Genomic DNA, 144,179 nt, shown 5'->3' with positions numbered 1-144,179 from the left:
AAAGTTCACCTTTCACTGAGAAAGACTTTCATTTCGTGCTTAACAACTCGCAGACGGGGGTTTGCAAACCTAGTATTTTTACCATGAATTTCAAACATGTACTTAAATTTTACATATAGATATTTTGCTTTGTGAACTTTGAAAATTATAAAAACTTTACATGTTAGATTGTAATCGATTAAATTTTTAATTTGGAGAAATTTAAGTAGCGAAAACTTGTTATATATACTGCTGTTATATTTCAGGTTTAGGGTGTATCTGATACTCGTGTTTACCCCCACTTGCAATTTGTTGATCTATGTAAGATTTGAGCCACCTCCTTGAGCTCCTTGAAACCGTTTGTTATGAGTAAAGAAAAAATATTATGTGTGTAGAGTGAGAGAAAGAGTTGAAGAGAAAAAGAGAGAGAATGAATGCGGTGTTATTCAGAATCACAGAAAGAGAAAAAAGGAGAATAAATAAATTAATATTGTTTTATATAAAAAATCTAACAAATTTAGATCGCGAACGACCTCCTTTAAAATACGGGAGCATTTCCCACTACACCAACCCTAGCTTTGGAAGTGATAACAAACACTACACCTCTACACATTGAGGTCAAGGTTAAAGCACTAACCAGCTGCTATAGAGTAATTAGTGAAGGCAGCTGGAACCATAAGGGAAATAATGTAGGACACTCGAAAATTCTACACTTATTGAGTAAGGTCAACAACCAACTACTGGGTGTAAGCGATAAAAAGGTGAAAACACCTTTAGGTAAAAAGTACTTTCAGGTAGTTACTCCCTGTGACTATAACTATAGGTCTGATGATGACCATCGTAGCCTAGACTTCACCGATGGCTCACTCATTAAGGATAAGGGAAGCGGTGCTGGTATACACATACCTAAATTAGGGATCAGCATCTCCTCCCCTCTTGGTAATAATACCTCGGTCTTTCAGGCAGAGGTCTGGGCCATTAATGTTTGCTGTAGAACACTTATGGATAACAAGATTAAGGGAAAAGATATTAAAATTTTTTCCGACAGTCAGGCCAGTCTAAAATCATTACAAAAAGAACTATCAACATCTAGACTGGTAGAGGAAACCGTTGAACTCATTAATAGGACTATCACCAGGTATGAGAATAGGGTAACCCTCATATGGATACCTGCTCATAAGGGGTACTATGGCAATGAGGAGGCGGAGCCTGGCCAAGGAAGGATCAAATACTGCGTTCGTCGGGCCACAACCGGTATTACCCCACTCTTTAAGCACGGCAAAAGAGAGAATAAGTAGCTGGGGCATGAAACAATTCCTTAAGGAATGGAATATGTCCCCCGGATGCAGGCATTCGAAGGAGTTTCTGAAGGAAATCAAACCTAAAGAAGCGAAATGGTTACTCTCTAACTCTAGGAGGGGAATAAGGAGGCTGATAGGTATCCTAACGGGCCATTGCCCCTTGAGAAGACACCTCTTCATAATGGGTACTCTACCAGACCCCTTCTGCCGCTTCTGCGAAACAAAAGAAGAAACGGCTCGACACTACCTCGCAGAATGCGATAGGTACTTTCGAAGGAGAGGACATAACCAAAACACTCCCCAGGATAAAATGGTCCACAATCCTGGGGTTTGTGAATAGGTCCAAAAGATTTATGCGGGACTCGTGAGCCGACCAGGTCCCGGACCTTTTAGGGATGGGGTACGGGCCTACTCAAGCTTTTAACCCCTCGGGTCCTGGTCGCCCGCCCTGTGTAATATATATTCCTTTACAATTAAAGAGAAGAGAGAGATCGAATGAGAAAGAAAGAGGAAAAACTGTGAGAGAGGTAGAAGAGAGATGAGAAATATTGAGAGAGGAAATGAGAGAAAGTGAAAGAGAGAGGAAGTGGAAGAATTAGAGAGAAAAAAGTGAGTGTGAAGTAATGACAGAGATTTTGAAAGAGAAGTGAAAACGAATAAGAAAGAGTGAAAGAGGTGAGCGTTTATTTTGTCCCAGGGTACCACATGGTATATAATGTTGCCCCAAATATACGTAAGCCAGCGCAAATATACAACATCGGTCAGTTTAACGTATTTCATTTACGCGCAAAAGTAAACAACTTTGAATATTATGGCTTTGGATTTAAATACAAGAGCGTGAACGTTTATGTTTTTAAATCCTGCCATATTTCAGCATACTGATAATTGATTTTAATATTGTAATGGGTAATTAGCCCGCGACCAACTCAGTGGGAGAGGAAGAAAAATTACCAAGCCATGAATAATGTAGAAGGGATGGAAAGGGTAAACAAGTAAAAAGGCATGAAAACACTTTTACAACGATTCCAGGGAGCATATTTATGGTAGGCATTAATCCCCTATCGAAACCGATCCCGGGGCCCCTTCAATATTAATTCAAGCCGCGTTCTTATGAGAGGAGCTTAGCAATGGTGCGTGCCTAAACGCCAAATCCCGTCCAACTGCGGTTTAAACGAGCGGACGGAAAAGGGGACTTTTCCCCGCGAGAAGTTTCCAGTTTTATTTTCCAGGCTGCCGTCCGGACCTTTTCCTCCTCAGGCTAATCCAGAGATATTAGGGCTGTTACTCCTCGTAGGGCGGACCGGCCGGAGTGCTTTGTCCCATTTTAGCCGAGCTTGTAAACGCCACTTTGTCCGGAAACGGCAATCCTGGCGAATCCTTTGTTTTTAGTACTGCCGTCTGTCCCTTCTTATATGGGAGAAAGGGTGATAAATAAATTATAGCCCATCGGGTACCGCGACGGCTGGCGGACTTTTATGTAGGCGTTAATCTTTCATTGTAAACGTGATGTCCGCACGATGGTCAGCTTTTATGAACCGGTACTCCGAGAAAATGGGCATTTCTCTTTTATTTAAACACCAAGCACTTGGTACTTAAAATGTCGATATACTTTTGTATCAATAACAAAGGATAATAAAAATATTTATGACCCTTGACTATGGCCTAACCATCAGAAATTACATAAATAAAAACTCTCCAGTTAAATATGAAGTTGTAGGTTTGCCTGCGTGTTTTTGTCTGCCAGGCTCATTCGGCCCCACACTTTCACACTGCCTCCTACATTTTCCGCGTTATATTTTGATCATCAAAGTGCAGTTTTCTCCAAACGAATACATCCATCAGATCCCAACATATTAAACTTACTTCATCTGAGAAGAAAATATTGTTCCAGAAGCCCTGGACTTATAAACATATTCTTGACCGAAATTAAGCTGTTTTATCCTGTTTTTATTCCTTATAAATGTTCTAACCATTCAGCCTTTGTTTCGCGCGTTGTATCCCACGATTATAGTTACTTTGCGTCGTATGTGTTCCAAAACGATGATAGAAGGTCCTAAGCAAAATCATGTGCACTTATTATCAGATTTGTCCGGGTCATTTTGCATTATCTATAAAACGATTCCTGAATTTTTTAATCACATTTTGGATAGTGGATGAGAACGTTTAAGTTGTTTCTTCTCATTGTCTACATGTTTTATTCTTTTGGGGGAGGAGCATCTCACCATCTCTCTTTTCTCTCTCTCTCTCTCTCTCTCTCTCATTTTTTCTCACTCTCTCTTTCTCACTCGTTCTCTCTCTTCTCCTTACCCAATAGATCCCCCACTGCTCATGCGCATGTATGTACATAGGTGGTTCTATCACTTTTCGCAGTCCACCGGCAATTTCAGCTTATGTAATTTTCAATAAATTATCGGCTTGGCCTAGAGAATCACCCACCCCGGGTGTAGGCAGTCCGGAGACTGACCTAGGTCGTATCCGTCCAGCCACCGAGATTGGTCTCCGGGTGGTGTCAACAGTTAGATCAATTCAACAACATGCGGTTCCTAGTGCCAAACCCATTCACATTCTCATTCATTCTTAAATAGACACATTTTTTCCTATTTACATTCCATTCATAGTATGACTCGATATTCCTCCATCAAGGTTTAACCTTATCGATAACTAACCTAATTGACGGTATGGGATACTCATTATTCCGCCATTGACCCCCCTTGTGGGGAGGTGTGTGACATTACACCTTCACGCCAATAAATACATTCACTCCCAAACCCGCTGGGAACAACAAAACTATCAGTACTATCTGTATTAAAGGAATCCTATTTCGTCGAAAAATAGAAACAGAGGACCCAGATACTAGGGGTATTCACGATCTTTGTGTTAACCCTGTTAGATCGAGAAAAATGATGACGTAGACTTGTAAGACTCGGCTAGTTAACATTGGCCAGGGCCAATGTCAGATGTTAAGTCGAAGATGTAGTCACATTATTAGCTGTTAGGGCGTAAGTAACTAACATGGCAATCATGAATTTCACAGTTGTTTTTGTCCTTATACTCTCATTCATAATAGATACATCCCCTATCCTATAAAGTTGTAAGCCGTTAGACGTTACGATACAAGGTAGGTATGCCGGCACCGTATTTGTTAGTACTATTCGAGGGCATAGATAGCATTTTGCATAAAAGAGTTGATTAATTTGCCTTTTCTCTTCTGGCATCCTATAATTTAACACAAAAGAAAAACAAAACAAACAACAAGCCTTCCAGGATTGTTATAGCTTTATTTTTGGTTCTATAAGTCGCCACGCCCAGCATTGCGGAAAAATTAACGTTTAACATGTTAAGAAAAGAAGGGGTGTTCACGATCTCACTGGATATTTCTCGATTCGAGTTAACACGAGTTAACATCTTACAAACATCGTGAATACCCCTACTCTTTGCCGTGAGCAAGCACAATTCTCATTCCTACGGGCTCTCTATATGGAGCCAAGGAATTGCACCCTTTAAATAGGTCGTAGATGTCTGGCAACCTTTCTTTATAAGCCGGACACATATGCGGGCTTTGGCTCCAAAGTAAATGTCGCACGCCTATATTTAAATGGGTGAGAGGGACCCTTTTACGATTCAGTTCTCCAAGGGCCGCTTTATAATTATGTGCTAATTTTTTTAGTATTATTATTCCACGTAGAATGCAAAAAGCTATGTTATCGTTTGTATCTTCCATTATGGCGAAATAAAAATTTATTACAGTATTATTATTATTATATAGTATTACTGTACAAGGATAATTCACCGCTTTCTCCCTAAAAGTAGATTAGTAATGAATCCTCCGCTTCTCTTAAATAACAATTTTCAGGCAAAATGGCCGAGAAAGTCTCATCAATCCGTTAGATTTCCTCCTAGGGCCAAATTAGTTGAGAAAATAACATGGAATTATTTTGAATTGCTATCGGGCTTTTACGTCAAAGCGGACCCAACAATAAACGGTTGATTGAAAAATATATTCCTACAGCAAAAAACTGTGATACAAATAATCTCAATTAAAACACCAGTGGCTTAATTTTTAATACTTTTTTTAAACGTTCTCGGCATTCTTTAACCATCCGAGTCTTTTTGTCATCGAGAATGGTGTTTTAATCAAACCCTTTGGTATTTGTCGCGGATTTTTTTTTTTTTTTTTTTTTTTTAAGTAAAATAAGATAAGGGCAGGTGGTTTGGCCACTGACCTTTTTGCGAAATTGCCTTTTCCAGTTATTAAACTCACCGGGATAACCGGGAGACTTCAAGACTCAATTTATTATTTTTCTTCCATTTTTATTATTATTATTATTATTATTATTTTATCAGACTGGTTATGAAAAATGCTGACACAGTCTAATTCATTTTAAATTACGAACATTTAGAATGCTTGTCACATCATTGTGAGTAGTACAAAAAATGCATTTTTTTATGAGGGTTCGCAACAGCACAGGTTATATCCACCCTCGGGGTGCCGGTGTTTTTGAAAAAAAGCCCATTTGTAATTACGTCGAGTTCGAATGCAAGGCCGCTGGATTCGAACCCGGGACCTTTACCTTACAGTGATGAGCGCCGTGTCAACGCCTAAACCGTTGCGGCCACCGACGCCCCCTTCATTTTTATTAATAATGTTAATTTTAATCTAGTAAATATTTAATTCAATTATTATTATATATTTGCAACGAGCCTTGGATTTTTTAAATAAGGGTTTCTTTTATGTTAAAAAATCCAAAAAAATATCAATTTTTTAAATTTAATAATCAATTTATTTAATTAAATGCTTCATTCGATGAAATTATGGTTATTAGGAGAGCAACTAATATTTACTTGTTTTATATGATATTGAGCCATCCCTTTATGTAAAAATACAAAAAGTACAATAATAATGATTTTTTTTTTTAGTATAAAAGGCGCGTCGGTGGCCGCAAAAGGCGTTGACATGACGCTCATCACTCACTGTAAGTAAATGTCCCGGGTTCGAATCCGCCCAAGAGCCCTGCGTTCGAAACTGACTACATGACGTATGACCTCTGGTGGTACGAACCCTCGTAAAAATAATAATAATGATGATTTAAACTTTAAATTATAATTTTTATTATGTATCATGGATTTTTTAAAGACTTACTGTCCTTTTTACATCTATAATTTGTAGTTGGTTGTTAAAAACTCATGAAAAAGTTTTTTTATTAAAAAAAAACACCATAAAAGTTTAAGTACAACAAAAACAAACAGCCAGTATCTTCAAGATTAAATTATAACAATTTATTATGTAATTGTATACATAGTTTTTTTACTAGTGAATATTTCAAAACCAAATAAAAAGAAATAGCTATAGGTAAATTAATTAAACAATAAATTTCACAATTTACTAAGTTTTTTCTTTACAATAATGCATAATAAGGCAGGATATATTTCCATTAATTTATATCATAAAATGATTTTTCTGTTAGAAATGTACTAATAAAATTGCAACCAATAGTAATTAATAATTTGGTGGTAGTATTTAATTAATAAATTATCAAAGACCACACAATTAAAATTTCTAAGCTCAAAAAACTATTCGCGTCATAAATTTTTTCAGTGCATAGTGGTTCAATATCCTTGACAGTTGTCATCAAGGAGTTCGCATTTGATGGCTTTTAACGGTGTATCCCATCTAGAATGAATGTATTTATTTGTGTGAGTGTCGGGTGTGTTTGTGGCCGAAAATAGATTATCCCATGGATCCACCAAACTATATTATTTATTATTTCCTGATTGAATGTGGGTTATTTATTAGTGTTTATCGTTCATTGAGCCAGTAGCTACCCGCTGAATATCGCGGACGAGGGTTCAACCCACTTTATAGTACATTTTTCATAATATTATTAATTAAAAAGCCATGGGCTTTGCCGATTCGAACCCAGAACCGCGAACGCGGTCAATACGAGTCGGACCCCCTCGGCCCTTATTATGTGAGATTGAGAATAAATTATTGAAATATCAAAAATACAGTTTTATTTGTATTGTGAAATTTTCTCAGAACTGGTTCAATATTATTGTCCTTCGCGACAGCCATAATCAAGGAGTCTTCAAACGAAACATGTTGCCTTGTTCTTTTGATTTTGATTTTTAAACTGACATTTATTTTTATAATGTAAAAGTATAAAAGGTTCATAATTTAGGTTTTTTAAAATATATTAACTTAGCGATCTTAGTCTTTTTCCATTACGATGAGCAATTTTGTAACATTTTCAATAGCTCTGAGCTCATCACAGAAATTCTTTCTTTGTTATGCCTCAACCGTAGAATCAATGACTTCAATGAAACAATTTAATGAATGTTTTGAAAACAAAAATATTTTTTAGCGATTGTTGAGAAGTTGTATAGAACTGATATAGCAAGCAAATACTACACAAAATTTACCTATTTTCGTGTCGGTCTCATATTTGTCATTTTTTTGTTAATTCTTATTAACTTGGTTTATCACACATTAGTAGTACTATTTTGGGGTAAAAATTATCTGTGTTTTTATACCAAAAGGAGAGCTCACTTTGCCTCGATAAACATTAATTGTTGATGGAATGGTTCGCGTTTTGTCTCTTCCGGCCGTGGAAAAATACAAAACACAGTGCGACTTGCTTGAGGTCAACTCTCAGAAAAACCCCTATGAATAAATACGCCTGCCTTCTTTCGAGATAAGAGGGCCGTTTATTTCATCGCCGGCTCGAAAACGCTTTTTTGCCATCGCCCTCTAACAATTGACCTTTGAAACGAGCCGAAACGTAGGAACAATACGACATCGGACCGCAGTTGGTTGACCTGCGACCTACTCGTTTTATCGAACAATGGTAAAGACGTGAGTAGGACTGCCAGGATGGCTCGTGGGCGACCTGATAATGGAAGGCGAGGTCGACATTTCTGCCCTCGGTTATCCTATGAAAAGAGTACACTTACAGAATGAAAACAAAGATTTCTCTTTACGTTCAATCCCGACAAAAAGCACAAGCAACGATATCATATTCTTTCAGTCGCAATTCAAATAGCCTTGTTTCAAATGCCCACATGTCCACATTAATAATAAATCCATTACAGTTCTTGGTCCGCTTGACCAAATAAATTCTTTTTCAATTAATTAATCTTTAATTAAGGTTTTGGTTGAGATAAAAAAGTCAGTGTGGGATTCGAACCCACGACTATCTGCTAAATACGCCGTTGTTCTACCACTTGAGCTATCGTGAATTCGATCCATTCGGGTATCGTGGATATGAGGTTAGACCTCTTTTTTTCATATTATGCTTAAATAATAGCTTAAGGATAATGTTTAAGGATTCGAACCTAGAATGCGACAGTCCGCAATCATGACGAATACTGAAAATTAGGTCTTGTTTTGAATGAAACTTATGTACTTGTCAAAATAATAATAAACCTAATTCCTAAGACACAATTTAGCCTTTCTATTATTGCAATGATTTGTCCAAAATTCATAAATCTTGATGGAATTATTCAACGTTTCAATAAACTAGAATTTGCTTTAAGTTGTTTTGTTAGATTCGTAAAATTTGAAATTTGAATTGGCGAGTCAGTGGACGGACCTTTTATCAAATTGCCTTTTGCAGTCATTAAAAGGACTGTGATAACCGGATTGGGATAGAAATAGAAAAGGTGGCCACAAGGCCTTCTGCACCTTGTCCTGGCTATATCTATTGTATTCCTCTACTTTCATAAATTACCATAAATTAGTTAATCTACCTCCCTAGCCAGTGACTCATTGGATATTGCTTGCGGCTTTTTCTCTCCTAGTTATTGGAATCTAAACTTACATGAAATCTCACAGAAACATAAAACCTTCTGCTGTCTCCTCTTCTTCCTGGCAGTATGTGCGTTTCTTAAATCTATACTCCTATCCTGTGCACGTGCCTTTTTAGGCGGCAGTACCTTTGCAGGAGTCCAACCAGAATCCTGGTTCCGCTGTGGTTATTCTCCAATAACTGTTTTGTAGTTTTTGCCGATGGCCCTTCAAGAATATCGTCACGTGCCTCATGTCTGGTTTTCGGGCCGCCCTTAGCAAAACTTCCTAATCGTGACGTTTCCACTGTAACTGCTATCTCAAACCCTTTTCCCTACAAGCCACTAGAAAAAGATCCTCTTCCCTATTTTATTCCCGAAGCATTAAAATCTCCTCGTGATTAGTCTCAGAGTATTGCACAATTGTCATTTTTAACCACTGCGTAAGATCGTCTTTGTTCTTTCTCGTGTAAATCCTAAATCGCCTCGCGGATATCCTACGGATTGTCATTCGCATAGCCCAATGCCCGTTAATGCCGTTTCGGACCATACCTCCCGACCGCGTGGTCTCAGAACTTATACTATATTCTGAATTCATCCACACAACTAGACCATTCTATTACATCCTTTCTATCATCCTTCAATTATCATCACTATTTGCAGAGACTTATTCATCGTCCTTCACTGACATCGCCGAACGAGTTGCATCATACATCGTCATTGCGTCTGTGGAAATTAGGCCAGTGTGCTGGCATCACCGAGCGGAACATCATCTTTCACTCTCGGACCTTCATATTAGATCATCGTTCATCTAACAGACTTCAAGACTCTCATCAAACAGTGAGCCTTCACTTATTCCTTATTGCTAAATTACTCTTTCCATTATTCTATCCTCCATTCCCGTTGATGAAACAAACAATTTTCTTATTAATTCAAAGACCAATCAAATTTTTAGATGCATCGTTTTGTGTGGCAAGGTGCTAGGCCACAATAGGGTTTGGGGAAAGAATTCAAATTGGACCAGGTTTTGGCCAACTTATCCGACCTTTCATTGCATCTACGCCCTGAATGTCCAGTGACCCATGCCAGAGTTAGGCCATTGGTGTTTCTGACATCTGCAAGAGATTCTATACAACTCCATACGCTTTTGACTTTACCTCGCATGAGGCTAAGACCTTAAGTGCCTGGCTGTGTAAAAAAATAAACTCTTCCTGAATGTGTTTCTAGCCTTTTCATTTCTCTGACGCAGTGTTCAATTACTATGATTTCAGACTGGAATATCATAGCGAATTTACCTAAGTTTATAGTCAGTTTATCCCATGCCCAGCTCCCCTGCCTCTATCCGATTTTGAGTCGTCAGTATATCAGTAAGAATTGGTCTGCAGAGGTATTCCCTTTCTTCCCTTTCTGGTATGAGTACCTCGTACTTGTTAGTGAAGTTATATTTTGGTGTAGTGGCATCGAAATGGCACGCTTAGTATGGCAGGGATAACCGGAAAACTCTATGGCTTTATTTTTTATTTTAATTTATTTTTACATTTATTATTATTGTTTAATTAGATAGGTGTCAAAAAACAGAAACTGCTAGTAAATATATTCGTTAGTTTTTCTTTTTTTTGTTTTTCCAGTTCTTGACTATTATCATTCTGCAGTAATTACCATACAAGAAGTACCATACAAAAAAAGATCAAAAAATCTTGAATTTTCGGTTTGGTCGTTTCTGATCATTTTTAATTTGACTTTTTTTAGCCTGTTTTGTCTGTCAGGTGTGTTTTATACACACTAGGACTGAACACAATTTCAAGTTTGCTTTATTTCCTGATAGGTTGACCATTGTGGTAATGATTGTTTGATTTTAGCCAAGGCAGGACCAAACGAAGTAAATTTTAAACATTGTTTCAAGAATGTCAAATAATAAAGATGTTTTTATTACATTTTTAGTACTACCGTACATACTCAAAAGAATTTTTTTCTTTTCTAGGAGTGACAGTTTGGATAGTTCGTAGAGTAGTGTTCAGCATTTCCTATGCTAAGTTTGGGGCCAGTTTGTACGTTTTGATCGAGTATGGGTGTACATTGCATAACAACGAACATTGCATAACTGACAGTTTGGGGTATTAGCTCTCTTGAATTTGTGCAGATAAACTGCAAAGTTTCCATGCCCCGTAAGCGTTTGTATGGACCAAAAATCTGGTTGCACCCAACTCTGCTTTTTTCTTTCTTTAATAATGGGAAAGAACTCATAAGTAAGACTGCCCTTGATACTACTTCCCCCTGAGGGTTTATATGACCTCTGCTGTTGCGAACCCTCGTAAAAAAAAATATTGTTGAACTAAATGAGTGATTTGATCATTTCTCATCATTTTATGTTTATCGCCGTTGTTTTGGTTGCAAGAAATATATCAGCTTTCTTAGGAATGCCATAAGCAGAGTGAAGCTTAAAACACCTGAGATAACGGAGAAGTCGAAAGACATCTAATCCTCACTATTTTGGCCAATCAGACGCTTTTAGGCTTTTATGCTTTTAGCTGTTGGTTAGACGTGATGATTATCTGATTTTAATAATACGTAATAATAATTTAACACAGGTTGTTTAATTCAAGTTGGCGAGGAGGCGAAACACGCCTGATAGACCTAAATGTTCGGAAAGGACCAAACTGCATTTTTTCGTTTTTCTTTTTTTTTTTTTTTTTAAATCAACATTGTTCTCACTCTACTAGGTCTATATAATCAAATGTGTTTCGACGTCTTCAGTGAGAAGCCACAAACAGATCTAGTACTGTACTGAAGTGTTGATCAGTTGACATGTGTTCCGCGACAGACCAACAGCCGCCAAACTTACTTTAATTTATATTTTTTTGAAGTAGATTTGGACCCCTTAGCATATTCTACTTTTACTACTTTTTTAAATAGCTATGGTTGTATAGATTTTTACAAAACATTTATCTATTGGTTTGCCAGAAGTATATCGGCCTCTTTAAGAATACTATGAGCAGAGTTATGAATAATACACGGCCATCTCTGAAGATGAAGAGGAGTCCAATATTCATGTAGTCATGTAATCCAATATTCACCATTTTGGTTTTTCAGACGTGATTCGGCTTCTCGTCATCTTCAAATGCAACTATCTATGGCCAATACTCAAAATTAGGATTTCTTGTGAATAAAACGTATTTATATACATGTCAAAATAATTTAAAAAATTTCTCCCTAAAGCAAAAATTAATCTTTTTATTTTTCAAATAATTTGTCCGAATATGTTGAATTTTAGATTTTTTATTTTCTATTATATTTTTCAGAAAATTAGGTCACTTTTCAACTTGTAATAAACGAATTTTTTTCTTTTTTTTAAGTGTTTTTTACCTACATCAAATGTATTTAGTTTTTGATTAATTTTAGAGAAACGGTAAATGGAAGGGGGATTGATGACTTTTTGTGCGTTTCCAAACAAGTCAATTATCATTGAATAATCATCCAAAATTTAAAACGAGAAAGTACGACTATATCATGTAATTTTTTTTAAGTGGTATATAATTAATTATTCACCAAGCTGGCATTTATGAAAACTTATATATCCGATGCACAGAGAATAATAGGCCCGTTCAAGTCTCCTAATCCCTGTAATATGGAATGCAAATAAGACTTTTAAAAAAATATCCAATGGGGATTGAGAAGATGCTTCCCATAGAATACCTTTGAATTTGATTACCCATAGAATAGCTTAGATTATATGCCTCTTTCCTTCGAATCAGACTGATTTTTTGTTTATTCTGGACACGTGCTAAGATTTATTATATTATAGAAGGTCCGCCGAGTTGGCGTATCAAAACGGTGACTCAAGTGGTTTGTCCTCTCTTCCTTATAAAATCTGTGAAATTGAAAGTATGACAGGGAAAGAGGGAGACAATATAGTTTGATGAGTTTATTTTCCAAGAGGGTGCCGCCCCTCTTTGGAGATCGATATGTATCCAATAGCAACCCCTATTCTAAGGGATAAAAATACGATGAATAACTGTCAAACGCCTCCAATCCTCAAGGGCCCTGAAGACCAGAAATCTGAGCACCTTGATTTTTTATTCAGCCTGGAAAATGTAAGAGTAGGGTTTTTTAAAACCATATGGCCTCCCTGGGGATCATGTTGAGATCGCGTATCAGGGGCATCAAAATACCCTCTGGTGTTGATTTTTAGTTTAAAGATCAACAGGTATCTAAGAAGATCATGATATGCCTGCACAATGGTACAAGTAAACTTTCGCAGGCATTCTGTCCTACTGTGGCGTTCATGTTACCAGCAAATCGATATCAATTCCAATCCTTACTTCTCGTTTGTTAGTTAAATCCTTAGCGAGCTCGTTAAATAACCGGCACCTGTTCAAAAACCTATTGTTTTGTTATTATAAACACTCATTGTATAAAAAAATATTTTTTTGTGAAGTGAATTTTAATTGTACAGGCATTATATGAAGATATCGTCTCGTTATTTAACTATTATATTAGTAATAAAATATTTTCGTCTAATATAAACTAATTAAATAAATGGAGGTTCGTCCCCCTTAACTTTGTAAAGAGTCATTTATTGTTACAAAAAACATTTATTAGGTTTCGTGGTCCGATTGACCAAATAACTTCTTTCAATTAATTAATCTTTAGGTAAGGTATTGGTTGAGATAAAAAAGTTAGTGTCACGAGCGGGATTCGAACCCACGACCTTCGGCTAGATGCGCTGCTAGTCGACCACTTGAGTTATCGTGTCTACGACCCACTCGGACATTATCTTCACATCTCAACCCTCCTTTTGAATTTTCGAATCCCTCTAATTTTTCATTTTAATCAAAAACCTTAGATAAAAAGATTAATTGGAATAAAAACCACTAAGCAAATATGGCCTTTGATAAGGTTAGTTCTGGTTGACGGTCCAGAAGGATTTCGGTCGTAGAAGTCTTCGTAGTTGTCCAAGTCTTTTGTTAAGTTATCTATTAAGTCTTGAGTGGGGACTCCACGTTAATTTGCAGTCTAGGTATAGTCCTAAGTATTTGTATGTACAGGGGAGGGCAAGAAGGTATTTTCAATGTGAAGAATGTGAATCCCAGGCCCTGAAGATGATCTCAATAAAGATCGAAACGTTGGCACGATAAAGAAAATGTTTTCTGAAACCTACATCACACCAGACCGCATCTCACGATTTCTGAATAATTAAGTACATTTTTCTTGAACCAGTCTTGTCCTCCACTTTTTGCAGCTGTCTTCGTTAAGTTCAAGGTGTACTTGAAAGTTGAAGGTAGCTTCGATAGGATTCGGGGATAGAGGATAAAATTGCTGTATGGCCCTCGTAGGATGGTGATATTAGGACGTCAGCAGGATGAATGATATAAAATATGGAACCAAAAAGTCTTGGGAAATAAAAAAGAATTAAAATTCCATTGCGTTCAAAATGTCTCCAGTTTTTTTGCAAATAAAAACGCACAAGTGGTGGTAAATTTAATATATCTACACCGATTTTATTATTACAGGGAGTTTTACATGTTTTAATGGTACATAAATTTTATCAAAAGAAATGTACCAACAACGGAGCCCAGAGTAGGATCTACCAGCAGTAAGATTTTTTGTATGATGGTACATTTCCTGCTTGAATGTGAGTCGTTTGATTTGTCAGTACGTTTGTAAAAGAAGGCCTGACCAAGGACGGAGCCCTGAGGTACACCAGCAGTATGATTTTTTTATATGATGGTACATTTCCTACTTGAATCAGAGTCGTTTGATTTGTCAAGTACGTCTGTAAAAGAAGACCAGACCAAGGACGGAGCCCTGAGGTACACCAGCAGTATGATTTTTTTATATGATCGTACATTTCCTACTTGAATCTGAGTCGTTTGATTTGTCAAGTAGGTATGTAAAAGAAGACATGTGCAGTAAAGAAAGCCCTCTACGTCCAACGACATACTCGCATGATTTTCTTTTTTCCATTAAATCTTTCTTTGATATAGTCACTAGACGCCATCTATGACTACAATCATTTTTTCTTTAAAATCGCCTTCCCTTATTAGAATTTTCAGTCAGAATTTATAGATTCGAGCAATAAGTTCAATTACAAGGTCCCAAAATTGACACAACACCCAATTGAAATTTGAAATATCGCAAAAATTTACGAATTAAGAATGTCTTCACCATCAAAAAAGATATTTTCAAAATTTTATTCAAGTTTAATTAAAAGCGTGTTAATGATAATAATAGCAATACAGTCTGATTACGCTGGTGGCATCTGAGTTTTTAAAGGCTTTTTAATCCGAATATGTTTAAGATTTTGAACCAATGAATCCGCATAAACCGTTGCAACACTTTTTATTTTCATTTATATAAAAACATAATACATAATCGTAATATAACTGCGCTCGGATCGTTTAAAAGACAGATTTCTGGCCATTTTGAAAATCGTCAACTTAAATTATCGTGCAATTATCGCTTTTGGTGACTTAAAAAATTATCAACGAAAAATAAAAATTGAAATCCGTTTACGTAAAAGTTATTTAACACAGCGACACACTGCCCTGCAAAATTACACAGTAAAATTAACCTATAATTAATAATAATGTCTAATTATTTGGCCAAGAAATAATTTTGCTTTAATCAACACTTAAAATAGATGAAAATAATAATTCACCAAATAAATAAGATTTAAAAATCAAAGAAAATTCATACTGGTTAAAATTTCTGCATTAAGGATATCATTGATGCAGTTTATTACTATGAAGCAAAACCATTATTTGAATTATAAATATATGCTGATAGATTGTAGTCAATAGAGTGATCCTTGTTAGAAAGTGTGTGCACAATTCTAGTTTGGGGGGTGTATTCAGCTTTATAGACCGAAAGGAAATTGATATGGCTTATTTATACGGTCGCTTCACTCGCTGCAATTTGCGGACGACATTGTAATAATTGCTGAGCCATTTAACATGATAAACGATTCATGTTCTAAAAGCTATAAATCAATACAAAATGGATACAAATAAAAATTACTCAAAATGTCAAACCAAAAGCAAATAACCGGATTGCCCCTGAATTACTAAACTGAAGAAAATCTCACCAAAACTATATTTCTCTGGATATCAATGACTGTGCGTTGGATTATAGTGTGTAAAGATATAAAGAAATCCGCACATGACTACAAACGGAAGTGGGTTTGATTAGGTCATCACTGAGGATTAGACAGAAAAGCCTGGAAACCTTATGCGTGAACTAAGTTCATGGTGAAGGAAAACAGGAACAATAAAACGATGTTGAACAGGAAAGATTGGCGAACAGCAGAAAAAGATTTGTCTCATTCTGAAGATTTCTAAATTTGCTTATTTTCGACATTTTTATAGTGACTAAATTGTAAATATGACTTTCATATAATTTTCGATCTATTTTGTATCTCAACTTCTGTCCAACCTGTTATCTATCCACCAATTAACAAATAAATTCTACATTCATGTCTGCCACCTTATTTAGCTTATGTGTCTGTTTTTCTGTAGAACTTCTATTAATACATGAACATTTTTAATTTTAATATCGATTTTTTTATCATTCCAATTAAAATTTCCAAGTTTCTAACATTGTAATTTTATTTTAAGCATTTTACATAATATTACATATATCCAACATATTCATGCGAAATTCGTCAGAAAATGGTCAAAACTTGGATTTACCGACTTTCAATGTAAATTAATTTTTTGACTAATAATTTCGAGCAATTTCTCAAAAGATAGTGGACCGATTTTCATGGTTGATTGTCCGTTTTAAAGAAAGTGTGAAGTGCATTTTATAACTGTACTAAACATTAAAATCGGACTATTATTTCCATTTGAAAAACCGTGGTTATTTTTTGACTTTTTTGAATTTTGCTATTTTGTATATTTTCACATAGAAATATTTTATATATTTTAATGGTACATAGGCCTTAAAAAGACAAATTCTTCTTCTATCAAATGGTCCTTTGACGTTAAAATCCTTTTAGCTGTTTTTGAATCATAGCCATTTCATTCAGACATTCCGATAACGACTTCTCGAAAATCGGAAAAATTTTAGGAGTGAAAAAATTGATAAATTTAAATTCAAATTATTTGTTTTTAAAAAATGTTTGGTTATTAATAAACTTTCATACCTTTTACTATATTTTTATTGCAAAATACATAAAGAATACTGTAAAATGATATATTCAATTAGCAGATTGAGCAAGTAGAACGGCGAAATAAAAAAAAATAATAAAAAAGGGAAAATTTCAGCTTTTAAAAAAATGTGTGGTGTTTAGTGACCGTTAGCCAATGATTATTTGGAGGTCGTGAGATGCGGTCTGGTGTAACGTAGGTTTTAGAATTCAACACGTCAGACAAGAATACTGTAATCTACACGGAAAACAAACACTTTGAGCTCTGAAGATGATCTCAATAAAGATCGAAACTCTGGCATGATAAAGAAAATGTTTTTCAAAAAAAAAATTTTATTGTCCAAACCAGGGCCTATTCACAAGAAGTGGCTGATACGTGTCCGATATTTTGGAGTGTAAAAAACAGTAAAAAAAGGTTGATCTGTGACCCACCAACCTGGTCATACCGTTGTATGTTAACCAAAATATTTCCATTTCTTTCAACAAATAATATTCAAATAAAAAAATATTTCTAAAAATTTTAAAAGAAATGGATAAAAAAGCTGAAGACCTGTGATGTTTGCAGTGATTTTTAAATTTCAGATGGATGTACAGCTAATCGTTTATTCTATTTTCTACTTTTATTTATTTATTTTCGCAACACTGAAAGATTGAGTATTATTACGAAGAGATTCGGAAAACACGTTAGTACATGAAAGTAGCATTCGTTATTCCGTTCCAAATTAATATTTTCTACCAACCCCCAATGACCATAATTATAGCTGAATCGTCTGCCCGATGCCAATTTGCTCTAGCAAGTTCACTACATAACAGGTCGACGGAAAAAGCAAGCGTTTAAATTAATTTAATAGCTGGGTGGAAATTTTGAAAATGCCAAGAGTATCAGACCTACTTATTGTTGCGTTATTTTCTTCCCAAGGGATGAAATAATTAACGTTAACACTTACAGGGCCTATTTTCAAACGGATTAGTCATTCTGTGAGATGCTTTGTTGATCTGCAGATGTAGAATATGTTGGGATCGCCATTTTTATTCTGCTGAACCAGCAAGTTTCACCAGCCTGATGTTTGGAGACGACAAAACAATAAATTTATTTCTTGCCTATTACCGAAAGTAGAAGTTTACTTTTTGTACTGCAAACCAAGGGAAAATCCCAAATAGCTTATTATAAAACACCTAGATATTCTAAGCAGAACTATTAAATAGAAAGATATTTTTTTGTCGGTCTAGTCTAATTAAGTTGTACTGCCAATTCCAAAGAGTGTGATTTCTCATTTAATTTATCTTTTGGTCAAATAGGTCGGATTCCGTCCAGCATTCCACTCGGCCAATCGCTGTAAGTTAGATTCCAGCAATCAGCATGCGTTTGTCGGAGGATCGTCAAGGTCGAAGCCCCGGCCGGTACGGTCTCAGCAATAAATCAGCGGATAAGAGGACTTAACTACCTGCCCGGATCGTCTGATTTACACTCAGACGGTTCTCAACCGTGGGATCGCGGTTTTATAAATTTTCAACCTTTTCGCCCTGGGGCCCGTTATTGCGGCGCAATTGGTTAGATTTACACGAGGTTTGAGTGGCGGTAGTGACAAAGTAGTTAGTGTCGAGGGCTTGACCTTTCGCCGGGGCTTAGCACGCGCTGTTAATAGATTGGCCTCTCGGTTTAAGGCGCTGGGATCTAAAAAGGAAACTAAAATAATCTGTGTCAAGTGGCTATATTTATGCGAAATTAATTATGTTTATCTCAGCTCAAGAACTTACGGCTTTTTAACACGTAATTTATGAAATAAGTTCCATTTTGTAAAAAAGTATACTTGCAGTATTAAAAGCATCGACCACTTTTTCACTCACTAAAACACTGGATCAAATTGACTTAATACTGTTACAGTCCTTGCAATGTTAGGACTGAGTCGGTCTTCAAGGAAATTTCAGATCGCCTCTGGAGAGGTCCGAAGCGTTCGATCATACCAGTGCGTAAAGCTAATAAAAAAAAACGAGATTGCCTGTAAACACTGAAATATGTTAATTTAAGATTGTTTTGCCCTGATGTTGTCAATAAAATAAGTCGAATTCTTGGCAGTAACAACTGAATTTGCTTTCTTCTTCAAGACCATACCTTGATCTTGAGTATTCGTGAAAAATAATACTTGGCAGCAGAATCGTTTACCATTTCTCATTCAATTCTTTATATACAATAAACCTGATACAATCAAAAAGTCCAATGTAGACATTTTATCATTTCCTCCAGATGAACTCTAGGAAAAACGCGTTTACTGGAGATGATTTCGGTCATACCACATAGAAACCACATTTTTTGAAAAAATTTCAAAAGTTATGTACGTACTTTTGATTGGCTCATAAAACCACGTGTTCTTAATCACTGTGAGCGTAATTCCCTAATTTCGTGGTCCGCTTGACCAATTAATTAAGTTTTTTAGTTGAGATAAAAAAGTCAATGGCACGAGCAGGATTCGAACCCTCCATCTTCGGCTTGATACGCCGCTGCTCTACCACTTGAGCTATCGTGACCTCGATCCACTCGGGGTACCTCTTGAAAAATGGCAAAAAGGAGGGAAAATTCAAAAAGTGGGGTTGAGATGGGAAGTTGGTGTCCGAGTGGATCGAAGTCACGATAGCTCAAGTGGTAGAGCAGCGGCGTATCATGCCGAAGATCGTGGGTTCGAATCCTGCACGTGCCATTGACTTTTTTATCTCAACTAAAAACCTTAATTGAGCGTACTTGGATCTGTGTATAATAATTTTAAATTAAGCGAAATATATTATACATTGATAATTAAATTGTAGATACGACTACAGTTGGTAGCATGAAACGGCTGATAAGATAGAATGTTTAAGTACTTGAACGATTGGAAATGTACAAGTAAATAATATTGAAGTTAAAAAACATTTAACATAGCAACAGGCATATAAAAGGTATTAGGCTAAAAAAAATAGACGGACTGAGAAGAATTCTAATAATCAGAAGCAGAAGGACGGACAGATAAGTAAGATAAATAATGAGGAGAAAATGAATACATGGCTAATTATATATGTAAATTTATTAATAGATAGGTTAATAAAAAATTGAAATGGTGTTAGACAGGTTTGTAGACATTTATAACGTAAGATAGAGAAGTATATGTGTAAATTAATAAAAGGTTAAATTATTGGATTTTTTGGAAGATCATCCAAAGTGTAAACAAATCGGTTCACCACTTACTTTTTGACTTTATGAGATGATGATAGTGATGAAAGGAAAATAGGAAGTGGAATGGGAGTTTATGTTCCCTAAGTAGCCTTCTGGCTTATTAAACTTTCCTAGTTCAGTCTGTCGATTCCAACCTTCTTTTAAGGAGTTCTAGGTCATTGATTGTCGTTTCCTTTCCCTGGGTTTTCTTTGTATCCCATGTTAAATCTCCACTGAGCGGTTGATTCATATTCGAGGTGATATGAGTGGCTGTTTCTTCCTCCTCATTGCATAATCTACAAAGGGGAACGTCATTTAATATGCCCATGTTGTGGTTTCTCAGATGCCAGTGACTCGTATAGTCCTATCTCTGGTCTGAATTCAGCTATCTCTAACTGTGGCAGTGAGATTGCCAGTCTTGGTTTGGGTTGTTTAAGTTTACTACCCATAGAATTTATCCACCTCTCCTTTTGTCTTTTTTTGGATACATTCTGTGTTGAAGGACTGTGTATTTGTTTTTGTTATCCCAAGAGGGGACATAAATATGGACTTGCAGGTCCTCCTCTGACCAGTGTGTGTGCTTTCTCGTTGCCCAAAATTCTCTTGTGTCCTGGTACATAACATATCATCAGGTTGTTGTATTTCCCCAGGTTTTGGAGATTTTGGATGGATTCACTAGTTTTGATGTGATTGTATTTCGACGCTAATGCTTTAATAGACGCTTGGCTAACCGATCTTATGAGGATTTTTGTCATTGTAACCTCTTTTAAGAGAATTCACTATTTTTCGTGGTCCGCTTGACAAATTAATCTCATTCAATTAATTAAGGTTTTAAGTTGAGATCAAAAAGTCAGCGTCACGAGCGGGATTCGAACCCACGACCATCGGCTTGATACGCCGCTACTCTACCACTTGAGCTATCGTGACTTCAACCTCTTTTAAGAGGTTTCCCAAGGCACAAGCATTGATAGCAAGTGTTTCAGCTTGAAAGAGGAGTTCCCTAATGGGTGTGATTGCTCACGTTTTGGGCTTGTACAAAAAAGGACTGATCCGGTTCCTTCATGTGTGTCTGTGAACAGAAAAAAATCCCAATCGTGACCCTGCTGATTTGGTAAAAAGGTTTTAAACAAATCGGAAACAACGTTGGCAAAAGATGAACGGTGAATAGGTCGATCAATCATTTAATAAAAATTTAATATAATAAATACACACTACAAAAATCGTGCAATATATCAAGTTCAATGAAATTGGAATAATTGTTAGAAATGTGTGGTGATTAGTGACCGTTAATCGATAACTATTCAGAAATCGTGAGATGCGGTCTGGTGTGATGTAGGTTTCAGAAAAACATTTTCTTTATCGTGCCAACGTTTCGATCTTTATTGAGATCATCATCAGGGCCTTGTGTTGTCTGCATTTCAGCAAAATTATCGATTATCAATTATCGATTAACGGTCACTTATCACCACACATTTCTACACGAGAAGAACGAAGAACATGGGATTCTATGAACAAATTTCAACTACATATGGACACGAAGCTAAAAGTATTCTGAAGGACATCGCCAATCGGGGGAATGAGAAGAAACTCATTGTTGGCTATCAACCAGAGAACTTTTTTGATAAAATGCAGACATCCAAAATGTAATTGTTATATGTAAACAATGTTTGTAAATCCCAGGCCCTGAAGATGATCTCAATAAAGATCGAAACGTTGGCACGATAAAGAAAATGTTTTTCTGAAACCTACATCACACCAGACCGCAACTCACGATTTCTGACTAGTTAATAATTGTTAGTTTCATCATAATAAACGAATCTTGTTTATATAAAAATTAAGGTTCTGTGTAAAGCATAATTGACAAATTAACGACTCGTGATTGATTACATGACATTGGAACGTATGATTTATTGCCGACATCATACAAAAATTATACGGGGAATGAGTTGATGGGAAGGGTTGAAAAGTTTTGAACAAAAAATGCACGTTTATAAATAATGGGTGGGTGTTAATCGACCAACGTGACTGCAGGCCAAATTTGTGGATAATTAAACTCCACAAATGAGGCTATCGACATTTTATATTTTCATTAAAAGTAAGTACTATGTTTTTGCAATGAAAAAGAGTAGAATGTTTTACCCTTAGCCTATCCATTAACGTAACCAATTTTTTTTCATTTGTGAAAGCCCTGAAATATTGTATTCTCGTTGAAAATTCATCAGACTGCTTTCAAACTTTATCAAATTGAAACTCATCTCGTAAACGAGACCTTTAATTACCGGTTTATATGCGCCGGCCCGCTGCTGGTCCACCTGCCAGAAGCACTGTAATTTGGAGTGGAAGGGTAAATTAACAATTTTCTCCAGAGGATACGTTAGTTCAAAATGAGGCATGTGGAAGGCCTGGTAGCCTAATTGATTCTGATTAACTTGAATTCAACCGGCTTTCGGCAAACTAAAAATGTATGTAAAATTTGGAACCGCAAAGAAAATGAAATAGAAGCTTTACTCTCCTGACTCTTTCCAATGGATATAAAAATGCATATGTTCATCTGTTGTTAGACGATTTTACAAAATTATTGAAGAAACAGAATTTGTAAGGAAATTGAAAAGAAAGAGAGAAAATGAAAGAGAGCAAGAGAAAAAGAGGGGAAACGAAAGAGAGAGAGAGACACACACACACACACAATGCGAGATAACAAGAGAGGGAGAGCGAAAGAGCAAGAAAGAGAGCAAGAGAGCGAGTAAGAGTGAGAGTAAAGCGATAAAGTGCAAGAAAGGGGCTGAGAGAGTCAGAAAAAAAGGAAGAAAAATAATGACGAGAGGGAGAGAGAGACAAAGAGAGAGAAAAAACAAAAAGAAGGAGGAAAAATAAAATTACAGAGAGAGAGCGCAACAAAGGGAGTGTGAAAGAGAGCGAGTGGGAAAGAGAAAAGAAAAAAGAGTGAAAGTGGGAAGAGAGAACGAGAGAGAGAGAAGATTGAAAAAGTGGGAGTGAGTTAGTGAGAGAGGTAGGAAAGAGACAATGAAAGAGAGTAAAGTGAAAGAGGAAGCCAAAAGAGATGCAGAGACCGACAGACAAAGGATGCATGAGAAGAAAAAGGAAGGACTTGATCATAAATGTAATTAATATGTAACTAAATAGGTTGGCCAATACTGAAATAGTAAGGCAAAAAAAATAGGTAGATAGTTAAAAAGAGAGGGAGAGAGTGAGAGAGAGTGAGAGAGCGAGTGAGAGAGAGAGAGAGAGAGAGAGAGAGAAAGAGAGAGAAAGTAAACGGACAGAGTGTAATTCCTAACAACATTTTACAATAGCATTGTTTGCTTCTGGAGATCATCATTATTGTATGAGGTATAAGATTGGTCTAGAAGAATTAAACATATTAATAGATAAAAAACAAATAAAATCATAAATGTTTGGTATTTTCGGGGTGTATACTACTATGTGGGATTGGCTGCAAATTGGCTGGTAAATATTTATCAATCGTCCTAACCCACTTCATGAAAATCTTAAAAGATTTATTGTGCAGAATTTTCGTCGGCGGGTGATGTCTTCAGGATCGGGCACAGGGCCGAACATGGCGACCGCGAGTCATTTACATACAAAGGCCCCACCGGGGACCCATGACTTATCGCCAGGCCAAGCCCCAAGTCCGACTTTTCGACGGTTATTAACATGAGAAAAACTGCCGCCGGAGGATCGTAAGTCTATCGAGCTGATTTCCAAAGCTGCTGCTGGGGAAAAGTTACAACTTGCACTTCTTTTGAAGATAAAAAAGAAAATGATTGTCGCCGTTGATATACATGGATGCCTTTTAGAAAATTAAATAAGCAATAACTATGGAAAACTGTAAAAATTATGGTTATTTCACATAATATAAAAGTAAAATCGTTGCGACAGGAAACTTTGAAGCACTTACTAGTGACAAAGCTACTAGAATCTTCATCTCAGATTTTCATAAACGTCTTGAATAATAAACTGATTTTAATTCCTTACAAATTTCACTCGGTGTGTGTGTCTGTCTGTGTGCCCTCCTAATCCTAAGGTAGGGGAGCTATTATTTATGGGGAAAGCCGAAAAATTGTTGTCCTCCAAAATCAAAATTTCCACTCCCATTTTGCATTTTTTTCAGCCCTTTGGTTCCGTGTCTGTGATAAATTGCTTGTAAGCGGCAAAACTCCGAAACCATGAGTCAAATTTTTATGAAATTTTCAGAGTTTGTGTTCTCTTTTCTCTCTCTCACTCCCTCTCTCTCTCTCTCTCTCTCTCACTCTCTCTCTCTCTCTCTTTCTTTCTCTACCCCTCTCACGTCTTCTTTTTCTGTCTCTCCCGTACACAAACAAGATTAGGTTTATGCTAAATCGAATCTGACGGGCGATAAATTTTAACGAGTATCTTATCTTCATATCGCCTTTAAGAAAAATTGCACCGTCATCTGAATAATGTAGCGTTATCAATCTCATAGTATCATTTTGACACAAAAAATGCTATTCTTTGTAATATCAAAGGGTTTATCCAGCTGTTATATATGAAAAGTTGATTCAAAGTCAGGTTTTTGACACTAATTTTCAGAGTCCAAATATACAAAATGATTAATTCATTTTGACTTAAGTTTAGTTAGTTAAATCTATACTTTACCGAATAACAGTAGGTTCAACTAATGGTAATGGGTAATGGTACACTAACAGTTGCAAATCGTTTTATTGCCGAGCTTAGGGTGATTATATTATTATCATAAAAACTTCGCAAATGTTTATTGGCACATTAAAATTGTCATTAAGCAGATCACAACGTGTTAAAAGCAACCATAAATAACAGTGTCTTAAATCAGCCATAAACTATATTTGTTTCTGTTCTATTTTATTTTATTTTTTTGTGGGGGGATAGTGAATGTCCTTAAAAACTTTTACATAAATATATGAATGCTGATCCAGCACTTTTTATATGCTAAATTCTTAACGACCCTCTGAATAGGGGCTATATAGTAGGCTGAAGTAGAAATGTCTTATACATAAGCTTCTTCATAATTCAAATCAAATTTGAAACCAGCGTATTTTACTTATTTACAGAAGATTCATATTTAGCTTGTACAACATATAATGCATTGAGCATCAACAATTGTCATATCAATCTGATTGGTTGAAGCGCCGAACACGTCGGGAATTGAGAGAACCGCGGCAGTCTCTCTTAGATGTTTCCTGAGGTCGGAAGATTCTTAAATTGAAGAAAATTTGCGGAATTGAGCCTTGACTGAATTCATCGTCTTCGCAAACTACAGTTTGTCGACTTCGCATCATATCTTTTTTCAACGCCAGTGAGCCTTTGTTTTAATTTTTGTATTTTTTATTAATGAATGCGTTTGGTGATTTATTTCTTATTTAAAAATAATGTGCTGAAGCACGGCAGAGCCGCTATTCTTTGTTGTTGTTAATTTTTTTTATCCTTTTATTAAAGTCCTTTTTTTATACAATTGTAATCGAATCACTTATTTTTATTAAATTCCTTTGCCACTATTCTTCGGACGGGGAAAGATCCACAAAATTTAGGTCTTAATTTATTGGATTTCTCAGTAATACGACATAGTTCGTCATAAACAATAAAGTGCTTCTGCAAATCTCTAAGTGCAATTTACTGTGTTTTTCAAGAGTGAGAAATACTCATATTCGTTTACGAGCAAGCGTAACATACAATCACTTTTATATCTCTTCAAGTCCCTGTTATTTTTTTTTTTATTTTTTTTTTAAAGCTACTCCAAGTAGTATTGGTAACAGTCTTCACAATGGATAATTTTCCGGCAAATGATATGTTGAGATTTTCATCTTTGCTCATTTGTTTCACTCGAAACAGATTTTGATGCATACCTTATGTCTCCTTTCCTTAAGTCCTTCCTTCCGAAAACCGTCACTCCCGTTGAGGTCAAAAGAACCGCAAAGCTCTTGGTCCGATAATACCCTAATTTTCCAACAACTCCCCCAAAAACTATTAAGTTCTCACATATCTCGTACGTATATTCTTCACTACCTATTTTCCTGTACTCTGAAAATATTCGAACATCACCCTTTTCCAGAAACCTGGCAAACCAGTTCAAAAAGCATCGTCAAATCGTCCTTGTAGTTTACTGTCCATTATGTCAAGAAAAAAGCGTCTGCCAAGTGAGTGGGCAGTACAGCTTCCTCACATTTTTTGTAAGGCATGCGTATATGTTAATCAGTTTGGAATAAAATTCATAGGGGATCATTTAGAAAGCAACCCGCATAATCCCTGAAAATTGCATAACAATCCGACAACTGGTTTTTGAGATATAGCTGTGTACACGATTGTACGTTTGCGAATACCATTGATACGATTGCGATGAAATTCATAGAGGACATTGTAATAAAAATTGGACCCATAGTTTCGGAGTTTTGCCGGTTAAAAGTTTGGACAGAAGTTTCCCAATCAGTCGGTTTCTTTTTTGAGCAAGTATTTATTTCGAAAATAACCGTTCGGCAGGTGCAGAAGTTGCCACAGTACCAAAGTAACTCTTTGACAAAATACAACTTTAGGTACACGGCTTTTAAATCTTCCCAATGGATGAGGAGATTTGACTTCACATTTGCTGCCACTGGAGTTATCAAATACATAGAAGGGAAGGTATTCAATCTTTAAATCTCCTAAGGTTTCACCATACATAAGGTTCTAAGCCAAGGCGCGCTCTCGGAGCTGGAGAGACGAGTCACGACGTTACACGTAGGCGGCAGGCTCATGGTTATGGACAAAAACTCGTTGTTTTGATATTTAAAAAAAACATAATGCACTAATTAGGTAAGAATTGATGGAAAAAAATCGATGGCTTCATGGAACAACCATCGATGTCTCAAAAATATCAGAACAATAAAAACAAAGGGGCGTCGATGGCCGCAACGGTTGACGTAGGCGTTGACACGGCGCTCATCACTGTAAGGTGAAGGTCGGGGGTTCGAATCCAGCGGCCCTGCATTCGGACCCGACATACTTACAAATGGGATTTTTCAAAAACACCGGCATCCTGAGGATTTATCGTAGAAAAAAAATGTTTCTACGGAAATCATCGATATTTTTTGCCATCACTACCCAAAAGGCGTCTGAAGAGGAAACAGCCCCGCGACCCCCTATCTGAGGAGTAGCTAGTGAGTTTATTGCAGTGAGAATAATATTGATTATTTGCTCCTCTCAATGTAAGTATGTAAACAGTTGAAAGATATATCTATTTATCATTAAAGTCGAGTTTTATCAGAAATGCAAGTGGTAATAAAATATGGAAAAACAACTTATTTAATTGTTTATAGCTGATCAACCTGACCATGCTGTTTTTTCGGCTACTCGCCTTTTTTTTAGGTGATAGCGAGAATACGCAGACCAAAAATGATAGGAAACGACCAAACTGGTGTAAGTAATAGTTATTTGATAAATACAGAGGACTTCTTGTTTTATTCATACACTGGGCTGAAAGAAAACCATACTAAGCCCGGTGTCTCGACCTGGATAATTAAGGCTTGCAGATTGATCAAATTAGAGGGTACTTGTTTATTTTTATTATATACGATTTCCTCTGTGAACTTCTCTTTTGCAATACATCAGAGCTAAATGAGTGAAGAATTTATACCGGTGGCCGGAGGTGGTTAAAGCCAATTTAAAAACTTCAACAGGCGTCCAAGGAGTGAATTAATACCGAAAGACAAACACGGCTGGTTTGAACGTCGGTCATAAATATTCATAACGGCTAGACAATGGCCGGAACGAAAAAGTCGGGAAAGACAAAAACGCTGCCTTTAATTACTGTCCTGGGTTCTGCTTGATTCCAGCCGAGACATCATAACTCAGAAGCTGCTATGAAATTACCACCCGGCCCAGCATTTTTCCCCACCGCCGGCCAATGCTCAACGTGTTGTTAGCCACAGGAGATTTATAAAGGAGTAAATGTTTTTTTCCCCATCGGCACTCCGGGGGTCCTGATTTATAGAAAAGTAGCTTTGTTATGAGAGCCTGCAATTTCGAGATGGCCGATCTGTATCGGACATGGAGATAATAACGGATTCAAATTTAAATGCCTTATCTCCCATTTCGTTTCATCATCCATTATTTTACTTTAAAGGTTATTTTCTAATATAGAGCTCTCCTTTGAGAAGCTTGCCCTAGCTGGTGAAAAATTACACTTTCATGTAAGCGTATATCAACTAAACTCACCAGACGTCACATAAATGAATAAATTGAAAGATTAAACGATGAACGATGAATGATGAACTATTACAAATTAACGATAACAAAATAAAACAGTCTACACATTTACTACTACTAAGCTTGATGTGTTTCACATAATCGGGTGTCTTCCTTGGCTCTGCATAGACAGCTAGCTAGTAAGAGTACAAACCGTTTTTGAAGATTGCGCAGAACATTAAGATATGTTCCCGATTTTCGGAGCACAATAGTAGCATTTTTATATTATAAATGCATATTTATCGTGAGATTATTTATTAGCTTTAATATGTAGTGTTAGATTGCCGGTACATGATGAAGGACGAAATTCGAGTACTCTGCACTTGAGTGGATGCTATGGGAGTAGGATCTAAGACAATTAAGGCTGAGAAAGGTTAGGTTTAAAAACTGAATGCGTTGGATGCTGAAGTTATATAATTACGGTGGGCATAATTAAAAAGACCAAGGTAGTCCCAACCCCCAAGACCCAAACTGTCAGCATCACCTGAGTAGGTAAAATTTCAATTACACATTAACGTATTCACCAAGCCGAAAGATATGTTAATATATCCCACAAAACCACGGTTTCTGTCTCGAAGGAAAGAACACACCTATGTATATTCATGTTTAAGATGGCAGTTGGCATAAAGCTAAAGGACCAAAAGAATCTAAAACTATAAAATACAGGTTCATCACACCGTAACCACAAAGAATCTCATAGTGAGGCAGTTATTCATCAAAAGCTAACATGGAATCAACTATTAACTTAACTAAAAAAAGTTACATACAAAGCCAAAAACGAGTAGGCAAGTGCAAATAGCTATTCGTAAACCCCAAAGGAAGACTACCGTAAAGATAACTGGACAATGGGGCGAATGATAACTTCGCCGACCGCTGTCCTGGAGATGATATGGATCTTACCACCTCTGCACAACTTGATAGGGAGAATCAAAATCCTTTCCATATCATCTCATGCAAGGAAAACGAGAGAAACTTCGAAAAGTGTTAATATTGAAAAAGCTGAAGTTTAAACCTCAAAAGAAGACTACAGTAACTAAGCCGACCGCTGTCCTGGAGATGATATACATTATACCACCTCTGCACACCTTGATCCAAGGAGAATCAAAATCCTTTGCGTATCAACTCATGCAAGGAGAACGAGAGAACTTCGAAAAGTGTTAATATAGGAAATACCTACCACCACTTTCCTAGGTCATCTGAAAATAAAAATACCGAATTTCTAATACCATAAAGAGCAGGGCGGAAGTAACGTGACTACCAGTCAGTACTAACTCAATCGGGAACACAATAGCTCAAAAATTAATCATGGGACCGGAGCCCGGTTAAATTAAGTTTTTTTTAATATTCAATTTGAATTTTTTTTTGTTTTCTTGCTAGAATCGAACCTATGACATTTACTTACAGTGATGGTGTAAATCCGTGTCAACACCTTAACCATTTCGACCACCGATGATGCCCCTAAATGAAGGGTTAAATTTACATTTTCACATGTAAAATTTTGTAAAAATTTTGTAATTGAGATTGTAACAAAGAGAGTAAGACAATAGAATATAAAAGTATTCTGATATCATCATTCTTAAATATTTTGAAGATTAGTCTTGTCTGTACTGTTTTTGTGTTCTTCAATCTTCAAGATATTCTTCTGGGGCAGAATCATAACATTTCTCCATGCTAACAAGTTGTTCTTCATGTTAATTCATCTTCAAGGGAATTCAAGAATTTAATTTAACAAATTTTCAACTACTCCGATTACCACGTATATCAATCTTGCAAGAACACCTTGAAGATTTAGACTTATGGTGCTGGTATCTTCGTTTGTTGTGCTTTTTAATCTTTGAGTTGTTCTTTAAAGTTAAAGTACTGGATATAACTATGAGTTGGTTGGCAATATATCCACAACGATCATTCTTCAATCGGCCAATTGTCTTTGCGTATGTAGCTAATATATACAATACGCTAATAATGTCAATATGCTTGAAAAAAAGTACGTAAACTCTTCGACACAAAGTTTAATTAATAATTTTAACATTTAATTTCCTCCCGTAAATACAGTGCCATGCTTGATTTTTGCGTTAGTGTTGACTGGTAGACCCAAGGAGTCCTTTTTGTTATCGTGAAGAAATCACATTTGTTTATTGTTGTACAAACTGAATTTGAATATTTACGTTTTTCAATCTTCAATTTGCATTTTCAATATATTATTGGTAAAATGTTATAGCAGGCCATCTATTCTTCAATCATTAAAATAGTCATTAGGATTTTAAAACTATGGATTTAGCTATTGATTAAATCTTCAATTCTTTAACGCTTTGATTGTAGTTTTGACAACGCGCAGTTAAATCCAAGCATTTACCGTTTTTCCATCCTCAAACAGAACTTTCTAAAAGTTAACTTGAAGTTGTTGTTTTTTTCAGGTCAGTTGTATTTATTAGCTGCCGCATGGAGAATTTCTGAATATTTACATTAATTTTCAAAAATAAGGCATTCAATTAGAATTTTCTAAAAGTTTATTGATATAATCTTACAGGCTAATAATTCGTCAATCTAAAATTAGTGCTTTTTAAATTTATTGATTCTACTAAAAGTGATTGAGGTTTATTGGATGTCGCAGAATTAGAGCATTTCATCATGTTAACCAGCTTGTTCTTCAAGTTGACGATTACCTTTCACATCTTCCGGCGCTACTTTCAAAAATTTATTTTAATGTTTTTTTCGGAGTGTAAATATTTATATTTATTTATTAGGTAGAGAGGACAAATTTCATTTTTTTAATGTCGTACATTCCGTTGTTGAATATTACGGTTTTCAATCTTCAATTAGGATTTTCAAAATGTTATTGGTTCAATGTTACAGCCGAGCTAATTATCTATCAATCAATTCAGTCATTAAAATCTTGAATTAGGATTTTAAGAAGTCAATAAAATTATCAATTTTTTGAAGCTTTGATTGTTTTTTATAGCTTATACATTTTGTTTTCAAGTTAGATATATTTATTAGCTCGTTGCCACAAGGAGAATTTCTGAATATTTACGACTTAGGCGTAATGGCACTCATTTAAGATTTTCCAAAACGTTATCCATAATATGTCACATTAACGATTCTTCAATCTTCAATTAGTGTTTTTTAAATTTATCGATTGCATTGCTAAACTTTGAAGTTTATATTAGATTGGCGCAAAATCAGAGGCTTTCGCCATGTTAACAAGACTTTTTCAAGTTGATAATCTTCATCTTCAAGCGGGATTTTCATGAATATATGTAGTTCAAAGATTTTTTCCGTGGGTATCAGTGGGCATAACGTTTTAGGTGCGTTAAGATAAAGTTCCCGGGTTCCTGCATTCGAACCCGACATACTTACAAATTGGCATTTTTTATAAACAGAAAAAATATAGGAAGGACAGCTTTCATTTGATCATGTATACGGTTCTTGAATTTTTTACAAAGGTTTTTCAATCTTCAATTTTGTTTTTCAACATGTTAATGTTCTATGCCTAGCTAGCCAGCCATCTATTCTTCAATCATTATAACTTCGACAAGGATTTGCAAAAGTTATTGACTAAATCTTCAATTCTTTGAAGAATGTTTGAAATATTGGCCAAATCCTGGTGAATACAAGAATTCCATCGTTATTCAATTTTTAGTTCTTCAATCTTCCAACAATGCATTCAAAAATTTAGTTTAAAGAATTTTCAGTTCAAGTCTTGAACTTTTGAAGATTTCTCCTTTTTTTTAACTGAAAACATTTACCGATCCTGTAGATTTTCTTGTTAATTTCTGCCGGGATAACTTTTCTGAACAGCTCTGGTGAAGTTAACTGCACTGAACTGGTTTGCCACATACAGGCTACTTTTGTAAAACCAAGTTTTCCGTAAGTTTATTTGTAAGTTTGTCATTTTTCTGTGACAACTAGAAGTGCCAAATTTAATCGCTTTATTTGTGGCCTTTACTATATAGAGGATCGTCATTAGAAGCGAAAATATCACAAGCTCGGACTGACTTAAAGGGTCTTTTATCCACTGGAATTTGTGTACAACTGTTCCTTCTTAATGGAACGTACATGAAGTGAGCTTTCTTTTGTCGCTGATTTATCAGTTTCATCTGAGTATGACTGACTATTTTCCACAATTTGACCATTTTCTAAAAAGCCCTTTTTGATTTACTTTTTTCCAAGAGTAACGTACTATTTTCTTCTTCCTTGTTAAAAAAAAGGTTGAGATTTTTGTGACCGTTGGGAGTTTCGATAAAGCCTACTGCCTAAAAACGATCATTGGTAGAGCCTCAAGGTTCGTTACACTAAGGATTTAAGAACGTATCTACTAGCAGGAATGGCACAAGAAAAATTTCCTTTATCAATATAAACAAACAGTTCTTAAATCAATCTTATTCATCGATTGTTAAAAATCTTGGATTAGAAATTTTAAATTCAACCTGCCTTTCTTTAATCTTATAGCTTGACACTTTATAAAACTACTAAAATTTAGGGGCGTAGGTGGCCGCAACGGTTTAGGCGTTGACACGGCGTATCACTGTAAGGTAAAGGTCCTTGGTTCGAACCCAGCGGCCCTGCATTCGAACCCGACATACTTACAAATGGGCTTGTTTTTCAAAAACACCGGCACCCTGAGGGTTTATCGTAAAAAAAAAGCCCAGAAAGGGACCTGTGAAACCGGCCGAAGTGTACAGACAAAATAATATCACTAATAAGTAAATTTAAAGGCCGATCTTGGCAATGTATGTTTTTTATGAGTTCAAAACAACCGTGGATCATTATTAATTTGATTTTCAAAACTTAGAAGTTTTGGAGCAGTATGCCCCTTACAATCCAGCATTTCGCTGTCTGCCAACAGTCTTCAATTTTTATTGAGGACTTTCAAGAAATTATTTTAAAGAATTCAGGACAAATGTATGTATTGGATTGACGGAAAGAGGGCAATTTCGTTTATCCATATAGAAAAACTGTTCTTGGTAGTAAATCATCAATTAGAAATTTTAAAAATATGTTCATTAAATCTTACATCTATGCTATTTTTTTATTCTTCGATCTTAAGTTCTTGATACTTCAAGTAGGGCTTCTAGTAGTAAGTTTAAAATGTTTATTTGGTCAAAGTTTTTATTAGTTATAAACAAACCAACAATTTTTTGAACCGGAGATTTGAGATTGAAAAAAACTTCGGAACCATTTTTAATCAATCATGTTTTTAATCTTCCATTAAGCCATTAATTCAATCTTCCAAATTACCTGAATCTTCAAAGGTTTTGAACGAAGTTTAGACCTACGTGCGAATCCATTGAAGCAATATGTTAAACGTTCTTCAGTGCTTCAATCTTCCCGCATGACTTTGAAGAATTTAGTTTAAAGATTTTTCAGGACATATTTAATTATATTTATTGGCTGTTAGCTAGCCGCCGGAAAAAGAATTTTCATTTATTTATTGTTGTGTAAACTGTCCTTCAATATTTATGGTTGTCATTCATGAATTAGGAATTTAAAAAATATATTAATACACTCAAATATAAATACACTCATCGTTTATTATTCAAACCTAAGATCTTGAAACTTTAAGTAGAACCCTCCAGTTGTAAGTTTCAAATATTAGTTATAAATAGACCATTTTTAACCAATCATGTTTTTAATCTTCAATTATATCATTAAACCAATCTTCAAACTTCAAAAGTTACAAAAGTTTTTTAGACCTTGAAACGTTTTGATTGAAGATTTGGAGTTACTTGCCATATTGTCAAAGCATGTCACCCTGTTGATTGCTCTTCCATGTATATTACTTTACTCTTCCAGCACTAATTTCAATAGTTTAAGGATTTTATCAGGACATATTAATTTCCATTTATTTATAAGCTTGAAGCCGGAGGGACAAATTTAATTTAACTTTACAAACTGTTTTTGAATATTTATGATTGTCAATGATGGTTTGTTGGATCCCTAAAGAGCGGTCAAGAATGAGTAGTTTAGAAAAACACATTTTCCATTTTTTTGCCGACGTTTCGAACTTTATTCGGGACATCTTCAGGGCATAATGTGTGGTGCTATTCTTGGAGCTACATGCAGCAAAATCCAAGTATTTCACCATTTAACCATCTTCAATTGTTAACTTCAATCTTCCAAGGCTTTCAAGAATTTGGTTTCAATATTTTTCAGGGCATGTACAGCTGAATGCGGTAAGGCATTCAAGAAAATTTCAGTTAGCCATGTAAAAAAAAATTGCATAAACATAAATTCATTATTTTCTTGCTTTTGATCAACCTTCATTTTCTTGAAGATTAATCAATGTTTTAACCACATATCTCATAATGCAGGGTTTCTTTCTTCGTTTTTCATCGTTAAATATTCAAGAAGTTTGTCAATTTATTTTCTAATAATTATGAATTTTAATCTACCTAAAGTTGTGCGATATGCAAGAGTGAAGACAATTCAATTTTGCCACATAAATAGTTCTTTAATATTTATGCAGCATTATCGAGACGTTGTATTCCAAGCCGACCTCTACAATATCATAAAGTCCAACAAAACCTTCATTCAACAAACTTTTAATTAGAACGTAGTGCTCTATATTCCTCCACCCTTTACACATATTACACAACAAACCTAATTGAAGGTCGATGGGTACTCGATATTCCACATCGACCCTCTCACACATTCACGCTAATAAATGCATTCACTCTCAACAAAAGCTATGTATACATAAGTACTATTACTATGTACAATATGCCAACCTCCTTTACTTGAAGAATCGGAACAGAGGACCCGTTCCCCCCGCTGCAGTGCTCAAGCACAAATCCGGTGGCTGTAGGAAGGAATTGCACCCTTCAATTAGGTGACACACATCGAACAACCTTTTTCTGCTTGCCGGACAATATACACGGGCTTTGGCCCAAAAATAAGTGTCCGTGTGTAAACTACACATGGCCTATTCTTAATCGGGTTAGTACGTTTGTTCTTTAGTCCTTAAGTTCATTTATAAGTCGTTAATTTATAAGACATTAGGGATAATCATCTAATTGGACTTTCACCCCGAAGGATTGTCACGCCTCGATGTCCTGGGGAATATATAACTCAGGGGAGTTCACCTGTTCAGCGAGACTGGATCGCTAGTATTCCTCTTAAGCCAAATGCCCAGGAGATCGCCGCTTGCTTCCCAACGGGATTATGTACCAACGAGGGCTGACGAAAACTAGGTCATTTCAACCCCAACGCATGCAAGACATATTCTAGCCTAAAACTAACTAATACATATATCTATACAGTCGCACAAATAAATACATTCACACCTATGTACATTGAACTCATTCTGATTAGTCGGTGGAATACTCTCAATATTCTTCCGACCTTCACACAGTAGTAATAAGCTAATCTAATTTAGTGGGTGGAGTTCTTCCATAAGCATTCCCCCTTCGACCCTAAACACACACACTGTTGGAGGGACGATGGTGACGCTATATTTCACCCTCAGCCCCTCACCCTTTACACTAATAAATACACACAAAATAAATAACACATATCTATATATTATATAATTATCTATATATCTTTAATTAAGGGACCCAGAAACTCGCTACTTTACCCGAGAACCATTCTTAAATCAGGCAACATGCCTTCACGCTCTTCGTAAGGAGTCAAGGCATGACAAGTTTCTGTGGTACTCATCGTTCAAGGGGCATCTACGCGGGCTTTGGCCCAGGGAAAGTAACTGTCTAATTAATCTAGGTGTTAAAAATTTATATGTAAGGTATTGGTTGAGATAAAAAAGTCAGTGTCACGAGCGGGATTCGAACCCACGACCTCCGGCTTTTTTAATGTTTTTCAACGTTTTTGAATTTTCCCTCTTTTCCATTTTTTCAAAATTCGGAAGGTGGGTGAGATGGGAGTTGGTGTCCGAGTGGTTCGAAGTCAAGATAGCTCAAGTGGTAGAGCAGCAGCGTATCTAGCCGAAGGACGTGGGTTCGAATCCCGCTCGTGGCGCTAACTTTTTTATCTCAACCAATACCTTACCTAAAGATTAATTGAAAGAAGTTATTTGGTCAATCGGACCACGAAATCAAATGGTATTAAAAATGTTCCCATGTTACTTCATAAACAAATTATACTGAACATAATTTTATACCATATGACAAATAAATTCATTAACTTTATGTGGAAGCAGGAAAAAAAGGAATGTTTTCAATTTTTATTAATAAGAAATATTCGTGGTATTTATACACTTTGTTTTCTGCACGATTTTACCTTTTTTCATACAATTTACCCCAGCATCGCTGCAAGAAGAGAAATTCTCATAGAGGAGAACCGTTATTCACCTCGGTTAAAATGATAAAATGCGCTTGTTTATTTAGCCCGGATGAACGGTGTCTGTCCCGGCGAAATTTCTCGATTAGGCTTTTGAACCTCGTATATTTAATAGACCATGGGACCGCTATTAAATCAATCGTTTACAACGCTTTATATTTAAAAAAAAAAATCAGCGTTATTAGCTCAAATACTGCGACGGTTATGTATAAAGACTCCGGTTGATTATAATAAATAGGCCCCCCTGAGTGGGACCGCACGTTAGACATGACAGCAAATCCATCCACATCCATTTTCTTTGCCTCCGTCATGACTGATTATCGCCGTCTTACGTGATTACACAGGCACGTTTTTATACATTACTAAGAAGCGCGAAATTAACATCAAAGCCGAACTTTAGCATGTACGGCATGTAATTAGATATGGACTATGTCATAAAATATCTTGCCAGAAAATATGTAAATTTAAAAAAATCTCCATGTGTACAAATTACATTAGAAAGCTCGACATGAAGGAGAACATAAAGTTGGAGTGTAACAATTAATAAGTTATTAATAACGTTCCGCCGTGCTTCTTCAATGGACGTTTCATTTCACATTCAATAGCGCCTAATCGATCTTCCATTTTTAAATTTTTTTAAATATTCGGATGTGCATCTTTGGACATAATAAACATAATCATAGATATCATAACAACGTGTACTTTGATATTCATGGAATTTATCAACTTTGTTAGCTTCCAAATTGTTTTACTATAGATTTTTTTACAGTTTGACATATTTGTAACAATGACGAATTATACAACGTCTTTCTGTGAGAAAGAGTCCATAACGAGACTTTTTTTTCCTACTGTTAGAACACGAGAATGAGTCATTCCAAATTGACTCATAATGACATAGATCTTCGACAGTTATTGGTAACATGAAGCCTACCTCCTGTACTTCAACACAGAAGAACCCTCCAAGTCGTAAGGCACAAAACTAATAGTCATAGTTGCAAGGCACACATTTATATAAAGAGAAAGGTAGATAGATAGACAGAGATAGACAGAGAGAGAGAGAAATTTTGATGGATTAAGCGCTTTAGTTAATCTCGCAGGTTTAGATAAAGTTTAACCTTTCTTACAATTAGCCTGCGCGCTCGCGAGAGAGAGAGACAGACAGNAGAGAGAGAGAGAGAGAGAGAGAGAGAGAGAGAGAGAGAGAGAGAGAGAGAGAGAGAGAGAGAGAGAGAGAGAGAGAGAGAGAGAGAGAGAGACAGGGACAGACAGACAGTCGGACAGAGTGATGTGTTTTTCGAATTTCACAAAAATGAGTTCAAGAACTACAAATATATTTATGACGAAAGACGTAGTTTGTTAAAATAAATAAAATTATATAAAAATGTTCAGTAACTGCGAAAGGGTTAGAAACCGGACCATGGTTCATACGAAATTTTTTGTTGAATTTGAGGTGAAAAAGCACCTGGCGAACATTGCCATACGAGTAGCTAATCACCATATGTAAATATGTACATATATTCTTTCATGTATTATAGAAAGAGAAAGGTAGAAAGAGAGCGAGGGTGCATGAGAGGGGGGTTGTAAGGAGATGGAAGGGTAAAAAAAATAACAGAAGGAACGAGAAAGAGAGATAACGAGAGATTAGAGACTGAGAGAGAGAGTGATTGAATGGAGGGGAAAGACTTGGATTTAAAAGAGAATGAGAGTCATAAACTGACAGAAATGAGGTGTAGTGAGAAAAGGATATAAAAGTAAGTAGATAGTATTGATTGATTGATCGATAGAGATACATAAATACAAAGAGAGAAAGTTGTATCTCAAAAATTCTATAGTCATTCCCTGGCTTTAGTACGTGCTCAGTGAAAAGCACCATTTTCGTAATCCTGAAACAATTTTACACCCCTGAACATGATTGAATAACTGTTGAATTCGCGCAAAGGCTGTCACGAATGTCCAAGCAACGCTGGGTAATTGACCCGTTGGTAGTTATATATATTTTCACGTTTTCCCCGACAGTTCGATCTGTTTTAATTGGAGTGATTTGTGCCTTAGGCTCGGGAACGAGCCACGTTAACACGGACCACCGTTGGTGTCACCTCTATCTGCCAAAACCGGTTGACGGTCAGGCCCTTGAAACAAAGGGTACACGTCAATTGACCAATAACTTCTTGACTAAAAGTCGATATTTTTAGGTTTCAAAAAGCCCAAAAGTTGTTAAACTCCAATTTTGTGGTTGGAGCAGTAGAGGAAAAAAGACGTAGTGGTAGTACTAGTGATACTTCTGTTAAGCAATAATAGCTTTTGTGAAATTTACAGCTTAATTTTGTGGAGTGCAGGCGAGAGGTCAGACCTCCGTCATATCCTTCCATCCACCGAGGTTTGGCTACGGGTGTCAACAACTAGGTCATATCTGCTCCAACGCAGTCAGTCTCTAAATCCAAACCCACTCACACTTAAATACATTCTTTCTTCAATCCTCCACATATATTATATACCTAAGGTAACGAAGGGTCGATGGGACTCAATATTCCGCCATCTGCCCTGTCACACTACAATTCACGCTAATGCACATATACAAAGAAACACAAGACGAGATCTCCATAAAGCACTATATACAGTAAAACAGTCCTGTTTCCTCTAAAAATCTGAACAGGTTCCCAAATACTGGCGATTCAAGCACAATTCCCATGTTGGCCTTCATTGTGGGACGCATGGAGCAACCTTTCTCTTCATGCCGAACACATACACGGGCTTTGCCCCAAAATTAAGCACCCCCCGGGTATCAACCTCGCATGACCTAGAGTAAAGATGACCTCTCTTCTACGAGTTACATCCCACGAGGGCCACCTATCAACAGTACTCTATTTGAGAGTAGTGGCAGTAGTAGTAGTACATTTATTCTTCTTTCGTCTGGTTAGTTGTTCGATTAAAGCTAAACATCCCCAATCAGACTGTCACATTCGATGGGGAAAACATCTGCAAACCATAAGCAACGGGGTTGTCTCAAAAGGTCATACTCAAAGTTCGCTCGATAGCTGACTTCGCTCACAGTTACCGTAGATATCGACATATTCTTCTCTACAAGCATCATATAACTCATTGACACCCACCACGTCTCATACTACAGGGAACTGCGAGACAAAGTCAACTTGGTTCGCTGACGTTCGCCTGCCCGTTAGCACACTGCGCTCAATAGTTCCATCAAATTCTGCCTTTCTCAAGATCCCTCTCTAATCATTTATGACTTATTGTAAATGATGGTTCTACTCTCGGATTTATTGTTTTGTTGTTTAAACAATGTTTGTGTTTAAACAACAAATCTGTAAGTAGAACCATCATTTACAAAAAGTGTAGGATTCAAAATAAAATACATATTAAGTGATTCATGTCGTATGGACAGACTGTACGTTCAACTTGCACGGCACTTGTAGGCGAGATGTCAGACAACTTTATAATTCTTGTAGTTTGATTGTTTCCGATCATTATGGCCTGCCTATCGCCGCTTTTTTAGAGTTTCCACCAGAGATGGCGAGAATCCAAAAAAGGTGAAACGAACTGACAACAGGTTTACCACCGCGAAGCTTTTTTACTCTTGTTCAATACGAATTTATAAAAATTCCAAGTGCGTTGCTCGGAATCGGACCCAGGAAATAAGTCGTCGAAGTGCCCACAAAATCAAATACCATTAAAGCCATACCAAACCTGCACTATCAATAATGTGTGGTGATTAGTGACCGTTAATCGATAATTATTCAGAAATCGTGAGATGCGGTCTGTGTGATGGAGGTTTCAGAAAAACTTTTCCTTATCGTGCCAACGTTTCGATCTTTATTGAGTTCATCTTCAGAGCCTGGGATTTATAAACATTGTTTACATTTAACAAATACCCCTGAAGATGATTTCAATCCAGATCGAAACGTTGGCACGATAAGGAATATGTTTTTCTGTAACCAACATCTCACCACACCCCATCTCACGATTTCTGAATAATTATCAATAATTACTAATGTATGAATGGCAATTGATTTTTGCATCCAAGTTACGTATGCTTTCAACCGGTAATTATATTTTTTCGATAATGGTGCAGTGATCTCGTTAGAAACGCATGGGCAGGAAATCAGCAGAAGTCGCACCGATATAAACAAGTCCGTCTGTCTTATGTCTCGGAAAGTATCCCTCCCAGTGCGGTAAAATATGCTTTTTGGCTATTAGCACTTAATCAATAAGCATTTTAATTGACTAGCGGCCCGGGCCCAGGGGGTCTTGTCTACGAAGAACACCGTTTCACGACCATTCGAGGTTCACGGTCGCCGGCAGGAAATTACGGTCTGCACGTCTCGCGTCTTATGGCCGAGGAAGAGGCATAAATTGTTCTCGGCCCTGGAGAATATACCGTCGGTCCGATTGACCCGTTATTTAAGAGCTGATGCCATATGGTCTTTCTTGCGTTTTGCGCCTTGCCGTCCATTTCAAAATGTAATAAAATTTTTACGGGATACCACTCACCCTAAGGGGATGGGCTGGATGTATAATGGTGTGATGTAAACGACACATGGCGTTATTCCTTCTTGGGAGAAAGGATAAATTATTAAATCATGATGTACATGTTGTAAAACCATTAATTAACAACAATTTAAAACGCCTTGTCGGATAAAGCGCTAAACTTAAACTGCAGATGGTAAAGCAGAGAAATTTTTCAACCCAAACTTGCTATCCCTCGATATTTCACATTGTCTAAGAATCCACCAGTGCCTCAGAAACTTTTATACAAAATAACATCAGCCATGTATCATTCTTTTATATTATTCTTTTCATGGAATTTTCGTTTCTTTAATGAAGTTAAGAATTTTTCTGGAGAGTTGAGAATGACAGTTGCATAGGATGTGCTTGTCGTTTGTATCTTTTCTAACATAATCGACATTGATCATCTACGATAATGATCCTATTTTTTAACGTATTGCTTAACTGGAGCATGTCCTATGAATGTACCTATTGGAGTACTTAATTCCTTTCTGTTGAGGCTTTCCACCCATCGAGTTGTTTTTTCAAGCGGATGTTTTGCTTGCCTCATGCATGATTCATCCAACTATAGTTACCCAAGTTTCCAGTTATTTTTTAATGTGCCTGTAGTTTATGCCTCAATATGGATTTGGGCCTAAGAGTTGCTCCGAGACACCTCCTGCCTCGTTTCCTGAAATTCCATATGACCAAGCATCCACTTTAACTTTAGGCTATTTGAAGATCCTAGTTTTTAGGGTATTAAGGTACTTCCAAGTTTTGAGATGATATAGCTTGGGGAACCTTTAGATGTATAAAAAAAATATTATTCGAGCAGCAGTGAAATGATTATTATTAATATTTATTTAGAAATCGTGAGATGCGGTCTGGTGTGATGTAAGTTTCAGAAAAACATTTTCTTTATCGTGCCAACGTTTCGATCTTTATTGAGATCATCTTCAGGGCCTGGGATTTACAAATATTGTTTACATATAATAATTACAAGAAATTACGTTTATGTTTTCTACATAATCCTGAAAGGATAATCTGGCCGAACCTTTAACAACACATTTTTTCCCTTCGTCGGCTCTTTTCACCTCAAAGAAGCAGACGCCTTGTACAAAAATGTCTTTTCTATACCGACATCCTTCCCCAATTCAAAATCCAACGTATATAAACAGAAAATAGCAAAAAATGCAATATATATATATATATATATATATATATATATATATATTGCATTGTGTAAATTCACTTTTCCACATCCAAATGTAATTGTTATATGTAAACAATGTTTGTAAATCCCAGGCTCTGAAGATGATCTCAATAAAGATCGAAACGTTGGCACGATAAAGAAAATGTTTTTCTGAAACCTACATCACTGGTGACCGCATCTCACGATTTCTGAATAATCATCGACTAACCGTCACTAATCACCACACATAATTATTAATGTGAAAATGAAATGGCTATCAGTGTGATTTTAAATATGGTCCTGGTGGGCCTGAGGGCCATGTAGTGCTCAAGTAGGCAAAGTAATGCCCATGGCCTACCATTTCCCATCCTTGAGCCATCTATACATTATAGAAGAGGTCATTTGCCTTTGTTTTTCCGATAAGCTCTCTTTTCAACAATAATTTTGAAAGGTTTTCGAATTCTAATATTTTTTCTAATAATTCAGTTTACTTTATATCCGTTATTTTAACTTTGGTATCGTTAACGCTTGCTACGTGCGTCCTTCCCACTGTCCGATTGATACGAATTTCTATATAAAATAAGGGTGGTAGTTCCATTGCGGCTGTTGGCGTTGCTTTAGCAGCACCAATGATGGTCAGATCACCAAGTGATTGAGTCAGACAAACCTAAGGTCATTTAATCCTCAGGATTAGTCCTCAAGTTCTTCCACAGATTCTCGTAGGTTGTCTTAAAGTGAGCATTCTACAGTTACTTTTATGTGATTCCTTTTGAATGCATTATTTATTAGAACTGTATAGCTTTAGAAAATGGATGGATTAACGAGAAAACTGTAAATTTGTATTATATCATTAACATTTTAACAATGTACCATTCATCAAAACATGTTAAGCCAATTAAAAATGTCAACTTTTCCTAGATAGTTCTGAAATTAGTTCCTTGATCTGAAAGATATAGGAAATATATACAATGATTTAGGAGGTTGGTGTAAAATGTGTATTAAACTGTTCGATATATCCTATAATTGAATTTTTAAAGCGATGTTTCAAATTGACTTCGTTCTTTTGATTAAACGCTTTGCCGGTCAACCGGTTTTCGTCCTTGCTAAATATTTACAACCGTCCTTTCTACTCGTTTTTTCTGTGACGATTCTATCCGCGATTTTCCACCTGGGGAAATCATTCACCGCCGTCCCTCCTGATTTCGGATTATCCTCCTTGTTTAGCCGGGTGAATCGCTTTTGAACCTTTCCTCCGTCGACAAAGGGGCCGAAATCAGTAGCAGCTTTGTGCAAGCACAAAGAACCACGCCCGTCGCACAATGCCGTACGCCTCAGCCCCGAATGATAAAAAGAATGAAAATAATGAAATGAAAAACGTACAAGGAAGAGAAGGGAAAAAATAACAGACACAGTGGAGGGGATTTGAAAATAAAGAGAAGAGCGGCGTCTTTTGATCTCGGCAGACCATTTAATCCCGTTCGGCGCGGTAGCCGCCGCTGCCCGTGAACAGAATTTTTTTCGTGGTTGTTTATCCTTTTGTTTAAAAAAATCCTTTGCACCTATTAAGCGAGTCATGCATTAAACATCCAAAAATCTTAGGGTACTCAGAAAATTAAAGCATCACTATACAGGGTGTCAAACAACAATGAACAGGTGCCAATACTTTAGATTATTCTATATGTCAAATGGAATAAAAAGTCCCTATTGTTCAAAATCTGATTCTCAATTTTAATCGAGATACTTCACTTAGAACTTTTCATAGCTTTATTCCATAAAGGACCTCATTTCTCCTAAAATATTAATTTATCTCAACCAAAACCTTTATCATATATTTTACATTCAACCAATATCTCACATAAAGATTAATTTGAAAGAAGTTATTTGGTCAATCGGACCACGAAATCTAATGATGTTAAAAATGATTATTCAGAAATCGTGAGATGCGGGTGGTGAGATGTAGGTTTCAGAAAAACATTTTCTTTATCGTGCCAACGTTTCGATCTTTATTGAGATCATCTTCAGGGCCAGGCATTTACAAACATTGTTTAAATTTAACAAAAACATGTAGGATGTGGAAAAGTGAATTTATACAATGCAAATAATTTTTTTTTAATATATATTAAATCAAAGTATTTCTACTCTCTACAACACTGTGTGAGTAGAAATACTTTGATTGAATATAAAAAAATATTTATTTGCATTGTTTAAATTCACTTTTTTCCTCATCCTACATGTTTTTGTTAAATTTAAACAAAGTTTGCAAATGCCAGGCCCTGAATATGATTTCAAATTTCTTCATCTTATATGCTTTACGTTGATATATCCAGGTTTTTAAATAACGTTCTAGTAGAGTTGAAAAATCAACGTAAAACATATTAGATGAAGAAGTTTTTGTGAAATTTGACAAGTTGTAGGTATTTTTTTGTACCCTCAGTAGAACGTGCTATCATGACTAAAATTTTAAATTTGTAATTTTGACATGTTCCAACTGATATTGGCTAGCATTTTATGTCATTCAGATTATTGCAAATAGAAGTATCTTACAGCAAATTTAGCGTTCTTTCAAATGGTGTAATTGGATGTGTTGTAGTCTCAACATTTTGTAAGTTGTAAGCGTTTTTATGTGGTAAGGTAGTGAAAAGTTGAAAACCCCTAAATTGATGAATATCTTCAAAATAGAGAACTTTCCGAAAATTTTCTCCTGAGCATTTTTTGCTCCAAACGAAGGGTAGAATCGATTCGCTGAGTTTCGTCAGAAGGAACTGGGATTATACAGGGTGTTCGGCAACTCGGTTACAAACTTTGCCAGTAGATTCTACATTCAAAATGGGCCCAAAAAGCCCAAATTAACTTATGGTCCGAATCGCAACAGTTTCGGAGTTATTCCCATTTTTCTGATTTTTAAGAATTCACGACCTTGCTTCAAATAAACATTGATAACTTCAAAACTAAAAGGTTTCGGACAAATCCGTTGATACCATTGAAAACTTTGTTAAATTTCAAATGGGATGTGTGCAATAGTAAACTTGTAAACATTGGTGAAATAAGCATTTTAGTAGCCAGAACATTGAAAAATATGTTTTTTTCATTGTTGAAAAACTTACTACGGTGATTCTAAACTACTATTTTCAAACTTAGAGTCCAGCAAATTTCAGAAAACGTACTCCATTATAGAGGTGTACGTAACTATCCTTTATAGAGGTGTAATTGCTTTTTTAATTTTTTTCAAAGATGAAGAAATTGATGAAGGTAAGGTAAAAACCATGGTTCACGAATAGATAAGATGGAAAGAATAATAATAATTTTAAAAAAAAGCTTAAGGAAATTTTGATTGAATGAAATAAAAACGTTTTGAATCTTAAAACTCTTTTATTCCGGGGAATAATAATACCATAATCCTTTAATTTAAGTTGCAGTCGTGTTGGTAAATATTTCAATGGTATCAATGGATTTGTCGAAAACCTTTCTGTTTTGGAGTTATCATTGTTTAGTTGAAGTAAGGTTGTGAAATCTTAAAAAATCAGAAAAAAGGGCATAACTCCGAAACTGTTGAGATTAGGAACTAACTAATCAGGACTAAGTTTGTAACATGAGTAGTTGAATACCCAGTATACAAACAAGAATTACCTTATGATCTTACGTGTAAATAAAAAAAATATATTTATATTATATGAAAAACTTAGANTTAAAAAATATTGAAAAAATAGTTAAAATAAAAACATATATATCATAAAAGAATGTTTAATATGATCCACAATACTATAAAATAAGATAGAAATTAATAATTAAATTCATTAACCAAATAATATCCGTAACGCCCAGCGGTGCGGGTATAATTTACAAGATTCAAACTGTCTACAGTTGTTAGCATTTCTTTTAATTTTGTTTCTGTTAAAGAACAGACTGCCAAGGTGTCGCATTCTGAATTCTACTAACTTTGGACATATAGCCAAAAATAAACCACATCCTACCTTGTTTTTATGTTACACAACAATAACTCAACTCTTCTTTCAACCCATGGGGTGAAATTTAGGCATTTATTCATCCCTCATTTTAAAAAGACACAGATCCCTCAAGTTAATCGGCCCTTCATTCCTGAATGAAAATAATTTACATTCAATGGCCGGCTGTTTGTAGAAGGTGAACCAACAGAATCGAGTATCGTTCGCCAAAGACCCTTCCCGATGTATTATTCCCATCTTTAATATTAAATTTGATAGTTGGTTTTTCCAGAGAGATACATTTAATGAAAGACTCAAGTCGCAACGGTATTTTTCAAAAAGATTCAACCAACTCTGAAACCAAAAAAAAATCTTCAAAACCTCAATCGCAAGATCTCTAGGAAATCTGGAGGCAAGACGACTAATCTCAGCACATACAAAAAATGGGGTTTCAACGTGGAAACTAAAAGAACGTCTGCATCGGTCTCAAGATAAAGCATATAGTTTTTAATAAAACAAAAACGCAATAATTGCTCGTTATTTATCATACCTGAGAGCAAATCCCCAAACCTGAGCCGAATGATATCACCACAAGCGAATGATCGACAGCCGCATTAAAAAGAGTGAACTTGTGAGAAAAAGACACAAGTTATGAGTAACCAGCTCGACCATTTTAGCGCTGCACACTCTCTCTTGAATAAAAGAATAACTTTTGATTTGAATAAATTTTGACAAAATATATAAAAGAGCCCTAGTACCAATCTTATCTCATGCGGCGCCGATTTGGATAAATGCAATCAAACACCAATGTAACCGAAAGAGACTGCGAAGGACTTAAAGATTAATGTGTGGTGATTAGTGACAGTTAGTCTATGATTATTCTACGCAGAAAACAAACACTTTGAGCGCTGAAGATGATCTCAATAAAGACCGAAACGTTGGCACGATAAAAAAAATATTTTTCTGAAACCTACGTCACACTAGTCGGCATGATTTCCGAATAAGCAAAGGTTAATGCTACTCAGGATCATGAAGGGATACCGAACCATCCCCTTCCAAGCCTCACGTATAACATCTGGTACACCTCCTCTAGATTACTCTTGGAGAAAATATCAGAGTTATATAACATCTTAAGAAAATAAAGGAAAAAGAATTAGACATGCCAATACCTGTAGAAAAATGAGATCATCCGTCAAAAACTGTAAGCGCTAATCTGCAACGAACAGCAGCTACTTTGACATATTTACAGACGGAAGTAAATTCAACAACAGTGTAGAATGTGCTGCAGGGGTATTGACACAAGAATCAGAAGAACCAATCTTCCTACACAAAACAATCTATCGGAAGACTGCTCAATCAGGCTGACCTGCTGGTGATTCTGCAACCTTTGGAATGGCTGATAATAAAGGAAGAGGAGGAAAAGAATAAAACAGTCCGAATTTAGACTGAATGCCAACTTTTATTGGCTGAAATAAAAAATTACAAAAACCATTTCTATTGCCAGTGCAGATCAGGAAGAGCATGTCCGAATTAATAAAACATAAAAGATGGAAAATAGGTATATCCTGGGTAAAAGGAAATAGCCGATCAAAAAGCTAAAGAAGCGACGTTGACACCTGAGATGGAAAGAAAGACTATTTCCGAACTCCAGAAACAAATTAGAAAAAGGGCAATCGAAAAATGGAATCAAGAATGGGAAAACAGCAATAAGGGGGAATGGACAAAAAGTTTCTTTAGTTCTATCTAAGATAAAGTAACAACTGGCATCCAAATAAATTTTAAAACACCCACGGCAAACATAAAACGTACGCTCTTTGGTTTAGAAGTTTTAAGTTTTGCGAAAACAAATTTTATATAAGTTAATAATAATTGTTAAAGTAAATTTCAATAAAATAATATACCAAAAATGTACAAAATTAAAATATACAAAGTATAAATAAATGTAAAATAATCCCACAATCTCAAGGGGGTTAAATTAAGTGTTAAATAAACTTCCTTTTAACGGTTACCTACAAGGAGAAAAATAAAAAAATTTAAAACACTCTTTGAATGTGAATATTAAAGGAGAGGCGAGGAGTCACAATGACGCCGAAGTATTTGAATGAATTTACCACTTTTTTGAAAACTTTTTGTCTCTCTAGTAGTGTGATTCTCTGTCAAAGTTTGTGATGCGATTTGCCGACATACTGTATACAAACGGCAAAAGTATTTATTTAGAGTACTTAGTAATTACTTGGCTGACTGAATGAATAGCCTTGAAAAGGTAGATCAAGCAATGAATCAATATTTTGAACTTTGAAAAGCTCAAAAATTGATTTTTTGTTCAGGTATGTTATCATAGAATAAACATGGAAAAGTTGAGGAGAATTTTTAACTCTAGACGTGAGCATGTGATCAATTGTTTCGACGAGAAGCAACGCAGGGAATTTTTGTTATTGCGACTTGTATAACTAAATCAAAAAAGTCTAAATTTAATACACCAACTCTTTATTGCTGACTTACTAGGTTATCGAATTCCGCCGGCGTTTAAACGACACCGATTTCCTAAGGCCGTTTTGGCCAGGAGGACGGAGAACGGCAAGCTACACTTTTCAGCACCAGCCGGGTTTTTTTTCACCTTTGAGGACAGGGCCGAGCGTCCCGCGGTCCCGCAGCTTGTCTATCTTCAGCATGCCGCCGACGTACGTCCCGTTGACGAAGACCTGGGGCACCGTCTTGTTCTTGGTGAACTTAATGAGCTTCATTAGCGTCTCCGGTTGGACATCGTTACCGTCGACCTCTATGACTTTGTAACTCACGCCCGTCTCGTTCACCATGTGTTTGACGAAATCGCTGTACGGACACGTAGACTTGGTGAAGATGATGACTTTATCCCTTTTCAGCAGTTTCTCTAGATCTTCGTCGTCAGGCTTAGACGGTCCACACCCCATCGGACATTCCTCAGTCCGACCGGCAGACCTCAAAACGTTCACTGACCAGATAAAGCCTCCTCGAAGCCAGCCCGGTCAGAGACGTGGCATCCGGTGGAAGATTCCAATATTTCAGGCTCAATAGCGTGTACAATTTAACATCAATATAACGTTACAATCTACCTTTTAGAATATATTTAAAATGGTATAATTCCTTTTATAATAAAATTTGTTTTTATATCGAATGTTTATTTTCATCTCTAACTTACATGTGTTTCTTCTGGCAGGTGATTGTTTTTAGTATACTTTAAACATTGGACGAAATAATTCGTTCGAAATCAACTGAACCCCGTCTTTCCCTGATTACCTTTGCATTGTTATAATTTCTGAAAGTAAAAACAAATACCCCTTTCACAGGAAAACAATTTTATTTAGTAAAAATATGATGGCTAATTAGTATAAGCAGTACTTCTTGAGGCACAGAAGGGGATAAAATCAATTTTTAATATTCCGGCTTTGTTCAGTTAACTGGAAACCACAATAAAACTCTCATAAGAATATTTTTTTGTTTTTTATTGATATTTAAATTATTATTATGATTACTTTTTTATAGTAAATTTAATTATGAAAAGCAAGTTGAGACGAAAAATTACAGGAACTGGAACCCTCGATTGTAATAATTCGCTACTACACCATTGAGCTATGCTGACGAGTCCTTCGAAACTTCAATAAATTTTTGATTGGATTGCTCAAAGGAAAGGATAAAATTCAAATTTTGCGGCGAAAATTGTTTCATTAGAGTTAGTAGTTCACTACGAATACCGGCCGACAATTAAACGTTCACATTACCCAAACTCGGTGTGTCATGTACAATTATTTAAAAAAGTATATTACTCCTAAAATACTTTCTCATATATTGTTAATATGGAATAACGTGTCAACCACTGTCTGGTGACTGCGCTTTTCGTAGCACCGACTATCCCCCCCCCGTGGATTCTACGTGTGCTTTCTTCCCCTGATTTCTTCTTTCTGAATGAGCAATTAGAAGTCAGGAACTTTTTTATATTTTTGTGAGTTCCCTACTCTTAACCCCCCTCTCCAGTGTGAGCAAACAGTTCCTGATGTTTTAATCCTCATTCAGAAACTTGCCAAGTGTTAACCAATAAAAATAAAAGAACTGTGTTGTTCATAAAAGTAGGAGTGAAGTCAGGTTGGCTACAATGCAGGTATCACTGCTTTGATAGGCTGACTTTTTTACTTTTTAGGGAAGGAGTCTAGAACTTTTTTTTTTTCGTGTTTTCTTAGGTTATGAACCAAAAAAAGAACGGACTTGGCCACAGTGTAGATATCTATTTTTTTTTTTTCTTGGAGGGGGTTTCGAACTTGGCCCATTTTTAAAAACAAAGAAATAGTCTTCTCCCTACATATATAATAACAAAATGAATCAATTCTGCGGTGGAAAGGCGTTGAATAAAGTCGAGCAACTTTCACAGTACTTCAGGCAGTTTTCGTTAGATAAGGGAAAGTTCTTTAGAAAATCTTTCTAACGGTCTTGTTGGATGTTGTATCAGAAGTCCTAAATTGGAAAGTACGGCATCTGCCAACTATGATATGCTAGTAGCAACTAGCAACTAAGTAACTACGCTGTAACTGCACTGTAATTAAGTAACTGCACTTCTGGAATAAATATTGTTATTATTTTGATCCAAGTATGTATTTAGAGGTCATAATTGACCGTATTAATTATTTTAATTAATTCCATTAGATTTCGTGGTCCGATTGACCAAATAGCATCGTTCAATTAATTAATCTTTATGTAAGGTATGGGTTGAGATAAAAAAATCACGAGCGGAAAAATGGCAAAAAGAAGGGAAAATTTGAAAAGTAGGGTTGGGGTGGGAAGTCGGTGTCCGAGTGGATCGAGGTCACAATAGCTCAAGTGGTGGAGCAGCGGCGTATTTAGCCAAAGGTCGTGGGTTCGAATCCCGCTCGTGACACTGACTTTTTTATCTCAACCCATACCTTACATAAAGATTAATTAATTGAACGATGTTAATGAATTGTAATTTTAATGTAAGGCCTTGGTTGAGATGATAACAAAAATACAGAAAATTTGAAAGGTTGTAGGTTGAGATGAGATGGTGTCCGAGTGGATCGAAAATTTAAGCAGCGGCGTATTGAGTCGAAGATCGTGGGTTTGAATCCAGCTCGTGACACTAGCTTTCTCTCCTGAACCATGACCTTAGATTAAAAGTATAATTAATTAAAAATGTTATTATTATTCAACTGAAAACATATCCAAATGTCAAGAATGGGACCTTTTACTTTAAAAATCAGGCAATGAGGATTTTTAAATAACTTTGGTACGAAAATATTCACAGGCGGTCCATCCGCAAGACATACAAAGGAATTACTGGATGATAACCGGAAAAGACCCAGAATTCTGGAATCCTGACCATCTTTATTCCCTATTCTTAATCAATATTGTCTAAGTAAGGACAATGTTAAAATATTGTCTATTTTATACTTTCATCGGATACTGTTTTTTAAAAGTTTGATGCTGAATACCGTTTATTAAATTTTCTTTTTTACTAATTCGTCATCTTCTTTCAAAGTTCTTTTTCTTGTTTGTTAGTAGCGTTAGTTGTTCTTGGATTGTTTTGTTGAAGTATGAAATGAAATTCTTTTTTAACTGTTGAAGCCCTCAACATCACGAGGCACATTTTTAACTTCCTTGAGATATTATTATAGTGGTAGAAACTTATTTGTTGTAAGGTAAGTTTACAAGTTATCGAACTTATAAAAGTTAATATTTAGATGGAAATACGTTATATCGATATTTAAATAATAAGTTTATTTAAATAAAACTCATGATTAATGGTTTTTATGAATAGAAAAATTGAAAATTAGATAGTATCGCAGAACCATATATTCGGTCGAGTAACGGCAATATGATTAATAATTTTGATTTATAACAGGATAAATCAGATATCGCTCTGAAAGAAAGTAGATCGCAAACGGCTGGAACACACAGCATTAAATTATTTCTCGTCAATTCAAATCGACATCGGATGTCTTTTGCTTTTATGATTTCAACTTATCGCAATTTAATGATTTCGGTTGTCTTGAGAGTTGTAATTGTTGCTTGGATTCAAAAGAAACGACCACATTAATTGGCGTTATCCCGCAGGACAACCTTTACAGCCGGGATTGACAGTTATTGCTAGTTATGGAGTCGAAAGCGTATAATGTTTTTAAGATTAGAATAAATCATAACAGTTTCATGTCGGAACCAAAAATCCATCCCCCGAGGATCTATTCTATTCCGGTTACTGTTTAATAAGAGATGAACCTCGCTGATAATTACGATTAGATTCTAAATGATACCCGAGGCGTGACTTCTCTCCTTTTAAATGCACATAAATGATGAGCTCATGGTAATTGAATCCAGCAACGGTATATCCGACCATCAGAAGACCATATCGGATTCGTAGAAACGTCACCCTTCTAACTTTAGTCACGTTTGAAACTTATTCTTAAGTTGAATTTTAAGCTGATAATTAGTCAACTTGATTAGAGATGTAATGAATTTCACAAGAAAGTTGTAACAATACCGGCACATTCCTTCAAGAAATACAAGACAGCCGGGGTGGATGGAATATTTGTTCCCTACCCTCCTTCAACCGGATACACCTAGTCTATCTAGAATAGTGTGGGATCTCCTAAGGAGTAGTCTGGCATTAGGACATATACCAAAATGCTGGAAAGAGATAAGAGTTTCTTACCCACACCAGGTAAGGTCTCATATCAATTACCTAAATCGTATAGACCTATAAGTATATATTCTATTTTCATAAAAATTATACAGAAAAGTTTGGATAGATATATTAGACATGATTGTGGAATTAATACAATGATACATCCCAATCAGCATACCTATTTACTAGGAAAATCAGTGGAAACTGCCTTGCATTCGCTGATAGGCAGGATTGAGAAATCATTATTTAATAATGAATATACACTAGGTTGCTTCTTCGATATCCAAGGGGAGTTTGATAATGCTGATCAGCATTAGATCATTACAATATCGATCATCACCTTACTATAAGGGTGAAGACTTACTTGGAAGAAAGGATGGTCAATATGTCAATAGGTAGCACTCTCAGAATTAATGTCAAAGGAGGCTGTCCACAGAGAGGCTGCTTGTCACCTCTTTTATCGTTAATTACAGTAAACAGTTTAATAGAACTTCTGAACAATTCATACATACCAAAATTAGGAATCAGCATCTCCTCCCCTCTTGGTAATAACACCTCAGTTTTTCAGGCGGAATTTTGGGCCATTAATGTGTGTTGCAGAACACTTATGGAAAATAAAATTAAGGGAAAAGATATTAGAATTTTTTCTGACAGTCAGGCTAATCTTAGGTCACTACAAAAAGATCTGTCAACCTCACTACTGGTGGAGGAAACTGTAGATCTTATCAATAGGATCTCTTCCAGGTTTGAGAACAAGGTAACCCTTATTTGGATACCAGCACATAAAGGACACTATGGCAATGAAAAGGCGGATGGCCTGGCCAAAGAAGGTTCTCATACTGCGTTTGTCGGGCCACAACCGGTATTACCACACTCTATGAGCACAGCGAAAGAGAGTATCTATAACTGGGGCATGAAACAATTCCTTAAGGAGTGGAATTTATCCCCCAGACATAGGCAATCGAAAGAGTTTATTAAGGCGATCAAACCAGCAGAATCAAAATGGCTATTCTCTAACTCAAGGAAGGGAATTAGGAGGCTGATAGGTATTCTGACGGGCCACTGCCCTCTGAGAAGAGACCTCTCCATGGGTATTCTGCTAGAACCCTTTTGCCGTTTTTGCTAAATAAAAGAAGAAACGGCAAGGCACTTCCTCGCAGAATGTGATAGGTATGCTAGGTCTAGATTTGAAATCTTTGAAGGAGAGGACATCACCAAATTACTCCCCGAGATTAAATGGTCCAAAATCTTGGGGTTTGTGAACAGGTCCAAGAGATTTATGCAGGACCAAGTCCCGGACCTTTTAGGGATGGAGTACGAGTCTACCCAGGCATTTAACCCCTCGGGTCTTGGTCGCCCACCCTGCATAATATAACAATACAACCTTACTTACAGCATAAAGAGTTTATTTGTCATATACCATCAGAAAAATATAGAAAGTTGGAAAGTTTTCACCGAAGCACTCTGGACATCATTGACACATCAGAGCCGATTTTTGATCTACCATTACAAAAACAAACCTCAAATTCGATATAAACTGAAAACCAGCAGCAAAGTCAAAATGTGAGATTTCTTCTTTGTTTCCGGGGTGATGAACCTGTGCTTTAGATGTTACCGATCTCCATTAAATATGGCGAAATGCCGAAACAAGTCTGACAGACCAACCGAGAAAGGAAAGGAGAACCAAAATGATTGGTAACGACAAAGACAGTTTCATCGCCCTGTTGACAAAGGTGAAATTTAACAGTTTGACTGTTGGTGCTGGTTTAAAAAAAATCCTTTTATTAAGTACAGTTAATTTAAGTGCTCAATTATTTATTTTATTTTTTTATATATTATATTATTATTAAATTTGTTTTATTTGATTTTTAGGTTGCATTTTTTTGTGGGATTTTTTATTAAGTTACAGTTGGGAAATAATTTTGCCTCCGTTGTTTTCCTTACCAAAAATTAAACTGAAAGTTCTAGAAGGGTACTTTCTTAAAGGAAATTTAACGTTCTTTTAAATCAATTAATTATTCTTTGTATGTAAGGTCTTGGTTGAAATGAAAAAGCTAATGTAGCTGTAGGTTGAGATGAGGTGTTGGTGTCCGAGTGTATCGAAGTCACGATAGTTCAAGTGGTTAGAGCGGCGGCGTATTGAACCAAAGGTCATGGGTTCGAATCCGCTCGTGGCAAGAGCTTTTTCATTTCAACCAAGACCATACACATAAATAATCATTTGAAAAAAGGAATTTGGTCATTGATACGTACTGGATGTGGATAAACCCATGTTCAACTGATTGACACTGATCAGATTTTTAAGTTCGAATATTCCGGCTGGTTTTTGTATGCTGGACTCATACCCGTTTTGGCTTCATTCCATCTTCAGTGAGGAACTATCTTGATTGTCCCTAAATATGGCTGTCTATACGTCATATATGGCTGGTGTTATGTTAGATATGTTGATGGTATGTTAAATTGTGAAATTTCTCCATGTGGTATATGGGATGCTGATCCTGTAATTTGGTCGTTATCGATCATTGTAGTCTGCTTATCCTCGCTGTTTTGGTCTGTCATTGCGTACATACATGATATAAAATGATGCATACATAATACGTGTCTAGTCGTGATTTCACCGTTGCGATGAAATTGGAATATAATTGGAATCTTTTAAAACGTAGAAAAGTTAAAACTGACGCATATAACCTTAACGATAACTTTCAATTAATTAAGGTTTTTAGTTGAGATAAAAAAGTCAGTGTCACGAGCGGGATTCGAACACACGATCTTCAGCTAGATACACCGCTGCTCTACCTTGAGCTATCGTGACCACGATCCATTCGGACTTTTTTATATCAACTAAAAACCTTAATTAATTGAAAGATATTAATTGGTCAAGCGGACCGCGAAACCTAGTGAATTTAATAATTTAAAATGAAGAATACCTTCACTAAAGCTCTACGTTGCCATTTCATTTGCCGCCGAGAATCAAATAGATTACACGGCATTTGTAAAATGGCAAAAAGGAGGGAAAATTCAAATGGTGGGGTTGAGATGGAAAGTTAATGTCAAAGCGGATCGAAGTCACGATAGCTCAGGTGGTTGAGTAGCGCCGTATCTAACCGAAGATCGTGGGTTCGAATCCCGCTCGTGACACTGACTTTTTTATCTCAACTAAAAACCTTAATTACTTGAAAGGTATTAATTGGTCAAGAGGACCACGAAAACTATTGAACTTAACGATAACATTAGTATATAAGATAATTAAAACACATAAGATAATTAAGAAATAAAATATAAAATAAATACAGACAAAAAGGGGATTATACAAAATTTACAGTCATAGTTGCAAGACATTGGATATATATATATATAAAGGGGTAGTGAGTGGCAGAGAGAGAGGGAGAGGGAGAGAGAGAGAGAGAGAGAGAGAGAGAGAGAGAGAGAGGAGAGAGAGAGAGAGAGAGAGAGAGAGAGAGTGAGAGAGAGTGTGTGTGTGTGAATGAGTGGACGAATGGGAAAGAAAGTGTAAGATTGAAATCAACGAAAAAGAGAGGGGGAGAGAGAATGACGGAGAAGATTTGACAGAGAGAAGGATAAAGAGATTGAATTTGAAGGAAAGCGAGTGTTGGTGAGAGGACGGTGATATGAGAGTAATTGTTATTATTACTATTATTATTATAATTTTTTTTATAATAATCATTATTAAATTATATTTGCAACGTACTATTATTATTATTGTTATTATTAATATTTTTTTTCCTGACCCCTCCACTGTTCGAACGCTTCCGTCTATAATAAAAAAGCCAAACAAAGACAAGAAGCCTAACAAACTGTAAAAAGCCGGCAACGGCTGAGGAATATACAAAAAAAGGCCAAGACGGTGATATGAGAGTGTGGTAGCGAATGTGTAAGCTCGCAATCATTATCTTCAGAAACAATCCGGCACCTATTATTTAATCTCGGCTAAGCAATTTTACAGCCGTCCATACTAATCCCTCCTAGATGTATCTAAGTCGGGAATCAATAGAAAAATTGATTGTAGGCGTGCCGATGGCAGTAATTGGACTTCGCTTGTTATAATGCCGGCTCAAGTTATATTAGTTTTTTTTTTCCATTTTCTGTTCTTTATATATGTCAAGACGTGATCGCCCTTAATGAGTGAATTATACCACCACGGTAGCCGTGCGCTAACCCTCCCTTCTCATCTTAAACGTGTTTCAACTGTGAGAAAACTATTAATTTGTTACAGTTTTAGTTTAAAAACATACCCTAAAAAATGTAAAGTTTCAGAAGAATATCGATTTTTCACTGTGTACATATATCATAATTTTTGTATGAACTTATAAATATGGACGTCTGATATATTTTTTCACAGTCATGTTTCTGGGGGACCGATACACATTTAGGGAAATGGACTTCTGGATATACCTTCCAAACGTTCCCATTTTTGGTGATTGGTTAGTGTTTGTTTTTGTAAAATCAAGTTTTATACAGGACCATCATTGATGTTTGGAGTTCTAGTAAATTGTTAAATTTCATTCCTATCTGAATTAACGTTGATTGTCATTATTTACAGTACTATTTTTTATGTTAAAAGAGATGTGAGATTCATACTCAATAAATTGATCAATTTGCCTAGCTAAGTCTCTGAAACTCCAAAGATGATCATATACAATAAGTAGATTTCATAGTTTTTTTATTTATTGTTTTTTAATCAATTTTTTGTTTTTATTCTTTAGATTTAATGTTAACCACGTCAGAATGATCTTAGGAATTTTATCAAGTCGAAGTGGAAATCAACAGGTCATACTGTTAGGTTTTTCACTGATCTTACGCCTTATACAGGGGAATCTTTGGCCATTTTACTATGTGTATGTATCAAGTTTGTTCTATTCTTAATCTAGAAAGTATTACATTCTCTTATCAAGTGCTTTGTACCAAAGATTGACTTTCCATTACAGTGGGCTTGATATTTCACTGTTTGCTGTCTTTTTGTTAAGTGCGAGGATAATCTTCAAAAGGAATCTGGTCGAGTAGAGTGCTCGTAATTGTCGTTGTTTTGGCAGATTTGTCATATATGATGTTTCAATCTTTAGAAACCATTTGCTAATGGTTTTCATGGTATAAGCATCTAGTTAAAATATTAAAAATTGGGGATTCCATCTTAATGAATTTTTGAGTTTAGCTTAGTAGTGGACGACTACATCCTGTCCATCCTACTAAGACTACATCCTAGTTCGAAGTCCTGAAAGGGGAAATATTATTCTAAAGCTTAACAAAGGAACTAAGCGTTTTTCTTTCATATTCACATAAATTCACCTTATCATGATTTTTATTTAATAATTATAATGTGTGGTGTTTGGTGACCGTTGGTCAATGATTATTCCGAGATCGTGAGATGCGGTCTCTCTCTCTCTCTCTCTCTCTCTCTCTCTCTCTCTCTCTCTCTCTCTCTCTCNCTCTCCCTCCTCCCTCACTTACTCTCTCTCCCCTCCCCCTCTCTCTCTCTCTCTCCAATCTTTTCAGCCAATATTTTCCTGCACTGCTTTTGTTTAACTTTTACATCCACGGTTATGTGACGGCGTCTTCTTAAAGAATCTAGAAGGAAGCGTCATATCAAATCGAGAAAAGCATTTCTTCCTTCCTTCTGCATAACGTTTCATTCAGAATTATGGGTGGGATGGGCTGGTACGTGGGAAGCCGAGCATGCTGAATAGAGGTCAGGCGTTGTCTTCTCTAATAAGGCAGCAAGTTGAAGAATGAACGTGTGATGTGAACTTGGCATGAAGCATAAAGAATGTTGAGAATGAATGACAGATTCACTCACATTAAACAATGTTATATTTGGGACTATTTCATAATAGGTACGTTTAAAATAAAAAGGTGTAGTGTATAACACAACGCATTAAATATCATCCATTATGGAAAATAAAAAGGAATATAGAAGAAAAAATGATCAATGAAACTATAATTAAGAAAAAATCAATTTAAGTCAAACATACAGCGTTTTAACTAAAGCAAAGAAGACTGTTTAGTCAATTTTAAACACTCATATGCAAATAAAAAGTATTACTATTAAAAAGTTTTGACACGTGACTTTTTATGTAATATGCGAGTTTTGTTTTCTTCCTATTGGTGCTGCCTGTTTTAGTTCCTACGCGTTGTCCAATTTTGACTAATGTCAGCGTAGAAAGCCTGAAGGTCGATTTTGTAAATATACCGGTCCTCATGTGTAGATACAGACGATGGACCCCTCCCGAAGATCGGAGAACGCCTTGACATGGGATGCTGTTCCTCCTGTTGTAGGCCAAGAAGACTCCCGTACATCTGTGACCTCGTCAACAAAAACCGCGTCATACTCTTCTCCAAGACACGCTGCGTAGACTGCCTAGAAGTGAAAAGAATGCTGAACGAGATGGGCCACAACTACACGACTGTCGAAATCGACTTGTGCGATGACGGTACGGTGGCGAAGGACCTCACCTATCTCACAGGCTACAAAACGGTCCCCTTGCTCTTCATCAACGGCGTCTTCATTGGCAGCAAATACGAGGTGGCCAAGCTCAAATTCTGTGGCAGGCTCCAGGAGATGATAGGCCAAAACGCACCCAGGAGGCACAACATCGGGCCCATGTTCGACTACGCTAAACGATATAACAGATATTTTTAACAATAAATAAGTACAAAAAATAAAGTTAATTTTTCTTGGGACATATGGTATCAGATGTCCACATGGGACTTCCGAGGCGAGTATTGTTTCAATTAATTTTTAATATTTTCTTCAACTGAATGATCCGATCCTTTAAAACCGTTTTTTGACATTTTTATTTCTCCCATGATAGAAAGTAGCGTTTTTTTATTCATCGTGCTACCTTCTGAATAGGAAGATTTGTGTGCGGAGGCTACAGATAGAGATTAAATATATATTCAATCTATACTATAATTGGTGTTAAATGCTCTGTCGCAGTCGTTTGGAAAAGGAATTAGGCTCGTAGGACATGTTTTCAAGAAAAACGCAAACGTCTTTTTCTAATCGACTCAGCAGGTCGATGTACATCGAAAAAGACAAAGAAATTTTTTTCGATTTTTTTTTTTTCGTTTTTCTTGAAAACAACGTGTCCTTCGAGCCTAATTCCTTTTCCAATCGACTCAGCAGGTCGATTTACATCGAAAAATACAATAAATTTTTTTTCGATTTTGTGTGTTTTTTTTTTTTTTGCGTTTTTCTTGAAAACAACGTATCCTACGAGCCTAATTCCTTTTCCAATCGACTCTGCAGTTCGATTTACATAAAAAAGACGATAATTTTTTTTCGATTTTTTTTTGCGTTTTTCTTGAAAACAACGTGTCCTACGAGCCTAATTACTTTTCTAATCGACTCAACAGGTCGATTTAAAGAGAAAACGACCGACAATAAATTTTTTCGATTTTTTGGGTTTTTTGCGTTTTTTCTTGAAAACAACGTGTCCTTCAAGCGTAATTCATTTTCAAATTGACTCAGTAGGTCGATTTACATAAAAAAGACAAAAAATTTTTTTTCGATGTTTTGGGGTTTTTTGCGTCTTTCTTGGAAACAACGTGTCCTTCGAGCCTAATTCATTTTCCAATCGACTCAGCATGTCGATTTACATAAAAAAAAGACAATAAAACTTTTTTTGCCACAGCTCATGAACCCCCCAATAGCGGAAACCAGGGCCCCGGCAGCATCACACGCCCCGGACACCCCTTCACAGCCTCCACCAGACGGGCACCCAAACCGTACCCAAGACACCTCCCAACATTGAGTGGATTACAGATTATTGCATACTGAACTTGAATGATTTAGTATTAAATTATTACATTATTTTATCTTCATATTTTCGAAATTAGTTTAGTATTTTTAAGGAAAGTTACTAGTTTGTTTATTTGGTCGAAGTCGACACCAAGCGAGTCTTTGATGTTGGTTGGAATTTCCAACCGATGTCTTTCTGCTACATATCTTTTGCAATTTGTCAAAATGTGTTTAACTGTTATTCTTTCTGCGCAAACATCACAAAGCGGAGTCTCTTTTTTTTGGCATGAGATAAGAATGAGTTAGCCTACAATGACCAATTCTGAGCCTAGCAAGGACAACTTCTTCATGCCTGGAACCTCTGTGAGATGAGGCCCAAGGTTTTACACTGTTTTTTATCTCCGTAAGTTTGACATTAGAAGTCTTTTCCCATAACTGCCAGGACTTTCTTTTATGCCAAGCTGCCACATCGGATTTTGGTGTTTTTGTAATTTTAACTCCATTAAGGACGGCCTCTTTGCCAATTGCGTTTTTCTTTCAAGGACGTCTCTTTCGATTTGGAAAATATAGACCATATAAAATTCGGAGAACCATTCAGCATCGTTGTCAAAAGTAAGGTGCGATTGATTATAAACACGAAACATTAAGCAATAGTTTACCTTACACCAAACCATTTCAGAATAATTGCACAGAAGTTAGAACTATCGAGATGATGTTAGCTGCCAATTCTGTTTACTAACCGGTATTAGAGTTCACAGGCTAAAAAGAGCCAATGGATATTTAAACTACGACCAAATTCAAGTTTTTATACAGCTTTAATAAATTCTGAAATGCCATAAATAATATTCTATTTCTATTTAAGACGACACGTTGAAACTTAAAGTTTTTACATCAGATTATATTGATAAATTGGTCGACCATTCACTAATCAAGATACACGCAATAGCAAATGTATTGGAAACCAAGCAGACTTGGTCAGAAGAAGATGATTTCCCCCTGATAAAACCTTCATTAAAAATTGACGTAATTTTGAAATAATCAAAATACAATTTTAAATCAGTAGTTAAATTTTTTTAAACTTATAATTTGGAGGACAATTGGTGGTCGGCGAACCTTGCACTGCAACATTTTCATTTACCAATCCTCTTGACAAGCCGTTAACAAATTATTCAGTAAGCGTTGAAGGACCTGGTCTCCAGTGGGCCAAGACCGTTAAATGCGTGTAAGTTTATTTTTAAAATTATTATTTTTCCTTTATATATATGAATTTTTAAAAACTAGGGTTTTTTCTTTTTTACAAGAAATGTTTAGCCGAAAGGACATTTTGCCTGCACAGAGAGCTTTCATCCGAGACAGCCTGGTCAAAAGAAATTAATGGCAGTGTTTACATCAAATCAACTAAATGACGTTGCAAATTCAACAACTGTTGTTGTTCAATCACCATAATTTGGTCAGTTTTGTTAAATCTTAAAATGTACTTTCAGTAATTAAAATAACTAATGATGTTAAGCATGTATATTTTATTTATTACATTTGTATATTTCTTAAGTAATCTATGCATTTTTATGATGTAATATATTATGATATAAAATAAAAAATTACTAGAAAACTGTACTGTTTCATTTTTAATTTTTGTATCCTTTAATTATATAAGTTTTACTCCCAATAATCAAACAGTTTATAAATACATTTAATTTTTTAGTTCTCATGGCTCAACGTTTGTTGTTAACTTTCATTTAAAGTTCAAATTTGGGGATCTCATTAAATTTTCTGAGAAGAGTACTCCCACCTACATGTACAGTCAAGAATTTTATAAAATAATAGATATCTTTTCGAATCCCACACTATGTTTTACAGATGGCTCAAAAAATGATGTAGGGACAGGTGCTGCTTTTTTCACTTATAATAATAAGGCACAATATGTTTACCCTACCACCTATATGTAGCAGCTATACTGATGAGATTATAGCAATAGCAAAATGCTTAACTACATTAGCCTCATCCAGGGAAACGATTGTCGTCTGTACTGACTCTGTCAGCGCTATTGTCACTTAAAACAACTTTTCTGTACATCTGTTGATACAAGACATCCTATTTACCATTGAATCTCTGCAAAATCAGGGAAATAGAGTAGTTTTCATGTGGATTCCTGGACACTGCGGAATATTTGGCAATGAGAAGGTGGACCATTTGGCAAAGCAGGCCATCCTTAATGGAGTTAAAATTACAAAAACACCAAAATCTGATGTGGCAGCTTGGCATAAAAGAAAGTCTTGGCAGTTATGGCAAACGGAGTGGGAAACGACTTCTAATGTCAAACTTAGGGAGATAAAAAACAGTGTAAAACCTTGGGCCTCATCTCATAGAGGTTCCAGGCATGAAGAAGTTGTCCTTGCTAGGCTCAGGATTGGTCATTGTAGGCTTACTCATTCTTATCTCATGGCAAAAAAAGAGACTCCGCTTTGTGATGTTTGCACAGAAAGAAAAACAGTGAAACACATTTTGACAAATTGCAAAAAATATGTAGCAGAAAGACATCGGTTGGAAATTCCAACCAATCTCAAAGACTCGCTTGGTGATGACTTCGACCAAATAAACAAACTAGTACCTTTCCTTTAAAATAAACTAAACTAATTTCGGAAATATGAAGATAAAATAATATAATAATTTAATAAAAAATCATTCAAGTTAAGTATGCAATAATCTGTAATCCACTCAATGTTGGGGGGTGTCCGAGGCGTGTGATGCTGCCGGGGCCCTGGTTCCTGCTATTGGGGGATTCCTGAGGCCCACTCACCACCCAGCTTGAAAGTTTTTTAAGGCGGAAAATGACCCAAAGCGGTTGATCGCCTTTTATAATTAAAAAAAAAAGTTCAAATTTTAAAGTTTCTTGGATCAGTTTTTGATTACACTTTTCAATAAAAATTTATCAACTTTTGATTTGCAAACCATTCAGTGTTCTTACTTATACATGGTTCTAACTGTCTTAATTTTGTTTTTACAATCAGTAATAATTACTGATTATATAAGCTCATTTCTGCACATGTACAGAGCGGAGCCTATTACTTCTCACAGTCCACCAGCAATTCCAGGTGTTATAATTTACAATAAATCACCAGCAGGCCTTGAGAATGTTGTGTTGGCAGTCTGGGGTCAGACCTCGGTCTTATACGTCCAGATGCCGAAGTTAGGCTCCAGGAGCCAGCAAGGCCTCTAACACCGTCTCAAGATCTAAACTGATTTACACTTTCACTCACTCTTAAATGCATTGTTTCCTATTTACATACCATTCATAGTTAAGGTACTTGATATTCCTTCATCACCACATACCGTTCACTCAGGTTGGATATCCTGCATCAACCTTTACACCTATTATATAACTAACCTAATTGAGTGATGGAATTCACAATATTTCACCATCAGCCTTCTCACACTGCACATTCAGGCCAATAAATGTATGCCTCTCGACACAAGCTAGGCGACAAAACTATCATTACTATATACAATAAAACAGCCTGTTTACTCAAAAATTGGAACAGGGGACTCAAATATTCACTGCCACACTCAACTACAATTCTCATTTTGGGTGACATTCCTACATGCTCTCTGTATGGAGGAATTGCACCCTTCAATTAGGTGTAACACATCGAGTATGTCAGACAAATACACAGGCTTTGACCCCAAAGTAAGTTCCTGTGTGTCAACATTACATGGCCTATTTTAAATTGGGCTGAGGGCTATCTATCAACAGGGCCTTTGTTATGTGAGAGCTTCTCTGCAGATCTAGCCCACCGACACTGCCCTTTCTTTTAAATCATGGATTTATTGCGTTTTAGCATTAGAAGGCATTTTTTAGCATCATAGTAATTCTGGCAATTTCCATTTCTTTTATGATAGAACAATACATTTTCTTTCAAATCTTATCATTATGCCCTGGACTTCATAAATCATATCAGTAACTTTAGTGCTAAAGTTGTGTAGCATTTCCTGATAAGCAAAGGCAAATTTATTTTGCAACAATAAATCCAGTAATTTCCATTTTTTCGGCAATAGAATTAAAACATTTGCTCTGTAATCTGTACTGTGAGTATATAAGCAGATAATTCCAAAGGCAGTAATACTTATAAAATTTTAAGCATAGTTAATGCTTTTACAAACGGATGCATTATAGTTTTCTTAAATGTCACCGACTTTCGTGCCAAAGATACCACATAACATTACGTGGTAATGCCTGGTAAACATAAACTTATTGATTTTGGAATAATAAATGTGGGTATTGCATAGGCAGAACTAGTTCTAGCTTTCACAAAGGGGATGCGCCAATGTCCCTAGTTTGTCATGACCGGGATGGCCTTTGGCCATCTTTGGCAGCTTTGGTCATCTTCTTTAAAGGGCGGAGGCCTATAATTTGCACTTAAATCTTGCCACCGCCAGAGATTAATTTCATCGCCTTTCTTGTTTGAGAGATTTGTACCTGATTTTATCCAGGGCCTGTTTTTTTGTTCTTTCTCAAGACACTTTTTTCCAGCTTCAATTTAGCACACTCTCCGGTGTAACTAGTTCTTTTTTTATCTATACCTTCATGTCCAGGACCTTGTTGACTTCTGCTGGGCCATTTAGAAGCTGAAAGCTTGCACATTTAATGCCTGACTGTCCAAAGGATGTAGATCCATACAAATGCACCTTTTACTTTCTTATTTATCAACTCATGATTAAATTTAATCAAAAAAATTATTACATTAAAAAAATACTGAAAATGCACTATTACATTTAACTAAAATTTACTCATATGGCAATTTTTCCAATTTTCGTTTATTTTGAAATACATTATATTTTCAGCTTGGTAATTTTGGTTTTTCTAAGTTTAAAATTAACCAAAATGGGTTTCTTTCTTCAACTAAAGCTTCTTTTGTGGAAAAATTATGTAATTCGGACAAGGCGAAAGGTATCGTAACTCCTACTGATATTATAAACAAATTTTAATTTTTGGCACATTTCATAGCCAATATATTTTAAAAAGATATTTATAAACTAAAATAACTGCATCAATAGGTCCACTGTGTGGTGGAACTTGTCTGGCCCCTGTGTTTATTTACTCTGTTGATGCTAATTCGCACCAAAGGCTTATTTCAGAAGGTTCATCAATGTATGCCTAAATAAATTACTTGCACTATATTTTTGTGAAAATCAGAGAATAAGCATTTAAATAAACAGGCCACTTTGAAGACAAACCTATGCCATCAGCGGGCCAGCTGCTTTTTTACCAAGGGCTTATTTGTGCATTCAATAATACGTGCCATGCTTCTGCAGACATAGCTGACAGGAGCTATTCAACTATACAGACTACAGAGTCAGTTTGAATTGTTTTCTTTAATTTTATATTTCATGTAGAAATTAATTTTAGTCTTTTTCTCATGATCCATGATGCGAAGTCATTTTCAAAGTATGCAGTTGCTAAAAATCAAGAGGCTATTAAAAAATTCACGCAAAGTGCAATGGCTTTGGCTGAAGAGATTAAAAAACAGAAAAATCCTCTTTTAAAAACAGGTCTTTAATTATAATATGGGTTTAATTAAATTTTTTAAAAATTCTGTAATAAAAGGGTAATTGTTATAGATTTGGAGTATCATCACCGGCCACCCCCAAATAATGTGAGTTTTAAAAAAATTATTTTTGCACATCCAATTTTATTTCTCGGCTTGTCATATATTTTCTTCTATAATGTACAAAAATGAACAATTAACAAAGGCAAAAGTATTTGTTCAAATTATCCCATCAATAAAATCATTTACAAATAATTTTCAGTTGTCATTGGAAATATCAGCCCAAATGAAAAGACTGGATGCACTTCATGGCGAGCTTGAAACAAATATGGCTGAATTAGCTCCTTCTTTAGAAATCATTAAGTAAATTATGTTAACTTTTTTTTTTTAAGCCGGGGTTGATGGCTGTGATTATATCAAACTGAGTGGTTCATGTGTATTGCCAGTTTACTCAACAATCACTCAGTTACTCTTCTTTTTATACTTTTGACGTTGCAATTGATTTATTCTAGCTTATGGGAACGGTTAAACATCAATTATGACAACATAACAGCAATTTTAAAAGATAACCCTATTATTGATGAAATATTTCTTCGTCTACACACTTTCATGTGTGGAAACAAGACAAATATGACATTAGATATGCTATCACATAACCAGTTGCCGCTAAATAGGTAACGACTTGTGCGCTCTAATGTTTGGCAAAATGCAGATTTTTTTGTTTATAGCCTTCAGTCTTATTTAGAGAGCATAAGTAAACATCCAGCAGAACTGCATTATGAGTATGATACAGAAATCAGCAAAGAGTGTAATGCGATTTATGAAAAACTTGAAACGACGCCTTCTTTAAAATTTATCTGGCGTATTGTCAAGCCCTATATAAGGTTAACAATGTTCAAATTTGCAATAAATTGTAAAATATTTTACTTAACAGTTGTTATGTGCAGAGGGAAAATCATATTCAGCCCAAATACCACAGTTGTTAAAAGAGTGCTTAAAAGATTATCAGATAAATTAGTTGGTCCCAACTTGGCATCATTGTCGAAAGAAGCAGAAGCTTTGAAATACGATGCCTACATATATTTGTCATCTCTACATGAATTGACTTACATCAAGGTTCGATTTTTAAAAATCAATATTTCAACCACAAAATTTAAAAAATGTAACGATGCAAAAATTTCAGGAATTGTACAATTTACAAAACAGTTCACACGATGATGGGTTCGATTCTAACACCCTTCATTCTTCAATTTATGATTCAGTGATTAAGGCACAAGAACAGATAAAAAAGTTAGTACTGATTAATAATCAAGAATCATGCTTTCTATTATACATTTACAACATATTAACCTATTTCATTTTTACAGCTACTATGAAAAACTGCAGAAATTTAAAAAGAAAAACGCTTTTTTTAAACAAGAAAATACATTAATAGAAGCATTAAAAGTTTGTACTTTGCTTATATTTGCTTATGTAAATACTCCATTTACTTTTAGTGTTACAGCTCAATTGAATTTGAAGGTTATTTGACAGAAGAGGAAGCCGAAGAGAGAAGTATGGCCCTCAGTGAGAAAAACGACCTGCTTGCGATGATCAGTTTTATGAACGAGCACGAACACAAACTTGAACCATTGACCACTTACAAATTAAGGTAGATAAAGTGTCAATTCAAATCAATTGTACGTTTTTATAAAGAAGTATCAATTGAAAAGTCCAAACTTAAAAGGATGAATGCTGAGAGAATGCTGGATTCGCACGAAGCAAGCACTTTTAGTTACACAAATGGTCCAAATCAAAGACCGTTCCAGGATTTAAAACTGATAACGTATGGTTTTATTTACTTGCAAGACTTGATTGAGCAAAGTATACTTGTGGAACACACTGGAAGAAAAGATACACCCGGGATCATACTCAAACAGTTTCCCCATCCTTGCTACATAGATGATTGGTAAGATTATTAATAAATTATCAATGTATAGTTTAGCTTTTGGATATTTTCTGTATGCCATAAATTGGATTAATTTAAAAACTCCTGTAACAGTGATTGCTCAATAATTACACTTTTTTAGGTTTTTGTCCTCTTTGGCTTATATGTTTCCACTTTTTATGGTGCTTTCGTGGGTTTATTCAGCTTCGATGATTGTTAAAAACATTGTCCAAGAGAAAGAGCAAAAATTGAAAGAGACGACGAGGGTCCTTGGAATGGGCAATGGGGTTCATTGGTGCAGTTGGTTCATTGACAGTATCATACCAATGATTATTACTATTTTAATATTGTCCTTGATTTTGGTTGTAAGTATATAATTTTATATTATAGTCATATGATCCATATTAATAATAAAATACTAAAATATTTCAATAAAGTTAATTCGAGGCGACGGTTGCTCTGTTTAATTTATCTGCACAAACTTCTTTAGTTAGTTACTGCTTGTTGTGAAAAGTCCTCTGTTGACCCTCATAGGGTTTCTTATTATAAAAATACCATGGACTGCAGCATCTAGGAACAAACGGCAGTTTTTGTGGGCATATCTGGACACATAGGTCTGGAAGGGGTGGATTTAATCACTACGATCCGGCCCACTGACACTAAAAATGGAATAAAAAAACACGGTTAAGAGAAAGTGGCAGTATCGATGAGCAGGAATGGCAGAGAAGCACTTGTGAATCAAGAGCACTGATAGATGACCCTCATAAGATCTTAAAAGACCTCACCTTACAATAAGCCATGCAAGGTTGACACGAACACTTATTTTGGGTCAAAGCTCGGGAATGTGTTCGGCATGTAGAGAAAGGTTGCTCGATGTGTTCCAGCTAAGAGGATGTGATTCCTTGGCTCCATATAGAGAGCGTGTAGGAATGCCACCTACATGAGAATTGTGCTTGTGCATGGCAGCGAGTATCTTGTCTCCTGTTTTGATGTTTGAGGAAACAGGGTTGTTCTTTGTTTATTATACACAATGCTAGTTCTGTTCCTTGGTATGTGTTGAGAGTGAATGTATTTATTGGCGTGAATGTGTAATGTAAGAATGCCAATGTGAAATATTGTGAATTCCATTGACTTTCAATTAGGTTAGTTATGTAATAGGTGTAAAGGATGATGGAGGAATATCGAGTACTCCACCACCCTGAGTGAATTGTATATAAATAAGAATTAATGTATTTTAGAGTGAATGATAAGGTAAATGAATTTCGGAATTGCATTGGGACTGAAATGACCTAGCTGTTGATAGATCCTGGAACCTAACCTAAGCAGACAAGATTGAGGTCTGTCCCTGTACTGCCAACCCTAGGGCTAGGTGATTTCTTGACACCTGCTGGTAATTTATTGTAAATCACAAAAGCTGAAATGACCTAGGTGTTGATGAGTAGTGATAGGCTCACTCTATACATGTGTGTATGTATGTATGTGCGTGTGCAGATTTTATTTCATATAAATGGGTAAATCAGTAAATAAATCTGTTTAAATAAATTGACATAATTATAAATACGTACTGTGATTACGGAAACAAAATTATTATTGATAAATGCTTTTTCATATAATGAATTTGATTATTCATACTTTGTAAGCCATTGTATTATTTTTATTTGTATTGATAATGATAATACCTTAAAATTACCTAACAATAAATTTTAAAATTATTTGTTTTGACCTTTTTATTTGTTTAAGTATGGAGGGGTTTTGGCAAATGCAGAATATTCACTTGTCGTGGTGTTTTTGCTGTGCTATGCGATCGCCACAGTCTCTAAGTGCTTTCTCATATCCACATTCTTCTCGAAAGCCAACCTCGCTGCAGCCTCCGGTGGTATCATTTTCTTCACTTCATATCTGCCGTATCCATTTATAGAGAAGTGGTACATTTATTTTACACCGGCGATGAAGATGATAGCTGTACGTATTCCTTTCTTTATAGTGAATTACTCGATGCATTTCATTGGTTTTGTGCAGTGTCTTCTGTCTAATGTCGCACTCGGCCTTGGTTCAAACTATTTCGGCATGAAGGAACTTGAAGGTACGGGAAGTAAATGGAACAATGTTTCCAGCAGTCCTGTCATCGGAGATACGTTCAACCTCCTGGTAATTATGGTTGTTATGCTGCTTGACTCTGTTTTGTATCTCCTGTTAACATGGTACATTGAAAATGTCTTCCCAGGTAAAGTAAGAAAGATTTAGTTAATTAAAGTAATCACCTTTTCTTAATACTTTATTTTAAAGGAAACTACGGTATGCCTAAACCATGGAATTTCCTCTTCACTAAATCCTACTGGTTCCCTTTAGCTTCAACATCAAACTCATTTCAAGAAACGACATCAGGTATTAAATTAAATAATATCATCTGATTATAAATTGTATACTCTTTTTTTTTTTTAATTAATTTTGACAAACATGTAGAAAATGTTCTAAACTGTTTGGTAGGCCGTATGATTTAAAACAAAGGCCAGATAGTTGAAAATATATAACATAAATATATAAAACAGGTTGAGCGAGATCACATGGAATGATTTAAATTCAGCTTTAGAAATTAAAGTATGGACACAATGGCAAAAGGTTTGGTCAGATGTCACAGATAACAAGCATCAGGAAATAAAATCCACTGTTCAAATGTGACCTTCCTCATCTAGAGTTAGAAGAAAAGAAGAAGATCCTAACTAGGCTGAGAATCGGGCACTGTAGAGCCACCAAGGGATACTTGATGGCTCGTCAGCCACCACCGATCTGTCATTTATGCAATGAGTCTGTGACTGTAAAACATATGCTTATATCATGTCATCTATATGACAGTATCAGAAATAAGTACGTTTTACCAAATACACTACCTGAACTTTTAGGAGATGATCAAAATACAGTTACAAAGCTGTTTCACTTTTTAAATGAAGCTAATCTAATCAACAAAATATAAACAAGTGTATAACATGGGACTCCCTGTGGCTAGGGGCAGGTCGTGGGGTTGGGCATGCTGGGGCGTTGTTGTGTGGGTGCGCCCTTCTGGTGTGCTGGTTCCTCGATCTTCTTCCCGCAGAGGGATTCTCTTAAAAGTTACGGGGCTAACATGACCCTTGGTGGTTCGTGCCCCTCAAAAAAAAAAAAAAATCATATACAATTTTAATTGATTAAAATCAGATTAAGATTACTGCCTTATTCTATAAAGCTATGAGAGAATGATGTGAGTCAAATGAATGAGGAAAGGCATCATCAACAGGAGCCATCCTCACCACTTTGAACTCAAGATCTCACTCATCTACTCTTTATTTGTCAGAATTTATTTGTTAATCCAGTTTCAGTAAGAAACTCAAATAGCTTTCTGATGTTAGATAGGGAATGTTTCAAAATTTTGGTTGCCTATATTTAAGCTTGATAGTGATTATTTCACATCAAGTTGTGCACTCTGGGAGAGGCTCTATGGCCATAAGGTAATCATGCGTCAATTTTGTGTGTCCTATCCTAAGCCTTGCCAATACATTTTCCTCTTTCTATGTTCTTTGCATTGCCATACCCCATTGTTTGGCATATCCCTTAATTTCTCTGAGTTTATTTTCCTCGATGTTTTGCCATTCTAAAGCGGCCCATAGACAGTCAATATTATTGTACAATATAGATTGCACAATAATTTGACGGTTGCCCCTTAACGTTCAATAATATTGTACAAAATTTTGTTAGTGCAATGAACTTGAATAGTTTGAAGGCGATATTGAAGTTTGTGCAATATTTTGTGCACTTGTTGATACTTCACAAACTGACTGATACTGTGCAATAACGCCAACGGTGCAATATTTTCCAGGTGTACAATATATTTTCAACTTTTCGTCAATCAATGTATTGCACAAACTTTCAATATCGTCTACACACAATCAATTAAATTGTACAACCCAAAATATTGTGCAATAATATTGATCGTCTATGGGCCGCTTAAATGCCATTCCTTTTAGAAAAACTTCAAAATCTTCACAAGGAACCTCTTTCATTTCATTGCTTTGTCAGCCTACTCATTGCATACCACAATGACCGGATCCACGAAAATATAACTACTCATCTTAGGCGATCTTTTAAAGCAAGTGATATCTCTTGTATTCTGGGTTTTGTCAAAAAATTATTTTTGATAGCTAATTAAGTTTAAAATCAGATTAAGATTAAAATCTATGTATATATTATCTATAATAAGACCCAAATATCCTATGTCAAAAACAAGCTACTCAATCAGATAGCAAGCAAAGACTGGCAAACTTATGTACAATAGCAATGAAAACAACTCCATCACTTGCACTAGAAACTCTACTAACTAAACCTACTTCTTGAAATATTATACAATACAAAAACTCATTTAGGCTCCAGAAACAATCAAATTGGATGGGAACCAAAACACTTTGGGTATACAATAATAATTAATAAAATCAGACACCTATTCATAAAAATTGGAACTGGCTACATGATTTCAAAAATACACTTAACAACATCTTAAAATGTCTCAACAGACTACAAAGGAGAAGAAGAAATCAGGAGGAAATGATAGACAGTGATACTTTATACATGTCTCCAAAACAAATTAAGGAACTGGATCAGGAATTTTCTGTACAAGTTCAGCAAATGAGCAATTGAACTTATTAGGAAAGTTCACCTCAATCTTTCAAGCTGAAATATGCTATCAAAATCACAACATAATTAGTCATGCATTCAAAATATTCACAACTTGGGGATTCGCAACAACCTGAAGACGTCTTGGGTACCAGGGCACATAGGAGTTTTGGGTAATAAATAGGCACACTGGCCAGAGGAGGATCTGCATGAAAAACATTCTGAACTTATTCTTGGGATAACAAAAACAAACATATAATACTCCAAACTGGAGTGGTGGATGCCTACATGGCAAAGCAAAAAAAAAAGATTGGATCCAAAAAAGACAAAACTCTAGATATGCTATACACAGAAAGCATTTGTAAAAACAACCTACACTAGACTGGCAAATTCATTGCTTCAGATAAAGAGGGCTAAACAAGGAGGAGTGATAGGATTTTATACTGCTCAATGGAATCTTAAAAAAACATCTACATAACATGGGTACATTCAATGCTGGCTACATTTGTAGGCTTTGGGAGGAGGAGGAAAATCCGGCAACCGTACCATTTTTAAACGCAAAGAAACTGTTCAATAGAACATGTGATTAAAAAAAACCCAGGGAAATTGTAGCAATGATAGTCATGACCTTGTACTCTGAAGAAGGATCGAGTTGATTGCACTGAACTAAGGAACTAGGAAAGTACAATAAGCCAGAAGGCTGCAGTGCGTGGAGAACAAAAACCCTGACATCCTAGTATCCATTTTCATCATCATCATCATCATCATCATCATCATCATCAAGATTAAAATCTAGAAGAAGTATGCATGTCACTCAGATATCTAGCTGATAAATACATTCACTCACCAAAAACAATTAACACAAAGCAATTTATAAGATAGATAAAATATTTTATGTTCTACAAAACCCCTGATGAGAGCCAATGTTGCAGTATTTTGTAATCCAGAAGACAACAATTTTTTATTGGCTGAATTTTACAAGGTATATTGAATTGGAAAATACTGTTGGTATTCAATACATGTTCATAAATTCAGCCAATAGAGACTGTATGATTTCTTCTTAAGGTCTCTGGGGATATGAAACTGTAGCTTGATCGTTTCCGACTGTTTTAGACTGCCCGTCATTGCAGTCTGGAGCATTTAGCTTTCCAAACAGTTCTAAGATGCACTTTCACCTTTTTTTTAGATTACACTCTAAAAACAAATGATATGTTTGAAGAAGAGCCGAATGGTCTGACGAAAGGTGTGTCTTTAAAAAATCTATGCAAAACGTACAAGAGTGGAAAAGTGGCATTGAGAAATTTAAGTATGAATTTTTATGAGGACCAGATAACGGCTTTCTTGGGAAGGAATGGTGCAGGGAAAACAACTACAATGTAAATTCAATTGTACTCGGAACTCTTACATTCAGGATTTTATTTTCGCATAATATTGTTTAGATCAATACTTACCGGTCTGTTCCCACCGACTAGCGGTTACGCAAGTATTTATGGACTTGATGTCCAAACTCAAATGAATTTGATTCGAAGAAGTTTAGGAATATGCCCCCAATACAACGTCTTCTTCAGAGAGTAAGTTAAAAAATTGTTCTTAAAAATCAGTTTTAAAATTAAGTAATTTTTTTTAAGTTTCACTGTGCAAGAGCATTTGTGGTTTTTTGCACGGCTTAAAGGACACACAACTGGAGATGTTCAGGTGGAAATTCAACAAATACTGACAGATCTTGGTTTGATTAATAAAAGTGAAAGCTTAGCTAAACGTTTGTCAGGGGGTATGAAAAGGAAGTTGTCGATTGCCATCGCTTTTATCGGTGGATCGAGGTAATTGATCAATCTTTCAACATCATCAGAGGAATAAAAGCTATTGTACTAATAATTTGTGTAATTTTCTATTTAGAACTGTGGTGCTTGATGAACCTACAGCAGGAGTTGATCCCTATTCGAGAATGAGTATATGGAATTTAATACTAAAATATAAACAAGGTTCAATAAACTGTAAAATCGTTTTAAATTATGACTGTCAAATACAATTTTTTGTTTTCAGGGAGGACGATTATTTTAACAACACACAATATGACAGAAGCGGAACTGTTAGGAGATAGAATTGCCATTTGTGATAGCGGAGAACTGCTTTGTTGTGGTTCTAGTGCTTTTCTAAAAGCAAAACTCGGTTGGGGGTATATGTTAACAATCGACTGTCATTTACAGGTAGCCGAAGGTTTATATTGTCAAATTTAGAAGACAAAAATACTCTTTGATTATTAACCGTTATTTATTTTACAGTACAAAAACCCTGAAACGTTAAACGCCATTTCAAAAAAAGTGACTGAATCAGTTTTAAAAATAATGCCTACTGCTAAAGAGGTCGAACAATTTGGAACTGAGATAAAATACAGTCTTCCTAATATTAGTGGGCATGTTAATATGTATCAAATGCTGTTCGACTACCTCAGAGACCAAAAGACACAACTGGATATTTCATCTTATGGCATAGCAGACACTTCTCTTGAAGAAGTATTGTATATTTTTAACTTAAATATTAATCACACTAAATAGTTATATTTTTTTCTTTGTAACGTCAAGATATTTTTGAAATTAATTAATAAAAAAGAAGATCATCCGCAAGACAAGCCATTCCTATTTCCACAATTTGGTAAAATTATATTGAATTTTTTTTTTACATATTTTGTTATATTATTAATGCTAAACATTTTCATTGATAGATAAAGCACAAAATGTAATAAAGGATACTTTTATTGAAAGAATTAAGCATGTAATGTGCCAGTTCCAGGCTTTGTTTGCCAAAAGACTTATTCGCAGTAAAAGAAACAAACTTGGCCTCTGCTTTGAAGTAAATTTTCAAATTTGTATTATACTAAAAAAAGTGCTAAAAGTTAACCTGCATTTATTTCTAATTAGCTACTTTTACCGGCACTTTTTGTCTGTTTTTGCATGAGTATTACGAGTGAAATACCAATCTTAAAACAACCCCATGCTATGGATATCGATGTGACGAACTGTTCGAGGTGCACATCATTTTTCAATGTACTCCCTCAGTCTGGAAACTGGTCTGCAAAATACGTAAAAGAGCTTTCAAGTTACACAGGATTTGGGAGCAAATGCATTGGAAATTTAAGCATAAAGTAAATAATTGTCTTAAACATTTTATAACAGCGAAACAAATTTGGGTGTCGATTTTATTATAGGAATCACAATTCAATCTGCATGAAACCTCTTTACATCAACGGAACCAGGCCCAAAATAAAGCATAATCTGGAAGAGTGCTCCTGTGAGAAAGGAACGTTCAGTTGCAATTTTAACTCATCGCAAGATTTGCCAGATAGACTTATAGTAAGTAACCCTGAACCTTTAACCTAAACCCCTTTAACCATGAAATTCTACTCTAAGATTAACTAATAAAACAACAATTAATTAATTATTCTAAATGTGGTAAAAAATAACAAATTCTTAATATTACACCTGTTCAACCTGAACAAAGGGTAAAAAAACAAGAACATTTGTGGCAAATAGCCAAGCAGCCATCAGACCACTAACCTCAAACATCATTAACTCAAAAAGAGTGCTCAGTTGCAAACCAAATTAAATTAATTAGGTATGCAAAATAAAGTTACTCTCTTCCGGGATCCAGGACATGTGGGAGTAGAGGGCAACGAGAGAGCGGACACCCTTGTAACAATGATAGGCCCTGAGCCATTCAGTTGTTTAGGGATTTGTTCTATCAATGAATCAAGAAGACTGGTCGAAAATGAGCAAACTGTGAAACTCCTTGGTCACAAATGAACCAAGGACCTCCTGGAAAATTTCAGAAGGAAAGAAGCAACAGAATGCGTCAAAGGGAGCAGGGAAACATTTTGAATCCTGACAAGATTCTCAACAGGACACTACAGACTGAATGAGCATTTAAAGATTTGTATATTCCAACTTGGTACAAGCAGATTCTTCAAGGAATTAGAAGAGACGCCAAAGCATCAACTAACAAATTGTGAGAGTACCCTTGCCATAGAAGAATTTAAACCACTGAAACCGGACCTACTAATTAAATACCTTGATTAATTAGGAATCATCAGAGTGCTATAGATACAGAATGGTGTACACAAAAGCTTTCAAACGGGCAGTATATTACACACCCCGAATATTACATCTACATTTACATCTATTATTACACAAAGTTAAATGTTTGTTAAACAATTATGTTTTTCACTCTTCTACAAATATTTTAAAATTATATACAAGAAACTAAATTTTAAAATTACTTATGTTTAGACTTCTAGTGGGCATGTAATGTTGAATGCTACGGAAGAAAAGAATATAACAGAGTGGATATTAACTACATGGAGTAATTATGAACCCATGAGGTAACTAGATTTCAGAATCAATTAAATTTAAATCCATCATTAAATGGTACAATAAGGATTAATGAGAAACAAAGTTCACAAAGAAAATTTGTTGTAAGGACTGGAGGGTTTACATTCGGATTACAATTACCAATGAAAGGAGTTTCTCTAAGCACCACTTTTAAAGAAAATGGATCTGTATCCGAACTTAAAAATCCCAACGGCACATCAATCACAGATAACATTCTGGTGAGTTTAGGGTCTACTGCATTTTTTACCAGTTTTGTTATTTGATAATCCCGATGGATTTCAGATTTGGTTCAATAATAAATGGCCTATATCTCCAGTTGTTTATCTCAACGGTGTTAACAATTTGATCCTTAGAGCTTCAATGCCGGAAAAAGAATCTCATAAGTATGGTATAAAATTAATAATGCAAGGAATGAATTATACAGTGAAGCAATATCAATCGCTCATCTTGTAAGAGAAAAAGTATAGAATCATTTTAGTTCAGGAAAAAATACTGATTTATTTTTAGAGGAAAAGCAGCGACAGCTTTGCTCCATTCAATTTCTCTCATATTCGCATTGAGTTTTGTCCCTGCTTCATTTGTCCTTTACTTAATTGAAGAGAGAGAGACAAACTCGAAGCATTTGCAGTTTCTTGCAGGCGTCAACTGGGCACTCTACTGGATACAAGTCTTTGTCTGGGACCTGGTAAAAAAATATGATTTTAAATGTACTATAAACTGTAAAGTTGTACTATAATATTTGACAGTGCTGCTACTTGATGTCTTCACTGCTGTGCATCCTTACTCTTGTTGCGTTCAAAGAAGAAGCATATGTCAGCAGAAATAGCATCTTCTGTCTGATGTCGTTAATATTTTTACATGGGCAAGTTTAAAACTAAAATAATAAAATTTTGAACATCTATAAATATTTAGATATAAATTATTAAATTACATAGAAATATTTTTATTTAGTTGGGCAAATATTCCTCTCATGTATCTTTCAAGTCACTGCTTTCGAGTTCCAAGTTCAGCCTTTGTAATTTTGTCATGTCTGAATATATCGATTGGAGTTATAACAACAGCAACGACGTACGTCTTGAAAGTATTTAATGATGAGGTGTGACCATTATTTTTAGTATATTATTTCGTTATATTTATCTTGATATCATTAGAATGGCAATTTGAGTTAAATGTGGATAAAATGAGCTAAAAAAATTTTAAAAAAATGAGAACTTTTATTTTTTAAATATGTCTATCTTTCTCATTTGTATATTGATTGTAATAATTTTTTTAATAGTATTTCAAAACAATCGAGAACTTCTTGAGAAACATATTTCTTTTATTTCCTCAATTCTGCCTTGGAGACGGCGTCATGAAAATCGCAGAAGTTTATTTCATAACAAAATCTCTTGCTCGTTATGGTATATGATATAAATATTGTAATTTTCATTTTTAATTAACCCTGCAGTGGATGCATATATGTATAAAAATGGCAGAAGTGGGCGCATGCAATACTTGGTACTGCATTTCACCTTTTAGATTCTTGTTTTGTAAAATTATGTCAAAATGGCTTCAAAAATAAAAAGTTATCTTAATAGCAATGATAATATTATACCATCATAGGAAAAACAGAACAATATGGATGTAAACATTTATAATATAAATAAATCCTCATTAAAAGAAATTTACATAAATTTATTGCTTTTTAAAAATATTTTTAAAATATCAGTTTGATAGACTATTTTTAACTTTCTAGTCTTCTTCAATATTTTAGTCATTATTGTTTCATGGAATCTTCCTTTTTAGCTCAGTCAATGGAAAATGAAGATAAACGAAAACAAGTGTATCCATTGACATTTACACTCTAAAGCTCTAATTTCCTTTAACAACCTATTATGTTCCTATCCATGAATCTGACTGCATTGATTACCTTGGGTTCCACTTAGATTCATGCTTAATGCATCCATGACTGATACGAAAAGACTTAAACAGATTACAATGTATTCTAAAAACTTTAATTAATTAACGTTTGGGCTTAAAATTCCATTTTTCTAAAAATTAATTCTCCCAAATTTTACCAACTTCTACAACAATCTCTCCTACCCCCCAACCAAATAGGGAGGCCCAAGCCTTGTCCAAAAATCCCATAAGGCATCTCAAGATGAAATGGCTCCGCAACCTCCTTTCTGAGGAGTTGGTAGTGAAGTTTCATTAGTGAAGTGGGAGAATAATAATGATTATTTGCTCCCCTTGATGCAAATAGTTATAAATATATCTATGTATCATCAAATTTCATGTTGTATCAGAAAATGCAGATTGGAATAAAGTATTGAAAAACAAAATAGATTAGCACAGCCATTATCACATAAAGTTATTTGCATACTGTGGTGTTTGGATGCAAATAATGTTCTGAGCATGGTGGTTTAATTATTTTTATGATTATCACTTTTGTGACATGGCCCAATGATTATGAGTAGGTCTTCCAGTTAGGGGATCTTGAAAGAAACAAAGATAGATACATCTGTCTGAGGATTTTTTGATATCAGCTCTCTCTCTTGTAACTGCTTTTTTTAGCAAACTTTACAAAAAATTATTTAAAAGTTCTCTTCTTAGAGCAATATTTGACTGGTTATTGCTTTTACATGAGTATTGATTTCAGTGATTTCAGCGATGTTAAGCATTCTGAAAAAAAAAAAAACTTCATACCCACTGAAATAAAGAAAAGTAAAAAATAACACATTCGCTCACCATCCTTAAAAACAAATAGAACAAATACTAACCACTTTTGGCAAAATTATAATGAAAATTCCAACTAAAAATACAATAAAAAAGAAATTGCGCCTGCTGCAAGGTTAAAAACGGTGTTATTTATTTAATATCATAACTCATTTGTATTTAAGATGTGAAAATAAAAGTGAATCTTTACGCTTGGGAAAATTTAGGAAAAAATTATGCATTACTTATCACAGAGGGATTTATCTTCTTCGTGCTTACACTTATTTTTGAAAAGTACAGACAGCAAGGTTTCAATGCTTGTTCAGAACAAATTGTGAGTTCTCCTGCTGTAAACTACCAATGCTTATTTCAATGATTTTTTTTTTAAAGGTGAGCATGGACCCTCCGCCACATTTAGATGATGACGTTGAATCTGAGCGTAAAAGAATTTTGAATACTTCTGTCAATGATGTACTAGTCATGAAATGCCTTAGCAAAGTAAATTTATGAAAAACCAATATTTTCTTAAATCTCATTTTGAAATTTAATCATTTCTATGAACAACTGTAGGTCTATAAAGGCAGTAGTAATGTAGCAGTGAATCAGCTTTGTCTAGGAGTTAATAAGGGGGAATGTTTCGGATTACTTGGATTAAACGGTGCTGGGAAATCTTCCACATTTAAGGTATAGATCACTAAATTTTTGAAAAATTTCAATTACAGTTTGTTTTGATAGATGCTCACAGGGGACACAACCATCACTTTTGGAGATGCCACTATTAATGGAAACAGTATTAGAGAAAATATTAACAACGTTAAAAAATTTATTGGCTACTGTCCTCAGTATGATGCTCTTGATGCTAAACTAACTCCAAGAGAACATTTAACATTTTATTCTCACTTTAGAGACATACCTTCAGGCGAGATTGAAACTGTAAGAATTCTTCAAGATTATATTTCAAAATTTTCATTTTTTCTTAAAAATTAACACTTAATACATAATTGTCATTTAAGATATATTTCAATAGAACCTAAAACATCAAAGTTTAGAGAAAAGAAAATTATATTTTTCTTGTGCAAATTATCATAAAAAGTAGCGTAATCTGACCTAATAGTACAAGAGACTTATTAAACATGCCGTTTTGTAATAGATTGTAGATTCAACATTGGAAATATTTGATTTATGTAAATACAAAGATGTATGTACAAAATATCTTTCTGGAGGGAACAAAAGGAAATTGTCCACAGCCCTTGCCGTTTTTGGGAATCCTCAATTGATATTTTTAGTGAGTATTTTCAACTTTTCTTATATAGCGTAAATTAATATTATCTGTTGTAAGGATGAGCCGACAAATGGCATGGATCCAAAAGCCAGGCGGTACCTCTGGCAAGTAATTAAACAATGCGTAATCGGTGGAAAGGCCGTAATTCTCACGTCACACAGTATGGCCGAATGCGAAGCTCTTTGTTCGAGCTTAACCATAATGGTGAACGGCCATTTCACATGTCTTGGAAGCATCCAGCATCTGAAGGACAAGTGCTGTATTTTTTAAATATTCTATCGTAAACTTTTTTTTCATAACTTACTCATCACATCTTAGATACGGCCAAGGATACAATCTGGTTGTTAGAGCGCCAATAACTCAGCTACAAAGTGTAAAAGATATGGTTAATGAAAAAATCCCCAGGTGTTTGTTGAAGTCAGAGCATTATACGCAGTTAAAATATCACCTTGATACAGATGTTACTAATTTGTCGGAGGTCTTGACAAATCTTGAAAATGCAAAAGATGAAGGGTTAATTTATGATTACTCCCTATCTCAAAAATCTTTGGTTGAGGTATTTAACAGATTTAAATAGAAATTAATATAATTTTTAATAGGTATAATATTAGTTTTCTGGCTCTGTTTAGAAGGTTGACATCAGGCCACAGTACAAATATTTAGTTTGGCCTGATATCATCAACCTCCTAAACAGAATATGAAGCTGAGGCCCTCAACATCCCACCACATTATAGGATTAGTTTTCTAGATTTTTTTTTAACTTAAATTTTTTAACACTTTTTGAACTACCAAGGACTTTTTTTGTAATGCTGAATAAAAAACCAATGAGATTTCATTTCCCTTTATAAGAACGCAATCCAAATTTTACGATCTTTAGTTGATAAAACCACAGTGAAAAAAATTTAGGGCACTTTGCAAGAATCATATGGCAGTCCACAACCTATCCTTCCTCTCTTTTGACGACTAATTCATTTCGAATCCCATCAAGTGCAAATTATAAACTGACATCACCCATTCTTAAATATATTTTTCTATGTACAAACCTTTCACTTTAGTAAGGCAATGGAGTGCTCGATATTCCTTATCACCTTATACACAATAAAATAAGTAACTAAAGTTAAGGTTGATGATTTTCTTTATAGATTTTCCTGCATTTTGTTTCTCAAAGTGTGCCACAAAAATATGTTGAAAGGAAAAATTCCTGCCGGTGTTTAAAATCTCACGTCTGTAAGTAGCATCAGTACATAGTACAGGTTAAAGATTTACACACAGGAAAAAAAAAAGTTTGAAGTATTTCTTTATTGTTTATATCATTTAATCATTACATAACCTATAAATTAGCCAATTACATTTATGAACTTGTTCCAGCTTAACAATTCTTGGACAAGAACACTTCTGGTTTATTAAAATTGGAGCAACAATTGCATATTCACTATAAAAGTGTTCTAATCTCAAAATAAAAAATACATAGCTTTCATACAATTTTATTAGAGCAATAGAAATAACAAGTAACAATACAGGATAACAAATATATATTTTTAAAACACACTAAAATGGTCTTTGGTCAACTTTTAACTTTAAAGAATTATTTCAAATTATGCATTTTATGATAAAGGAAATAATTGCTATAAATATCACACTGTTTCGAACACTTGACGCAGTGTTTGGATTGGTGCGATCTTTTTGAAGATAAAACTGGACAACTTCATCATTCGGAATCCTTGTTTCATTACTCAATGACAATTTCATGCAGTGCTCTTCATCATCAACAACCTTATACGAATGATCCCAAACCTAAAATACATCAAAATTAGCGGTTATGATAAAAATACATTATATTGCATAATTACCATTTCACAAAACTGTTTCGCAGTTTTGAATTTATCCTTAATTGTTGCACATTCATTTTTGTGAGATTTGGAGCAATTCTTTGTGACAGTATTAATGTTATGGTACCAGTTGTCCGAACATGTGTAATCGTCAGAGCAAGCGTTAAACCAGTCATCACATTCTGACTTGCAGAGAGGAACATTTTTAAATCTTTGATAAGATTCACTTTCATTCAACTAGAAAAAAAATGATATATTATATTCAAAAAATAAAAAGTTATATTGATGAACAAAGTACCGGAATGAACCATAATTTCAAGTCAGGTGAGCATTCAAAAAAGCATGTCTCTTTTTTAAAGAACTCTTTGCAAGAAGAAGACATCGGTTTTTTGCATAAATTTTGTTCCAGCTTATGAACATCATCCGTGTGAATCTGCTTCGCCCTCTCTTCTGTACAGCAGGAAAGATTTCTCCAGGGCTCACACTAGAATTTAAAATTATAAAACTAACACTTGTGCATTTTGCTATTAAAATTAACATTCATATTTTAATTTTAATTTTACAATTTCATTTGGTGCATTAAGTCTGCACAATTAATTACATGTGTTATCTATTGATAAACTGCTTTTAAAATACTTGAAAGGTGAAAGAGAAGTAAGGCAAAGGAAGTTTAACCATGGCACAGTTCTTTTCAGCATGTGAAGAAGCAAGTTTGAACATGCGCCCCATTTATTAAAATTCAATTTTTAAAATGAATTTCATTTCAAATACCTCAAACATTTCTCCTTCATTGGGCAACGGGATTCTTTGGTGCGCATTCGAGGACAAGCATTGATTGATTTGTTCTCCTACGGCATGGTCCACTTTCAACACAGTTAGGACGGCAATAGCGACTAGTTTTGAAATCATCTACACAGATAAAATTGTATATGGTTTTAAAATGATTCACCTCATCGCCAAATTCTGCATAAAACTATGAAACTGAGCTCAATCAAATTAATAAAATATAGTAAAAAATATATAATTATTATTATTATACAGTGTGAATGAATTATTGAATCTATCATAGAATGTTTATTCTAATCAGAACAAATAATGAATTTGATGAAGAATAAAAAACTGTATATTTATAGTTATAATTTATAATTATAAGTTCAAATGAAAAGCAACTTACCATGTTGTTTCTTGCTCTGAGAATGATTAACAATTGGTTTTCGCTTGGAGAACAGAGTAAGGGTACATTTATTTGAACCTTGACCATAAGTAATCCCTAACATAATGTATACAGACACCACTCTTTTGTGGGTATTGAGTTTTTCATTTATTACTCACAAATATTTCATGTATAAGTAGTAGAATATATTATGCTGAATATATTCGATGTAAGAAAATAAAGCAGACCAATCAAGCTGCAATAATGTCAAAATAAAACATCAATCATTTAAGAAACAGTCTTGTTTAATAAATCTACTTAAAATACATTTTATTATGCAAATCGGTATTTGTAGGAGATTGAAGTTTAAACTTTGATGATAAATAAAATTCCCGTACAGTCTTACGAAATAGTTAACATATAACAAGTGCAAAGATATACAATTTTATGCTTTTTTTCTTTCTGGTGTGGTGGTGGTGGTGGTGGTGGTGGTGTGTGTGTGTGTGTGTGTGTGTGAGAGAGNGAGAGAGAGAGAGAGAGAGAGAGAGAGAGAGAGAGAGAGAAAATGAGTAAAATAAACATGGCATCTGGTCATCTGCTGGAAGTTCAGATCTACTTTGAAAAGGAATCAAATGGAAAATTAAATTGAGCAAAGAAAATCAAAGAAAAAGAGCACAAAACGTGAATATAGGGTGAGGACTGAAAAAAAGGCAGAATGAAAGATTTAATTTAAACTAAAATGAATTTTTTGAATGTATCAAATAGATTAAAAGTACTCTTGGATCATCAGATAGTGAATTAGAATCTGCGGTATTTCCAGGCTGATCTGCAGTTTTTTGCCATCTACCCAGCAAGCCGAATGCCTCTTCATATAAAATTAAAAGTAAATCTGGTACAAAACGCAATATAAATTATTGATTTTAATAATAAAAAATAATTTGAATTCAAACCATAACTTTTTATACTTTGATTTCTGTCGTCGCCAATAATAAAAAAAGTCATGTACTGCTGAATTGTTCATTCTCTGGCCACCATCCTGACAAATTATCCAATCACATATCAATTTACAACCCAGAAGCTCTATGCTGTCAAAATTGTCATCAAAAGTCCACTGATAAAAAGAGATTGTCCCACACTGTCCATAATGACTTCAATGAAATTCAGGAATAATATTTTAACTTGATTATTTTTTCTCTTAGGCTTTCGGAAATTTAAAAAAAAAAAAAAAAAAAAAAAAAAAAAAAAAACGACAAAAACATAAGAACAAACTACGTTTCTCAAGGGGCTGGCAGTCCTGGGCCCAAGCACCATATTTCTTCTTTTCCTCCCAGTAATGCAAATAAATTCAATTAGAACCAAAAGAGGCAAATGCATTTATTTTATGATGATAGAGTCGTACAAATAAATAGTTAACTGCTTCAACCAATTTAAGTTGGAGCAGTTCACTATTTATTTGTATGATCTATCATTTGAAAAAAAAAAGGAAGAGGAGTAGTAATTTAGATGGATTTTTCGTTCGGAAGCCCTAACAATTTTAACTATTTCAGTTAAAGTTTGGTATTGCGGTAAGTTATTCGAAATATACCCTTAGACGGTTTTAAACCATGAGGAATGTCTATCTTGCTTTATAATATATAATTATAATCTGTAAACTTTGTATATATATTAAACAATAAAGACATATAGTAGTAGTAGTATTCGAAATATATTTTGAAGTTTTGAACCCCTGTGTTTGTCAATGGTTGAACAACCCCACCTGTCCTACGCATGACTTGAAAAGTTTATTTGCATAACTATAAGCCGAAATTGTAGCGACGTCCGTTATTTCAGGTAATAATTCAAAAATATTATCAAAATATTATTATTATTTTAGTCGAAAACTTAGTTCAAATTAATTATCCTAAGGGGTTAAAAATCGTGAGACGGTGGGATTGGCACAACACTGTGCCCGCGCGGCCGTTTAGCTGGAGGGAAAAAGCGAAGTGGGGAGAGAAACACGTGGGATAACCAACGTTGAAAACGAACTTGGTACGCTCCTTTAGCTTGGTACAACAGAAGCTGCCCCGGCTTATATTTCTTCTCCGGTATTTTAAGTAATTTTTTAACCTAAAACTTCACAGGTGAGTCGCATTTTCTTTTGTTCTCTCGTCCAATTTAAAGTCCCGTTGCAGTTTATCATTTCGATTATTTTCAATTTTAATTATATAGGCCTCGAGATAAAAGTACTTGTTGCTTGTATCTATCTCAGGCGCGTCTTTTCCGATTAGCATTTATTTGGGCCATTTTTTAAATATTCAGTCATCCTGAATTTTAAAAAAACTAACCGTTTTCCGATTTTTGATCAATTTGTTTTATTTATAAGATGGCACCTTCAAAGACCAACCTGAAGAGGAAAACGTCAATAACCCCGAGTAAAACACCGACGAAAAAGGTTCGGAAATTAATCTTATCAGGTACGTTTATTTTTATTTTAAATTCATACATTTAAATGAAATTAGGCTTATATTGGAAAGTTGAAAACACCGCCCAACCCTAAAATGTTAAAATAAATAGGCTTATAAGTTTTCAACAGAAATTAAGTTGTGAAAAAAGTACACTATCTCTCAAAAAGATCCCCCGTTGAATCAATTTTTTAGTCTGTCCAAACTAAGTACACTCAGTAAAAAAAGTCTCCGAACGCCGGTCAGTAAAATAGAATCAAGCCTTTTAAATAATAGGCTAAATTAGCACAGTGTCTCGCAGCTGTAAACCTTTTAATAACCAACAAAAACCGTATAACATTTAATAGTATTCAATAAAATAAAATTAAAATATTGGTACAAAAATCAACAGTCTACAAATCTGATGTAATTTATAAAATTAATCGTATAAACTGTCCACGTACATACAATGGAATTATTACATCGCAATAAATAGATAAAAGTTAAAACACCAACAACCAAACCCACAGCATTGGCCACACACCACTCTGAAAAATAACACAACTTTGATTTTGACAAAATACCAATCGTAAATACGGAGAAAAAAACTTATACAAATGCAACTTTCTAGAAATGGTTTACATTGACACAGTCACACATAGCATTAATTTCTGAACAGATAGATACAAACTCAGCCATAGCTACACTAACACCATAAAGCAAATAAACTATTAAACTTTAGTTTTATTTTCCCCATTCCGTCGTTAATAATTAACTTTCTTTCCAATATTAAATGTCGATCATCACAAATCCCATCCAGAAAATCCCCATTCTTGACTTCTTTTGTGTTAAATAAAACCGCCTAGAAGAAATTTTCCAAGGTTTACTGCATCACCCACCCTGTCACAAGTCAAAAACAGCAGAGTACAAATTCATGTTTCACAACTCACACAAAATCAATATGACACCACGAGAATAGCACCAAACTTTTCATGAATATGAAATATTTGGTTCAAAATTTATATTAACATCTTAAATTGTATTTTGTTCCCTATCGACATGTTTTGTAATTTACCCAGGCCCTGAAGATAGATGACCCAAATAAAGGTTGAAAGGTCGGCAAAAAAATGAAAAGGTGTTTTTCTAAACTACCTCATTCTTGACCGCTCCTTATGACTTCAACAGATTATGAAACAACACGTCACTAAGAAACACAGTATTCAATATGTAGAAATTAACCAAAATATACATACACTTTGTATCAAGGTATGGTCCTGAAAAGAAAAGCAAATTCACTTGTTAATTCCAAGCTTTCGATTTATTTTAAGGTCATGAGGGTAAAACAATCTTAAAACGTCTACATATTGGCATAATTAAGTTTTTTTGAAGACTCAGCCTAACATTGCCAAGAACTGTGGCATATGTGTGTGTGTGTGTGTGTAGATATATTTAAAATTGTTTTGCCCTGATGATGACCTTAAAATAGGTCGAAAGCTGGGCAGTAACAACTGAATTGGCTTTTTCTTCAAGACCGTACCTTGATCCAGTGTTCGGGAATGAAAAAGTGGACCGCATCTCACATCTCCGAATAATCACTGAATTTAAATTTGTTTCTAATGTACTAGCCATATAAGCTTTATTTTCTAATAAAATCTCAATAAGAAATATCGAATCTCTTTTGGCTTAAAACTCTGATCCTCCCTATGTTTGTTCTGTACACTGTTATGTACTATATAATATATTATGATGCAGTTATTTTATTAGGACATAATTTTTAAAAAAATCTTAAGATATACACAATTTTGTTCACAAGATTTTTATTTAGCAAGGGGAGAATGTAATTACTAATTAAATAAACAGCATTAAAGTAGCTTACTTAGAATTTTCAATAATTATTTGGTTTTCAGAAATTACTGAGACCACCACTTTTGAAACTGAAAACAAGGAGCCTTGTAATGTTATTGTGATTGGGGATGGTGACACCGGCCAGTTAGGCCTCGGCCCTGATGTTACAGAGAAAGCGAGGCCAGCTGTAGTTGCCAATTTAAAAGATGTTGTAGAGGTTGCCGTCGGAGGGATGCACACAGTTGTTTTAACTAAAGATAACAAAGTAATTTTTTTTTTTATCACTGCTTACATGTTGTAGGACATGATTGCCAATAGAATATTTTGCAGGTTTTAACTTTTGGCTGCAATGATGAAGGTGCTCTCGGGAGAGATACAAGTGTTGAAGGCTCTGAAACTTCACCTGCCCCAGTTGACATTCCAGCAAAGGTTGTGCAGATATCAGCTGGGGACTCTCATACTGCAGCGATCACAGATGAAGGTCTTCTCTATGTTTGGGGTACATTTAGGGTTAGTTCTATTTTTTTTTTTACATGTTTTTCTCCATTCATTAATAAATATTGTAGTCATTGGAATAATTTTGGTAACGTATTTATTTTTAATAAAAATTATTTGTTGCAGGATACTCATGGATCGATGGGTCTATACCAGAAGGAAATTGAAAAGTTTCCTATATTGATTAAAAGTAGTGTAAAATTTTCAAAAGTAGCATCAGGAGCTCACCATTTGGTCCTCTTAGGAGTTAATGGGAATGTATATACATCTGGTTGTGGGGAGCAAGGACAGTTAGGTCGTTTGTCTGAGCGTGCAGCCCATAGATATTCCCGACATGGTTTAGGTAGGCTGGTTCTTCTAAAAGTTTAATTTTCTATTTATGTAACATCAATAATTTCTCGCTTTTATTTAAGGGCGCCTTTTAACACCGACTTTGGTAAATATGCCATTTTCCGTTCGGAATAAAATTAATATTGTTAACATCTGGACAGGATCATACAACACATTTGTCCAAAATACAAATGGCGACGTGTATGTATTTGGTTTAAATAACCACAATCAACTGGGGATTGATAATTCCTCTGAAGGTTAGTTTTTACTTCCCATATTTTTACATAATTAATTGCAGTATAATCAGTTAAGTGTTAAGAAATGTTCAATTAGTTAAGAAGTGAGGGGTAAAAATAAAAAATCAGGGTGCTGTGTTGGGCAAATGGCCTTTGGTTTAAAGAGAAACGTTTGTTAGGTAAAAGTGTTAGGAGTCACTTTTAGCGTGTTGGAGTGAAATGAAAACAAGATATTGAGTGTATACCAAATTTTATTTTAACATAAAGCAGATGCTGAATGGTACATATTTATTTTGATGACAATTAATAACACTTTTGTCAAGTTCGCTCAATATGGCAGAAATTATTTTAAGGACATAGCTTGTCATCTTTGGTCGATGCTTTGTGGGTATATGTACGGCACTGAAGATAAACAGCATATGATCCCACACTACAAAGCCCAGGCATTTATTTATTACCAGCATTATGTTTTCTTGATTATACTTTTAATTTAAAGGTGGCCCTAGACATGCTGTATTGGGTGAATGCTGATTGCCGCTGAATATTTGCCAAGTCTAGAGATGCTCGTCTTGGCATTTGCCAAATAGCATGCTTATGTATTGCTGCAGCGGTTACTGTTTCGGGCAGTGGCTACAAACTAATTTAAAAAATATATTTAATTATATATTTTTTTTTTTTTAATAAAAAATTTATGGTTTGTAAGAGAAGCTTTCCAAATGATTGGTTCTGTTTCATAAACATTGAGGAACTCCAAAACTGTTGTTTTGGGCCAGTCCATACATAGTAAAAACAAAACTTGTTATTGCATAAATTAATACATCTATACTAGTTAGGAATCGTTTATTAATGGAAAAATAAGTAGTATTAAATAGAAGTAATCATCCCTAACCATTAAATAGACGTATACACTTAATGTTGATTTTTATAACAGTTGATTTTTAAACGTGTGGATGGTTTGAGTGTGGTTACTTTAGAAATATTCATGACCTTTGAAGCGGACAAGATAATCGACAATAAGCCGAGCACAGTGAGTACTGAATATTGTTGCTCGGTTATTCACCAAGCATCCATCCCCATTAGTTGGGATTGGGTGAAACTTTGCTTGGCAATTGGTGAATTCCACATATCTGGAGCCACCTTCAGATCTTGGTTAAGATGAAAAAGATAATGTCATGAGCAGGATTCGAACCCACGACCTATCATGACTTCGAGCTCAAGTGGTTACTGCACCAGCGTACTGAGCTGAAGATCGTGGGCTTGAATCCAGCTCGTGACGCTACCTTTTTCATCTCAACTAGATTAATATTATATTTAATGAAAATAATACAGTGAATTATGCCTACTAAATGGATATTTATATATTTTCAACTGGCTTTTGCACAGACTGAGACTCCTTTATTAAATTTCCAGTTTCTTCACATGCTTACTTTAGCTTTTACAAAGAATTATTGTATGAAATACACTTTTTACTTAAATTGTTCAATCACTAAGCTCTTGCCAACCATCACGAATTCAAGGTTGTATCAGCAAGCTGACCATATAAGCTAAATAATGACACTGCATTTAAGTCTCTGAGACTAATATTTAGGGAGTTACTAAAGGCAAGATGATACAAACCATTTTGTTATGGTATAACTTTCTGTTCTATATATTTCACTGTGATTTTAAAGACATTTTACATCAAAATGTTACCAATTATGAAGATTCGACAAATGAACAATGTTTTCTAATGCTGTCATATTTTCTATTTGTAGATAAACTAAACCTTGGATGCTGATTTCAATGTTTTGTTTTAGATAATAATGTTTACTTTCATCCTACATTGAGTAAAACTTTATCCGGAAAGAATTGGGTAAAGATTTCTGGTGGAGAACATCATACACTTGCCTTGGACGATACTGGTATGGAATAGATTGTGTACGATTTTATTGTGTACGCTAAAGAAAATTTTTAACGTTTTCAGGTACAGTCTATGCTCTCGGTCGAAAAGAGTACGGTCGGCTTGGCCTGGGAGAAAACTGTTCAGATGCTGTTAAGCCCACTGAAGTAAAAATTGGAGAAAATGAGAAATGTTCAGACATTTCTTGCGGGAGTTTTACATCCTTCGCTATTACTAAGGATGGTAAATAACCTATTGAATTCTTGTGCTGGACTTAAAACTAATCTCCAAATTGTCATAGGAAAACTCCATTCTTGGGGTATGAGCTCTAACATGCTTGGTCATGGCGATAGTGGTGATGATGTGTTTGTACCTACTTTAGTTAAGGGGAAGCAGTTGGAAGACAAAACAGTGTTGAAAGTAGCAGGCGGAGGGCAGCACACTGTGGCACTTATCAAGGCATGATATTTACAAAATAATAGTCCACTTTGAACAGACACTTAATTTATTTTGTACATATCTTTTAATAAATAGTTTTAGGAAAACTAATATCTGATGTTATGTATATAATCTTGTATTAAATGTAATAACTGTAGATGGTTTACATACAATGTCTCTCCTGTTTAAGAATTTGTAGTTTTTGTTGTAATGTAATTATTTTTACTTTGCTGCCTTACAATTTTTTTAAATTATTTTTTAAGTGAAATTTTGTGATTTAATTGATTCAAAATTTATTTATTAACATTTCAACTCTACTTGTCATTATTTGTGCCATGTTCGCAGATTAGTTTGTTCTAGCCCTAGACCATAATTTAGATTGTCTTAAATTTCATCCTCATGTATTGCTCTTTTTCTTCTCTTTTTTTCTACACATATTTGTTTTAAATAATTTTTATGCTAAAACAAATTCTTAAGTTAATGCATTGTGTATTCTATAGAATAATGCAGTCACATCATGTTTTGTTTTTTTTCTGAAAGAGTGAAAATATGTTTTTATCAACAATTTGTTGGAAAAATAAAGGTTTTGACCTTATTCAAATTTGTTATAGTAGATAAATAGACAAGATGGATTGTACTATTATAACAACAGTATCATATTGAAAGAAATTAATGACCTGACACAGTACACACTTTTGGTCATTGCTAACTTTCTTTAGCATATTATTAACTAATTCAATGTTTGATTTATAAACAAATAATTATGTTCCTTTTTGTTTTCAGTATGAAATATATTTTAGCATTTTCAATGTAATATACCTTTTAAATAAGTTAATTAAATAACCTAGCAGATTATTTTCCAGATAACGTCTTAATAAAAACAAATGTTTTGAGAATATATATTTTTTTTAATCCTACTTTTAAATTTTAATATTTATTATGATTTTATGTTATCACCTTATATCCAGTAGATTTACAAAAATTTAAATCTAACAAATTGATTTGAGTTGAAGACAGTTGATTGTTTGGTTGACAGTTGTTTTTACTGTTTTTTTTTAAATGAAAACAAGTAATAGGAATGAGTATTGAAGTTTTAGGTACTACAATTAATTAAGGTTTTTAGTTGAGATAAAAAAGTCAATGGCACAAGCGGGATTCGAACCCACGATCTTCGGCTTGATATGCCGCTGCTTGAGCTATCATGACCTCGATCCACTCGGACACCAACTTCCTATCTCAACCCCACCTTTTGAATTTTCCCTCCTTTTTGCCAGTTTTCAAATGTCGTGTAATCGGGTTGGATTCTCGACAACAAATGAAATGGCCACGGAGAGCTTTAGTGAAGTATACTTCATTTTTAAATCATTAAATTCACTAATTTCGTGGTCCGCTTGACTTATTAAATGGTCAAGCGGACCACGAAATTAGTGAATTTAATGTTTTAGGTATTGTTGGTTTAAAGGTAGACATCAACGCTGAAACTCCTCGTATCTGTGGTACTCGTAAGATTTTAAACTGTCGAAAACAGTTTTCAATATTGAAATTTTAAATTTAAGTTAATCGTTTTTTTAAGGGAAATCCAGTTATTGGATCAATGTTGAAGTTTTAGATACGATAATTGATTTAGATGTAGACATCAACACTCCAGCTCTCACCTCTGGTTCTTCTAAAACTCAAAACTGTTGAAAACCAGTCAGTTTTCATTCTTACAAATCAGTATTTTGATTGAATCATCAGTGCTCATTCCACTACATACACACTCATGTATATAAAATAATTTAACAATTACAAGGAAGGAAAGTTTTTGTCGTTGATTGTGAAGGAAAATTGCTTATGTAAATTATCAACAAGGGCACTTATTCCTTTAAAACATTTATAAAAATCCCATATTAAGCAAGCAAGTTGCTTGTGCCATTGCACTCGAGGCTATAAGAAATCAGTGGCACATGTTTTAGTTTACCTTTTAGTCTGTTGGGCATTTGGTGGTACTCGCAGACCAGTATCGGGACGCCCAAGAGCCAGGGAACAAACTGATAATTTATCCGATTGTACACTCTGAAAAATGGCTTTTCCACTGCTTCTGAAACATCTCAGACTTTGAATGTGACTATTATAAGCGACGATCGAGCCGGCGTATACACTAGGAGGAGGTCTTTAGGCCGACCGAACGTCAAAGCTGTTGAAGTTATTGCCACTAGTCCAAACCACGACCAAGGCCAACCACTTCGTTCCGATTTGCCTCCCATAAACACCAAGCAAATCACGGCCAATGAATTGGTTTGAATAGTGTGTACACATCTTCGGGTTCAGTGGTTACCTGGAACCATTATCAGATGTTTTGTTGTCTTCCATATCCTTAATAAAGGACCTCTCAGACGTCTCAGACCACTCAGTTTTTAGGTCTCTTATTAAAAAAAAAAAAAAAAAAAAAAAAAAAAAAAAAAAAAAAAAAAAAAAAAAAAAAAAAAAAAAAAAATGTTTAAATTACGATATGAATAATATAAAAAATGGAAGAAAAACTTTTTTTTTGTCTTTTACCCTTTCCACCACCCCGCCGTACCTGAGGAAGACCACATACTGGCGGACATTAACTTAATGAATGTATATATCTAAGGGACTTCAAATAATAAATGGGATAAAATTACCTCCCAACGATCTTTTCTTCAGGCGAGACCGCTGGTCGGTTTTCGAAGGAACAATATTTTCATTTTGAAACCTAAAACAAAAGGTTTTCCCCTGCTGGGTTCCCCTTGCACATTTACATTTTCTTGATTTTCTCTTCTATATATTTATATTATCTAAAATTTTCTTACTAAGAAGAGGAAAACAGCCCGGAACCCTAAACCTAAACCTATGTTTAATTATGCAATAAATAAATAAATAATGGTAATAAAACTCTAACAATAACAATATTTAGGACTTAGTAATAAGAATAAATAGGGACTTGTTCATTTAAGTGTAGTTGAGGCAAAGTCTTTTAGTGCTGCAAGTGATTTATCACAGACTAGTTTATGGAGATTAGGCGAAAAAGAAGAAAAACTATAATTCCAAGGAAAAACAATTATATCTTGAGTGGTGCTGATTTAATACCTAAAATTTTGTTTGTAATTTTTTCTCTACTTGCAAATTTGCCTATTTAATCCAACTTTTGTTAGAATTGATGCACTGTTGCAAATAAAATCGTCTAATGACATTATTTAATATTTACATAATGGTTGAAAATACAATTTTTTATCTCTTCCTACCTTAAAAAAACTCAACTTCTCAAATACCGCTCAGTTTTCCAGCCTCTTATTAAAACAAAAAAAAATTAAATTATTTAAATTAAGATATGAATAACATAAAATAGAGAAGTTAAAAACCATGTAATTCTAAGGAAAAAGTTATTTCTTGAGGTGAATTGATTTAATTATTTCCTTGAAAACGTGTCCATTTAATCCAAATTTTGTTAGAATTGATGCGCTAATGTCTACAGTATAAATATTTATTACAGTATAAATATAATAAATTACCGATAGAACATTTAATTTTTCATAATTGTTTTTAAAATGACTTTTCTCTATTATATAAAAGAATAGAAGGAAACAACCATGTAATTCTAAATAAAAACTGTTATTTCTTGGGTGGAGTCGATTTAATTCTCTCCTTGAAAACAGTACAAATATAATTCAATAACAATTATAGACTTAATTTTTAATAAATTTTTTTAAAATGTCTTTTCAACATTATATGAAAGATTAGAAGAAAAAACCATGTAATATTAAAGAAAAATGGTCATTTCTTGTGTGTAATGTACTACATGCATAAAATTTTATCAGTAAGTTTGTCCTCTTAAAAACTTTTCCGTTTAATTCTAATTTTATTAGTGATGACCGGCAGTATAAATGTAATATTAATTGCATGACAACTTATTTCATTCACCAATGAATAAGATTATGAGAGAAAGAAATATATGTCCAAGATAAGATAATAAGAAATATATGTAGTTATTTTTTCATCTGAATTGAAATACATTTAAATGTAACTTAAAAACATTAATTTTATAGATTGTTTTTTAATAAATATAGTTGTATCATATAAAATATATTATATTTTTACATAAAATATATAAATATAGTTAACAAATATATAAAATATATGCTTATTAATGTTTGATGTTGTTTTCTTTTATTTATACATTTTGTTTATCTACTACTTTAATTGTTTATAACCTCGTGATTTATATGGAAAAGGATCTTTGATCCTTTTGTATATTTAAAAATATAAAATCAATTTAACGGCGATTTTGTGGAATAGTTGTTTAAGAGGGGCCGCGGAGGGAAATTTCATTTCTCAATCTGGCAAACCTGCGTCCCCCGTTCGACTGTTCAAAGGCGACCGTTAAAAGGACGGCAACTGTCGAAGACCGTTTTATCTGGGCCGACTGGAAGGAAAAAAGGAAAAACTTCACAGACGGAATGTCATCACAATTCTGATAGGAACACCAAATAAAACAATGAACGGTTTTGGCAACTCCATTTTCCAAAAAGGCCAGGGAAACGCGGCCTCGGCGAACGGGTAAGCCAATTCAAATGACACCTGTTCACTCATGATTTTCAAAATTTTATTTAACGTTTTATTTTTTTCAACTTTTACAAACTTACGGTGTTTTGTTCGAAGACATACGAATACTCGTCGCCTTGTTGATTTTTTTTTTTAGTAGAAATGCAAACTAAAACAATTAATTTATTGTTTTATTTAAATTGTTTCAAAAGTGTGCGAAACGTTTGTAACGGGCTGCTCCTGACTAAGTTCATTGTTTATAAGTCTGGAAAGGAAAGAATCCAAGATTTTAACTGACAATCAACAAATATTCAAATAGTACATGGTTATTTAGTATTTCTTACGTGTGACAAAATTTTCAAGAAAATGTTAAAACGTTACTCATCTTTATTACAATATTCACCTGGACACCTTCAGACTGAACGACCTGGTGAAACTGTATGAGCAGTAAAGAACACAAAAAAATGTTGGCAGTGTCAATAGGCTAGATCGTTCAAGAAGCTCTTGCGTGTCAAGAGTGTGACTGAGCGATGACCCACTGAAGGCCTGAAACGCAAGGCAGTGCTCACATGTTTGAGGATAGGCCATATCGATTGACACATTAACAACTAATAATCAATAAATTTGCAAAAAGTAAATGCTTTTTATTATTTAAGTATGACAACAGTTGTTAGAAAAAATACTAAAACATTTCTCATCTTAATAACAATACTTATCCAGGCATAGGCTGGAATGCAATGAACGCAGACAAGATGGCAAAAGCCTACAGATGCTCTATCCGGCCCGATGATGCTGTACGAGCAGTAAAGAACACGATAATTTTTTTTTTAAAGCTAGTTTTACTCACAATTTGTTGTTCAATGGTGGGGAGATTATGTTGTTGAATCTTTTGAAAAAAGATTTAATTTAATTTTTAATTTTTATTATTTTTTTAAAGATTAAGGAACTTACCCCACCTTTATCATTTCTATCAATAAAAAATGTTGGTAGTGTCAGTAGGCTAGATCATTCCTTGTGAGACGAGAGTGTGACTGAGCGATGGTTCTCTGAAGGTCTGAAACACAAGGAAGTGCTCACATGTTTGAGAATAGGCCATATCGATTGACACAATAACAACTGATAACTAACAATCGATAAATTTTCTAATAGTAACATGGTTTTTATTACTTAAGTTAAGTATGACAAAAGTTTTTAGAAAAATGCTAAAACATTTCTCATCTTAATAACAATACTTATCCAGGCATAGGCTGGAATGGAACAAACGTGCAGACAAGGTGGCGAAAGCCTACAGACAGAACACTCAATCCAGCCCAGTGATACTGTACTATCAATAAAAAACAACAATTTTTTTAAAAGATAGTTTTACTCACAGTTTGTTGTTTAAAGATGGGGAGAGTATGTTGTTGAATTTTTTTACAAAATATTTATTTTTATTTTTAAATTTTTTTAAAGATTAAGAAATTCACTCACCCCACCTGGATTATTTCTATCAATAAAAAAATGTTGGTAGTGTCAATATTCTAGATTGTTACTTGCGTGACAAGAGCATGACTGAGCGATGGTCAGAAGTGAAGGTCTGAAGCGCAAGGAAGTGCTCACACGTTTGAGGATAGGCCATATCAATTGACACATGAACAAATGACAATTAACAATCAATAAATTTGCGTAAAGTAAATGTTTAAGTATGTAAAATATGCCTTTCAAAAAAATATACTTGACATTTTTAAGAAATTAACAATACAGGCAAATGACAAATGCTTAATTTTGGTTAAAACAATTACTGATGATCAAGTCCACCACTGCTGAGAATAAATTTATAAAAAATGTGAGTGTATGTATAAGTGATGCAGTTGTAAAGTCCGGTGTGTATAATATGCTGCACCATTTGAGAACTTAATCCCCTGTTTTTAGTTATAGCACACCTGTGAGTTCTAGCTCATCAAGAGATTAAAGCTACGTTGTATAATCCAAATCACTTTCTCCTGTGGTGCCCTAGGTGTGTTGGTCCTCTTCTTCTTTACTGAATCGGCACTTGTCTTGCTTGTAAAGAAAGGTTGCTCAGTGAGACTGCAGAAAAGGAATTGTTGGGTGTGCCACCTTGTCAGTAGTAACAGCCAGTTGTTTCTTGAAAGAGGCGAGGGACTCAGACAAATATATAGTATATGTTAAAGAAATAAAGACATAATAACAAAGATAAAGAAAACTAAACTTTTTAAAAATAATGATTAAAACACTCTAGATTTAGGTCATTAGCCTATTTATTTAAATCTTTGGTAACTGGCAGTCAATGAAAATTTAGTTCAAGGAGAATAACAGGATGGATTTATGGAAAATAACCTGGATTTAATTTTACTTAATTTATTTGATTAATTTCATCAGCAAACAAACCTGATAAATTAAAATAATAATAATAAATATTCGTATATGGAATTAAATCTTTTCCGCTTGGAGCATCTGATTCATAAAATACTATGGTAGTCTGACAACATGTCACATGGAATTTCAGGTGGTTTTGCTAATTTTTGTTGCTTAATGTTATTTTGTTAATTTTTATTTAGGGGCAGGACTCCAATATCAATGTCCAAAACGAAGTTGACGCCCAGAAGTGTTTCAAACTACAAAGTATCCACGCCAAAAAGCACTCCTATCAAGGATGAAAACACTAAACCTCTTTTTACGCCTAAGTGTGAAACACCGCTTTCCCATCACAACAGAATTAACAGAGGAAAACATGGAAATTCTGGCAAAAAAGTTAATAGTGAGCCGATCAAAACGGACAAAACCCCATTTACGACCTACAACTCAAAATCTGTAAACTCTCCAAGCTCGCAAAAAACAGTAACTACCTACAGTTCTGTCCATACAACTCCTGGAAAAAGGGATAAATTCTTAGTTGAATTTAAGTAAGTATACATTTATGCAACATATTAATAAATATTGTGCACCACTGTGTACAAAATAAGTTTGTTTTTCTTTTCTTTTTTCTTTCTTTTAATCTGAACGAACTTGCATTTTATTAAAATTTTAATTTATATTTTTTCCCTAAAAGTAAACTACGTAGGTGGGAAAAAAAGACAAATGAAATGTTAGATAGATAGTGTTCCATTATTTTGAATTAATGCAGGCAAGATCATTACAGATCACTATTATTTAGTAAATAAACATGTTATCTTTATTATAACATTTATTTGTCTGAAATGTAACCAGCTGCTTCAATGGCAACATATTTCATTTTTTAATATATTTGTCATTGCTTGTCAATTAATTTCCCATTTGAAATAATCCACATAAAAATAACATTGATTCAATTGTAAACAATGATTTTGTCATATTTTATTTGCTCATATGATTCCTGAATCTTAGTATTGTGTATATTTTTTAAAATTCACAATACCTTTGCCCTTGCTTTCATTAAAGGTACAATGATGTAAGGTGTTGTTGTTTTCAGCGATGACATACTTATAACACCAAAGCACCTTTTCACTGATAATGGCGGGGCAACAGTTTCGGTAACGTCGACATCAACAGTTTGCATTGAAACACCAATGTCGAGGAAAAAAGGAGCTTCACCTTTTAGTAGTCCGTTGAACAGATCCCTGTCAACGAGCTCTATAGTCAGGAGTTCAAAGTCTGAGTCTGCAAGCTCGAATCTTAAGAGATGTCAGTCAGAAGCCCAACTCTCAGTAGACACTTCACCGAACTCAGAGGCTTCCACCAACCCTGGCTGTAAGGAAGGGGAGAGCAGCAGGGTCACCGTGGGTGTTAGAGTCAGGCCATTACACCAAAGGTATCAGTATCAAAAAATATTTGAGTAGTTTATTTTAGTTTTCTTTCTAAAAGGGTTCTTTAATTTCCAGAGAACATGGAAATGCAGTTTTTGTTAAGGGGCGGGAAGTGCGTATAGCCAGTGATATGGGGGCAGTTCATCGGTTCACTTATGATAACTGCTTTCCTTCGTCTGGTCCAGAAGCTGCTTCTCAAGAACAAGTTTATGAAACTCTTGTAAAACCGTTGGTTGACAATGCTTTTGATGGTTATAATGCTTCCTTATTTGCATATGGTCAGACAGGCTCAGGGAAAACATACAGGTATGTTCATTTTTTTAATAAAATCATTTTCCACCCTTTGGTGGTAAACCTTTTTCAATGTATGTCATTGCTTTTTTTTAACTTTAATTAAGTGACTTAAACAATTTGTTGTATGTTTGTATACTATAGTTAGAATGTATTTTTTTAACAGCATGATGGGTTCACTTGAAGGACAAATGACCATCACTGAAGAAACTGGTATTATTCCAAGATTTTGCAAAGAACTCATTTCAAGAATTTCAGCCCTCGATGAAAATGGTTCTGGAGACACAAACAAACCGACTGTCACTTCAAATATTGAAATTTCCTATTTAGAAGTGTACAATGAAAAGATCCACGACTTACTCGTCCCAGGATCCAATGCATTAAAAGTGCGAGAACACCCTGTGTTCGGCCCTTATGTTGTCGACTTGACTAAAAAGTCAATTGCTTCATTTTCTGAATTTCAGGTGAATTACAGTTCAGTTTATTTTTGACAGGCAATTTTTATTTCAGTTTATGATTTTTTGTTTTTTTGTTTGAAGCATTGGCTCGATGTTGGAAATAAAAAGAGAGCAACTGCTGCTACTGAAATGAACGATAAAAGTTCAAGATCTCATTCTATTTTTACTGTGATATTAACACAAACTTTTGTACAGGTTTGTTTTTTTGTATTTCACTAATGTATTTTAGATAATAATTTAAGATCATATTATATTAGGTTGGGGAAGGAGGAAATTGGAGCCATGACCACACTAGACGGAGTCAAATTAATTTAGTGGATCTTGCTGGAAGTGAACGGATAGCACATACTTCAGTGTCATCTGATAGATTAAGGGTATGGCAAATTGATATTTTACTTTCAAAAACATATAATTCTTATAGCTAACACTATACTTTTTAACAGGAAGGAGTTAGTATCAATCGATCACTTTTAACGTTGGGAAAAGTGATAACTGCTTTGGTCGATAAAAGATCTTTCGTGCCTTACAGGGAATCTGTACTGACTTGGCTTTTAAAGGTAAGTTTTTCTTTTCTTTCACAAAATAAACAGTAATAATATTAATAAAAATAAATTCTTAAAAATGTAAAATAAACTGTTAAAGAATCTGAATAATTGTTTAAAACAAACTCATGGCATTCTTATTTGACAAAATATTATGGAGTATTATGCATTCCAAAAATAATACAGCACACTTTTAAAAAATGATATAACAGCACAACATATCAAGAGATGTGAGCTTGAACAGACTTGTCAGAGTTTTCTATCAGTAGTTCCTTTTTGGTTGGCATGCATTTGGAATGATTTTTTTCTTCAAATTTTTAGGCTTATTTAAATCTTTTAAAAGTAATTATTGAATTGTAAGAATTATGTAATTTTGTTGTCCATGGCTAATTATGAAAAATCCTAATAACTTCACATCAAAAAGTGTACTAAGGCCTCATGTCCTATAAAACCAGAAATTTGCAAAAAGTGCAGATTCGTACGAAAACGAGCAGACAGTCTAAACACGTGTCCATGCCATCTATTTTGCCTCTCCTGCTCTTAGACTTCCACCCTGAAGGGTTGTTCCGATGTTCATCAACCCTAGTCGCTAGTCGCCTTTAAGCCAGATGCCCAGATCACTTCTTATCCAACGGGGTTAGGCTCTAAGAGGGGCTGTCGACAGCTAGTCGTTTTATGTATACTTTAATGATTTGGTATTATCATGAAGATGAATTGGCCCCTTATGGTTTACCAATGCTGGACAAAGACATTGCAGTTTTTTGGGCATTTTGTCAATTTCTTGGCAGTATTTCTCTGCCGTGTTAGTTTGACCATAATCAGGAAATTATAATGAACAACCCCAGCAGTACACCACCATAACCATTTTTTTTTTTTTTTTGCTTTGTTTTGGAACATTCAGCAAGAGTGCGGACCTATTAAATATCAAATTCCATTTTTTAGCATGACTAGAAATTCATAAAGCAATAAATACATAACAAGTAACGAGAGCAATAAAGATTGATCGACACAATAAGTACTAAGAATAAAAAATTTTGGTGCGAAAACAACAACAGCAAAGAATAACAACAACATGAATAAATAAAGGTGCAGACCTACCAAATAACAAATTACATTTTGACAAAACTAACAATTTGAAGATTGACATAACAGATGCAATAATTAACTATCAACTAACTACAATAAATACTACAGAATAAATACAGATCAAACGGTCGGGAAGTTAATAGCCGTCCTACGAGTAGGGGATCTCCGCCGGCCGCAGAAAGCCATCCCCGGGGAGGCTCTCGTCCCATAACCATTTTTGGGTGCAGATTTGGTTTCGGGAAATGTTTTGACTCTTCATCCTTGTCCAACCACCTCCTGTTATCATACAGAATCCATTTCTAATTGCACTTTATGGTTCGATTGAGAAATGGATCGTTTTAGTCTCGCAACTGAAGAAACGTGCAAATTTCAAAACATCAATGTCTTTGTGCTTCGGTTACTTTGTGCAGTACCCACTTGTCCAACTTCTTTACTTTACCTCCAGATGGCGAACAATAATTGAGTGGTCAACACAATCCTTCTCTGCAATTTCCTTTGTTGTCTTATGTAAAAAATTTTCAATCATTCTTTTAAGTTGGTTGTCATCCTCAATGGAATGCACTACCATGACCTTCCCTGTCTCGATCAAACTCTCCAAGAAAAATCTCTGAAACCATCACTGCACCATGCATTTGCTAAATTGTCCCTCCCCCAAACTGTATTGATGTGGTTTGGGCCACACTTTAACCATGTTTAAAGTCATACATTACATAGATTTGAGGAAAATCTAGTTTGGACATATTTAATTTCGCAGGTCCTCACTCTTTCCAATTCTATACAAATTAAAATGTTTTGTAACATTTAACATTTAAAAAATATCAGTTATAAATATTTATTATGATCCATAAATTAGATTTTTTTTTAAATTTAGATCTATTGGTACAACATACTTTTCACCATGTTGTTGATAAACAAACTTTTTGTTTTTTATGCTAAATTATGCAGTTATTTTTTCCCCTGGCAAAGTAAGAAGTCTGACCTTGAGTTTTTATAAAATGAATTAAGGAAATTAATTATACAACTATTTTGAAAGCAAAAAATAAAAATTTATTCTTACTTAATCTATAAAATTTCATACAAAAGCAATAACTGTACATTTATATAATAAATCTAAATACAATAACAAATATATATGTACATAATATTATAAAAAGTATATCTAAATTATCTTATTAATTTACATTACTTAAAGTAATTAACTTGCAAGGGTTTGCTAACAATTTTCTCTATTTACTAGTTATAAGTACTTTTAGTATAAGTAGTGTTTTTGTCAGTCTTTTGAAGGAAAAAAATCCAAAAAATGTTCTTAAAATAGTTTTGCCAATAATAATTTTGAAATTTGTACTTCTTTTTTTGTTCACTTTTAAAATGCGTGTCCTCTTTTATTGTTGATACAAACAAGCAAATTAACGATTAGCAATCTTAATTAATGCAATAGTAAACCAACACCAACCAAGCGCAAAACTTTTCTTAGCAGTTTTAATTGTTGGCGTTGTGATTGATCTCCTCCTCTTCTGGAATGCTACCTCTAGTAGAGCATTCAATGCTCTTAGAACGGATGTAATTGGAAAGAGAGCGTTTCTGCTTTTCTCGGCAAAGTTGACAGTTGTTTTTATTCGTATGTCCTTGTGGCTTAGACTTATACACAGTTTCTGTAAAAAACACAAAAAAAAAGCTGTGTTTAAATTCAAATAATTTAAACAAAGTTAAACATTTATAACAGATCTACCCACACTTATTTGCAATATCAAATTCATTCGTCCTATCATTTAGATAATAAATAATTCAAACTAATGATAAATAAATAAGAGTTTGAACTGTATTTGGTTGAAGTTAAACTGTTTTGAAATTGAAATGAATCCCAATTATTAAAACAAATATTGATTTTTTACGATAGTATGGATTGACCTATCATTTGCAAAGATGTTAAAATAAATTAGGAGGCTTAAAGACTTGTAAACAGTGTCAGATATTATCATTGTTATCTTCACAAGTTCCCATTTTAAACTAAGATAAATATTGCCATTTGGTGATATAACTCGATATTACGATTCTTGTCAAAATGAATAATTTATTTCTCAAGTTTTATCAATTACCCCATGTGGTAAGTTGTTATTTAATTTATTTTTAATCTTATAGTAATAAAGAAAAATTAGTGAATGGAGGGCCACACAGTTGAACCATTAAAATAAACCTGCATAGAGTTGTAATTAATTGTCTGATGAAATTTCGTTGTAAAATTCATTCATTGTGTACTAACAGAAAACATATTTAGTTAATTTTATGTACATGGCATTTATCCCTTATTTTCTCTCCTCCTAATTCTAGGTTTTTTTTTCAAACCATTTCATGCATTTGAATCCTTTTTTTTAAACAAGTTGTAAGCTTTTAAAAAATTATAAAGACTGGCAGAATTATGGTTCTTGGATTGAAAAAACAATTGATTGTCCTAATTTTATCAGTTAATACCAACAAAATAACTTTTAAAATCTACTAATGAAAAAAAAAATGGTGAGTAGGAATTGGCATGTAAGATCAGTCGAACCATTGACCTAAACCTGTTTAAAATTGATTGATTCATTGTGTACAAACAGATAACGTCCAATATTTTTTTATGCTATACATTTATCTTTTATTTTCAGCGTATTTTTTAAAACAGGCAAATAGAAAACTTATATAAAATCGTAAAAAAGGCCAGATATTGCAGTTCCTATCTAAAATAACAATTTTTATTTCCCAAACTTCACTAAATACGAACTAATATTTATCTCTTTTTTGATCTTTGATAAAAAATAAAAACATCGTGAGTGGTGGAAATTAGAGTAAATGTTGAACCATTGACCTAAACATGAGTCAACTTTATTGATTCTTTGTATACAAACATAGAAAGTCCTATATTTAGCGAATTTCGAATTTAACCATTTTTTTTGTTAATATCCAATTTATTTCCATAAAATATTTCAAGGGTTTTTAAGCATTCCTTGTATTTGAAGCCATGATTTAATGCAAACAAGTAGACATCCTAGGAAATCGTGAAAATGGTCAGATGTTGCAGTTCCTGTCTAAACAAATTCCTTATTATTTTGAGTGGAAATTATGGTGGATGTTGAACCATTGATCTAACCATGAGTCAACTTATTGATTCATTCATTGTATACAAACAGATAAAGTCCTATATTTAGCGACTTTCATATATAATCATTATTTTTTTTATTAATGTAAACTTTTACAATATTTTTAAGCATTCCATGTAACTGAAGCCCATGGTTTAATGCAAAAAATAGACATCTAGGAAATCGTGAAAATGGCCAGATAATAATGTTCCTGTTCCAAAAAAGAAAAAAAAATTTCTTTCCCAAATTTTATTAGCGCTTGGACTAATATTAATCTAATAGTACGATTAATGTAATAAAAATAAATACATTGTGAGTAGAAATTAGGGTGGATGTTGAACCAATGACCTAAATATGTCAGACAAATTTATTGATTCATTGTGTGAAAACATGTAACGTCCTAAGTTTGGCGAATTTATATTTTGATATATATTTTTTAAAGATATTTATCTTTATTCTATTTTAGACATTGCTTTAATTGCAAGTTACGTTTAACACGTAACAAGAACATTAAGAACTCGTGGAAGAGGCAATATAATTTTAGGTCTTTTTGACGAACAATTTATTTACCAAATTTGATACAAGAGCTAAGATAGATCTCTTTTTATGATCCAGTAATGAAAAATAATGATAATAAAAATCGTCAGTAGAAATAAGCTGGTTGTTGAACCAATGACCTAAACCTGTGAGCCATATTTATTGATTCATTGTGTGCAAATATATAACGTCCTAAATTGAGCGAATTTTATGTTTTAAGTAATCGTGAAATAGGCGTGATATTTCACGGTCCTGTCTGATCAAACAATTTTTTTACCAAATTTGATCGCAGTACGAGTTATGATCGATCGCTTTTTATGACATAGTATAATTAAATAAAAATAATAATCATATAAAAATTAATGTGGTTGTTGAACCAATGTCGTAGACCCATGAGCCATATTTATGGATCATTGTGTACAAGCATAACGTCCTGTATTAAGTGAATTTAATGTTTTGACATTAATTGAGTTGATATTTATTTTCGTTAGATTTTGAAATATTTTAAAGTATATTTTGATTCAAACAAGTCGACAATTATTAGTCAATCTAAACTATTTTACATCAATAATAATCTGGATCTCGGTATGGTCTGGATGAAAAAAACAAATTCAATTGTTATCTGCCAAGCTTTCGTCATGTTTTAAGGCCATCATCACGGTCTACAAATTGGGTTTATAAAGTTTTTTTTAAGTTTAATTAATTTTTTAATAGATGATTTTAAATTTGTTTCAAGTTTCAGACTCAATCATTATTTTTGTTGTTGATATTTATTTATTTTTAGATTTTGAAACATTTCAAGGCATATTTTGATACAAAAAAGTCGACAATTATTAGTAAATCTAAATTATTTTGTACATTTTAAGTTACAGCAAGAATAATGTGGTTATAGTTAATAAATAGTTGTAATAAAGTTTTTTTAAGTTTAATTAATGTTTTAATAGGTGATTTTAAATTTTTTTCAAGTCCGACTCAGTCCCAACATTGTCAAGGACTGTAAAGACCATTGCTCTTTAGCTCTCTTGTTACTCTCTCAATTGTGTTATATCTTTAAAAGTGTTTTGTCCTGATGACCTTAAAATAGATCGGAAGCATGGCACATAACATTTGATTTTTTTCTTTTCTTTTCAACCAGATTTTTCATGAGCACAAAAGTGTCCATACTTCTTACACTTTAAGGAGATACAGCAAAGAGTAAAGATTTACATTTTTTATGTACAGTAGTAAATAGGTGGTAATCCATCGAAACACTTTGCTATATTTATGTATTCGTTATGAACGTGTACAAACGGTAGGTTTTTTATTGTATTTATTTTTATTTTTTTAATTTTTTACCTCCCCCCCATTTTATTTGTAAATTAAGCCATCAATGTCTTATAAGCTATGTTATAAGGCAGACATGTATTCAATTCTAAAGAAATCGTGAAAGTGGCTAGGGGTGCGATATTTTGAAATGTTTAATTTAACTACTTTGTATATCTGTTGTTAAAGATAAATTGAATTGGTTTTGTCCTTTAAATCACGGATACTTTCTTTTCGAAAACGCAAATAAATAGAAGCTATTTTCATTTCTTGACATCAACAGGTCTTTGTTTTCTCCTATACCATGAGGTACGGGCCGGGGGGTTTGAGAATGTTTTGAGGGCGCGGTAGGAAGGGCGAGGGTCTGGGCCGGCGGAGTTTCATTGACCCGTTTCGACGTGGGTTGCGGGCCACCCGTCACGTAGTCTCTGCTGCGTAGTAAAAGGGACCCCAACCTGGCCGGGCCTCTCGCACCTCCACCTCCGCTTCCACCTCCATTGATGGCAAACGAGTTACACGCTATTTTTAAATCTAACCCTTTCGTCCTTGCTTTCTGTTTACGTTTCCTTCCATCCGCACTTTTGTCGTTCCCACATCCACGTTTATCGTAGATTTAATTATAATCCACATTCGTCATGAAACACTAGTATGAGTTTTGTGGCCAGGTAGTACGAAAGTAGTTGATCTACTACTGAACTACTTTAAACATCTGTTGCGAAAAGAAAATTGAATTTGTTTTGTCCTTTAACATAACATTCTAGCTGATGAAACGATCTCCTTGTGCCGGTGCAAAACGGATACTTTTTTATTTTTAATGTGTTTAACAAACCAGAAAATTCATTCCACACTTGATTTTTGAACGTTATAATGATTTGGATGCACTGTCTTTACTTTAATATCCTAATTATTAACAAAATATTGTACTTGTAAAGCAGAAAAGTTCTCAAAATAATCTAATAATAAATACGTATTAACTTACTTAAATTATGTTCTGACCTACTTTTTTTAAATGTTCTAGGTTTCATTTATAAACATGATTGAAAGAAATTGAGAAATTGTTACTGGCTTTGTACTGCTTTAAAGTATTGTAGTCTTCTTGTTAAGAGGAGTCTCAGGGTCTCAGAAGTCAGAATCTTATATTATTTAAGCGAGGAAATGCCATATCAGATGCTTCGATTATTAAGGGGACTAATCAGTTTCCAAATCCACCAATATTAGGTAGGAAGGGCCTTAAATAAAGAAGATTATTACGAAAGCATGGGCAGTAACAATTTCTCAATTTCTTTCTATCACGCTTATAAATGAAACCTAGAGCATTTAAAAAAGTAAGTCAGAACGCAATTTAAGTAAGTTATTACGTATATTACTAGATTATTTTTAGAACTTTTTGTGCTTATAACTCATGCCATCTCGGGCCTATTTCATAATCTACTAATAATGTAGTGTAATAAAAATATTCAATTAAATACAAAGTTCAAACACCAATTCTTTCTGTTTCATAATGGATTCATTCATAGAATTCAGTCTCAGTGATTGATTGATGTACAAGCAAAAACCTACAAAAGTACAAGTCAGATGTACTGTTAGAGATGGAAACCAGGTATCAAACACATTTGCTGTTTCAAGTTTGTTTGGTTTAATTAGTGAATCGGGTCAGGTTGTTGTTATTGCTTATTGGTTCTGTTTCCATCAGTAGCGATTCGAATATGACTGAACCAGGTAGGTTTTTCTAGGTCTAGTAACATTTTGTCGAACCTCAATTAGTAATTTGTTCGTCATCATTATTGAAAAGTTAAATTCTAAAGCATTTTAAAGAAATCCAGGATCAAAACTAAACTAATCTTTGGAATTTTGTCCAAACATTTTGAAAATACGGGAGGTCTAAGTCTTGTATTAGTAGTACAAATAAAGACGTGCATATTTGACAAATGTTTACATTATTAGTGATTGTCCTTTCGACTTTACGACTTTAAATTGTAATTTTGTAGTATTTTATTATGAAACAAAATTGTACAAATCACAAGCTACTTCATTAGTAATAGTATTAAGTATTTTATTATGAAACAGGGCCAGGGCGAATTCTCATTATCAATCACTGCAAATCTGATCGTCGATTTTAAATTGGACCTAACACAAAAAATTATTGAGGCGTTGAGTTCCAAAACTCGCTCTTTTGATAATAGAAATAAATCTTCCCCCTTCCCAACCTGGGGAAACACAACAACATGATGATATCTTGGGTGCCAGGACATAAAGGAATTTTGGGTAACGAAAAAGCAGACACACTGGCCAGAGGAGGAAAAGTAAGACAATACATAGGCCCCGAACCTACACTTGTGATAACAAAAACAAATACAGAATGGATCCAAATAAAACAAGGAGAAGTCGATAAACTCTAGCTGCGCTAGACACACTAATCGTATGTTAAAACAACCCTCACCAAGACTGGAAACTCACTGCTGCTGGAGGGACTAAACTCAGAGGAGTGATTCGACTACTAACCTGTCATTGGCATATGAGAAAACATGTACACATCACGGGCATATATAACGATGATCCCATCTGCAGATTATGCAATGAGGAGGAAGAGGAAACAGCCACCATATCATCTTCGAATGCGAAGCAACGGCTCAATGGAGATTTATCCTATCGCTCTTTTTTGAAAATGCCTTTAAATATGCCTAAATCAAACTTAGTTTCTATTGCCCTGCAATATCTAACCGTCTCCGGCAATTTTAGTTTGTCCTCTTGTTTTGGGCAGTCAGACCCGATTTGTTTTTTACCGTCTTCAGCTGTGGGTTTAGGCAATAGCAGGTTAAGAAAATTCTATTCAGGCCTAAGCTATCTCGCCAAAACTGCGTGGACAGTCCGAGCAAAATGACCGGAAATGACCAATCTACATAACCCCGCAGACCTCGATAAGAAATCTCAAATTAAATGCGTATGGTGCAAATAATTTTTGCTTGGCCTGAACGCACCGGTACGCAATAATTTCTGCCCCGTCACCGAAATGTGATGCCTTGCATTATAATGAAGGATTTAAATATACATTTTTATTCACTGCCATATGCTTTTTTCCCATGCCAAGCACAATCCTCCCACCGAACACGTATCTTCTGTTTTGTATATAGAATCAGTTTCTGAAGGGTCTTCATATAAGAAAAGTGAAATTTTTGAAGCAAAGAAAACCAAATTCCTCTTGTGATCTACAGGGTGATAAACCTATTGTTTCATAGTTACATATCAACAGCTTCTTCTTTTCGATCTTCCGTCTTTTTCCAGACCCAAATACTGAAGATGCCGAAATGCCGAAACGGGTCAGAACCATTGAAAATCAGCGAGGATAGGCAGACAAAGAGATCTATCAAACAACAAATTCCTCTTGCTTAACTTCGGTATAACCCTTGCTTTGGCGAATAAGCGTTTTTCTTTAAAAATTACTCAAGTAGTACATCGTGAAATTCGTGAGCGATTTTCCTCACCAAACCTAAGGCCTGAAACCCAAGCCTATGACCGGATTCATTAGGGAAAATAATCGCGTGGCTTTTTTTTTTTTTTTTTTTTTTGCTCTAGCTGAAATAATGAGTTAGAGACTATATTCAAGTTAAAGATTAAGTAACAAAAGACGGACTTACCACCACGTATAATTTGCCCTCAATCTAGAGAGCCATACATTATTTAGTACTTAATTGGTAACTTTTACTTGTCAAGTAGACAGATCAACGAACCGTAAAGTATGAAACTGAGACAGAATGAAAATTTAGTTGGCTGTTATATCATTCGATATTTTTAAACTTTCTTCTTCATGGTGTAGTAATCGTGATTTTTCTGCTTGTCGGAAATAAGTAATTCTACGCTTTCCGAACTTCCTCCTCTATTTGGCATTCGGTTTCAACTAGTTTATCCCTCAGCATTCTTGGATGTTATCGCTGTATTATTTACGTAAGATGTTTTGGCCATTCCGACCGCGGTGGTCAGGATGATAGACCGCTTTCTACCGCAGAATGCCCTTGGGTGTTGGACTTTTCTAATAAAAAAACAAACAAAACAACAAACATTTCGTTTGTTACGAACAAGCATTGACCTACCGCAACCTGTTTTTTTTTTTTTTTTTTTTTTTAATGGTGCAAAAAGAATTTTTCTTACGTTCTAATTTAGCAACAGAGAAATCTACAATCAAGTAACAAGAAGTGTGGAAGAAGGTGGGCCTATTGCGTAAGCTCTGGCTTTTACTAAATAAGAATTAACACCTTTATCTTAATTACTCGACAATATGGTCCTGGGCGTTTTTAACATTATTTTTCGAAAAAAATATGCTATTATTTTATAAAAATGTCCGTGTTAAAAAGAGAAATTCGCATAAATGTGTTAAGTGTTTATGTAATACTCTTGTGAACTATCGGACGAGTATGATGGTACACTTGAACTGAAAAGATATTTAAGTTAGAGTAATTCTGTTTTATTAACATGAGTCGTTATCAGACGAAAACCAATCTCAACCAATTTTCCTCCTCGTTATGATCGTTGCTATCAGTTTTGATATATTTCAAGGTTGTATTGCATGCCAGGAACTGTTGGCAGTTAGGAAACACATTTTATTTTTATGCATTGAAAGCTATTCAGTTATCTTTCAAGGTGATTACTGCCGAAAGACGCAATGAAAATCTGCCGAAGAAGCGCATTTTTTGGGATAAAATTTTAACTTTGGGGAATTTTCTAGAAGCAGATGCATCAATTAATTTATCACAGCATTGTCCGTAGACAACATCATATCCCTGCTAATGAACGGATCGATTAAGACCCTTATTGAAACCCCACGGCAGGAAATTGCTTTTGTTTCATTTGACAACCCTTACATCGTAGATGTGATTCATGCGGATCGATTATGCTGACTGATCATAGGCGTGTCTTCAAGTTTATTGCATCCCTTGAGTATTATATATATCCCATATATTTATAAATTCCTACAATCCCTTTCCTACTTCTACAGTGTTCTTTGTGGTTGCACGGTTGCATTCCTTCCTGTCAGCCCGTTCGCAAATAGACTGCATCCCAGACGAGCCCATATTTTATTTTTCTAAATGTTTTGTTTTTATATTAATATTCCTAATATCCTTATATATTGCACTTATCACTTCTACGCGGATTACTTCCAAAACTAGGGACGTTGAAAGAGTTCCTGAGCCGTTGAAAATGATTCTTTCTCATATCAGTAAGTCCCAGGCTATAGTGTTTGGTTCCCATTCTTACCTCCGATCTCCTTTTTTCCATCTGTCAAAAACAGGGATCGCCTTTGATCAAATCCTATCTTCGAAACCCTCACATTTCCAATCTCCCGCTACTGTTTCTCCATCTTCCGCCAATTCTGTCGTACAAGCCAATTTTTTGAAATCACTACCCTCAAAACTTCTGGACCCCTCCCTCCCTTGTGCTTCCCCGTTTCGATTATAGCTCTTTGGTCTTTGGTGGACTCACCAGCGAGCTTATTAACGGACTCAAGAGAATCATGAACTGCTTCCTTCGGTTCATATTTAGCTCCCAAAAAGAGATCTCCTGTGTGATGGTCATGGTTTGAAATGGCTGTACCCCTCCTATCGCAGGTTATACTTTCTTTGCTCCTTTTTCTCTCAAATAATATCTTCCCATTCCCCTTCCTTTATTTATAATCTGATTAGGGATGGTCTACAGGTCTTCTGTACACACTCGCCACTGCCCTTCTTTTATACCTTATCATACAAATCTATCTCTTCTAGTCCCTTCTTCCTTATCCGTTCCTACATCTTCTGGAATTCCCTACTTAACTCCATTCGCTTTGCCTCACTCCTTCCCAACATAAGTCTCGTCTTTTTGACTACCTCTTTTCCCTTCAAGTTAACACTGAGGATGGTTAATTTTTCCCCTTCTTATTTAATTTATTACGTTTCATTTATTTTTATATTATATTTAAATCTTTATTTATATATTCATTTTGACTCGAATGGTGCCAAATTTTATACTTGTTTGTTATTCAAGGGGGGCCCAAAGCCCTAGAATCGAATTTATTTTCTTCTTCTAGATACATTATACAATGTTCGTTTAATAAATGCAAGTTAAATCAGTCGATTGTAAAAGGAAATTGTTGCCCAGAACGTGGTGCTTCTTGACCTGGAAAATTTCCAAAAAAAACAACAACTTGATTTTATTTTATAATTATCACGGAAGAACTCACTGGCCAGATAACAAATATATGAAAATATTATAAATTGGGCAATTTTTAGGTGGTATTTAAAAAAAATATTATTTATAACGTTTGCATTACACTTTCAACAAACTTCGATTTACACTTGTGTTGATATTATTTTGTCATGAAAAAGTGAAAGTGGAGGGTGTGTTGTAAATAACCATTGCAAAAGTATTTGTTAATCCCAAAAAATTTGGGAAGCCGCCTAAATACCTCTTTGAACCATGGTCATAAGTTTGTAAAAAAAAATTTAAATCTTTGGTTCACTTTGGTCAATTTTGGACGTAACCCTCGACTGGAAAACTGGTAAACGAATTGGCGGTTATAAACAATGATGCAGCATCTGTCAGCCATGACTAATGTTCGAGTTTTGTACATAATTCAAACCATTTTAAATCTAATAACAGTAAGATTAAAATTGTTTTGCGAATAAATGTTATTTAGTCTAATTTAATCCTTACCGATCATCTTGGTTTGCCTACCATCGCTGGGGCTGGTCTTTCAGACACTATTCGCCATTTCGCCATCTTCAGTGTCATTGCTTCACATTTCGAAAAAATCATTAAAGATCGCGAATGGTAAAAGTTACAAGACCCAGCACTGAAGATGACGATAAGTTGGAATACTTCTAACGTAAGGCGACCAAGATATGGGTATGGATCAAATTCATCAATCCTCAGACCACACGAGGAAATCTCACGAATAGTAATGTTCAGTTTTATATGTAAAAAAAAATAAACTTCAGTTGCATTTCATGAAGGGGGTACGGAGATTATTCAGGGCAATGATTATATGCTGTTGGTATGTTTTGTTCAAGGTTAAAAAAAAGGAAGATTTTTTATCGTCGAAAACACTTTACGTTGTTGGATGTTGTCGACTTGCTCGGTTTCAAGTTTTATAAAAATAAAAATAAAAATTTACGGACCGTTGGGAGAGTAAACACGTTTGTAAGTCAGCTTGGCGAAATAGGTTTTAATTTTCTGGAAATAAATTACCCTGAACTTTGGCAAAGCCGTTTTATTGCATATTTTAAAAGCGCGACATCTTAAAAACATCCACTTATTGCTTAATAAAAATGGAGAAATACAAATGTCACAAAATAGATAAACTACTTCTTGAATAATAGTCTTAATTGTTTGTATTGTTAAAGGCAAACAGTTTCCCAATTGACAAATGCGTATATCCCCGTTTTGAAGAAATTAATTATTCAAACATTTTTAACTGAATAAAAAGTTATTACCTTTTTGTACGCCTTGGTTTGAATTTTTCCCAGCGTATAATTTAATTTCCTACAAATTAGAAGTCAACGTTAACAAATAAAAAAAAATTAACTTTATTTCCAAATTGCCAATTTTTTGGGTGTATTTCGTGAAGATACTTCAGGGCGTTCGTGATGGGTTAGAGATGTCTTCTCACTAAAGTGGTCCGCCTGGCCTCGCCGTAAGTCTATCCGAAAATTGTCTTAAGTCAAAATTATTGTCCTAACTGGGATTTTTCAAATTTCATGTCTTAATTTCTATAAGAGGTAGCTTACTTCAGAAGAAACGACGACAGACGGTGATACGTTGATCGTTTTCTAATTCGGCCTTCATTTCCGACCGAGGATGTCCAAATTGACATCACCTCGTGGTGGTGCGTCGTTCCTCCATATCAAAACAACAAAAAAAAAGACGCAAATCCAAATTAACGCGCAGAAAGGGTGGACCGAAACAGTTAAACGTTCTAATTGTATAGAAGGTTGAAACATTTACAACAACAATACTGCATATCAAACTTTACGGCTAATTCAACGTTCAAACAAAATATAAAAAAGTATAAATTCATAAATTTCCTTTTGAGTTTCGCGATAACAGGATTTAATTAAATTTGAACTTTGTTTTTTGTCAAGATGGACAGCATAATGAAAGCAATTATACCTTTACCTTATCCAGAGATAAGGTAGGAAAATAGCTTTAGCTTTGAATATTACATAACAGGTATTTTTATATGGGTACCCTCTCGGCTGTTTGCACTTGAATAACACTAACAAGTCTCATGTACGTATTTTTAAAGCGATTAATTCACTTGGAATTTTCCTGCTTCGTCTCTGGTTTGAAGAGTGCATTTTTTGTTATGCATTTTTTTCTCTTTTAGCCTATCACTTGAGTGGGGAAGGAGATTATCGTGTCAGTTATCTAGCCTGCTATTTCTCATTTGTCAGAACTGACAGAATTGGCATGAATAATTGTATTACAATAGTAATAGTCCGGTGTCCCCTTTTCCACTTGAGTACTGGAAAACGTTTTTCGTAAATTGTAAATCACAGAAATTGAACTGTGTACAAAAGCGGTTTTAAATTCATCGCGAACGTCACGAAAGGCAATTAGTGAAATTATGCAAACGTTGTCAAAATTCTAACAGATGTGTCGTCTGCAAAGTGATATTCTCTTTTGTATGCCTTTACGAGTCGAAAATATGCAAGAGAAAGTCTCGGGACCAGGCATCTCGTCAGATCGACTTCCTACGAGGCGGAGATCAACTTCTATATTTAGGCTCGGGGAATCCGTCGTAGGTTTTAATGTACGACAATAGCACAGCGGTTCCCTTCTGTCAACTTTATTAAAAATAAATGAATAAAACGTTCCGATTTTAAACAAATTTTAAAATCTACACGGATGACATCTGAGTTTTTAGCTATGTCTTCATTGAAGAATGTGTTATATATTTTTTAAATTATTATTATTATTATATTAACTTTCATTATTACTACATATTTTACACAAAGAGAAATTATTTCTGAATTAATTCAGCTTTGGTTTACAAGAGTTCGAGAATCCTTCAAACCTATCGTCAAAATAAACTTATTACATAATAATAAATCTAAAACTATTCCAAGTGGTCATAGATAATAAAGTCCTTCGGAAGAAAGGTGGCCACGAGTTTCAGGAAGGGTACAAAGATGGATCGAAGATGAGTAAAAGTAAAAGGGCCGAACTATACCCTAGCAAAGCCCGTTGGTATAATTCCAACGATTTTCCAAGCCCGTTCCAATAAATACAATTAACATTTAGCAATTAGTACTTATCATAAAAGCACTCTCAAATAGGAAACTATAATTTTCTTCAAAGAAACATAACCAATCTATAACCAACTTGACCAAACGACGGAAAAATACATTGGCAACATTCTGCCAAGGCTCTCCTAAGCTTTGGCCAGAGATTATGCAGCAAAAACTGAGTAATAAATCCCACGATGGCGTATTGATTATACGCCACAACGTAAAGACCCCTGGTCACAACAGTGAGCTCTAGTATAGTGGCTACAAAACTGAACAAGAAGACAAGAACACGCTCTACAAAGTCTAGCGTATCTTAATATAACAGGGACCATGCATACATGCCCGACAACAGCGATGGAAACCGCCCTCGACCGTCCACCCTTACATATGTAGAGGTTGCTTTTAAGAGTGCCAATAGACTCCTGATTTAAAAGGAATCTGGTTGAGTTAAAATAAACGAGATGGCTATAACGGTTCTTGACAAAATTAGAGAAAAACCTTAACTTTGATAGAAAGGTTTGAAAGAAAGGTAGCCCAACTAAGTTTCAAGAAGGGGCCCTAATATGGTACACACATAGATCGAAGATGATGTAGGGATAAAATGGCCGATCTCTATCCTAGCAAAACCCGTTGGACTAATCCCAACAATTTTCTAAGCTCTGGTTCATACAAAGCAACTCTGTGCAAAGGAGTTAAAAAGAAAAATATGAAAGATGCACAGATTTACGGGCAGTTATAAAGACACTCAGTGCGTATGCTTTCAATTCCAAATTCGTCTGGGTGCGCCTAAATTGCCTAATGACTCTAGGAAAACATTATCTTCCCGGACATGAAGATATAAAAGGAAATGAATAGCCAACTAGCCAAAAATACGGGACATCTTTCTATCTCATGGAACGAAAACCACAACATGGAACCTGCTCAACTTGTAACTGGAACAATGGCTTGAGAAAGAACAATTCAAGCACTGGGCAAAAGCACCAGGTATGAGGCAAGTTAAGTTATAAATCTTTCAAAAAAGAAAGGCGAAGGAACTCCTCTCTTTCAGAAGGCAGGATTTGAGCATAATTACCTCTGCCTCTCTATACCGGCCACTGCCCTCTTAATTACCACTTAAAGAAGATGGGCAAAGTGGAGACAGAACGTGCCGACTCTACCAGGAGGAACTAGAATCAGCACGTCTTTTATGAATGTGAAGCATTAGCCGGGTTACGGTCCTCTTCAGCAAAGCAATTATCACACCAAAAGAGGTGCACTAAGAGGCACCGATGATAGTGCTTAGTCTTATATGAAAAAGTGCACTTTCCAAGATGTGGTTATAATTTATAGGTCGCAGTGGAGGAAAGAAGTTTTAAATTCCTTACTCAACCCACCTCAAAAAAGAAGAAAATATAAAACTATTATTTTTAATGATTTTATTTGTTAAGTCAATTTAAAAAAGATATAAACAGGATGCCCAAACTTGGTTGATACAAGGTTTTTTTTTATATATATGTACCCTTTCAGTTAACTTCCAACACTGGCCTTGTACAAAAATTATAAGATGATAGTTTTACACTTTTTTTTTGGGGGGGGGGAGAAGAGAATATTTAGTGTTTGCTCGTTTGGTCAAAGGGTAAATAATCTGTCTTGTCCGTTATATTTCGTGGTCCGATTGACCAAATAATTTCAATTAATTATTCTTTATGTAAGGAATTGGTTGAAATGAAAAATCTAGCGTCACGAACGGCGGGATTCGAACCCATGCTGGGAAGTTGGTAGATGCTCAAGAGGTAGAGCAGCGGCGTATTTAGCCGAAGGTCGTGGGTTCGAATCCCGCTCGTGACACTAGCGTTTTCATTTCAACCAATACCTTACATAAAGATTAATTAATGAAATTTGTCTAGTTTTCAAGCTCCTATCTAGCTTCGTTTTCTGTTGAAAATTCCATACGTGCACGGATGGCAAATTAGATATTGACTTACCGAAACAGAAATTATTTTGTTTCCTGTCGGCCCTTAATTGTAAATTATAGAAAGCCGGAATTGTTGATACCAAAAAAACAGGCTAGACGAGTTCTCGCGCCCGCTAACTGTTTTGTCTACTCCTTGTCAAACATTTATTTTGGTTTATGAAACCATCAACTGCGTCATACGCAGTTCTCGATGCGGGTCGTTTTCCTTCGGAATCCAAGGCTTATTCATAAGTGGCGTCCTGGCTTATTTTACCTTTTTTCGTTTTGTATTCGTTGCGCAGTCCAATCTATTCCCTAGAAGATTAAAATTTCTGTTATAATTAAAGAAAGATAATTTTTTTCGCCAAATTCTCTTTTTGTCAGGAGTTTTGATGTGCAGCCTTAAAGAATGATTTAGTTTTATTTTAAATGTACGCAAATTTTGGTGTTTATTTTAGTCACATTCAGTTAGTATTTAACGTCTAATGCACTATTTGCTGTATGTAATTACGAGGCAATTAGTAAGGAAGGAGCATTTGTAAGGTCTAAAAATAAAATCGAGAAACGATTAAAACTAGGTCAGTCTGGTTTTTTTTAATAGTATAGATAAACATAAATTTTCTTGCAGACTATTTATTCTTTATTTTAATTTGTCTATTGTTCTATATCGTTTCAATTGCTTTACACGCCGTAATCTTGATTGTCCCTTGACATCAACTCATTTCCCTCTCCCCAAATTTGAGATTTTCAAGGGAGACACCTCAAATCAGCTTTCACGAATAAATTTGAAGAAAAAAAGTTTCACCTAATCTTGGCTCATTGTTGGGTTGTCACTAAAATTTACATTTCTTTTAAAAAAAAGTTGCGAGTGTATATATAAAAAATCTATAAAACAAACCAAAAATAGATACATAACAAAACTCCGAATATGGAAAGGAATAACGAAATGAGAAAATGTTAGGGTAAATGATCTAGGGCTGTCTTATGAGAACTGAAGATGTTTATAAATCTTTTGCTAGCAAGTTTTACGTCAAATTTTCAGTGATGTTCGTGTGAAATTAATAACTGTGAATTTCCTTTAATTTCACATTGTCCGCATTGAATTGGAAATATTATTTTTCAAATACAGGTTGTTCATACATGACTAATTTTTCAGAATAATTGTTCTTTATAAAATTTTAAAAGGTCTATTGTTTTATATGGTTTCAATCGCTTTAGAAGATGTCCTTGTCCCTTGATATCAAATCATCTTTCCCCCAAATTCAAGTGGATTTTCAAGGGAGATACCGCAAATCAGCTTTCACGTATAAATTTGAGGAAAAAAATGTTTCACCTAATCTTGGCAAACTATTGAGTTGTCAATAAAATTTATATATATATTTTTAAATTGCGAGTTTACATATAAAAAAAATCTATAAAACAAACCAAAAATAGATACATAATAAAACTTCTATTATGGAAAAGAATAAAGAAATGAGAAAAGTTAGGTAAAAGCCCTAGGACTGTCTTATGAGAACTGAAGGTGTTTATAAATTTATTTTTATAATAAACATTAATAAATAAACTAGCAAATTTTGAGTGTATTCGTGTGAAATGAATAACTGTGGATTCCTTTGGATTACTGCATCGAATTGGAAATATTGTTTTTCAAATGTGGCTTCGGTATGGATTGTCCCTTGATATCATCATATCTTCTCCCAAATTTAGTGGATTTTCAAGGGAGGTATGAGCTTTCACGTGTAAACTTGAGGGAAAAAATGTTTCACCTAATCCGGCAAAATCTGGCAATTTGTTGAGCTGTCAATACAATTTATATTTATTTAAAAAAACAGTAGCGAGTGTTTAAACATATAAAAAAATTATTTAAAAAAATAGATGTATAATAAAACTGAACATGTAAAAGAATACAGGAATGAGAAAATGTTGGGGTAAAAGATCTAAGGCTGTCTTTAAATTTCGCATTAACAAAAGTTTAACGTCAAATTTTTGTTTGGTGTTTGTGTGAAATTTGTAACTGAATTTCCTTTATTGTTACATGATCTGCATTAAGTTGGAAATAATATTTTTTCAAATGTATACATGTCGTTTTGTTCATACACGCCGTGTCTACAGGATTTAAACGCGCCGTCGAATTTTTATGTTTACTGAATAACTTTAATTTAAAAAAATGCTTTGTCGAAGGGTTGTCCTGTTAAAAAAAGAAGAATCGTTTTGAAAATAGATATAAAAATGTTTACCTTTGGCATTATTTTGCCCCCAGTTGTCGTATTTGTTATAAATCGGCCCTCTGACTGAATAGTAGTTGATCGTTTCGTTCATGTAGAGGAGATCCATCGTGAAAATTTGTGTCTGCGCGTTTGTTTTGAGCGTCACTTATGTAGTACATGTATGCCAGTCGGCGTCTGTGAACGTTCTGAACTTTTGACGCCGTTTCCTGTTTACAAGGGGGAGACGCTCGGCCGTTAGTGGGACTGCGCCGACACGAAATTCCCTCCAGGTACGATTTTCCCCTCGGTACAGAAGGAAAAGTCAAAAAGACACGCGCAGCCTTCAGTTTAATTTCTGGAAGGAGGAAAGGATCGAAAATAAATTTGAACGATTCCACTCTCCGCCCATCACAAATCTCCACTGTATAGTTTTAAAATTAACTTTATAGTTATGGTAGGAATTCGATTCGTTATGCATTTAAGTAGAGAAATCCCATAGAAGAGACGGAATTTACATTTTTTGGCTTTTATACAAATATTTTTATTCGGTATATTACGATAGAACTTTCTATCGCTTTTAGTTGGCCTATTTTTTATTTTATTTTATTTTTTATTTGGGGGTCGAGTATTACCAGTTAAACATGTTTTCAAAACTCATTTACATATTTGGAATGTAATACTTCCCAATATTGTAATATTTACTGTTGGGTTCTACCGAGTGATGCCTTTAAGTGCAGTATACACAAGCAATAATTCTTGCGCAATTTTTCTGCATGTATTTCCATTCCTGTTTACGCTGTTTATAATTTTTCTAGCGCAAGTTAGTTTTGCAAGTAAGCGGAAGTCCGCAGTATTATTCACTAGCTCAAGATGTCAAATACGTGCAGATGCTGCTATTAATTTATTATTAATAATTTAAAAAAAGAAATATCCAAAAATTGGTAAGAGACTGATTATAAGGTCTTGTCCATGTTGGGCTTTTAAATTATGTAATTTTCTGGCCAGTTCTATTGTGTGAAATTCATTTGTTAGAGTGCAATGAAGCATTTTTCTTAACTTTGTTTTTAAAATTCTTCCATTTTGTATCCTATAATTCGGGATAATGTTCATATAACGAAATAGCCTTAATTATTTCTTCACGCCACTGCACTTTTTCCTCATTCATGTCGAAAACTTGAAACAATTTCAACTTTATTGCTATCGCATAATAAACAAGCAAGGGCTTGGTCACTGAATTCACTGAAGCTTGCAGAATTTGACTTGCGCGAGTGTTTATGCGTCAAAAGTCGCTTGCGGAAGTCAACTTGCTTAACATTTAATGCTAGTGGAGACCTCGCTTTATGAAAGACCAAAATTCAACTGTTCAGTATGCCATTTTCCAGCACTCCACCCATACCTGTCCTAGTTGTAAAGCGCTTATTAAAAATCGTAAAGGATTTTTATACCTTTGCCGATCAAATTGAAATACATAGGATTTGTATTCTCGTAAATTTAGGCTCAAATTTTCTTTTCCTATTGTTGATCCGCCTGAAGTGTTTACTGACTTATTTTATCCGCGCAATTTCGACCTTATCTGCCGCATGACTCAATTCCACCCGAGAGAAATGAATTATTTCGTGTATTGCGGTTCATAACAAATCGAGAGATCGTGACTGGTTTCGAAAATAATTAAAATTGGCTCACAGCAATTGTTCATCGTTTATATGAGAAAACATCCAGGAACCGTAATTATAGTGAGCTGTTAAAACTTTGAGTGGCCCTTAAGGATGACAAGAACAGGATGTTTGAATTTAATCAAAGTTACCGAGTAGAACTAGGTTTTAACAAGAGTTAAAAAAAGGAGAAAGACCAGTCCCTTGAGAACAGCACCATTTGGTACACTAATTGATCTAGAACACAAGAAAGTACGGGGATAGTAGAGTTCTTTCCCTGGAAATAACCCAAACTCAGAACCCATGGTTACCAGGGGGAAGTATGCCAATATCTTCCAGCCTGAAGTCGAGGCAGTAAGGAGATGTACTTTCAACCTGAACGATGAGTAAAAAACGAAGTGATCATGTCAAATTACCAGGCACCCCAGATAACTAAGCTCAACCATTATTAGCTCAAAGATAGTGCTGAATTGCAAAATCAATTTAAATGAATTGGTATACAAAATAAAGTTACTCTATGGGGTCCCAGAACATATAGAAGTAGAGGGAAACGAGAAAGCGGACACCCGTATGCAAAAGGGCTGCTATACCGTTAACAGGCTCTGAGCCCTTCTGTGTCATAGAGATTCACACTTATCATTGAGCTTCTTAGATAAAAAGACATATGAAAATGAGGAAAAGTGGAATTCACTCAGAGGACACAGACAATCCAAGAACCAGCAAGCGTGTTTCGGAAGGAAGGAAACAAGAGAATGCACCAAAGAAAGCAGGAAAAACTTGGAATTTTAAGGATCTTTAACAGGGCTCTATGGACTGAATGGGATTTTAGCAAGATTGTTATACACGATATGTGCAGATTTATAAAGGAAGCAGAGGTGACACCAATGTACATATAATATTGTGGCGTTATGTCCGCAAGTGGAAGTGTTTTGGGATGTATAACATAACCTAGAAATTCAATTGAAACTGGGCCTGCTAAGCAAATTTCTTTATGAACTAAGACTCATCGGTGTTCTATAGGTCCAGAACGAGGGCTACAATAGCTCTCAAAGGGCGCAGAATAATGCACACTTCGAATATTACATCTTAAACTTTGAAGTCTCTATATCCCAACCCAAGAATTACTTTCAGGCTATTATAAAATAGGGAAAACTTATAGCATGCCTACACCACTGCTCCAGAATCAATGTCAATCTTACATATAACATAGGGTCCCTGGACATTCGGGGCATAGGGGCAACGAAAAGGTTGACATGTTGACCAAAAAGGGAGCCAGAACATGGGCCCAGAACCCTACTACGGTCTAGCAGCCTGCCACAAAAGAGGATACATCTTAAACCTTAATGAATCCAAAACCTGGTGGAACAATACCACAGGTATGAAGCACGCGAAGAGATTCATAGAAGGACCTTCTGCAAAGCTTACAAAGAATTACTGGAAGGCAACCGCAATCGAACCAGGATTCTGGTTGGACTTCTGACAGGGCACTGCCACTTAAGAAAGTACATGCAGGAGTACAGACAGAAGAAACGCTGTGCATATACTGCTAGGAAGAGGAGAACGCAGAACACATTTTATGTTTCTGTGAAGGTCTATGTAGGTGCAGGATCTTGCAACTAGGACAAGAAAAACCACAAGCAAGATCCTACACCAAGGAAGCTGACCAGTAAGTTATAAACGACAGAGGAGCACAATATATCTATTTAAGTCGAGGTGCAGTAGGCCTTGTGGCCGCCTCTTTTATCCCTATCACTACCTGTAACATAAGAAGGGCGTAATAAGCCGTTAGCAGTTGAGTCGAGACTGGTGTAAACTGATTTGACAGTCAAAACATAGGTTAAAGTGCAGTTCAACACCCAAAAACCTCATGCTATCCAAAATATCCAATTGCATACCCAAAACATTAGGGGAAGAGGGAATTTTTATGCTACGGTTTGATTGTTAGGCCGCATGAAGTATTTCAACAGTTCAACGTAAAAGAAGCGTAGTAATAATGAACTACGCAAATACAACGTACTACGAAGTTGTAGTCATCAGCGTAATTAGTTATGAAGCATTCACAGGGGCCCTAACGTAGGCTGGCAGGAAGTTAACATAGAGCAGAAACAACAGTGGGCCTAGTTTGTTACCCTGATGCACTCCCATACTACACATGGGGCCAATTTTTCTTAAGCCAGTAAATTTCTCAAAAGTTTGAAACAATAATTTATTTTATCTTGTATAAGATCTGTGCAAATTTAATAACGGTATCTAATTGTTTTCGAGTGTTATGGAAAAATTGTAGTTTTCGAATGACCTGTTTCAGTAAATACAATTCAATGTAGCATGTTATAAAATTTCTATAAAAAAATATTGCTTAAGTATTCTTATCTTCTTGATGAGGGTACCAAATTCACTTGAAACTTGCAGCTGTTTTCTTGTCATTTGTATTTCCGAGTTTAATTGAATACGTACGACACAAAAATATGCAATCAACAACCTACTTTGTATAGTTTTAATCAACGTTAATTATTTACATTTTAAATTTTTTATCGTGTCGCGTGAAGAAAATATTTGTATTTCTGTCACATTTATAATGAGCAACGCGTTTAAACTTTGATATAGGCAGTTGGATAAGCTGTAAATATAAAGGAAATACTAGTTTATAAATAATTCTGATCCACAAAAAACATTTTGAGTAGATTAGATAACATCAATCCATTTTAGTCTTCTTTTTTTGCGTAGATATTGGGATATTTTCAGGGATTGCGGTTTTATTGAATGATGAGCGCAGTATCTTTCTGAGATGTTTTTATAAACAATTTTTTCAACGCGTATAAACGCAAAAATAAGATAATCGTTGTTTACAGAAATTTTGCAATTTATATCTGTAATGGAAAAATGACAAAAATTGCCGAACCACGCCCTGTTGCAATTGTAAAATAGGGTGATTCACTATAATTGCGACGAAGTTCGTCAGGTGCTTCTACACCTCAAATGCCACAAAAAAGTTCGTGTGAACCATGGTCTGATTGTCACAACTTCCCCAATTTTCAGCATTTTATGTTTTTTCAACTATCCACGGTTTTTGTCAAAATCTGCTCGTAGCTCTTGAACTTCATTTTTGGGGAATAAAAAAAGCAATTTTCTTTAAGAAGGGATCTTCTAGAACATTAAATTTAATTTTGCTTAAAAAAATTCTTTCAGAAACTGCTTTTAAATTTGTTCAAAAAACTAAATTTGCAATCTCATTGGAAAAATTTAACTGTACAGCTTGGCAAATTTCATAACTACCTTTTAGTTTAATAATCTTTCGAACGGTGTACCCTTTTCTTTAATCATAGAACCAAAATGCAGAAATTTTACGCGAACTGGGAAAAAAATTGGTGACAGTGTGAAAAGGAGAGGCGGGTTAACGCTAGTAATTCAACTTTTTGTCCTGGGCAAAATTGATTTCCCAACTTTAACTTAATAAAAAAAAAGCTCCCAAAAAAATAACTCAAACAATAAACAATAAAAATAGCGAACAACCAATGCAGAAAAATTGGTCAAAATATCTAAACACAGACAAAACAAAAAACGAACAATACACAACCCATCTTTAATTAACCTAATAAAAAAGAGACAAATTTTGCTTTAGTTGTTCGCTATGTTTATTGTTATTTTGATGTTTTTGTTTGGTTTTAATTAATTTTTTGTGTTTTTTTATTAAATAAGGTTTGGTGTTACAATTCTGAATTATTGTTCTTTTTTTGTGTGTGTTTGGTGTAGATATTTTTCCAATTTTTTGCTTTGCTTGTTCGCTATGCCTATTGTCTCTTTTTAATGTGTTTGTTTCATTTTTCTTTCTTTTTGTGCTAGAACCTCTAAAAACTAGAAAGCTTATTAAACGAAGAAGTTTTTATAAAATTTGCCAAGCTTTAACGTGAATTTTTCCAACAAGGTTGCAAATTTATTTTTTTACAAAATTTAAATTTAGCAGTTTTTTTAAAGATTTTTTTAAACCAAAAAATCATGGTTCACACGAACTTTTTGTTGCATTTGCGTGTAGAAACACCTGACGAACTTTTTCGAACGAGTGTGCATCGCGCATAATTTAAGTCTTAAAAATAATTATGGTCTTTTGTTTTTGATTTATTAAATTTATTTTTATTGTCACACTATTGATTGTATGCCTTTTGAAAGTTAAAAAAAATCATGTCAGTATTCATACCATATATTTTAGATAATAATATATCAGTATAAAAACATTATCAGTGTACAAAAAATATTTTTGTTTTCAAGTAGATAGAACTGAAAAAAAACGAACAATTTCATACTCAATCGTGCATCACGTAGAAATAACATATCGGACGGTATGATAAATAAGGCAAATAATTATTATTTCTAAACCGCTTATCACACCACATCTGCGACGTTGGAATCATGAATTGTATTAATTACGAAATTTAATTAGGTTTGTAAAATCGAGTAAACAGAAAACGTCTCGTCCGCCCGGAAATCATTCAAATAGCCTACTGAAATTCCATAGAAAAGGCATCCGGGCGCTGGCAGGAATTTATGTGAACATTTGTGCACGCACATATTAAATAATTCTATAAAATTATCCTTTGTAAATTTGCATATTAATGTTTAAAAAATTTTGTTATTTTTTACCCGTCAACGGGCGCGAGCTTCAGATTTCAGTTTTTCCTTGAAAAATAACTCTTATGCACAGTGATACATTAAGTTTGTTTTATTCATTTTTATTAATCCCATTGTAATTAAAAACGCGCATCACGATTAATTAATGGCGAAAAAATCTTTAAAATTGAATTTGCTTTAGTGGTTAGATCATAAAAAACTACTAAATCCGTGCAAACAATCGAAACATTACTTTATGACCGTTATTATTTTTTTATTGATTATTGATTAATTATTTTATTATTTATTATTTTTAATTATACTTTTTATCTAGGTCTTGGTTGAGATGAAAAAACTAGTGTCACGAGCGGTATTCGAACCCATGACCTTCGCCCCATAAGACGCTTATCTAATCACTTGAGCTAACGTGTCTTCAATGTGATTTTATTTATTTTTAATTAGTCCCGTTGTAATTAAAAATGTGCAACATGATTAATTAATGGCAAGAAAATCTTTAAAATTCAATTTGTTTTAGTTGTTGGATCATGAAACGTGCTAAATCAGTGCATGTAATCTGGAAACATACTTTATTATTTATGTTACTTTAAGACAGCAGCCTCCCATTTTTTACATACACATGTACCTTTTTGAGAGTTGTTAATTTTTACTGATTACTGATTTATTTTTTTATTATTTATTTTATTTATTATACTTTTTATCTAACATCTTGGTTGAGATGAAAAAACTAGGTCACATGCTATTTATACATAGTTAATGTAAATAGCTGTAATTTAGTTTAAAAAAAATAAAAATAAAAAAACAATTTTTGTAAATATTCTTTGTGATCACAAAAGCACCTGAAAGAAATTGCGTCAGAAAAAAAAAATAGTTGGACCTTTAGTTATATGGATTTTTAGCAAGATGACTGTTTCACCATCAAAATGTATTATGCTCGCCATGTACTCCGTAGCTTTAAACCCAAAACACTTGCACAGTAGTTTTTCATATTAGTTGTTTCTTCATCCTCAGGAAAGCCCTGATGATGGCACTATAACGTGTCAAAAGCTCAGTGAATCCAGCATTTAGTCTTTTTCCCCCTGTCTAATGACCTCTATGAAGATTGGACCCTACATAGAATCAACCAACATCATAATAAATAAATATTATTATTGTTATAAGCCTTTGTGTATAATGGGAAATATTCACCCTAGTTAAAGTTAGAGGGTTGATTGGAATTATGCCTCTCACTGCTACTTCGTTAAAACGGCAGAATTTGGTCATATCACCCTGTCCACCTAAATTAGGCACCAGACTATCATAAAATCATTTCAGCACTCATTCTTTTTATTTGTTACATACATACTTCATACTTTAAAGTATTTGATATTTCCCCAATACTCTTTACAAAAACTACTAATCTTAAGGTGGCTCTAGGCATGCAGGATTCGCCGAATCCCGACTAGAGGGGATGGGTGCTCGGTTATTTGCAGCCATATTCGGTGCTCACCTTGCTCGGCTAATTGTTGGTTTTCTTGTCTTCAAAGTGCACGAATATTCGTGAAGTAGCTGAACACAAAGCATCCCCACATTGGGAAGCAAATGTAATCGTCAATCAACAGTTATTATTTACTATCTTTACTGCTATTTTTGTTATTATTATTTTTTTTTTGTAATAATAATAAGCGAATCCTAACTAGTGTAGATGTATTAATGAAGATCAAAATAATGTTATTTCTGTAGTCCCAACTTTAGAGTCTTGTTGTTCCTCAATCTGAACCAAAAATCGGAATGAGGTTGTTGATGCCTGGAAATGGATCGAAAGAATATACTTCTATTTACTGCTATTTATTTTTCATTAATAAATGATTCCTAACTTGTATAGACTTACTAATGAAAGAAAAACATAGCTTTATTTCTGTTGGTCCAACTTAACAGTCTTAGAGTTCTTCGATTCGGACCAAAAATTTGGTACACTTCTTTTCCAAATTACAAAAATTGGAATGAGGTTTTCGATACTGGAAATAAATCGAAAGTAAACATACTTGGAGTTCCTCAATTGAGCTAAACCAATAATTTGGGACGTTTCTCTTCTGAAACACGAAAATTAGAAAGAGTTTCAATGCATAGAAACAGATCGAAAGTAAGATAGGGCAACAGTACTCTGTGACTGAGTTTGTAGCCACTACACAAAACAGTAATCACAGCTTCACTGTTGTCCATCACGATTGGTAGTAAGTTGAGGACTCATCGGCATTTGGCGAATATTCACTGTTTCTGGAACAAGCTTGGTGGTTGTACAAACCCCACATGTGTGTCTAGGTCACTATTTGGTGAATGCCAAGACTAGCATCTTGAGACATGGCAAATATTCACCGAATCGACCAGTGGGGATGAGTGCTCACCTTGGTCAACTAATTTTCGGTATCTTTGCTTCAAAGTGTAAAACTATTTGTGAAGTAGCCGAACTCAAAGCATCCTCACACTCGGAAATCAACTGTAATCATCAATCAACACTGTTATTTACTTTTCAATAAAAAAACAATTCCTAACTAGTGTAGATGTATTAATGAAGATCAAAATAATGTTATTTCTGTAGTCTGATGTTTGGCAGCAATCGGCACTCAGCGAATACCACACATCTGGGGCCACCTTTATTCAGAGTCGATGAGTATTCCACAATCAGTTGTACATTCGCACTAATAAATACATTCAATTTCTCAAGACATTTGCAACTAAACATTGACTGTACACAACTAATACACAATTAAATAAGGTTAAAGGAGGCGGCAATGCCCAAAGTAGCACCTGGGAACTATGTAGATTAGAAGACACTTGTTTCTTCCAAGTTTTAGGTAAGGTTTATTTGTTGACCTGTGGTTTATATAATGCATGTTTACTGTCTATGTTCTTGGATTTTGGAAACTTTTTATGATTTTGAATTGATCAAACTAATTACGCAATAATGCAATAATCATGTAATAATTCATTGCTACCAGCATATCAGGTAGTTTGGTCTTCTCCCACATCCGATGCTCTCGTATGTTTTTTCCAAACTAACTGCAACATATCTACTTTTGTAATAAAATACAGGATATTTGTCCAAATTTGTTTTATTGATGTTCATGTCCGTTATTAATGTTAATGTCGGTGTTGAAAATAATTCCAAGAGGAAAAACAATTGGTGAGGTTTGGAGAAAATAGTGAGAATGAAATGTAAATAAAGAATTTTATTTTTTTGTCCACATTTTAAATTCCAACACATATTCACATTTACAGGAGAAATTGTTTGATTACTTTACTTCTTAGTTATAATTAACACATTCAGTGCGGCCAGGCAATTAAATTTCCCTCCTCCTTTACAGCAAAATTTCCTATTCCTAGAAAAGTTAAACTTTATGACACGATGCAAGTCATCCATCCTGTGAATTGAGCTAATGTGGCCTTCATGCAGATCACCAGCGCTTAATGAAGTGTGTCAGTGATAAAAAAAAAAGTTAAAAATGTTGTGAGGTGTCTTCTTTAAATCTACGAGATATTAAACTTGCACTTTGAAGTTCTTAACTTTTATGGTTTGTCAGAAATATTTTGGCGTTTCACCATATTCAGTGGAGGGTTTGTAAAAAAAAACACTTATTGTAAATTATTAGATCAGATTTTAAAGTCAGAATCAGCCTAAATAACTTAGCAGTATGATTAAAGATGATTAAGCTACAAACAAAACTTGTCCAATTGAGGGTGCACTCATCATACATACTTTCTTTATGACATGATATTATTGCATACTCCTGGAAAAAATTCACATCATTTTATGATGTTAAAAAAAGGTTATTTTATGATTTTAAAATTAAGGAAAGAAAATTATTTCAGGACAGTCTTGGAGGTAATTCCCGTACGACTATGCTTGCTACAATCAGCCCATGTAGTTCGCACATTGAAGAGTCCCTCGCAACTCTTAGGTATGCCAGCCAGGCGAGGTCAATCGTGAACACCGTCCGGATTAATGAAGCACCTCAAGATAAAATTATAAGGTAATCAGATTTTCGCTATAGGTAATAGATAGGCTAGAGATACACTACAACATTTACCTTATGGATTTACAGGGAATTGAAAGCAGAAGTTGAACGGCTGAAGGAAATACAGAATGAATTTGAACGCTCACAATCGATTATAGTGACACCCCAGCACGATAACGAGTTGAAGAGCATTGAATCAAAACTGCTGAAAACTAAGGAGGAATTAGAACACTCAAAGAAATTGCTCGAGGAGACATCAAAACAGTTGAATGATTGTGCTGTGCTAATTAAAAATCACGAAACGGAAAAACTCGAGTTGGCGGAAAAAATTAAAATTTTAGACACTGAAAAAGGTGAAATAGAAAATAAAGCGAAAGAATATTTAGATAATTATACGACCTTGGCCGAAAAAGTCGAGTCAGAAAAATTAGAAAAAAGACTCTTTCTTTCTTCTGCAGAAGATGAGATGCGAAAACTGTTGAATGACTACAACACTTTGAAAAACGAGTGCGACTTAGTTAAAGAGGAACGTAAACAAGCAGTCCAGCTTGTAGAAACACAGAAATCTGAGAAAGATGTGTTAATAACAAAATATACCGAGCTAGAAGAGAAATTGAAAAATGCTGATGAGGCAGCTGCATCGTTAAAAAGTAAACTAAAAGTTGTAGAATCTGAACTAGAGCAATTGCATGATATAAATAATCAATTGGTAAATGAGCAAACAGATATGATGGATAGATTAAAAACTTGCATTGAGAACAATGAAGCTTTGACTTTAAAATGTGAGGCTTTAGAAAATAAAAATAAATTGTTAGAAGATGACAAAATCAAAGTGTTGGATGAACACACGGCACTGATAAACGAATTAACCATCCTCAAAGCTGATCATGCGCATGTCATCTCAGAACTGAAAAGTAAAAACTCTGAAATTTCACAGTTGAGATCAGAGTTGGAAAAATTCAAAGGGAAACTTATAATGACAAATCAGTTGGAAACTGAAGTTAAAAACATGAAACATACAAATTCAAAGTTACAAAAACAACTAAAAAATGTTGAGGTAGAATTGGAATCTTTGCATGAAAAAAATGACAAATTACATTTGGAAAGAGATAATCTGGATTGTAAATTACAGGAATATTCAAAGATTAGCAATGACCTTCTCGCAAAATTAGAGTTTGAAGTTGTAGAAAAGCAAACATTGAATGAAGAAATAAAAAAAATGGCGGACGAACATGCAGACCTCAAACTGGAATTGGACACATTGAAAAGCATCAATTCTCAACATGTTGATGTGTTGGAAAATGGAATCGCTGAAAATAATAAACTAAAGTCAGAGTATGAATTGTTAAAAGAAAAGTTTGAAACTGCTTCCCTTCTTGAAGGTGAAGTTTCAAACTTGAAACAATCGTCCTCGAGCTTGAAAAAGCAGCTAAAGAAAATTGAAAATGAATTAATATCAGCACAAGAGAAAAATGCCAAGATAACAGCAGAAAACAGCAAGCTTCAAAAAGAGTTGGAAAAAACTATTGAAAAAAATTCTCAGCTATCCTCAGACCTTGATGCGAAGAAAGTAGAAAAGAAGGCGTTGGAAGAGAAGGTGAATCTAACCACAGATGAATGTAAACTTCTTGCTCATGAGCTGAATGTTTTAAAGAAAAGTTTGACCAAGTTGGAAACGGATCTCGAGGCAAAGGAAAACGAAATCAAGAGGCTCAAAATTAGTGACAAGGCCACTGAATGTGAGCTTATAAAAAATCTGGAGGCTTCACAGGAAATTATGCAAAGTCAAATCCGTATCCTTGAAAAAAAGCTACTGAATGAAGAAAGTGAAAAATTGAAGTTTGAAAAAGAGCGAGATGAAGCTTATTTAAAGCTGAAAGGCAATGAAGACATTTGCGACAATTTGCAAAGTAAGTGGCTTTGTTTCTGTTGTTTTTAATTCATATGCACCATTAACTAATATATTATAAGCACTAACAAATTGTTAAGTTTTTAATTTATTAACCAAGTTACAGAAGTAAGATTTTCACAATAATAACGTTTTTTCCATTAATTTTTAGAGTGAAAAATTACATTTCAACATTTAATGTTGAGTTTTTGTTATTAGTTTGGATTTGTAAGCAGGTTCTGCTAGCGAATGTAAATGTTTTGGATTTTTTCCCTTTCAGTCTTTCATTTATTTATGTTTGTATTAAAAATAGTAAAAAAATTAAATTTTTGGTTATAAGTTGTGTAGTCTCAGAACACTTCTTGGAAATTTATGCCAGTGTCAGACATTTTGTGTTTAAGGATGTTCATATTTTTTGATTTTGGTTTGGCAAATTTGGTCTTTCGCTGTATGTTGGCTCTAAACAATACTAATGGCTAACAATACTAACAAAGTCTTCTATTTGGTGTTTGCTAATTTTAAAAGTTATGTTATGTTTGTGTTTTTCGTTAAAATAAAATTTTAATTGTGCAAGATTTGTTGTTACATTATTTGGCTTATCACACCCTGGACATAAAGATCATAAGACTGAATCGTTCAGTTGTTGTTTTGGTTTGACTTTTTAAGATCTGGTGTGGGTTGAATTTCAAAAAATATCCTAAGACACAATTTAAGAATAATTTATTTATTTCACTGGCCTTTGATTAAAAATGGTGTTCTTTTAGAAGACTTAGAAATAATGACTGCCCAAATTTCATCGCTCGAGGCACAACTAAAAACCTCACAGCATACCCAGCAGGTGGTAATGGAAGAAAAGCTCACATTGGCGAAGGCTATGTATGTTGAAAATGTTTATTGATTTTGAGCCTTAGCTAATTAGATAATTATTTTGGTTTAGGGAGAAACAATGCCTGGATGGATCTTCTTCACAAGATTACAAAACAGCCTTGTCAGAGAATGCCAAGCTAAAGAGAGATTTGGTATATTCTTTCTTCTATAAATTACACCATTCTTGTTACTTTGCCTGATACTTATGGAATTTTATTTCAGAACATCAACGGACAGAGACTACAGAAAAAAGTGAAAAAAATCGAGATGCTCAATGAGCGAGTCTGCAAATTAGAAGATATCATGAAACTAATTCTCGAGGAGAAAATAAGTTTCAAGAACCAAAAGGTGAGCGATCAATCAGAATTGAAAATCCAGTTATTTTAATTGATAATAATTTTTTTAAGGAATTGCTAGAAAAAGCACTTATCAAAAAAGATGTCGATGCATACGAATTCTTAATGAACATTTCATTTCCACACCATCTACAGCACCTGACTCGGAAGGCAAGACACTTTGCTGAATTATATCGTATACCATATGTAAGTTGCCAATTTTTTTCTCTAATTTATGAGAATGATTAATAATTTTTAAATTCCTGTAGGATTTTAAAATATTGGAGAACAGTTCAGTAGAAATTAAACACCTTTTACTGAGCGCCAAAGCCACCCTACACCACGGACAATTTCATGACTGGGTCGACAAAGTTGAAGTGAGTGAAACCTCTTTGCTTATTTTAGTCCCCATTTGTTTAAACAGCAAGTGTTTTAATCTAATTTATGAAATATTTTATAAAATGGTGAAATTGAATTAGAAAGGCATGTTACTTTATAGGTCAACAATTTCAAACACATGAATCTATTTTTTTGAACCAAAACATTATTATTTTAATATTAACTAATTAATAATACAGTGTTACGAGTTCAACATGCTCGTATCTCAAATCAGTTTTCTCATTGAATTTAATTGAAATTAGATTAATCCTCGAATTTTCCCTCCTTTTTTGCCATTTTTATCTCGACCAATACCTTTCATAAATATTAATTAATTGAAAAATGTTAATTGGCCAATCAGACCACGAACTGTAATGGAGTTAATAATTAAACTGAAGTAGATCTTCATGAAAGCTCTCCGTGGCCATTTCATTTGTTGCTGAGAATCAAATAGATTACACTATAAAGGAGGGAAAATTCAAAAGGGGGTCGAGATGGGAAGTTAGTGTCCGAGCGGATTGAAGTCACGATAGCTCAAATAGTAGAGCAGCGGCGTATTCAGCCGAAGATCGTGGATTTGTATCCCACTCGAGACACTGACTTTTTTATATCGACCATACCTTTCATAAATATTAATTAATTGAAAAATGTTAATTGGTCAATCGGACCACGAACTGTAATGGATTCCATTTTAATGGTTTTATATCATCCTTGCATTATATTTCATTTATCTGACTTAATTATTTTTGTAATACTTAGAAAGAGTCATCCTGGCAAAAGAACTTTGACGTCGATATACCGTGGGAAGTTGATTTTGGAGATTACTACGAAAGGGAAAATGACGTTCCAAAAACATTGTTAGACATTGAAGAGTCGGTCGAGGCGGACCGAGCCCTCCGCCTAGGGACCAAGAAGACAAGTAAAAAATTGCTCTTACCCAACCTCTGCATATTCATACTCAGCAATGCTTTACTCATACAAATTTCTAGGGCATGGGTTTTTAGACCCGATTGAATGGAGAAGAATGCTCGTTAAGAGGCATGTGCAAGGAATTAAAGAAGATTCTGATGTGCTTATGAAGTAAGGCTTACTGACTTGATCACTGATGCCATCTCTCAATCGACGAATATTTCATTAATGATTATTTTCAGGTATTTCCCTGACTCTGAAGACTCGAGGGTTTACTCCATTTTAAGCCGCATTCAAGCTTCTGTTATCCGACTTCAAGAAATAACTAGAAATGTCATAAAATGACAATTTAATATATGTATATAATTTTATACGCTGATATCTTGCCCATGTATTTGTTTTTAATACTAATTGTTTTCTTCTTAAACAATACATATAATCTGATTAGAACCCATGACGATATTTTCTTTTATCTGTGTTTTGCAGCACTGTGAAAAACATTGTACATTTATTGATTGTATTTTACCTAACTTATTTGTATCATTTTAAACAAGTTTGATTCAAAATGTTTTTTATAACATTTTATTAAGAATAAAGCAAAGAAAGAAAATAAGTATTTTTTTTATACACACTAACTCTTTTTTTTATATCAGAAAACACTTCATTGGTTTAAAACATGCCAAAATCAATGCTAATTTAAGAGGTTCACACATTTAAAATACATATAAAAAATCTTTATAATAAAAAAAAGTGTTATTTAGAAGAAAAAAATAGGCATCACATCCATGTGGTTAAGGTTCGCTCTGGAGGGGCCCTCTCTCTGGTGTTAGGATGATTACTCAAGGGGGTCACCTGGTACTCGTGAGGCTCCATTATTAGTACAACTACCATCCATCTATTGGTACAGGTCACATGATGCCTAGGGGCTGGAAAGTGAGATTAGGATTGGTTTTGTGGTAAGAAGAGCGGTAAGATGTAGGGTGTTGGGATGATGACAAGTCCAGCTCATGTTCCTCCATACCTGTCTTTCTATCCGTTTAATTAACAGGGTTTCACTTGTGTAAGCTTTGTGAAGGTGGAAAGTTGGAGTTGGCTATTAGAGGCTATTAGAAATGTCTAGTACTTGTTTGTACCCCACACGCTACTGCGCTTTAGCATAATTTTCATATCGGGTGGCATTCCTACACCAGGATTTGCACCCTTCAATTAGGTAGATATATCGAGCAACCTTTCTGGACACATACATGGGTTTTGGTCCGAAAGTAAGTGTCCTGTTAAGAAACTAGCGTTTCCTTAATCAGGTGAGGATGCCCCTTCTTCAAGTCAGATCCTCTGAGGGCCACCTGTGGACAGTGCTCTTGATACATGAGATCTTAACTGCTGATATGTATGCTGACTCTGCCACTTTATTTTAATCACGTTTTGTGGACTGTGGTGGCTAAGGAAATTGGGATGTCCTGGCCTTAGCCATTAGCTTTAGACCTATGTTTCTGGGTACCCCGAATTTAAAAGTACACATTAAAAACAATGAATCTGACTAGTGTTGATAGATATTATGACAGATTTATTGAATGTTTTATCACTTTTTAATACTAAGTCAAATATAATTTTGTCAACCTAACAGGGTTGGGTTAAGATAAAATGTGTGTGCACAAAATGTACAAAAACTGTTTTTATTTCACACATTTTAAGAAAAACGAATATTTTACAAATTTGTACTCAATGCCTCATACTTTCTGTCTGTAATTGTTTTTTGACATTTTTTCAAATGTGACCAAGTGGTTAGGACATGAGGTCTGTATTTGCTATGCTATCGGTTTTGCGTTCATATCCAGGTAGAAGTTGAGAATTTTATTTTAGATTAATTTGGAAATGGACATTGGTATTGTAAAGTATTGACACCTTGATCCAATGGGTGGAATAGGATGGAAAAAAAAAGAAAAACACCTGGATGTTCTAATAATTATGGGGAAGGTGGCACTCTTGAAACAAATGGTGTGAAAACCCGTATTGCAAAGGAAAATATTTTTATTTGAGCCATTCATCAAGTTTAAAACGTGGATTAGTTGAAATAATCCAGTAGAACCTAGTTGATACATTTTTCGTAACCTAGTTTCCTCTGTCAGAGGGATTTGGAACTTTTCCTTTAATAAACATTACTCATGGTTGAATTCTATTGTATTTACAGGATTTTTGGGGTCTCTAAGTTGAAAAATATCCTGTAGTCCTTGTGTATGCAAACAAGGCAGTACCGGTTTTGCCTGATTTGGTGCGATCTGACCTGTGTTGGTCCATATGTTTGTTCAAGCACTGTTTAGATAAGAGTGGTGACACATGCAACATCGTAAACCACAGTGAATGGTTTCAATTGGTTTCTTAGCTTTAAGTTTTATTTGTAGTCTCTAAATTTTATTTTTGTATATGACATGATATGCCAGTGTCCACGTTTTTGTGTTGAAAACAATTTCAATTTAAATAATTTTTCCAGGATGTGATATACTTTTAAACAGTGTGAGTTCACTTCTTTCACTTGATGGTTCACAATGTGATGCTAAATTTCTGCTGTTATGTATATTTTATTTATTATTATCTGTATAGCATAAATTTACATTGAAAATAAGTACATTCTTGAATACTGGAGCCTGCTGAGACGGCAATAAAATGTGTCGAAAGTTTGGCAAAATTGTTCTTAGAAAGACAAATGATCCATTATTGTCATGTATTGAAAATGTACCATGATCATAATGAAAATGGTCAATAAAGTCTTTTTTTCCTACAATTTATAGGAAAAACTGCAACTATCGGGCATTTTAAATTAAAAAACTTGTGCAAAAGTTCTAGTGTTTTCATATTTTTGTTGTATTTGTGGTGGAAATGATAAAATTTCAAAATATTTAGCAAGATCTTAATTAAAAAGATTGGTCATATTGTTAAAAGTGGGCAACTTTGTTTATACCATTCTTGATGATTATGTAGGCTTCTTCATATAAAATTTCCCACATCTAACAACAGACAGATTAAGGTTTTTATATGTAATAATTTAACTTTTGTAATAAATACTAAGCCAAGTATGACTTATTTCATCAGTCAGCCTAACAGGGTTAAGTTAAGTAGTAGTAACATTATTTCTAACGACACTTCACCAGCGATTGTCAGCTGAAACCATTTCTGATTATCTTGTCACTCTTAAAAAGAAAATATTTACTCAGTTAATAATTTATGAAGTGTAGGTAAATAAATTTTGATTTCTGCAATCTCATCCTGATTGATTATTTACCTGTTCTCATTGTGACAGCGGAGGCTCGCAGACCGGTGAAGCAAGACTATGTGCACACGGACTGACTTATATAAGTATTTTCATCAACCTTGGATTTGAAAGATCTCTCTTTCTCTGTATAAGGATTCTTTTGACCCATTGATCAAAAATAAAATATGAATCTTATAAGGAGACAGAATATGCGTCACACAATAGTCTTTAAAATTGAGCGATGCAAAATTTTACTCCTTTCCAACCAATCCAAGTATTTACTTAGATTTTTTCTTTTGTATTTATTAAAACCGGTCTTGCTAGACACACTTACACTTCACTATTCACAAAATTAACTTTAAAAAACCAAATTAACTACAATAATACAAATCCTTTGTTCTTTTCAACCTTCTAATGCTGTTTCGGTTTTTAATGTAGTTTGGTCGCTTGTCATACTGGCTGAGGCAAGACTGATGTTTGGCACCAAATGTTTGTATTTCTACCATGACCTATATAAGTTATCCTTACATACCATGGTGTATTGACCATTTTATTTTGGTGTGGTTGTATAATTTTGATATTGCTATGTTTAGTACCAACCCCCATAGTTGAATACCATATGTTACCATTCCATACACATATGTGGACATACCAACATGTCACAAAGGCATCATTAATAAATTATATTATAGTAACGCTGGAGCTGTGTTATTTCAACCAGTATAATTGAACCTTAAACCTATTTCTGTCCTTTTTTTGTCTTCACGTGTTCTTTCCATCTCAGCTAGGAATCTAAGGTCATTCCTAGATATTTAGCTGAATCACTGGGTGTTATAATTGATCCTTTGATGGTAAAAGACGGAACATGGTCCAATTTTCTGTTTTGTAAAATTTGTACATACAGATTTATGTTGATTTTTTTTTTAGATTTATTTATCATGTTGTATGCCTTTTGAAGGCTTTTGGATGGTTGATGCTCGGCCTACTTATGTCACCACTGTGTGTCGGTAAATGTTTACATTTGTAAGTATGTTGAGTTCGAATGCAGGGCCGCTGGATTCGAACCCGGGACCTTTACCTTACAGTGATGAGCGCCGTGTCAACGCCTAAACCGTTGCAGCCACCGATGCCCCCTCCATCCATTTTAGGAAAATCTCTGGTGTATAACAAATAAAGTATTGGGCATAGTATGCTACCTTGGCGCACTCCTGTATTTATTGCTTTTAGTTCTGAATTGAAATCGGTTTAAAAAAGTTAATAATTTGTAAAATATAAGGGAAACTACATAAAAATTTATAATATAAAATGCCTGCTTTAGCCAAATATCTTTAGGATTTAACTCTTAAGAAACCTTAAAAAAATAAAATAAACTGAACCAATTTTATGGAATCAGTAAATTTTTCAATTGGAAATACATTTAAATCTACGAATTATGTAAATTTCTCAAAATGTGTACATATACGACTTGATTGAAATTGGAAACCACCTTCCTTCTTCAAAGGATGTTTGTGTTGTATAAAACTCCAGAACTCCCATTGGTATTCTGTTTAGGATCGTGACGGAAGGGTGAAAGTAAGGCTTTCAGATAATTTGATGAGAGGTCGGTCAAAACGATAGAAATGTAATATAATAAGCTCTGTAACCGTAGCGAGTTCAATTTCTCAAATGCACAAACACTTTTACACCACACGGTGCATTTCAAATGGCTGGCTCATCCTTCAGACCGCAGGTTCGAAATTTCAACCACTTTTCACAAACCCTTAATACAATATTCAGCATAATTTCTCCTGCTTGAAGTGAATTCGATCGGTTTAAATCGAAAAAGTTAAAAGGGGTAAATGAAGAGATCGATCCTCCGGGAAAGAATTTTAAAAATTTAATCAAGCTTTTTATTTGAAAACGGAAAAGTCGTAAAAGCATGTCCACCCTGGGGTTTGAACTTCAAACCGAGCGAGTAGATCTTACTTCTCTGAAAGACATATTTCAGATTCTTCTGGGAAAAAAATGTAAAATAACATGATATAGTAAGATATAATGTATTGTACAAACAGCCTTGGTCAACAGCGTGTTGTAACATTTTCCTTTATAAGTAAATGCTAGTCCGTGATAGAATGATAATGGTTGATGATCACATTTGCTGGTTAAAGGCAGCAAACGATTTGTCCATGTTACACCTCAGGCACGCTTAAAGTACTATTCCAAAATGGAATATCTGGCCATTTTGGTTAAACAGTTTAAATCAATTTAGAAAACCAGATTAATGAGACAACTGTCACAATCACACATACAAATTTTCAAAGGGAAAATATATTTTTATTTGATTTTTTGGTTATTTGTATATAATATGTAAAATATATTTAATGCAGTATAACAATTTTTTTTATTTGTAGCCTATACATATTTGTACCTATTAAAAATGTAATTGCAGTCGTTTTTGCACAGTCACAGTCGTAGCACTAATGCCAGTGCTGCACCCGAAGGACACGTGCCATGAGAAACCAGTTCTTAAGATTGGAATCTGTAGAGGGCTCGATCAGTAGGATGGATCGAGAGGTTGGTGTGAAACTTTTGGAATCGAGAACGGATCAGTTCTTTTACAAAATGTTAGGTTGTTGTGGATAGTGAGGTTAGTGACGTAGTAAGGAGCTTTGAAGATTTGTCTGAAGACTTTTGATTTCAAGTTTGGATGTAATGGATGTTGGTTGGATTGGCAGAACCCCACAGTTCCACTCCGTACATCCAAAGTTGTAGCAGTAAAACCTTGCACTGTAGTGTTGACGGTAAAGTCGGATTTCGGTCCTAGAAGTCTTCGTAGTTATATTCCGTTAAGTTGTCTCTTAAGTCTTATGTGGGGATCCACGAAAGAAAAGGACAGAGATGTCGACAGTACAATGTTAAGATTGAGAGTGTGTAGAAAATTGATTTATAGTATTTGATTACCGTATAGATTTGACATGAAAAGCACAAAGCTCAAGTTGGATGAATTTTAACAATGCTTCTTTCTTCGATTAAAAATATTTAATACAAAATTGATAATATACTTAATGTGTAACATAAACATGCTGGGGTAATAGATTTTGATGTACGTACCAGTATACATTTAAAACTAAATCATGATCATGATGGCGATAATCGATAAGGGTATGAAATAATCGTTCAATTTATGAAAAACAAATCATTTAATTGAAAATTAAAATTGAACATTTTGTGTCAAATTTCTCCTCTTCCATAATTCCACTAATTATTTCTACAAAAAAAGATTTCATGTACGGGGATATCATTGTGTTTAAAATTACAAATTTTTGTTCGACAACTTTAGTAATTATTAATAAAAAGTCTACAATTTGTGACTTTCTTTTGAAAATATATTTAACAAGTCAACAGGAATGGAAGAACCACAAAAGTTGGACGTCTCGAATAAAAATGGACAACCATTCATGATGACATTGGTGGCTTTTCTGAACAAATTAACCTTTTAATTTCTATGCAAAAATCGATGAAGCTAAATTCGAAGATTATTTCCTTCTTTTTCCAATATAATAATATCGCTTTTTGGTTATTTATACGTACTATGATGTTCAAACTTTTTTATTTTTTACTTTTTTAATGTGTCATGGTTAACCAAATTTGAACATTGTAAACATTTCTCAGTTCCGGTCACATGTGTTACGGCATTTCGCCCGCCTTGACCAGACCACTGATTTTTCGGCCTGAAACGGACGAAAAAAATCCAAAAGCATAAAAATATTACATCCTGACCCTATTCAAAAGTTTTTATCGAAAGTTCCCTGAGTGCGTTATTGGGCCCTAACGGACATATCCTCGGTAAACCTGGGGGAGTAATTCTTGTAGAAAAGAGACCCTTAGCCAATGCCAGTCGTTTTTGGCGACTTTAATCGCTATAATCGTGTGTAGTATACACTAGAAAAACGGTTTGGTTGGGTTGAAGACGCTCGTAATAAAGCACTTCCTTCCAATCCCATAAAAATGCAATGCAATTTCTAGTGATGTAATCCGGCTTTGTTGTTGTTGACCGTGGGGCGCTGCGTTTTCCCCAGGCTTTTCTTCTCTGAACATTGTTGTAAAGGACCCACTTTTCACCTCCAGTTATCATTCTTGTCGTTCATTTTATGGGGCCAATGAATTCTTCTCATTCCCGATAGTTACTCCGACAAATGAACCAGCTAATCTCAGAAACAGGATGAAACGTTTGTATGAACTATCATAAGTACATATTTGGTTTCTAGTGTCGTCGATGTGAGCTATTTGTGACAAAAGCTTGAATTTCATTGTCGTCAACGTTGAAGGACGAGGGCATTGCATCTTCCAAATCAAAATTTCCGCCTCTGAGGCAAGCACTTATGGACGATGCTTCTGCTGAAACACTTTTTTTGCTTCAAACCGTAGATTCCGCTTCCATGCATCTGGCCAGATTGGTGGATATGGTTCTCCATGACTTTAATGTAAAAAAGTATGTAGGTACTTATTGACATAGAGAAAGCGTTTGATTGTGTGTAGCACAGAGGTCTCATATTTAAACACATGTCATAATATATATTTCTTAATTACCCAACACATTTAATTAGCAATTACCTAACAGGACATTTTTTGTACAATATGATGGCATAAGATCATCTTAAGAAGTTTAAGAGTTAAAGCTTCCAAGGGCCTGTTCATGGACCAACCTTATTTAGCATTTATATAAACCAAAATGCCGGTGAGCTGGCTCTCTTTGATGATGGTAGAGCTTTTCTAAGAGCCTCTTAAATGGTTGATTGTTTTCGCAGAGAATTATCAGTAACTATAGATAGGTGTTAACTATAGATAGGAACAATTGATAAGGGTTCATATATGGTCGGTAAAAATAAAAAACTTATTTATGAACTATACATACGTCCATTAATAACTTATGGCGCGGTTCGATCTGTTCTTGTTAATACCCGTCCAAATATCGTTTAAAAGTTAAGTCAGGGCAAAACATCGACGATGATCGGAAACGACCAAACTACAGGTTCATCACACCGCAGACCACAAGGAGAAATCTGCGTAAATTATGATAAAAAGTGCGACTCTTTTCTAGACATGTCTGGCTGTAAAATTACAGTTTAATACTCGTCTCGATTAAAGTTTGTACAGTCTGATGCTGAATTATATTCTGATTTT

At 34.5% G+C, this 144,179-nt stretch overlaps 8 protein-coding genes and 2 long non-coding RNA genes across 12 annotated transcripts; 5 read left to right on the top strand and 5 right to left on the bottom strand.

The window, feature by feature from the left end:
- Positions 1–49,146: 49,146 nt before the first annotated feature.
- Positions 49,147–49,485, bottom strand: LOC106672551 (glutaredoxin 3-like). The gene has a single exon (XM_014404075.1). The coding sequence runs from the start codon at positions 49,483–49,485 to the stop codon at positions 49,147–49,149; it is 339 nt and encodes a 112-aa protein (XP_014259561.1).
- Positions 49,486–59,487: 10,002 nt separating this feature from the next.
- Positions 59,488–59,877, top strand: LOC106672552 (glutaredoxin-like). Its single transcript, XM_014404076.1, has one exon. It carries the CDS (start codon positions 59,488–59,490, stop codon positions 59,875–59,877), a length of 390 nt encoding a protein of 129 aa, XP_014259562.1.
- A 5,911-nt stretch (positions 59,878–65,788) lies between these two features.
- Positions 65,789–67,925, top strand: LOC106672550 (ATP-binding cassette sub-family A member 7-like; the record flags this gene model as incomplete). The annotated part of the gene is made up of 11 exons (XM_024228546.1): positions 65,789–65,923; positions 66,031–66,124; positions 66,193–66,328; positions 66,383–66,525; positions 66,595–66,629; positions 66,784–66,884; positions 67,034–67,195; positions 67,250–67,405; positions 67,469–67,637; positions 67,705–67,811; positions 67,889–67,925. Coding segments are annotated over exons 1-11 (1,206 nt in total), but the record flags the coding sequence as incomplete, so codon positions are not given.
- Positions 67,926–67,933: 8 nt separating this feature from the next.
- On the top strand, positions 67,934–82,914 carry LOC106672589 (ATP-binding cassette sub-family A member 2-like). The gene is made up of 31 exons (XM_014404129.2): positions 67,934–67,967; positions 68,018–68,172; positions 68,248–68,469; positions 68,591–68,813; positions 70,189–70,672; positions 70,735–70,833; positions 74,276–74,465; positions 74,529–74,660; positions 74,718–74,909; positions 74,986–75,071; positions 75,133–75,296; positions 75,372–75,602; positions 75,672–75,741; positions 75,812–75,939; positions 76,008–76,231; positions 76,295–76,439; positions 77,373–77,464; positions 77,563–77,692; positions 77,757–77,923; positions 77,982–78,159; positions 78,221–78,336; positions 78,426–78,570; positions 78,751–78,874; positions 80,354–80,502; positions 80,559–80,666; positions 80,739–80,852; positions 80,904–81,101; positions 81,319–81,453; positions 81,508–81,704; positions 81,769–82,006; positions 82,593–82,914. The coding sequence occupies exons 2-31, from the start codon at positions 68,078–68,080 to the stop codon at positions 82,683–82,685; spliced, it is 4,869 nt and encodes a 1,622-aa protein (XP_014259615.2). The 5' UTR covers positions 67,934–67,967; positions 68,018–68,077; the 3' UTR covers positions 82,686–82,914.
- LOC106672590 (folate receptor gamma-like) lies at positions 82,742–84,560 on the bottom strand. Its single transcript, XM_014404130.2, has 5 exons — positions 84,454–84,560; positions 84,051–84,188; positions 83,578–83,763; positions 83,301–83,516; positions 82,742–83,244 (listed from the first exon to the last, which is right to left on the bottom strand). The coding sequence occupies exons 1-5, from the start codon at positions 84,538–84,540 to the stop codon at positions 83,041–83,043; spliced, it is 831 nt and encodes a 276-aa protein (XP_014259616.1). The 5' UTR covers positions 84,541–84,560; the 3' UTR covers positions 82,742–83,040.
- A 1,842-nt stretch (positions 84,561–86,402) lies between these two features.
- LOC106672562 (regulator of chromosome condensation-like) lies at positions 86,403–92,971 on the top strand. The gene is made up of 9 exons (XM_024228549.1): positions 86,403–86,552; positions 86,795–86,885; positions 88,760–88,962; positions 89,028–89,207; positions 89,319–89,535; positions 89,606–89,779; positions 91,555–91,659; positions 91,722–91,880; positions 91,939–92,971. Exons 2-9 carry the CDS (start codon positions 86,795–86,797, stop codon positions 92,100–92,102), a joined length of 1,293 nt encoding a protein of 430 aa, XP_024084317.1. The 5' UTR covers positions 86,403–86,552; the 3' UTR covers positions 92,103–92,971.
- A 3,449-nt stretch (positions 92,972–96,420) lies between these two features.
- Positions 96,421–136,148, top strand: LOC106672561 (kinesin-like protein K39). The gene is made up of 18 exons (XM_014404086.2): positions 96,421–96,632; positions 99,176–99,520; positions 100,066–100,404; positions 100,475–100,705; positions 100,857–101,154; positions 101,230–101,343; positions 101,406–101,522; positions 101,592–101,705; positions 131,247–131,407; positions 131,480–133,302; positions 134,045–134,156; positions 134,218–134,299; positions 134,370–134,495; positions 134,555–134,689; positions 134,752–134,859; positions 135,620–135,779; positions 135,850–135,940; positions 136,012–136,148. Exons 1-18 carry the CDS (start codon positions 96,571–96,573, stop codon positions 136,112–136,114), a joined length of 4,521 nt encoding a protein of 1,506 aa, XP_014259572.1. The 5' UTR covers positions 96,421–96,570; the 3' UTR covers positions 136,115–136,148.
- On the bottom strand, positions 97,273–98,530 carry LOC106672564. 3 transcript variants are annotated; one of them, XR_002910594.1, is made up of 3 exons: positions 97,988–98,026; positions 97,569–97,671; positions 97,273–97,503 (listed from the first exon to the last, which is right to left on the bottom strand). It is a non-coding gene; the product is annotated as an uncharacterized LOC106672564 (long non-coding RNA). The 3 variants fall into 3 exon arrangements; XR_001341279.2 differs by lacking the exon at positions 97,988–98,026 and adding an exon at positions 98,150–98,530 and having other exon boundaries at positions 97,309–97,503; XR_002910593.1 differs by lacking the exon at positions 97,988–98,026 and adding an exon at positions 98,150–98,530 and having other exon boundaries at positions 97,310–97,503; positions 97,574–97,671.
- LOC106672563 lies at positions 104,150–121,474 on the bottom strand. Its single transcript, XM_014404088.2, has 2 exons — positions 121,156–121,474; positions 104,150–104,428 (listed from the first exon to the last, which is right to left on the bottom strand). The coding sequence occupies exons 1-2, from the start codon at positions 121,250–121,252 to the stop codon at positions 104,256–104,258; spliced, it is 270 nt and encodes an 89-aa protein (XP_014259574.1). The 5' UTR covers positions 121,253–121,474; the 3' UTR covers positions 104,150–104,255.
- On the bottom strand, positions 114,951–118,685 carry LOC112127479. The gene is made up of 2 exons (XR_002910592.1): positions 115,483–118,685; positions 114,951–115,394 (listed from the first exon to the last, which is right to left on the bottom strand). It is a non-coding gene; the product is annotated as an uncharacterized LOC112127479 (long non-coding RNA).
- Positions 136,149–144,179: the final 8,031 nt, after the last annotated feature.

Source organism: Cimex lectularius, unplaced genomic scaffold (assembly GCF_000648675.2).
Source record: "Cimex lectularius strain Harlan isolate CLEC.00 unplaced genomic scaffold, Clec_2.1 scaffold139, whole genome shotgun sequence".
Classification (NCBI taxonomy): domain Eukaryota; kingdom Metazoa; phylum Arthropoda; class Insecta; order Hemiptera; family Cimicidae; genus Cimex; species Cimex lectularius.
Note: the sequence above shows the minus strand (reverse complement) of the source record. Positions and strands in the feature narration are given on the sequence as shown.

Coding starts and splice junctions, on each gene's coding strand:
- LOC106672551 (XM_014404075.1), bottom strand. CDS start 49,485: ATGGGGTGTGGACCGTCTAAGCCTGACGACGAAGATCTAGAGAAACTG.
- LOC106672552 (XM_014404076.1), top strand. CDS start 59,488: ATGGGATGCTGTTCCTCCTGTTGTAGGCCAAGAAGACTCCCGTACATC.
- LOC106672589 (XM_014404129.2), top strand. CDS start 68,078: ATGGCCCTCAGTGAGAAAAACGACCTGCTTGCGATGATCAGTTTTATG. Junction 74,910..74,985: donor GCTTTTATCGGTGGATCGAG/GTAATTGATCAA, acceptor TTTTCTATTTAG/AACTGTGGTGCTTGATGAAC. Junction 82,007..82,592: donor CTCAAAAATCTTTGGTTGAG/GTATTTAACAGA, acceptor TTTTCTTTATAG/ATTTTCCTGCATTTTGTTTC.
- LOC106672590 (XM_014404130.2), bottom strand. CDS start 84,540: ATGGTCAAGGTTCAAATAAATGTACCCTTACTCTGTTCTCCAAGCGAA. Junction 84,189..84,453: donor TCAGAGCAAGAAACAACATG/GTAAGTTGCTTT, acceptor TTATCTGTGTAG/ATGATTTCAAAACTAGTCGC. Junction 83,245..83,300: donor CGAAACAGTTTTGTGAAATG/GTAATTATGCAA, acceptor GATGTATTTTAG/GTTTGGGATCATTCGTATAA.
- LOC106672562 (XM_024228549.1), top strand. CDS start 86,795: ATGGCACCTTCAAAGACCAACCTGAAGAGGAAAACGTCAATAACCCCG. Junction 88,963..89,027: donor TTTTAACTAAAGATAACAAA/GTAATTTTTTTT, acceptor AATATTTTGCAG/GTTTTAACTTTTGGCTGCAA. Junction 89,536..89,605: donor ATATTCCCGACATGGTTTAG/GTAGGCTGGTTC, acceptor CTTTTATTTAAG/GGCGCCTTTTAACACCGACT.
- LOC106672561 (XM_014404086.2), top strand. CDS start 96,571: ATGAACGGTTTTGGCAACTCCATTTTCCAAAAAGGCCAGGGAAACGCG. Junction 101,344..101,405: donor TAACACAAACTTTTGTACAG/GTTTGTTTTTTT, acceptor ATATTATATTAG/GTTGGGGAAGGAGGAAATTG. Junction 134,690..134,751: donor AATTATATCGTATACCATAT/GTAAGTTGCCAA, acceptor AAATTCCTGTAG/GATTTTAAAATATTGGAGAA.
- LOC106672563 (XM_014404088.2), bottom strand. CDS start 121,252: ATGGATCTCCTCTACATGAACGAAACGATCAACTACTATTCAGTCAGA. Junction 104,429..121,155: donor GGGGCAAAATAATGCCAAAG/GTAAACATTTTT, acceptor TGTTTTTTACAG/AAACTGTGTATAAGTCTAAG.